The sequence below is a fragment of the Cryptomeria japonica genome, chromosome 2 (genome assembly GCF_030272615.1).
Source record: "Cryptomeria japonica chromosome 2, Sugi_1.0, whole genome shotgun sequence".
Taxonomy (NCBI): domain Eukaryota; kingdom Viridiplantae; phylum Streptophyta; class Pinopsida; order Cupressales; family Cupressaceae; genus Cryptomeria; species Cryptomeria japonica.
This window is the reverse complement of record NC_081406.1, coordinates 72,148,936-72,293,114: the sequence shown is the minus strand read 5'-3', so window position 1 is coordinate 72,293,114 and position 144,179 is coordinate 72,148,936.

The following is a 144,179-nucleotide window of genomic DNA, read 5'->3' as shown; positions in this document are numbered from 1 at the left end:
AGGGAGGGCTCTACATTATGCTCATGCAAGACTTAGTATATCACATCCTTACCTGCTACGGCGGGATTCATAAGGTATGTAGTACCAAAGTTGAAGAAATATCAAAATGTGGGCTAAAATTATCGCAACTTTCCATTTGAACTTAGGGATAAAATATGTTTGAAGTGTCTTCATTTTGTGTCAAACCAGTGATAAATTGAGCCGACTTTGGGCTTTTGGAAAAAACATACATGAAAATTTGAAAAGGGGTCAAAAAGTTTAAAGATTGGGTTTATTTAGATCCACACTTATTTGTGCCTTTTGAGGCAACATTATTGTGTTTGTGTGCTTACTCTATTTTCTTGTCAAAGAAAATCAAAACCAATTCAAAAACAAGTATTCATCCAACACCAATTTTCAAAACCAAATATTTGGCAAAAATCAAAACAAAGTGCAAACAAGATATCAAACTATTTGACCATCCTTCACATTTTGAGAAGGAAGAATCTTCATCAACATATCAATTTAAAGAAAAGACCATTGAGCTCAAAGGATTTCATCAAAAGAAGGAAATTTTTCTATCTCAATAGACAATTTTTGTCACACAGAACCTTCTTGCATCATATGTGTCTATATCTTCAAGGAAAATCCAATGAGTTTGATCAAGAGTTTTTGAACAACAGAGCTTTTACTCAATATAGAGCTTTGAGTTATCATAAAAATAAGGGAGGAAAAATCAACATTACCTTCTTTCTAGACATCTGCATTACATATAACATAGCTCGGGAAGAACCACCAACCCCCAAGAGAGAAGAGGAATAATTTATCCCATTTGTGACACAAAGTTTTTATTGAAGTTAACATTTCATCCATTCTCACATTCATACATCATCAATCCATTCCAACTCTTGAAACATAAAAGGGTCTCGTCCTAAGTTCTTTTTAGATTTTGCTTGAATCAAAACAACACATCACTCTTTAGAGTGTCTCTACATCTAGGATAAATTCATCCTAAGAGACATTTCTATGTAGGTTAAAACTAGTCTATGAGTGCATTCTCTCATTACTAGGTAGCTTGGTCTATAACACATCTCAGACCTTGCTATACCTTATCATCTCAAACATTGTCAAAAAACACAACAAGAAATGCATAGGACTTTGGTAACATCAAACCTTTAGTGTTAGAGATCTATATGCTAAATACTTCGCCAAACATTCATCTCTCATTCCATCACCAACTCACTATCATTTTCACCAAACTTCAACAACAACTTTCAAACAAAATGGCTCAAACCAGATCAAGGACTAGACAACTAGAACTCAAAGAAGAAGAGGAGGAAAATCTCAATGAATTCCAAGAAGCCCTTGGAGGAAACACAAATGATGAAAATACTAGCACTCCCACTCTTGAAGCAATATAAAGGGGACAACACAACTCCCTCTTCAATCGACTTTTTGATGAAATCCTCAAAAATAACGTTGATGCTCACTTTTTAAGACATTCTCAAGAAGGAGCTAAACTACCCTCTAATTTTGATATTGCACAATTATGGCAAACATTAGAACACCATAGTTGTAATGAGGGTGGAAGAGGTCAACATAACTTCATATATGACCTTAATGTAATGCCTCGCCAGGGAACCCCGAAGGGTTAAAGCTAAAACACTCAAATGGAGTGTAAATATTTTTTTTTTATAATAATAATAAAAGTGTTAATATTAAGTCACACCATTAAGATACATTGGAGTTATCTAATGCATAGATAACACAGCGGAAGACTAAACGAACCTAAGGAGTTTCCCCAATGTGAATATGTAACTTAACACCTAACTCAACTCATGACAGTAGATCCAATTAAACCGAATAACTTAATTCCATGTTATTACTTGGAACATGGATATGATTTGTTCAATGAATTAACATTATAGAGTTTATGAAGCGTTCATCGATTATGATCGCAAAAGCGGCTAACAAGAGGGATTTTACCCAATGAAGTTAAAACATAGTTAACTTAATAATTCACCCATTAAGGTTTAAGTATGGTTAACATGACGAGTCCATCCATTTTAGATACAATGTAACCAATATATCAAGATTCATTTATTTAGGTTTAAAAGTAAACAACCAAATGAGTTCAGCCTTTATAGTTAAATTATGACTAATAAGAGGAGATCCTTTTATTAGGGTTTAAAATGTAAACTAACATAATGAGGTTCATCCATTAGGGTTAAAACATAAACTAACTAATAAGTCGTAGTACATTTATAGAGAATAAAATGTAAATAGCCTAATGGGTTCATTCATTAAGGTGTAAATGTAATATAACCACATGAGTTCATCCAATTAATTTAAATATAGCTAATAAGATGAAATTCATTCATTAAGGATTAAATATGTAAATAACATAATGGAGATCATCCATTGGGGTTAAAATATAACTAACTCGATGAGTTCACCCATTATAGATAAGATAGAGTTAATATGATGCGGTTCATTTACTAAGATTGAAATATAAATAGCTAAATGAGTTTCCCCTTTTTTAGTTCAATTATAGCTATTATGATGAAGTTCATTCATTAAGGTTATAATGTGGATAACCAATTGAGTTCGTCCAATTATAGTTAGAATGAAGCTAATTTGGTGAAGATTATTTATTTAGAATAAAACATAAATAACTATTTGGATTTCATCCAATTTAGTAAAATTTAACTAATATGACGATGTTCATTTGCTAATATAAAAAGGTGAGTAACTAACAGAAGTTCATCCATTAGATTTACAATTTAGGTATTATGACAAGTTAATTCCATAATTGATATCCATTCATTACATTCAAATTACATGCTTTATGACAAGTTAATCCATTAATTGCAACATAGTGAGTTTCCTCCCATGCTTACTTCTTTTCATTAACATTAACAAAATACTTTTTATATTCATATCTACAATCTTTTATGATCATAATTACCACATTTAACAAGGGGACTATATACCTACATTCTAAATTTAACTTCATCTAATCCCCATTACACACTTACAAAATACATCCATACATACTAGCACTAAGAATGAAACAAGAGAGACAAAAGCATCACATAACATAGAAATGATCTCAGAGTTCACCCCTAGAGGGCTACATCTCTGGGTCTGCTCAACTGTAAGACCCCTCTGGCAATTAATATAGTTAAGGCTACATAAGTTTCATGTCATTTACATCTTGCCTTATAGGCGAACACAACCACTATACAACAGCCACTTCGACCAATAAATACATAAATGATTCCTTCATAGAAGCTGATCCAACTGAACACATCAAAAGCAATTACAAAGGTCTCTTGTCTGATAGTTCCCTAACTAGGGACTTGACCGACTATGACCAAACACAAGCAACCATACAGACGACAGAGTCTAAGCAAACATAAAAGGGTCTTGCCATCACTTTAAACTAAGTGAATACTAATAAATTAAACTTGCCATATTTCGATTTGTCTATTTACCAATGCTGAGGATGAGTAAAACTAACCCATTTATTTTACCAAATGAGATATCATTAACTTACTATATTTTCCAACAATACATTATTAAATTTCCGTTATTTCTAATAGCATCTCATTTTAATTTTCAAAAGAAAGATCCAATGATAAAAAATTTCATTTTCCAATTACTCTTAAACTTTAGTATTCCACTTCTAAATTTACCAGATGACCTATAACATTAAAATCCAAAAATAATATATCCTTGGATAATATATTATTTTTAAACATCACCAAATAATAATTATATTTTAATTCAAAAATCTCCTATAAAAATATAATTCTCTTGCATATACTAAACAAATACATGATCTAAAGGTATGAATTAACATATACTTCTCTATGTATATACGTGGCTAAATTAATAAAGCAATGACTAAACAATAATTATTATGCATTTGAAAGTATACTCCAAATTAGAAATCAACAATTAATATATATTATTATAAAAATTATCACAATTAACATATAATTAAATCTATACATTAATTAATAATTAATATATAATATATAACTAATAAAATATATTAATTAAAATTTTAAGATTAAAACATTTTATTTTATTTTTATTTTTTAAATGAAAATTTAAATTTAATTAAAAAAAAAATTTGTTTTAACAGCCACAGAGTTTCTGTCATTTCTCAAAAACCCAAAACTTTATTTTTATGAAATTTATACAGAAGTTATAATGCAAAGTCGCGAAGAAACCTAAAACATTTTGTAGTAACCGAGTTTGTAAATTTGGAGATATTGTTGACATTCTAAAAAAACATTTTCTATCATTTCTCAAAAACCCAAATCTCATTCATTCACAGTCACAGATATATATATTTTTCCAGAATGTTCAAAATAATAAAATGGGGAAATTTTCCAGCAAGTTCATGATTTTCCCAAAAAAAACAATAGCTTTCTGTAGCGTCGTAAATTGTACGCACTTGCTAGGGTGGTACAATTTCACACCTAGTTTAGCACTCGCCTTGACGCATTTTGCATTTTGCATTGCATTTCCCCTTTAGCACTTAATTAATTAAATTAATTAGGTCTAAGGTTCTATTTTATCATCTCCCATATCATAAGGTTGGGCCCTTTTCATTAAAGTGTGCCCCTTTCATTTTATTCCTCCAATACATCATTTAATCAAAAACCCTAATTAGGTCCTATTTTGAACTTGGGGGCTTGATTTTGGGGGTCAAAACATTTCGAAATCACCTGTAACTTCGGGATTCTCTCTAAAATCATCATATCCGACGGCCCTGAAAATTTGGTGAAAAGTTGTTGGGACCATGGCGCCCGGTGTGCACATGGTCTCGGACATTTTTCCCGAAATTTTAGGAGCATGATCCAATCATAAAATAAAGCTTAACCCCAAGAAATTGGCAGGAGATTCAATCTCTAGGTCTGCCAAAAGTTGAAATTAAGACCTAGGGTTTCATATATAAGAGCTCTCTTTCTTCATTTGAAAGGATCCAGATTTTTGGCTTTGGAGGACCTTCTATGCAGTGAAAGAGCAGATCTTTGAAGACTTCAATAACATTCAACATCCATCCATCAAGCATTCATCAATTTCATTCATTTAGGGCTTGGGAGACATTGAAGAACAATAGGAGATTACCTACTAAAGATTGGCTTGTACTCCTCCCTTGAGGGTTGGGTATGATTTCATGTTGTTTTCATGTCTTTGCATAAGCTTCAATATATCCTTTATTCATGCTTTAGATCACTTTGCATCTTGATTTAGAGCATTTACATTATCATTTACAAGCAATTAGGGTTTACTTTCTAGGTTTCTCTAGTTTGCTTTCTTGCATTTTAGGACCTTGCACACACACTAGGTCTACACACACAATACATTTTACAATACAACTTGGCTATTCATGGAGGTGGAAATCACCGAAGTGGGGATTTGACTAAGGCAAAACCCTATATAGCCGCCCAAACACCTTTTCAGATATAAGTGCAGGTTTCGGGACTCGGACGACGCCGCAAGTTACAGATTCGGAAGAAGAAGACAGAGACCAAACAACACACCAAGTTTCAGAGAAAAAGACCAGGACCGGGGCGTGGGGTGCCCTGGTCCCTGGGACAGGGGCGCTGGGTGCCCTGGTCCTCTTGACAGACAACATTTCCAGCATTTTTGACAGCTTTTCCAAAGTGCAAAACAGTAGTTTCTGGAGCAGTTTCAGGGGCAGAATCAGGACAGTGGCGCCCGCGCCCCCATCCCGAACATTTTCAGTCAGATTTTAACTCTGGGTACACATTTGCATTCTTGTCTTGTCCTTGTGTTTACAACTTTCCATTGTTTAAGTTCAATTCTGCAATCTTGTTATTAGTTCATACTTGCACTTTGGGGTTAGGGATTGAACTTGCATCATTTCATCTTTCAATTGCAGCAAAGGAATAGAAATCCTAATAGGTAGCCCATGGCTCTCTCTTCCACAAGAAGAAGTAGTCAATTGTGTGATACCTCTAGGCTCTTTCGTATTCCACAAGTGTGTGGTTGAAAGTGAGATTAGGGCATGTTTGCTTAGTGTCACTTTTTCTCCCACACATTTTGGTGAACCCGACGTGAATCTATCATTGCTTCCTCTTGCATTGCATTTGTTAGATCTAGATCTAGATTTAGTGTGTTTTCATTTCATTTTCATTTTTAAAAAAAAAAAAAAAAAAAAGTGTGTTTCTTTGCATTGTGTGTTTAAATTTTATGCAATTTCAAAATGTCAGATTTTTATTTGCAAGATGTTCATATTTGTGATGATTATGAGTTAGATGAAGCTTTAGATGAATTTTTGAAACCTAAATATACCAAACCTTCATTTTACCAAAAACTCATAAACATTGTAACTATGCCATTTCATTGTGATGAGAAAGATAAGTCGAATGATTCCTCTCAAGGGCACATTCCTATCAGCTCTTCCACTAAATCTAGTAACATGGTTGTTTTCAATGATCCCCTCTATGAAGAGATATCTCCTTTTGAATCAAAAGATAAACATTTTAATAGATATGATCATGCTTTGTTGAATGATGCCCTTGATGCCTTTGTGTCTCCTAAAAAATACTCCCTTCATGAGGATCCTTTTGTGCAAGAAGATGACATTATCCCTACATTTCCTTGTGATGGCCTTTCCTTTTCCAACAAAATTCCCACTAGAGATGATGAATTAATGATAAATGCTTACCCTTCTCCTAAAGTTGGTCTTACCCATAAGCATCCCTTAGAGAAAGAAGATGAAATAATAAGCAATTTCCTTAATTCTCTCTCCCCTAAAGATCATATTGAACATATTTTGAGGGAAGAGGATGATTTTAACACATCTATTGATGCTCTCCCTCCTAAGGATGAGGAATTAATAAACAATGTTATCTCCTCTCCCGAAATTGACAATACTTCAAACATTCCTTTCAACAACCTCACTATTTGGGATGAACCATTAGAAGAAGGTATAGATTATTCTCTACCCCTAGCCAAAGGGGATGAAATCAAGATTGGAAACTCCCTTGATAGTTTCTCCCCTTCCTTGAATCTCAATTATTCTCCCTCTAAAAATAAAGCATCTCCCTCTCCTCAACTTGGTTCTACTCATAAGGAAACCCTAGTTCAAAGCAAGATGGTTAACATCTCTTTCAAAGATCTCCCTCTCAAAAGTGAGACTTTAGAGAGTAATGTTGATCCTTCTCCTAGAGAGTTTATTCCCCATGTAGATCCTTTGATGATAGAGGATGATATGACCTTTCCTAGTATTACTCTTCCTACTAGAACATCAATGCCTACCCCTTGTCTCTCTCCTAAAATTGATTTAATTCATGATGAGATTTTAGTGCAAGAGAAGACTATCAATAATTCTTCCAACACTTTTGTTCATTCCTCTAAACCATCCTCAATCAATTTGATACATGTGAATGAAACACCTAACAAACCTCTCTTCACTGTCCAAGGTGCTTGTCCTTCTCAAAATTCTCAACCTTTAAATAAGCCTATCTTAGTGGTTCAAGGTGGTTATGCTAATGATTCTTTTTGCACTCCTAAGAAACCTATTATTACTGTGCAAGGAGGTTATTCTACTAAGAGCCCTTATGAGTATGCTAAGCAACTGACTAGAGAGAGTTATCATGCAATTGCCCATACCTATAACACAAGAAACAATACGCAACCTAATCCTCCTCCAGTTATCCCCACTTCACTTCTTCCTTCCCAACCTATTCTTCCTCAAGCTCCACGTATTTCACAAATGCTTAGTAAGGACTATGATCTCATAGAACAACTTAAAGCTACCCCTGCCAAGATATCCCTTTGGGATTTGATCCAAACTTCTTCCGCTCATCATGGAATGTTACAAGATGCCTTGAAAGATTTGAATGTTCCTCCACCTAATACATCTAGTAATATAGTGTCTTTGGTTAACTCTATGATGAATCCTAAAGCTCAAATTGTGTTTACTCAAGATGAATTGCCTACTAGTGAAATTCAACATCAATATGATCCCTTAATGATTGTGGTTATCATAAATGACACTGCTATAAGACGAACACTGGTAGATAATGGCTCTGGCCTTAATGTGTGTAGCATTAATCTATTGCATAAGATGAATGTGGATACATCCCTTATTGAGCCTGACTCTCATCCCATTCGAGGCTTTGATAATGTGGCTAAGACTTCATTAGGTATTATCACCTTACCCATCATAGTGGGACTTGTTACTTTGCCTACTCCTATCCATGTTATGTCGGGAAATCTAACATACAACTTGTTATTAGGGAGACCTTGGATTCACGGTATGCAAGCTGTCCCATCTACATTGCATAGACAAGTTAAATTCATTTATAACAATAAGACATATACCTTGATAGGTGATACTAATTTTCAAGCTTGTTTGCAAACATCTACTTCCAAAGGGAGTTCTTCTAAATCTTCCTCTTCTAGTGATGACTCTTTACCTATGGAAAAATCATCATCCTCTGATAATCAAAATTCTTTGGATGAAGATTCTTCTCAACTTGAATCTACACATGAAGAGGCTTTTGATCCTGAGAAGGTTCTCACAGAAGATGATTGGGGATCTCTTGATTTCACTCCCACCTTCGTAGGTGAGTATAGGGCTCCTCCTAGAGAGCTTAAAGTTAAAAAGAAGGAAGAAACTAGAGATCAATTAGTCTTACCTGAACCTATGAGTAATAATTTTGTGGCCGCTTCTCAAACTTCTTCTCCTCACAGTTCTAATTCTGAAGAGTTTGATTCTTTGTTTTATGAAAAAATGCCTTCTCTTTCTGAAATGGCTGATCGTTCTTGTCGTGGTTTTCGCATTTTTGCTAAGCATGGGTATCATGGAAATGGTTGTGGAACTCACAAACAAGGGATAAAGGTTCCTCTAGAGAATAATCTTCACAATTATGCCTTTGGACTTGGCTATAATCCCTGCAAGCCCACCAAAGCATCTAAAAGACCATCTCTCAGTGTGAATGCTATATTTAGTAGTGATGATGATCTCACTTCAACTAAATCATCTTCTACTTCTATCAACTCTCATTCCCCTCATAAGGAAATCTTGGCGATGAACAAATCTCTTTATGACTCCCCTCAAATTTCTAAATCCACTTATGAATCTTTATCTCCTATTCATCATAAAGCCCTTTCCTCTAGGGATAAGGCTCTAATAAATTACACTCATCCCTCTTCTAAGATTTCTTGTGACTTTTCTTCTTCAATTTTTATCACTTTATACATGTTTTTGATCTCACTTATAGTTGAGCATTTAGCATGTCATATTCAAATACCTCATTCAATCTATCATGTCTTTAAATAACATTAATGGCTGTTATGTTGCTCATCATTATGTGACATTGGTAGCTCATTTACTGGGGGCTCATTATAATTCATGATGGTACAATTTCAAGTGCAATCATATTTTTGAAGCAACATAATAGCCTAATTTTCTTGTTCCTAGGGGGACAAGAGTGATTTCATACATCTATTCTTTTTATGGTTAAAATTTCCATTTGGGATAATAATGTGGAAATATTGATCATCTTTTCTTTAGAATCCTCTTTTCCTAGATATGGGAGAAGATGTGTATTCTCTTTCTTATCCTACCCACTTCTTATGAGGAGCATTTTACATACACTAATGTCTTGCTTGCATAAACTCGTGTGAGTATGTAGTACATTTTGTTCATGTCTAAATCTCTCCTTGGAAGATTGAGTAAGTCCTTCTCATTGACCTTATCCTTGGGAGGCAATGATCTTTCCTTATTTTTATCTAAGGATCCACTTTTTCCTATTTCGTGGATGGTGTGAACTTTATTACTTGATGTTATTCCTTGTATGCATTTTTTGTTGTTTGTTCAAGGATTCTCTCTTACAAGAGGTGTAAGTCCTTGACTACAACCTCTTTTGCACTTGGTAAAATACATCCATAATGAATCCACTCTCCCGATTGGGTTAAAAAGAGCGTCATCCTTCATTAAGAATCACTTTCACCTTGCAAAAGAAGGAAGTATTGCATTCTTATTCTCTTCTTTGTCTTATTGTAGAAGATGTTATATTTGTCTAAGACAAATCCTCTCGGGGATAGGTGTCTTTTGTACAAAGATCTCTTCTCCTCTAAGGATCTCCTTTACACATACTACAAGATATCCCTTTTCAACTATCTTATCCTTTCTTAAAGAGTGTAAAACTCTCTTGCTTGGATCTATGACATTGTTGCATTTTTGGGGTATCTTCTTTTGTGATGAAGGTAGGTATCCTTGTTCTACTTTTCTTATGACATAAACATTACACTTTTTGAGCAATGGGTCATTCTCGGAACCAGAGCACAGACTCTTAGAGTGAGATGTCTCCATTTTTCTTTTATGCAAGGTGATTATTCTCAGAACCAGAGCACAGACTCTTAGAGCGAGATGTCACGCTTTTGTACTATACATATATGGGTTGTAGCATACTCGGGCATAGACTCCTATGAGGTGCTTCTAACCTCCCTTACACACACATGCACGAGGTTGAGTGGAACTAGCAGCATAAGGCTAGACTTTCTCACTCTCCTCCCTTACATGGATCACCTAGACAGACTCTAGGGGCTAGTTTTCCATGTCCTTTTTCCCATGGATCACCTAGACAAGATCTAGGGGGAAAGAAGTCCATGTTTTCTCTCTCACTATTCTTCTCATGGATCACCAATGTGTGTATTCATGCTGCTTTTTCTTTTCTTTTCTTCTCTTTGCATTTTGTTTCCATTTACATCCTTCATCTTGTGTTAGAGAACTCTCAAATCCTCACACTCTTTGTTGTGTTGGAATTGAGATTTAGTCCTCTTTCTTACCAAATGATTCTCCATTAGTTTTTGATCTCATATCAAATCTTCTTGTGAGCATTTGTCATCAATATTCTTTAACAATTTGAAGTGGTAAACATGATACCCTGTTTCAACTCACTAAAATTAGCAAGCCGAAACAGGGGGGGGCAAATAGCTACCCTCGAATTTTCATCACCTTCCTTAGTAAGCATTAGGTGATTTTGTGATCTAACACGTGTGTTTTGTAGGGTGCAGTTCCTAACTGTGTACTGCAGATGCCGCTGGGGGCTTCGCTCGACAGACTTATGGATATATCCTTTTTCAAATAATGTTTACTTTCCTGTACTTTAGCTTGCATATGCATGTAGTACTCATATGACCACTAAAGTGGGGGCTAAATGTAGCGTTGTAAATTGTATGCACTTGCTAGGGTGGTACAATTTCACACCTAGTTTAGCACCTACCTTGGCGCATTTTGCATTTTGCATTGCATTTCCCCTTTAGCACTTAATTAATTAAATTAATTAGGTCTAAGGTTCTATTTTATCATCTCCCATATCATAAGATTGGGCCCTTTTCATTAAAGTGTGCCCCTTTCATTTTATTCCTCCAATACATCATTTAATCAAAAACCCTAATTAGGTCCTATTTTGAACTTGGGGGCTTGATTTCAGGGGTCAAAACATCTCGAAATCACCTGTAACTTTGGGATTCTCTCTAAAATCATCATATCCGACAGCCCTGAAAATTTGGTGAAAAGTTGTCGGGACCATGGCGCCCAGTGTGCACATGGTCCCGGACATTTTTCTCGAAATTTTAGGAGCACGATCCAATCATAAAATAAAGCTTAACCCCAAGAAATTGGTGGGAGATTCAATCTCTAGGTCAGCCAAAAGTTGAAATTAAGACCTAGGGTTTCATATATAAGAGCTCTCTTTCTTCATTTGAAAGGATCCAGATTTTTGGCTTTGGAGGACCTTCTATGCAGCGAAAGAGCAGATCTTTGAAGACTTCAATAAAATTCAACATCCATCCATCAAGCATTCATCAATTTCATTCATTTAGGGCTTGGGAGACATTGAAGAACAATAGGATATTACCGACTGAAGATTGGCTTGTACTCCTCCCTTGAGGGTTGGGTATGATTTCATGTTGTTTTCATGTCTTTGCATAAGCTTCAATATATCCTTTATTCATGCTTTAGATCACTTTGCATCTTGATTTAGAGCATTTACATTATCATTTACAAGCAATTAGGGTTTACTTTCTAGGTTGCTCTAGTTTGCTTTCTTACATTTTAGGACCTTGCACACAAACTAGGTCTGTACACACAATACATTTTACAATACAACTTGGCTATTCGTGGAGGTGGAAATCACCGAAGTGGGGGTTTGACTAAGGCAAAACCCTATATAGCCGCCCAAACACCTTTTCAGATATAAGTGTAGGTTTCGGGACTTGGACGACGCTGCAAGTTACAGATTCAGAAGAAGCAGATAGAGACCAAACAACACACCAAGTTTCAGAGCAAAAGACCAGGACAGGGGCGTGGGGCGCCCTGGTCCTGCCAGGACAGGGGCGCTAGGTGTCTTGGTCCCTGGGATAAGGGCGTTGGGCGCCCTGGTCCTCCTGACAAACAGCATTTCCAGCATTTTTGACAGCTTTTCCAGAGTGCAAAACAACAGTTTCTAGAGCAGTTTCAAGGGCAGAATCAGGACAGTGGCACCCGCGCCCCTGTCCCGAACATTTTCAGTCAAATTTTAACTCTGGGTACGCATTTGCATTCTTGTCTTGTCCTTGTGTTTACAACTTTCCATTGTTTAAGTTCAATTTTTCAATCTTGTTATTAGTTCATACTTGCACTTTGGGGTTAGGAATTGAACTTGCATCATTTCATCTTTCAATTGCAACAAAGGAATAGAAATCCTAATAGGTAGCCTGTGGCTCTCTCTTCCACAAGAAGAAGTAGTCAATTGTGTGATACCTCTAGGCTCTTTCATATTCCACAAGTGTGTGGTTGAAAGTGAGATTAGGGCATGTTTGCTTAGTGTCACTTTTTCTCCCACACACTTTCAGATAACAAGATTTGCTCAAACAAGAAACCATTTAAACATTCTTGAACCCAAAAACAAACTAATACTCAAATTTTAAGAGCATTCATGGATATTTTTAAACCAGCATTTCATGAAGATCCACCAAATACCATTTTTATTTTGATTTAGCAAAGAAACAAAAGGGAAAAACTGGGATCCTACCTCTTTAGCATTCCCGGTAAGATTCAAAGAAGAGCCCCCAACATGCAGCTGTAGAAATCCATCCTTGCCAAAATCCCCATATCTCCATCCCCATATTTTTCTTTTCCAAAAATTCAACAACCCCCCAAAATATTTTTCAACCTAGGTTAAATGAATCACATTTTGACCTAATTTCTAATTTTGAAATTTAGGCACTTTATAAATAAAAAGGAAAAGAATAATTCTTTTCAACTATTCGAATAATTTAACTTGATTTTCTAATTAAAACTAAAATGCTTCTCTCTTATTAAATTTTTTAATTTCTCAATATTAATCAAGCCAACATTTATATTTCACAATATTGACAAGGGTAAATATTTAATTAATTTAATTCCCAAAATCAATCTTTCACACTATATCAAATTTACTTATAAATTAAACTTGCTTTTCTAATAAAAAATGATTTTCTTAAATAAGTAAAATTAACCTTTCTTTTCCAAAATGCAAAAGAGGTTAAATTAATTATATTTCAAATAACTTAATGTAAAGCGGAAAATCGCGATCGAACCCTAGTTGCTCTCCCCTCTTCCAACTCCAAGGAGAGAGAAGGGAGATTCACCAGGGTTGATGGTTTTCACTTAGGGAAGAGACTTTACATTCAAAAGAGGGGTTGAAACCCACAAGATCCAATCCCACACAATGCAAGATTGGATGCTAAATGTGTTTCAAGGGTTAAGAAAGCAAGGCTACCCTCTTTTGTAAAGAATGTTGATAGAAGAATTAAGCTAGGAATGCATAGAAAGTGACAAAGATTCACTTATAAACTGAGATAGGGATATAGGATGAAGCTCCGGACCTGGATTTAGCAGTAAAATGTCGATACGGCACTGTCCTGCAAATTTGAGCGAAAGTTGTCAGGACGATGGCGCCCGAGCACCACGGTCCTCCGAAAAATCCGCGAAACGAAGGGGGATCTGTTCGTCTCTGCACAAGGATTCCAGATCTTCAATTTCAGCCGCGTACCTGCAACATACACACAGAAAAGTGAAGACGATTGGGGGGTTAGGGATTAGGGGTTTGCCTTTAGGTCAAACCCCAGTTTTGGAATTAACCAAGAAATGAGCAATGCTGTAAATGTAAATGTCTGTAATGTAAAACAAGTACTAATATCTTGTTGTAAGGATGTTTGTATCCTTATGTGTGAAGGTATAGATGTTGTATGTTGTATGTTGTAGTAGTATGTTGTATGTAGCATGTAGTATGTGATCTCCTCTTCAATGGTTGAATCCTTGTCTTGAATGCAACACTTAGCCTTGAATGGAGACTTGAAATGATCAATTGCTTGAAGGAATGCTTGAATGCTTGAATGCTTGAGTATAGTTTCCACGCTTTTGCACATATGACCTTCTTACCCAAATGGGAGAGGACAATGTAGTTTATATACTTGTCATTTAGGGCTGATAGACTAATTTTCCCGACCTTAGGCCGACCAGGAAAGATAATTTTCCAATTTGCAAACATAAAGACCCGAAGTTCAAAAGAGACCGGGCCCAAAATAGGACCCAGGGACCAGGACGCTGGGCACTCTGGTCCCACCTCCCTGGACAGCAGGGTGCAAAGGAGGTTCAGGCCAGGGTACAAGAAAATGCAGTTTTCAGTGTCATAAGCAAGTTTCGAGGTCTCCATTCAGGTAGCGTGTTGCGTCACCATCGTGAAGACCGAAATGCAGTCGAAATTGCAATTGTCACAATTTTAGGATGCTACATTTAGCCCCCACTTTAGCCGGAGTATAGGCGTATGCTCATACTTCTGGTAAAGTACAAGGAAACAACATTGAAAGACTTTCACCATGTCAAGGAGGCAAGATACACCAAGCCCCCAGTGGACTAAGGATCTTACAACTTCGATTGAAAAAGTAAAAGGGAAGATCATGAGGGAGAACCATGACTGTCAGTAGTAAGGTTCCCTCACTATGAGTCATGCAAGAAAGATATAAAAAATTCTCAAGGCAAGGTTAAATTTGTCAAGAAATTTTCAAGTATCTTGAAAAGATATGAACGGGATGTATGCCCCCCTACGTTAAAGCGATCGCACATGCCTCACCGGGGGTGATTGCTTTAAGTTAGTGATACATATAAGAAAATGAAAAAGGGAAAGGAGCACGTTATCACAAGGATTTAGCCCCCAAGTGTGAGATAAGCCCAAGGATAATAGACACAAAACACAAAGCACGAGGTGACTTCACTTTCCTCAGGGTCAGTATGTTGTATGATAATTCATGTGTATCATATGTATGTATGCATAATTGTTCTTCATTCCCCAATCAAGGAAGGTCACCTAGAAGAAGGGAACACATGTGTCTTTTGAGTCAACATGAGAGAGATCGAGAGATCTCAATGCTTTGCATCGTCCTCAAGTAGACAACACTAAGGACAACAAATAGAAGAATGAGAATAACATATAGAAGAAGTAACACAAGAGAGGAGGAGAGAATCTGCTATGCTAATGTAACTAGTCTAGCATGTCGTCTACCCCCCGATCTTGCTGATCAATGTTTCGGGAAGGCAGGGAACACACTAGAGGAGGAACATTCAACACAGTAGATGGAGCTATCACAAGATCCAAACAAGGGCTATGTTCATGTTCCAAGCCACGTTGTTCTTGTCTAGGAGCTAGGATAAGTGCTTTAGAAAATTCATTAGATAAATGGTTATCAATATCAACAAGTTCATATTCACTATCAGAAGCAAGACGAGAAGTAGCATTTTCATCATGAATAACATTTTCATCTATATCATCATCAAGATTTATAAAAATAGGGTCTTTAATTCGCACAGGATCAAGACCATCATGCATCTTATGTTTTGGAGATTTTGGAGAAAATGGAATAATGCTTGTTGAAGGTGTTTTTGGAGATTGCAAAGTTTGAGAAGCAGTTGCTTGAGCTCTAAGATGATGCTTTTGTCGACGTTCACGTGCAGAACGATTTCGTCTAGTCTTAGTAGGAAGTGAAGAAGATTGAGGAGGAGGAATGTTCTCATCCTTATCACTTGGGTGTTTAGGTTGTGGTCTCTTAGGATGGATAATAGGAGAAGAAGAAGGTCTCTTCTCTCTATAAAAAGAAGGAGGAGGAACTGCTTATTTGGTTTAGGAAGGAGACCAAGTCCATCATGACGAGGAGGGATAGGTCTACTTTTAGGAAGTTTATTAGATATAGACATAGTCACATCCATAGGGATGGGTTGGGAATCTTCTTGAGGAAAGACATTAGTTTTATCTTTCAAAGGAAGAACTTCCTTCTCAAGAACAATAGGAATATCAAGTTTAGGTGTTCTAGGTTCACTTAAAGATAGAATCATATCTGTTTTCCATTTTTGATAAGATTTGAAAAGATGATCGGTTCGCGGAGGAAGAGATTGGAATTCTTTAGGCCAAAAATAATCAATAGGAATGCTAGAAGTTCTTTCAGCTGGTTTAAAGAGACTATGATTGACAGTAACAACTTCACCGTTATGGGGAAATTTCAAACACTTATGAATAGGAGAAGCAATAGCTTTCATGGAAGATAGCCAAGGATAGCCAAGCTTCACACGAAATTGTTCAGAAGATGGAATAATAGAAAAGTTCACATCAAGGGATTTGTTATGGACCTCAATAGGCAATGTAATAGAACCAATTGTAGGAGAAGAAAATGCATCAAATAGTTTCACAATCACATCTATTTTGTCATATATCACTTGATTCAATTGCAAAGTAAAAAGAAATTCTTCAGTAATAACATTAACCATGCACGAAGGATCAATAAGCACTCCATGGCAAGGTGTATTCTTGACTTTTACAACTATGTATAAAGGACCATCAGGTGCCCTAATGGTTTCACTGGAATCAAATGTGATGGAAGGTTCTTTAGGGTTTTCTTGCTGCTCTACAAATTTAATCACATTCAGAGTCATAGACACAAGACCATCAGATGAAAGAGAGGAATCATTAGTCTCAATCGCATTAGAGGTATGAGAAGGTAATGGATCAGTGAAAATCTGAAGATTTTGATTAGGAGGAGCTACAGATGTATTGCCTTTATCATTCACTCCAGAAATAGAAATAGTATTATTATCAATCAAATCTTGAATTTTACCCTTTAAAGAAAAACTTTTTTCAGTATCATGCCTAGGCTGATGATGAAATTGACAAAAAGCTTTGTTATCAAAATAAGGTGAAGTAATCTTTGCAGGATCAATTTGTCTTATAGGAGGAAGAGTAAGCACATTTTGTTCCAATAACTTATTCATAATACTATGCAATGATTCATTCAAAGGAGTATACTTTCTTTCTTTCTTGAAAAATTTAGAAATAGGAGGCACACCTGATGCTGCATTCACATTGTTGTTGATGATGTTTTCATTGAATTTGATGGAATCTCAATTCAGTTTAAACTTTCCAAATGGTTGTTGACTGCTATCACCCTTATCACTCGGAGCCATAGGATGTGATTGTTCCATTTGACTCACAGTCAGTTGATAATTGTGAAGAGTTGCACACAACTGTTGGAAAGAAGTAAACTCAGAAAATAGAAGTTTGTCTCGAATATCTTTTTGTAAATTAGAAATAAATATTCTTTGAATATCATTGTCAGGCACTGGAAAAGAAATTTGAGCATAAAAATGCTTATATCTACCAATGAAATCAGTCACTTTTTCTTTAACACCTTGTTTACAATGCATTAAATCAATCAAAGTAACTTTAGGACTTATATTGTTTTGAAATTATTGAATGAAAGCATTTGCAAGTTGTTCGAAAGAAGTAATAGAATAGGAAGGCAACGAGTAATACCATTGTAGGGCTTTGTCTCTTAATGTTCTAGTGAATAGTTTTGCAAGCAACCTTTGGTCATAAGCAAAATCAGTACATATTGTTTGAAAGGTCTTAACATGTGTTAGAGGATCATCCTTACCATTATAAAGCTCCAAATGTGGAATTTCAACATGTTTAGGGGGAATAGCTCGAACAATGTCAAGAGAAAGTGGGCTCGCAACATCAAATGTGGGCACACTAAACTTAGATTGATTCATAGAGGCAATTTGTTGCTGTAAAGAGGAGACAGTTTGTGCAAGATTGTTAATGGTCGCTTCAGTCGAAGAGTTCATATTAGACGTGTTAGATTGAGATGGAGGTGTTATGTTATTAAAAGAAGGTAAAGAGTAAGGTGGTGGGACTCTATGATAATTAGTCATAGGAGATGATTGGACAGGAGGAACACTACAAGGAGGAATGGAATGATTGAATGAATTGCCCCCTTGCATCATGTTCATTTGTGGAGATATAATAGGGACACTCATTGAAGGAGTGAATGAAGAAATCAGATTGAACGAAGGAAGAGGGTTAATTGAAGGATTACCCCCATGACTGGTGATCATAGGAGGAATGTCTTGTGTAGAAGTAGCCATTATGTTTGATGTAAAGGTAGGTATGCTAGCAATAGAAGTCGTCAAAGGAATAGAATGATTGACTTGAGTAGGAGGTTGTGTATAACCCAAATTTTCAGCACAACTCTTCATAGGCATAACATTCGAATCCACAATGTGTGCAATACCACGCAAAATATCAATTCCATTCTTATCACTTTGAAGCATACGTTTTAGACCCTCAATTAAAGGAAGAGCTTGACTATCGGGGTATTCTTGAGACATCCATTGTCGAAAATCGTCAAATTGGTTATCCAATTTCGAAAGTTGTTCTTCAGAAACCTCATGGAGAGCTTCTTCATCATTAGGAGGATTAGAGGAATTACCCATGTCCTCGTTAAAAAGGCTATTCAAATTAGGTTCCATCTCCTCGGTAATTAAACCTCGGAAAGACTTAATTCTACGGCTTCATCTAATGGGAATAGTGTAAGTAGGGCTTATTGTTGTAAAACTCATGCACTAGAAAGAGAGAGAAGATTTTGAGTTTAGAGGTAGCAATTTTTAATAAAATCAGCCAATCTTCTGGATTTAAGCTGTTAAATGCAATCACGACAGTCTCCCGAAATTTCGGAAAAAATGTCCAGGACCGTGGCGCTCGGAGTGCAACACGGTCCTTGCAACTTTTTTCAAAATTTGCAAGGATGAAAGGTATGATGATTTTAGAGCTAATTTGAAAAAATTGAGTGATTTTACAATCTGTAGATAGGCCAAGTTAAAGTTGCAATCTCGAAATTGAACCCTACCAAGATTGTCAAAAAATGCAAAATTTGAATTTTGAAAAAAAGAGGGAAACTGAAATTTTGAATTTTATGATTTTAGAGGGAATGTCAAAAGCAATGCAAGTTTTGAAATTCAAAAGTTGACTCAATTTCACGCAAAATTCAATTTTGAAAGTGGAAATTAAAGTTGTTGTAATTAAGCACTTAATTTCAAAAGTCACGAATTGCAAGAATTTGAATAAAGCACTGAAATTTCGAATGAATGCAAACACACTTTTCAGATTTAGGACAGTAAGAACACAATTTTGACACAAAATTTCAGTTTCAATGATTTTTGAATGATTAGAAGCATTAATCCAAGCAATCCCTAGACCAACGATGACTTTAATTTTGAAGGTGTTAAAATTGATAAAATCAGCCAAAATTCTGGATTTTAGCAAGAAAATACAGTAAGGTCTCACTCCCGAAATTTCGAAAAAAATGTCGGGGACGATGGCGCTCGGAGTGCACACGGTCTTCAAAACTTTTTTCCAAATTTTCAGGGATGAAAGATATTGTGATTTTATTGCGGAATCCAAAGTTACAGCTGATTTGGAAATGTTTTGATCAGTGAAATTGTCGGACAAAGGTTGAATCAAGAGGGTTTCAAAAATTAGGGTTTTGACACTTAACCACTTAATTTTCAAAATTAAAGCACAAATTTGAATTGATAATCTGTAATAGAAGGGCAGATCTGAAACAAGCATTAACATTTAGACGTTTCACAAGTTCAATTACTAAAAAGAAAATTTAGGGTTTTTATGCAATCAACCTCTAAAATTTGCAAAAGATCAAACATGGAAATGTAATCAAGGAATCCAATTTCAGATCTAATCATGAATAATCAGAAAGGATGTTCACGTCGGGTTCACCAAAATGTAAAGCGGAAAATCGCGATCGAACCCTAGTTGCTCTCCCCTCTTCCAACTCCAAGGAGAGAGAAGGGAGATTCACTAGGGTTGATGGTTTTCACTTAGGGGAGAGACTTTACATTCAAAAGAGGGGTTGAAACCCACAAGATCCAATCCCACACAATGCAAGATTGGATGCTAAATGTGTTTCAAGGGTTAAGAAAGCAAGGCTACCCTCTTTTGTAAAGAATGTTGATAGAAGAATTAAGCTAGGAATGCATAGAAAGTGACAAAGATTCGCTTATAAACTAAGATAGGGATATAGGATGAAGTTGTGGACCTGGATTTAGCAGTAAAATGTCGATACGGTGCTGTCCTGCAAATTTGAGTGAAAGTTGTCAGGACGATGGCACCCGAGCGCCACGGTCCTCCGAAAAATCCGTGAAACGAAGGGGGATCTGTTCGTCTCTGCACAAGGATTCCAGATCTTCAATTTCAGCCGCGTACCTGCAACCTACACACAAAAAAGTGAAGACGATTGGGGGGTTAGGGATTAGGGGTTTGCCTTTAGGTCAAACCCCGGTTTTGGAATTAACCAAGAAATGAGCAATGCTGTAAATGTAAATGTCTGTAATGTAAAACAAGTACTAATACCTTGTTGTAAGGATGTTTGTATCCTTATGTGCGAAGGTATAGATGTTGTATGTTGTATGTTGTAGTAGTATGTTGTATGTAGCATGTAGTATGTGATCTCCTCTTCAATGGTTGAATCCTTGTCTTGAATGCAACACTTAGCCTTGAATGGAGACTTGAAATGATCAATTGCTTGAAGGAATGCTTGAATGCTTGAATGCTTGAGTATAGTTTCCATGCTTTTGCACATATGACCTTCTTACCCAAATGGGAGAGGACAATGTAGTTTATATACTTGTCATTTAGGGCTGATAGACTAATTTTCCCGACCTTAGGCCGACCAAGAAAGATAATTTTCCAATTTGCAAACATAAAGACCCGAAGTCCAAAAGAGACCGGGCCCAAAATAGGACCCAGGGACTAGGGCACTGGGCGCCATGGTCCTGGGGGACCAGGGCGCCCTGGTCCTGGGGGACCAGGGCGCCCTGGTCCTGAAGGACTAGGGCGCTGGGCGCTCTGGTCCCACCTCCCGGGACAGCAGGGTGCAAAGGAGGTTCAGGCCAGGGTGCAAGAAAATGCAGTTTTCAATGTCATAAGCAAGTTTCGGGGTCTCCATTCAGGTTGCGTGTTGCGTCGCCATCATGAAGACCGAAATGCAGTCGAAATTGCAAGTGTCACAATTTTAGGACGCTACACTTAAATATTTCTTTTTTTAAAAAAATGCATAAACTAATTAAATTCATTATTTAAAATTAACCATTAAATTGATTTCACTACAACATAAATAAAGCGATGTTTTTAATTAATGATTAATCTCCTAAAAGAAACCTATTTATTTTGATTTCTCAATTACAAATGCGTAAATGAACACATTAAATTAAATTAAATACTTAGGTTAGAATACTCCATTCCACCACACGCAAGGAACGCAAACCAAGAAAGTCCACCAATCACATGACATGCAACCCAATGAAAAAGGAACCTGATGGACCACACACGATGCTCACCTGATCATGGCTAAGGCAAGACGAGAGTTTGATGACCACCTAATCCAAATTCTAAGGATAAAGGGGATATACTCCACCCTGTGAATCCCGATGGAGATGAACCTCGCACCTAGGTGGTATAGTACCTACAATCTCTTGCAACCATGAGTCATGCAAGCATACATATATATACATATTCAATGAAGGTGTTAGCTTGAGATTTATAACAAGAATTAGGGAGTAATTACATTTACACAAGCATCGATGCAAAAGCACAATAATAGGTATGCACAATTATTTATATTATATAATCTACAACATTACATCATGGTTAATCAATCATTCAAGAATGTCACATAGGAAGTCAACCAAGGTCAAATGGGTTTTACAAGGCTAACTAGGGTAGGGGCATTACATTCTCCCCCGCTAGGCTCTGACTTACTCCTGGAAGTCGCAAAGCTAAGAAGAAATCATACAACACGTATTAGCCTTGAAACTCAATTACAATTATCAATTTGCACAGATAAATATTTTGTCAACAATTTAAAACAGTACTTATAAATCCTCTACGAATGTCATTATCCATTAATAGAATGCATCTAAAATCATACACTTCTTAAAATATTCTATAATTTACACACAATCATAATAGAGAAACGAGGACTTTTCCTTCCTTTCATTACACCAAATTAAAGCAATTAAAAGATATAGACAACAATTACCATACTCATCTATCAAACATGACAAGAAAACATGCCATCAAGATCAAATTCTTTCACGCATACCTCTTTTAGCAAAAATTTATGCCATAGTACTAGCTTCAAATATAAATTTCTACAACCAAGTTAACTTTCATTAAATAAGAGCAACGTATATAACTCATTTATTTACACTTTCCAGGCATATAAGAACTTTTCCAATGACTATGTCCCATAACATAGTGACAAGTTAACACCATTTAATCCATGATTACACATAATAACCATCCACATAACTGGAGTTTGCACAACATAAAAGGCCACATGTGAGCATGTATAATGCTCGGTCAAAGATAACATGCATGATCAACATCTCTATGCTTGATTTCATAACCAATAACATGATCATAAATATCCAACATCTCACTCAAGGGCTCGATGGTGCTAGGGCACACCATGGTGGTGCTACCTTCCATACAAGACCCTCATGAACATCCCTTGTTGCGTAAGGTGTTTAACCTCCAAGAGATAGTCACCACTCATAGGTAGGTAGTGGGTCCTAGTTGTCACACAGCCTCACATACCCCCATCCTCAAGGTTCCCTATGTCTACTTCATTGTATACACTCAACCAAGACCATCTCCTACATTCTTGGAGAGGAATTCACATTCCAACACAAGACTAGCATACGAAAAAAAACAAGGATAAACTAGTTTAGCCACCAAAGTACAAAAGAATAAAGATAATAATCGTCAATTCCAACAGTAAGATAAGAAAATAATTCTGGAATTGAAACATCAAATCAAGTAAGAACAAGATTGCAAGATCATGGCTAAACCTTCAAGGTCAAAATAAAATAAATTGCTGGCCCACAAGGAAATAAATAAATAAATAAATGATAAAAGAAGATCATAAGTGCACATTACATCACTATGTGACTAGCAGCTAGCCACCAACGAGGAAGGAAGGAACAATCATCTAGGTATCATAGTAGCTCATCATGTGGTGTGGCCTAGTCACACATCCACATGGCATGGTAGTGTACACCTCAACATCACCCCGCATCATGTCATCATGTGGCATGGCTCTACCCTATACCTATCGGTAGGCCACATGGCAATTTCTACTACATCCCGCATCGTGTCTCAGCACTGAATGGCAATACTCCAAGTAGAAAGGCATGCAATGGATGTATCCTGCATGGCAGTGTACCTCATGGATAAGGCACACACAGATCACACCCCACATAGCGATGTTCCTCTCAAGATACTCACCATAAGCCAAAGGTATACATGGCTAAGGTCTACCCACAAGTCTACCAACACTAGTCAATTGGCAGCACATGTGAAAAATAACATGCCTCTCATGAAGACAAGGCAAAAGATGCTCCAATAAAATCCATCATTATGCTTAAGATCTGTCATCTATATGCTTAAAATAAAGGATAGGAAAGGGCTGGCACACATGAACCTCATACCTTAGTTCATCATAAGGGAAAGTATTGAGTACACCTATAATATAGTTTCATTATATAAATATATTTTTCCTCGAGATAGGGAAGCTAAATTCACTTCGCATCGACATTACTCGTATGTTGTTCATACTATTCAAGGAATGGTGACTTCTAATACTACCCCTTCACATACTAACTTATCAACAACTCGTGGGTTGGCACTCAGTAAGGGAACAATTATGCAACATCACATAAATAGGTATGGTTTCCCATACTCATAAGCAAACATATTCCCCATGGTTGATTACTTCACCATCCCATGGGCACACATAGCAAGTACGGGTTTCTTACAACACACAAATAATAGCACCATTACTGGTTCAGTCACATTTACGGGGAGTACTTTTAATACGCTATCATCTACTTAAGGGAATTTTTAAATATTCTTTTCACATGAATCACTAAATAAAGTTTACTCTTGATACACATATTGAAATTCTCAACAATTCAAATTTACACAAGGAAATAACGTCATTCCGAGATCTTTCTCAAATTCCACTAAGCATTTTCATTCACATTACTAACTATGCAATTTTCTCTTCCAAAGTGAAAAACTTTCCTCATTCAATTAGAAGCCAAAGAAAACATACAATTTCATATGCATTATAAAAATTCTTCTTAAATCACTGCATTCGTAATAGCATTTTAAAAACAACAAACCCTATAATTTAGGCAAGAGGAGGAAGAGAGCTGGAAAATCAACTATTTCCTACGAATACACCAAATCTACAAGATCTCACTATAGGCTCAGATATAAGTCTATCATCTTAATTGCACGGTTTTCATTTCGCTATTTTTTTGGAGGGTGCCAAAGCATCCTAACATGATATTTCTAATTATTATTGATGCAATATAATGTTCTAGTTTTCTGAACAAGAAATCAGGACAAACAATCTTTCGGTAGTACAAGACCTCTTGAGAACACTCACTATTCTTAATTTGATACAAAACATATCATAAATCAGCAACCTATCATTGAAATTTTAAGGTACGAAAAGAAGATAAGCGAGGAGCTATCAACTAAATAATACACATTAATGCATACACATCAAACAAGTCTTTCATTCGCACCTTCTAAACACATTAAAGCAATTATCTATATTCAACGACAAGTTAAATGGAGCATTGCTAAAAGAGGTCCTTGATCAAACTAGTTTAAAGAAGCACATAAAACAATCTTTCATGGAACACAATAATACACTCTTGAAGCTACTATAACATGTTCTCTTTTGGGTAATTCTTTCACAACAAAGCAATTTCACAAAATCAACTATGCGCATATTAATGCACCTTACTTAAGATAGCATTTAATTATGTTACTCCTACAATACACATGAAGAGTTCTCTAATGTAAACATACAATTTTCCCTCAATGACCAATATTAATTTTCAAACCCATAACCCTTTTATTATCTAAAACACATAAGTGTCATAAGGCTCACACAAGGGCTCAAGGAGTCACAACCTTTCTCTTGCAAAAAGAAAAATCACCTTTAAGGGATAGTTACACATATAACAAGCATTTTAAATTTCTAGAGAGAGAGAGAGGAAGGGTGATAATCATTCAATTTACTACATAATAACCATTAATATTTGCCATACTAGTCCTTCAAGTGAACAACACTAAGCTAGATCACAACCATAACAAGCATATTTCATACTTTTAGATTCAAGACAACACCAACCAACCCAGATGGGCTAGTCAAAAGAGTAAAACAAATCAACAATGAAGGTACATATGACTCTCTTTTAGAGTAAGAGAAATTGTAGACCAAGACATTAATAAGTAAACAAAACACATACAGTCACTCCAAAGCACCCACATCAAGAAGGTGATAACAGGGTGTGAACACACATGTTACACACAAGTTAAGGTCTGCTTAATCACACACACATAACAAGGAGGACAAGCCTACAACATAAGGTAGATACACCTCACACCAACTATTGGCACAAGTGAAACCAGAGATCCCAGTGTTGCAACATGGGCTCTGATACCAAATGTAATGCCCCACCAAGAAACCTTGAAGGGTTAAAGCTAAAACACTCAAATGGAGTGTAAATATTTATTTTTTATAATAATAATAAGAGTGTTAATATTAAGTCACAATATTAAGATACATTGGAGTTATCTAATGCATAGATAACACAGCGGAAGACTAAACGAACCTAAGGAGTTTCCCCAACATGATTACGTAACTTAACACTTACTCAACTCATGACATTAGATCCAATTAAACTGAATAACTTATTTACATGTTATTACTTGGAACATGGATATGATTTGTTCAGTGAATTAACATTATAGAGCTTATGAAGCGTTCATCTATTATGATCGCAGAAGCGACCAACAAGAGGGATTCTACCCAATGAAGTTAAAACATAGTTAACTTAATAATTCACCCATTAAGGTTTAAGTATGGTTAACTTGACGAGTCCATCCATTTTAGATACAATGCAACCAATATATCAAGGTTCATTTATTTAGGTTTAAAAGTAAACAACCAAATGAGTTCATCCTTTATAGTTAAATTATGACTAATAAGAGGAGATTCTTTTATTAGGGTTTAAAATGTAAACTAACATAATGAGGTTCATCCATTAGGGTTAAAACATAACTAACTAATAAGTCGTAGTACATTTATAGAGGATGAAATGTAAATAGCCTAATGGGTTCATTCATTAAGGTGTAAATGTAATATAACCACATGAGATCATCCAATTAATTTAAATATAGCTAATAAGATGAAATTCATTCATTAAGGATTAAATATGTAAATAACATAATGGAGATCATCCATTGGGGTTAAAATATAACTAACTCGATGAGTTCACCCATTATAGATAAGATAGAGTTAATACGACGTGGTTCATTTACTAAGATTGAAATATAAATAGCTAAATGAGTTTCCCCTTTTTTTAGTTCAATTATAGCTATTATGATGAAGTTCATTCATTAAGGTTATAGTGTGGATAACCAATTGAGTTCATCCAATTATAGTTAGAATGAAGCTAATTTGGTGAAGATTATTTATTTAGAATAAAACGTAAATAACTATTTGGATTTCATCCAATTTAGTGAAATTTAACTAATATGACGATGTTCATTTGTTAAGATAAAAAGGTGAGTAACTAACAGAAGTTCATCCATTAGATTTACAATTTAGGTATTATGACAAGTTAATTCCAAAATTGATATCCATTAATTACATTCAAATTATATGCTTTATGATAAGTTAATCCATTAACTGCAACCTAGTGAGTTTCCTCCCATGCTTACTTCTTTTCATTAACATTAACAAAATACTTTTCATATTCATATCTACAATCTTTTATGATCATAATTACCACGTTTAACAAGGGGACTATATACCTACATTCTAAATTTAACTTTATCTAATCCCCATTACACACTTACAAAATACATCCATACATACTAGCACTAAGAATGAAACAAGAGAGACAAAAGCATCACATAACACAGAAATGATCTTGGAGTTCACCCCTAGAGGGCTACATCTTTGGGTCTACTCAACTGCAAGACCCCTCTGGCAATTAATATAGTTAATGTTACATAAGTTTCATGTCATTTACATCTTGCCTTATAGGCAAACACAACCACTATACAACGACCACTTCGGTCAATAAATACATAAATGATTCCTTCATAGAAGCTGATCCAACTGAACACATCAAAAGCAATTACAAAGGTCTCTTGTCTGATGGTTCCCTAACTAGGGACTTGACCGACTATGACCAAACACAAGCAACCATACGAATGACAGAGTCTAAACAAACATAAAAGGGTCTTGCCATCACTTTAAACTAAGTGAATACTAATAAATTAAACTTGCCATATTTCCATTTGTCTATTTCCCAATGATGAGGATGAGTAAAACTAATCCATTTATTTTATCAAATGAGATATCATTAACTTACTAATTTTTTCAATGGTACATTATTAAATTTCCGTTATTTCTAATAGCATCTCATTTTAATTTTCAAAAGAAAGATCCAATGATAAAAAATTTCATTTTCCAATTACTCTTAAACTTTAGTATTCCACTTCTAAATTTACTAGATGACCTATAACATTAAAATCCAAAAATAATATATCCTTGGATAATATATTATTTTTAAACATTACCAAATAGTAATTATATTTTAATTCAAAAATCTCCTATAAAAATATAATTCTCTTGCATATACTAAACAAATACATGATCTAAAGGTATGAATTAACATATACTTCTCTATGTATATACGTGGCTAAATTAATAAAGCAATGACTAAACAATAATTATTATGCTTTTGAAAGTATACTCCAAATTAGGAATCAGCAATTAATATATATTTATTAATATATTATTATAAAAATTATTACAATTAACATATAATTAAATCTATACATTAATTAATAATTAATAATTAATATTTAATATATAACTAATAAACTATATTAGTTAAAATTTAATAACATTTTATTTTATTATTTTTTTTAAATCAAAATTTAAATTTAATAAAAAAAATAAATTTGTTTTCACAGCCACACGGTTTCTGTCATTTCTCAAAAACCTAGAACTTTATTTCTACGAAATTTATACAGAAGTTATAATGCAAAGTCACAAAGAAACCCAAAACATTTTGTAGAAACCTAGTTTGTAAATTTGGGGATATTGTTGACATTCTAAAACAACATTTTTTGTCATTTCTCAAAAACCCAAATCTCATTCATTCATAGTCACATATATATATATTTTTCCAGAATGTTCAAAACAATAAAATGGGGAAATTTTCCAGTAAGTTCATGATTTTCCCAAAAAAACAATAGCTTTCAGATAACAAGATTTGCTCAAACACGAAACCATTTAAACATTCTTGAACCCAAAAACAAACAATATTAACAACTAATACTCAAATTTTAAGAGCATTCATGGATATTTTAAAACCAACATTTCATGAAGATCCACCAAATACCATTTTTATTTTGATTTAGCAAAGAAACAAAAGGGAAAAACCAAGATCCTACCTCTTTAGCATTCCTAGTAAGATTCAAAGAAGAACCCCCAACCTGCAGCTGTAGAAATCCATCGTTGCCAAAATCCCCAAATCTCCATCCCCGTATTTTTCTTTTCCAAAAATTCAACAACCCCCCAAAATATTTTTCAACCTAGGTTAAATGAATCACATTTTGACCTAATTTCTAATTTTAAAATTTAAGCACTTTTTAAATAAAAAGGAAATAATAATTCTTTTCAACTATTTGAATAATTTAACTTGATTTTCTAATTAAAATTAAAATGCTTCTCTCTTATTAAATTTTTTAATTTCTCAATATTAATTAAGCCAACATTTATATTTCGCAATATTGACAAGGGTAAATATTTAATTAAATTAATTCCCAAAATCAATCTTTCACGCTATATCAAATTTACATATAAATTATACTTGCTTTTCTAATAAAAAATGATTTTCTTAAATAAGTAAAATTAACCTTTCTTTTCCAAAATACAAAAGAGGTTAAATTAATTATATTTCAAATAACTTAAATATTTCCTTTTTTTAAAAAATGAATAAACTAATTAAGTTCATTATTTAAAATTAACCATTAAATTGAATTCGCTACAACATAAAAAGAAACAATTAAAGTGATCTTTTTAATTAATGTTTAATCTCCTAAAAGAAACTTATTTATTTTGATTTCTCAATTACAAATGCGTAAATGAGCACATTAAATTGAATTAAATAGTTAGGATAGAATACTCCATTCCACCACATGCAAGGCATGCAAACCAAGAAAGTCCACCAATCACACGACATGCAACCCAATGAAAAAGGAACCCGACGGACCACACACGACGCTCACTTGATCATGGCTAAGGCAAGACGAGAGTTTTATGACCACCTAATCCAAATTCTAAGGATAAAGGGGACATACTCCACCCTGTGAATCCCGATGGAGATGAACCTTGCACCTAGGTGGTATAGTACCTACAATCTCCTACAACCATGAGTCACGCAAGCATACATATATATACATATTCAATGAAGGCGCTAGCTTGAGATTTATAACAAGAATTAGGGAATAATTACATTTACACAAGCATCGATGCAAAAGCACACTAATAGGTATGCACAATTATTTATATTATATAATCTACAACATTACATCATGGTTAATCGATCATTCAAGAATGCCACATAGGAAGTCAACCAAGGTCAAATGGGTTTTACAAGGCTGACTAGGGTAGGGGCATTACACTTAATCAAGGAAATCCCCCATCTCCTCCTACTAATGACATTGACATGTTGAGGCAACAAGTTGAGAATCTAGCCCAACAACTCCATAGTGGTGTGAAAACTACCTAATTTTCACTTAATGATATTTCTCCCTATCCCTTTGATAGTAATTTACATATGCCACCTTTTCCATGAGGGTTTGAAACACCTAAGTTCGAAAAGTATCAGGGAAAAGGAGACCCTTGAGATCATTTCAGGGAATTTCACTCAACTTGCCTAGAAGTGGCATATGAAGACACATATCTAATGCGGCTCTTTCCTTAGAGTTTGGGAGGGACAACCACATAATGGTTTTCCCTATTAATAGGAAGCATTAGGACATTCAAAGAACTGATCCAAAATCTCATTGCATATTATTCACACAACATAGAATGTGATGTCACCATGGAAGATCTATGTAATACCAAGAAAAAACTAGGGGAGCTATTTGTAGCTTTCCTACAACGATGGAGACAACTATCTAGTAGGCATTCTCTTCATCTACCTAAACAAGAGCTAGTGGAAAATTTTATTTCCAACTTGAATGATGAAATGGAATTCCACCTAGACATGAAAGGCACAAAATGTAATGCCCGCCAAAATACCCCAGAGAAATATAGCTAAATACACACTAATTTAATTTTTTTTATTTAACAATACAACACATAACATCACTTAAGCAATGCAATGAGCACACAAACAACATTTAAGTGTTATGAACATAGAATAATTCACTCAAGCTATTCAAACAATTATGCAAGAGGAATACAATAAATCATTACTACTAACTCCCTAGGGTATCTTAATGCCATTACTTAATCTACCTACATAAGAAGTAAACATTTAATTTCTTCTAGATCAATACCTCATAATCTTAATCATTATACACACATAGGTGCATCATAGCAATACCTAACACTCATGATATGCAACCTACTTAATCTTTCATTTAATATGAGATTCTATCTTTCAAATCATAGCTATTTCTCTTTTTCTCTTAGGTTCATTTTATACACCAAGTCCAAATGTTCCTATTACCATTAACCAACCTTTGACTATTAACATCACCATTCACATACCAATATTAATCCTTACATTGCATTAACACCATTTCCATTTATGATTAAATTCCACATAATCATTTATGATTATATGCTCCTAGCATGCTATTACTTCACGATGATTCCTAAAGTACATAAAGCAATAATCATAGAGTCTTCCTAAACATTTAACCCATAGCTCATTTAATACTCCTAAAATCTCTTACACTATATCAATTAACCAACAATCATCTTATTACAAATTAAGTAACTACATGAATTCATCTCAACACAAATTAAGGTACAATATCCTAATTCCATAACAACTAATAGCATCCACCAAATGGAGATATAATTCTTAAACTATAACACATGATACATTCTAATCCTTTCCTAAAAGATAAGCACTCATCTTACCATCTATTCATACACTTACTAGAAATTTCCATTAATAAGATTAGTAATTCATTCATTAAGAACATCAATACAATATTTTCATAAGGAACATTCAACTACATCCCAAGCATTATAAGATTTTCAATCCTACCATTAGATCACTAACTACGAAGTATGATACTATAATTTCCAATTCTTTAATCACCAAACATAAACATGTCCTAAAATATCTTCCAATATTACTCATACTCTTACATCCTATCAAAGCTTAACATTTCCTCTACTTAAAGAATTAGTTAAAGACATCATTTCTAGAATATTTCCATTATCATAACACTCACACCATTTCCTTTTAACATGGATCATCAAGAATACAAAACGCATCATTTAATATAAATGTGTTACAATACAACTCAAGGTTCATCATTACAATCATATACCATAACCAAAAGCTATCACTATAACTAGAACAACACAATCATTTATCATAAGCATGATTTCTTTTACAACCATTACATAATAATTTCATTACATAAATCACACCATCATTTACATTCTTGCTGCAATTGTTATCTATGAACTATTTGAAGAAGCATCTGCATCCACACAAGAATAATCCAAAGATAGGAACATCCCAATGGTTTAAAAGAACCAACCACTTGTCCATGTGGAACCAAAGTAACCACCACCCATGTTAGGAGATGACACAAGGTCCCAACACATACTCTATAGCTAAGCTAGCACCTATAACCAAGGAGACAAACCACACAAGGACTCTCAAGCAAGAACTCACACAAAACAACAAGAATGAACTTCCAGAGGCGTAAAAGTCATTAGGACATAAATTCATTCAATAAGCACAATCATAAATCATAAAGGGGGAACACATGTAGGAGTGGAGTGTGATCGCATGCCATCCTCATAGCATAATAACATAATAACACAAGGCATTAGCCTGATGGACATGTGGAGCCATCTCAACCTATGAGAGAACATGGGAGATTAGCTTACCATCTTCATGAACTTCTCATGCTTATCCTAAAATATCCTCCCCATGACTAAGCCATGAGACTCAAAACTATTCATTATCTTGTTTAAATGAGTTATAATTACCCATCCCAATTAATTCATTATCAATGTTATCACTTGTTTACAAATCATGGAAAACTCCATTGTGTCCTGGTGGTCTAGACTTCATGCATCCTTACAAGGAATCTCATGTCAGCCTATCTCTCGTGACCCCGATTATCACAAGGAAGCCCACTCCTCCTAACATGGGCCAACAATAAATCACAAGAGGCTCTAAAACAAAACACAAATCTGCAACATAACACTCATATGCATCTAATGGCTTACTCCCCAAAACAAGGATATTCAAGTAGCCAAAAACATAATGAACCTCTTGGCAGTACCACATCAAAAGCTATAATTAACCATCAATGAAAAGCATCATAAATATCATAAAAGCTTTTTAACTCAAATCTGATTTAAATATGAGACAAAACTAAAAACAAAATAGCAACCAAACTCATATTCATAAAGCCTCATGACAAGGAAACTTCACACACAGTCAAAAGTACAACAACATAAAAAAATGAGCCTCTTGGCCAACAATAAACATAGGCATATCAAGCCATAAAACTTACTGTCATTAATTAAAGTAAAACCACAACAAGGCCAACTCACTTGCTGCCCCAAAACAGCAGCAATTCTAACTCACCAACCATAGCACATCAATATGGATGAAAGCACAATTCTTTCCCCAATAGCAAAGGAAGGTAAATATGGTTGAAACCAACAAAATACATCAAATAAAATTAGATATAAAACTAGAAAAATAACCAACACCCTCAACAATGCCTCTGGTACAAGAATTAATTTGGAGAGTACAACACAAGAAATCAACTAGGAAATTAACCTACAAGAGGAAAAACTACAGGATACCATTTCTCACATTCTAACTTGATTTTTTCTTTTCTAAATCCCTAGACAATCTTTCAGACACCTTGGAGACAATCTTTAAAAAAAAAACAATGCAAATTGTCGGTAAAACCACCAACATGAAAAATGTAAAAAATGGAAGAAAATCTGATGTAGAATAAAAATAAATAAAAATCCAATCCTTTAAACCAATTTAAATCCAACCACCAGCAATCTCCAAATCAATCTCAGAAATTCATTGACCAAAGATGCCAACCCCCATGAATGAAATAGGAAGGCCTATTTATCAAAAATAAAAAATAAAAACAAAACCAAGCAAAACCATCCTCCAATCAAAATATTTTAAAATATTTTATTTTATACCTACCTTCCCAAAGTTAAAGAAAAATAAAATATATTTTCTACCTACCACAAGCTTCCAGCGAATCAAATCCAAGGGTAGGTAAAATAAATTAAACCATTGACCTGGGGTGAAAATGACTTTTAAATAAAAGAATACAAATTACCCCCTTTTAATTACTTAATGGGTAAAATAATATTACTCAATAAATAAAATTCACTTCAACATTAAATAAATAATTCTCCACCATAGATATTTATAAATAAATATTAATAATAATAGGAAATCAATAAATAAAATTAAATAAATAAAACTCCAATAAATAATAACTCAATTGAACCCAATAAATAAAAGCTAATAAATTAAATATCAAATACTCAACATTAAATCAATTAGATCAAATAATAAATAAATCTTCATTAAATAAATAAATAAAAGATCAAGCCAATTAGATTATTTGCTTAAATAAATTTCTTATAAGGAGAAATCCAATTGCACAATGAGAAATCAATACCTCAAAACTCACACAAAAGAAGCTAGAGGGATTTGATCTCCAAACCTCCAAATCATAACGAAGAGACTTAACCAATACACCACAACACTTACTTGACCAACAAAAAGGAAAATCAAAATAACATAAGACATCAACAAATCAACTAACATCAAGATAACCTGACAAGGTGAACATCTTAGACCTAGAGTATGTGAGGGGAACTTGTGCCAACTCCGAACCACATGCCATTGTTGGCAAATGCACACTCCAATGAGAAATTGTAGGTGATTAAAGGTATTGTCATTAATGGCAACCTTGCAATCCTATGGCACTGGCAAGCACCAGCACCGACAAATAGTTTATCGACAGTAGTAAAGATGATTACCGGCACCCCAGCCGACAAGATTTTGTTTATTACATTTTGTATTTAATTGTAATATCTTTTTGTAAGCCAACAAGGCAAATTGTAATAGGACTTGTATATAAGTATGAGATCTTGTAGATCATTTAGGATATGTGGATATGGTCAGATTATTGTAGAAGTAATATGTGAATATTAAGGCAGATTTTGGAGTAAGGTTTATGGTAATTTTGTGAGCTTAAATCGATACTAAACCTTGCATAGAAGATGCTAAACTGAAGCAGTACATGATATTGGATTTGCATAATCCATTTTTGTAAGTCAGTGAGACTTCCCTTTTGTAATTAAGCAATGAGCTTTAGGCAGTTGGCCTTCCTGCATGTGCAGGCCCCTATTGTAAGTAATATTCATTTATTGGCCAGTGAGTGAATATTGTGGGTCACAAATTCCTAGCGAGGTTTTTCCCACATCGGGCTTCCTCATTAAAAATATTGTGTTATGGTGTGCTTTCTATGTTGTGGTTATTGTTCTTATTTACTGCATTAATTCTTGTTTACTGGTACACTGTTTTGGGATGCAATTTGTTTAATAAGATTAGAAAATTTGTAAACCGGCAAGATATTGATTCATCCCCCCCCTCTTAGCCTAACAACTTGAGGAAGATTCTAACACCGGTACAGATGGAAAACTTGAGAAAGCAATTGGAAACAACTCTTTCAGATTATGATGCAGAAAAGTTGAAAAATATCAAACTTGAAGATGATCTGAAGACTACACAGGAAATCATTCAAGGACTTCAAGAAAATCTCACTATTGCTAGGAACAAAAGAAGAGAACTTCATGAGAAGATACAGAGTGATGATGATGAAAAAGAAACTCTTAATGATCTTGTAAGCAAGATAAAGCAAGAAAACATGACCTTGAGGAATGAGATGCAAGATATGACTATGACATTTTGTAAAGACATTGAAGATAGAAAGAAAAATGAAGATGACTTGACTAGGAGGATCAATGATGCTGAAAATGAAAATCTAAGACTTAGTCATGAAAATGATATGTTGAAGACAAATATGATTCACTTGGAGCATGATAAAACAAAACTCATGAGACAGAAAGAATTCTTGGAAAATGAGTTGGCTACTGCAAATCAACATAAGGAGAAATTCAAGAAAAGTTCAGAAGAACTTGATGACATGTTGAGAAATCAGAAACCTAATGCAGATACTAATGGTCTTGGATTTGAAGTTGATGAAAGCTCTGGTACTACAAACAATCATGATCACAGTAAACTGGTAAGACAACCTAATGCCTACAAATTTAATGGGAAATGCTTTAACTGTAAAAAGTATGGTCATAGAGAAAATTAGTGTAGATCTAGAAACCATCAGAACACTAATGCACCCACCGGTCAATGTTCTAAATTCAACAAAATTGGTCACAATTCAGAAAATTGTAGAATGAATGTAAGATGTTATGTTTGTGGAAGATTTGGACACTTATCTAATCAATGCAGAACACAAACTAGCATAGGACATGGAAAGGCTATTCAGAAAAATAATGTGACATGTTATGCTTGTAACAAGATTGGACATATTGCAAAATTTTGTAGAAGTAAGGCATCACCGGCAAATAACAAAGGACCCAGTTTGAAAGGCAAAGAGAAGGTTGATGAGGTAAAGAAAGAATTTTCAAAACAATGGATTAGAAAGTTAGATCAAAATGTTGATGAGACTATTCCTTCACCGGTAGAACAGAGTATCACTCCACTGGCAGGAGATTCTTCATCTAACTAAAAAGATACCTTTTGGGGGTATGGCATCAAATTCAAAATCATGCAAGTTTACCCTTGGTTGATGGTGAGAAGATGAACATCTTCTTTACTGGCAGATGTGTTAAGTTTCACTTAACTAGCAGGCATTTATTGTGGTAGTTGAAGGAAAAGATATTGTAAATCAGTGTTTTTCACTCTTTTTCATCCACCGAGCATTCAAATTTCCTAAGAGCGCGAAAAACCCAAGTGAAGGCATCCACAATGAAAAGTGAAGAAAATCTTTCAAGCATCCAAACCTAAAAGGCAGATTAAGGTATTTATCAATGGCTTCCTCCTCTGCTCTTGAATTCATTGCAAACCTTATTGTTATTGAAGTGGTTAAATGCCCTAGGCCCGTATTCAAGATTATTCCCAAAGTAGGAAAATAGGATGACACCCTAGGTGCATTTTCTAAAATCCCTAAAGAAGTTGTTGTTGGCATATGTGTAGAGCTTGATGACATGATGATATTGTATGTTGTCATTGATGTCAATATGCTGAAGTATGAACCGGTATATTGTAGAAAGCAAACTGATATATGTGAAAAAGTGAAGCGGTATATTGGAATGACTACGGGTTGGGAAGTTTTATATAGGGGTTTCATTTGGCATGACTACCGATTGGTAGTCTCAACTTTAGGGTTTCCAGTTGATGCATTCCAAGCCTGTGTGATTCAACCGATGACATCTTGTGATGAAGTTAGCATTGTAATGAAGATCAGATCATGTTGCCACGTCAACCTTATGTGCGTGAAGGATTTCCTTGAGGATCTTGCATGAAGAAGATTGATCCTATCTACCTTAGGAATGTGTGAAGTCTCTATAAACAATGGAGAGTGCATGATGGGTTATCAGCTTCAAGAAGTGGCAAAGAATGAATGTTGGAAAATTTCTTGAGATTTTTTCAAGACTGTTGTATTTAATGCAGTGTGATTAATGGTCAGGATTGAACCAACTGAATTGTTAGACCTAAATGTTTAGGGTTTAGGTTTTATGCTCCTGACCTATCTATTTCCTATAAGGTCGATGATGTTTTTTATTTAGAGATTGTTGGCAAATGTTATGTGTGTATCCAAGTGAAGAGATACTTGATTCTTGCCAGACCGAAGAAGTGCATGGATACCTGCAAAGTGTGATTGTAGAACCAAAGGAGCTAAAGAGGATCTGCCTTAGCATTGTGTGTTGTTATTAGATCAGTGCATTACCTATTGACTTCTAACCATTTCAACAGTTGGAAAATCCCTTAACTGGGTAGCTTTAATAGGATTTTGTGTAAATCCTTTAACAGGGTGACTCAATTCAATGAGTTCTTCAAATCCTCTTGTGAGGTAACCTTTAATAGGGTTCTAACCTTTAACCAAGGATTTAGCCATCCCTTAACTAGGTGATCCCTAGTAGGATCGGTTCCTAGCAGAACCTATTGTAAAAGTCTTTAACTGGACTAGGCTCCTAACTAAGTGGACTTTAGAAGAGTTCAAAGAATAGTTTGTGGGTATTCATCCCCACCATGGTTTTTCCTAGTTGGGTTTCCACATGAAAAATCAGTGTGTCATGTGTGATTCTTTTCATGTGATGCTTTAATATTTTCTGTCAAGTGGTAAAGCATGTTGAACCAATAGTCATTATATTTCTGATTATATATTACTTGTTTATGCATACGGGTGAAGTGGAAATGAGATATTAGATTGTGTGGAGATCTAAATTTTACTGGTTTACATCTTTCACATTCTTAGTGTGTTTTACCGGTAGTGCCCTGATTTAGACTAGAGATACTATTTACCAGTTAAGTGCAGTCTTTGCAGTCAAACTGGTTTAGGGAAAGTTGTTTTGTCTATACTGATTCACCCCCCCTCTCAGTACCGGTTTGGTACTAACCGTTCATCATTATTCATCAATTGGTATCAGAGCATCCTCCAAGTCCTCTATGTTGTAATCTTAACCGTTTGAGGAAAAGATCTTACTCTAATGATGAAGAGGGAAGGTCCAAAGTTAAACAGAGATAACTTTAAGATATGAAAGGACAAAATGAAGATCTACATTAGAAGCATGGGTGCTCAACACTGGAGCTATGTTGAGAATCCTTATATTATTCCTACCAGTACGCTCACCGATGACCAAAGAAGAGAGATTCAAGAGAATATGCAAGTCATGGAAGCCCTAATCAACAGTCTATCTGGCATTGAGTTTATTGATGTTCGAGATAAAGATAATCCCAAAGAAGTATGGGATGCTCTAGAGAATATCTATGGCGGTGATGAGCATGTGAAACAAGCTAAGGAAGAGAGCCTTAGGGGAAAGTTTTAAGACATGCGGATGGTTGAAGGAGAGACCATTCAGCAATATGGAATAAGAATCAAAACTATTGTTGGAGACATCAAGAGTGCAGGAGGTAAAATACATGGTTCCACTATTGTTAGCAAAGTCTTGAGATCCTTGTTACCAGTCTATGTAATAAGGGTTACTGCTATTCAGGAGTTGAGGTCTATAGACAAGACAAAGGTATCCCTAGACTCCATCATTGCTAAGTTGACCACATATGAGCTAAATAATTATGATGGCAATATTCAGAAGACTGAATCAGCCTTTAAAGCATCCACTACACTATCTAGAAAGGGAAAAGAAGCTAGTACCAGTTGTGAAACAAGACAAAGTAGAGAAATGGATGATGAGGAGATCCTAATGGAATTTGAAGCTCTTCTTGCCAAGAGACTTCCTAAGAAAATTGGTAAATACAGAGGTAAGCTCCCTTTGAAATGATTTTCTTGCAATAGGATAGGACACATTGTTGTACACTGTCCTAATGGTGAAAATAAGGAAAAACCGAAGAAGTTCAAGAAGTTCAAAGGAGGAAACAGGAGAATCTATTTTGTAGCAGTTGATGAAGGTGTCATTGATGAGGAATCAAAAGATGAAGAAAGTGAAGAAATTGTGTTTGTAGTAGTTAAGGAAGATGTTTTAGACAAGAAGGCTATTATCTCTCACTTTGATAATTCTAATGAGTGGATTATTAATAGTGGTTGTTCTCACCACATGACTGGTGACTGCAGTAAGTTTCTATCTCTGGATGAGTATGATGGTGGTGTGGTTTGATTTGGTAATGATGCACCATGTATGGTAAAAGGCAGAGGGTCCATCTCTCTAAATGGAAAAAGAAATGTTGATAATGTGTATTGGGTAGAAGGTCTCAGGCACAACCTTTTGAGTGTTGCCCAACTGAATGATGATGGACTCACTCTGGAATTCAAAGATGGAGTGTGTAAAATAAAAGGAAAGAGTGGTGAACTGATGGCCACCGGTATGCAGACTAGAGGTAACTTATTTCAGCTGAATGCAAATATCAGTACATGTCTAATGGCTAAGTTTGATGATAGCTGGATATGGCATAGGAGACTCTGCCATGTAAACTTTGATAATATTGTGAAGGCCAGTAAGATCAAGGTAGTTAGAGGATTGCCTATGCTGAGAAAACTGGAGAATCCTTTGTGCAGAGAGTGTCAATTGGGGAAAATGTCATCCTCAACCTTCAAAGGTAAATCTTTCACTGTAGACAATTTACTTAATCTTGTGCATACTGATTTGTGTGGTCCTATGAAAACTAGGAGTGTGTAGAGATATAGGTACTTTATGATTCTCACTGATGACTGTTCAAGAATGATGTGGGTCACATTCTTGAAAGATAAGTTTGAAGCTTTTGGAAGGTTCAAATCTTTCAGAGCATTAGTCGAAAAGGAAAATAGTAAGAGGATTAAGTGCCTAAGAACTGATCAAGGAGGAGAATTCACTTCCCATGAATTCAACAAGTACTATGAAGAGAATGGCATCAAGAGGCAACTATTTGCCCCTCGGACTCCATAGTAGAATGACCTAGCAGAGAGGAACAACCAGACTATAGTTGAAGCAGCCAGAATGATGCTGATTCAAGGGAAGGTTGCTCACACCTTCTGGTGAGAAGTGGTGAGCACTGCAGTCTACACTATGAACCAGGTACTCATCAAGAAAGGTAAGGATAAAACTCCTTATGAGTATTGGACTGGTAAGACACCAATGGTAAGTTATTTTAGAGTGTTTGGTAGAAAATGTTATATCAAGAGGAGTGAACATCAGAGAAAGTTTGATGCAAAATGTGATGAGGGAATATTCCTAGGGTATTCCACCAAGAGAAAAGCTCTCAAATGTTTCAACAATAGGACTCAGAGAATTGTTGAAAGTATCAATGTTAGAGTTGATGAAACTTCTAAGAAACCTAAGGAAACCGATGGTGATCAAGTGGTAGATGAACCAGTTGTAACCTTCTGGGAACCGGTTGCAAAACAACCTAGTACCAGCAACAGTGCTCCTACACCAGTAGATGTTGATGCTGATGAAGATGAGGATGAAGAAGAAAAGAAAGAGGAAACAACTAAGATCATTCCTAGGTATGTAAATTTGAATCATGATCCAAAGAAGATCATAAGAGACAAGGATGCAGTAATTCTTACAAGAAAAAAGGTCAGAGAAAACTCCTGCACGATCTCTGAATTTGAGCCTAAAACTTTTAAAGAGACACATAAAGATGAAGAGTGGATCAAGGCAATGGAAGAGGAACTTGACCAGATAGAAAATAATGGCACATAGTCTTTGGTACCCAGACCCGAGCATAAAAATGTCATTGGCACCAAATGGGTTTTCAAAAATAAGCTAAATGAAAATGGCACAGTGGTAAGAAACAAAGCCAAACTGGTGTGTAAGGGATATGCTCAAGAAGAAAGAGAAGACTATGGAGAAACCTTTTCTCCAGTAGCCATATTGGAAGGAGTTTGTATTCTTCTTGCATATGAAACCTTCAAGGGATTCAAAGTATATCAAATGTATGTAAAATCTGCATTCCTAAATGGAATACTTGAAGAGGAGGTGTATATAGAGCAACTAGATGGGTTTTCCCTATCAGAAGACAGTGACATGGTGTGTAGGCTACATAAAGCCTTGTATGGATTGAAGCAGGCACCAAGAGCATGGTATGAACACTTACACTCCCATCTTGTGAAGATTGGATTTGAAAGAACAAGTGAAGATAGCAATATCTATTTGAAGTCAGAAGGAGATCAGATTCTGATCTATGAAGTATTTGTTGATGACATAATTTTTTGTGGGGATGAGAAGATGAGTCATGATTTTGCAGGTGAGATGAAGAAGGAATTTGAGATGTCACTTATAGGGGAGATTAAGTTCTTTATTGGACTAAAGATTCAACAAATGAAAGATGGTATATTTATCACTCACTCCAAGTATGTCAACAAGGTGTTGAAGACCTTTGGCATGGAAGAGAGCAAACCGGTTGGTACACCGATGGTGACTAGTTGTAAATTTTCAAAAGAGGATGACTCAGCATTGGTGAATGAGAAGGAATATTGATTAATGATTGGTAAGTTGTACTATGTAGTACATAGTAGACTAGACATTGCACATGCAGTGGGCATTACTACATGGTTCCAAAAAAGTCCAAGAGAATCCCACTTGGTAGATGTCAAGGGGATTCTTAGATATCTGAAGGGAACTATTGACTATGGATTGTGGTATCCATACAGTAATGATTTCAACCTCAAAATGTTTACATATGCTGATTGGGCTGGTAATGTGGATGACCGAAAGAGCACAACTGGTGGTGCATTATTTATTGGTGGTAGATTGGTCTCATGGATGAGTAAGAAGCAAAGTTGTATCTCTCAGTCTACAACAGAAGCGGAATATGTTGTAGCATTTATGAACTGCACTCAGACAATTTGGATGAAGCATGTATTAAGTGGTTTTAAAGTTCCTATATCTGAACCGATGAGTATATTCTTGTGACAACACAAGTGCAATTAATAATTCCAAGAATCTGGTTTTGCATGCTAGAACCAAGAACTTTGAGCTCAAGTATCATTTCTTGAGGGAGAAGGTTCAAAACAAAGAGGTTGTATTGGAACATGTTTCCAATAAGGAGCAGTTAGCAAACATATTCACCAAGCCTCTATCGAAGGCTACATTTACCTATTTAAGAGGTGAATTAGGGGTGTTGCCCCTTCAAAAGTTGAACTAAAGTTGTGTGCTCGACATCAATCAGGTATTGCATTGATAAATCTTTTTCAGGATTGGTGTGTTGAAGGATGCTACTCCTTAGGGGGAGCAGCATAGTAGGACATAGTTGTTTGTGCCTCCACTTTGGCATTGTTTTCAAAGGGGGAGAAGATGTGAAGTGGAGAAGATATCTGTAGTATTGGGGGAGAAGATGTGAGGCAGAGAAGATATCTACAGTATTGGGGAGAAGATGTGAAGCAAAGAGATATCTTTGTATATTGTCATCAATGCCAAAGGGGGATATTGTTGGCATATGTGCAGAGCTTGATGACATGATGATATTGTATGTTGTCATTGATGTCAATATGTTGAAGTATGAACTGGTATATTGTTGAAAGAAAACTGGCAAGAGAACAAGTATGATGTTGTGAACCGGTATATGTGAAAAAGTGAAGCGGTATGTTGGAATGACTACCAGTTGGGAAGTTTTGTATCAGGGTTTCATTTGGCATGACTATTGGTTGGTAGTCTCAGCTTCAGGGTTTTCAGTTGATGCATTCAGGGCCTATGTGATTCAACTGATGACATCTTGTGATGAAGTTAGCATTGTAATGAAGATCAGATTGTGTTTCCATGCAAGCCTTGTGTGCGTGAAGGATTTCCTTGAGAATCTTGCATGAAGAAGATTGATCGTTTCTACCTCAGGAATGTGTGAAGTCTCTATAAATGGTGGAGAGTGTGTGATGGGTTATCAGCTTCCAGAAGTGGAAAAGAATGAATGTTGGAGAATGTCTTGAGATTTGTTCAAAACTGTTGTATTCAATGCAGTATGATTAATGGTTAGGATTGAACCGACTGAATTGTTAGACCTAAATGTTTAGGGTTTAGGGTTTATGCTACCAACCTATCTGTTTCCTATGAGGTCAATGATGTTTTTTATTTTGAGATTGTTGGAAAATGTTATGTGTATCTAAGTGAAGATATACTTGATTCTTGCCAGACTAGAGAAGTGCGTGGATACCTGTAGAGTGTGATTGCAGAAGCAAAGGAGCTAAAGAGGATCTGCCTTGGAATTGTGTGTTGTTATCAGATTAGTGTATTACCTATTGACTTCTAACCATTTCAGCAGTTGTAAAATCCCTTAACTAGGTAGCTTTAATAGGCTTTTGTGTAAATCCTTTAATAGGGTGACTCAATTCAATGAGTTCTTTAAATCATCTTGCGAGGTAACCTTTAACAAGGTTCTAACCTTTAACCGGGTATTTAGCCATCCCTTAACTAGGTGATCCCTAGCAGGCTCGGTTCCTAGAAGAACCTATTGTAAAAGTATTTAACTAGACTATGCTCCTAACAGAGCAGACTTCAGAAGAGTTCAAAGAACAGCTTGTGGGTATTCATCCCCACCATGGTTTTTCCCAGTTGGGTTTCCACGTGAAAAATCAATGTGTCATGTGTGATGCTTTCCATGTGATGCTTTAATATTTTTTGTGAAGTGGTAAAGCATGTTGAACCAGCAGTCATTATATTTTTGATGATATATTACTTTTTTATGCATACGAGTGAAGTGGAAATGAGATATTAGATTGTGTGGAGATCTAAGCGTTACCGGTTTATGTCTTTCACATTCTTAGTGTGTTTTACTGGTAGTGCCCTAATTTAGACTGGAGATACTATTTACCAGTTAAGTGCAATCTTTACAGTCAAACTGGTTCAAGGAAAGCTATTTTTTCTATACTGATTTACCCTCCTGCTCTTAGTACCGGTTTGGTACTAATTGTTCATCATTAGTCATCAGTTGCATATGTAGAAGACCCAAGAATTTACATACATTTCCATATTGAGGAACTAGGTTTAGATGAAATCGTGAAAATGTATAAAAATGTGATTTGTCATGAAAGTGGAATTGTAAAACCGGAACATAAGGTTATTAAAACCCTAGGTTTTGTAGAAATTGTTGAAATCCCAAAATTTTCTAAGGAAGTTGTGAGGATTGTACTCAATAGAGTCCATGGAGAATTATTTTGTTTAGACTCTATCCATAAGATCACAAGAGAAGCAGTTAAGGCTGTGACTGGCTTACCTTCCACCAGTAGTAGGCTAGATAAGACCAAGAAAGTTTCAAACAACACAATGATGACTTTAACTAGTGCAACCTATGACAACAGATCCATAAGAGTTAAATGATGTGAAAGATGACAATGTTAGATTCATTAGCATGATCTTAGGATACAAAACCACACATGCTAACCAACTAAACTTAGTTTCCAGTATATGTATCAAGGGTGCATATGATATGGTCAACAAGGATGCTAAAATAGATGTATGTGAGTGGTTGAAAGATGATTTAATTGATAATTTGAAGAAAATCAAAGGAGATAGGAAAGGTACTTTCAGATTTGGTAATCTTCTTGAATGCCTAATGCTATATTACAAAAGAAGTTCCTAGTATAGGCAAGAAAGACTTTGGTTATGACATACCAGTAGGTAAACAACTATTAGATATCTTCACTAACATGGGAACAGATAAGGACAACAAAATAACTGAATATTTCCAAGCATTTAAGGCTAAAATGAAGACTAGGGAAAGGTTACCTTAGAGTATTGTAGACAAGTATCAAAAAGAAATTTGTTTTGTGATTAAGAAGGATGAGATCTAGATGGAACCAGTTCTTCCTATAACTTTTTGGGTGACAGAGATGGGATATGAAGTTGATGTGAATATTATTGAGACATATGCCAAAGCCCTACTTGAATCCCCTAGAGAACCAGAGGAAAAGGTTTTTCGTAATGCTGAAACCATTGAAAGTGGGGTGCAAACACTGAAACAGAGAAAGAGAAGGGAGAAATATATCTGAAGTGAATCTAAGCAGGTTAAAGAGATAAAGGAAAATGTAATGAATATCACCGGTATCAAAGAAAGTGATTTGGAAGGTTTACAACCAAAATCTCACATCTCACCAGTTGGAACTTCATCAGAAAGTGATATACCAATTGAGTTTAAAAGAGTAGATAGGAAGAGAAAACCTTCATTAGTACCCTCTCCTCCTCCCAAGAAAACCAGGACAATAAGGCAGAAACAACAGGTAGTAAGGCCCCTAGCTAAAAAGGTGACACCCGAGAAGAAAAAGGAAAAACAAGTTATCCCTCCTCTTGACAATTTACTAAATGAAATAATAGATGATGGAAATTTATCAAATGTTAGTAAATTATATGATATATTTACCAATTAAGAAAAGGAAAGCATAGAAAACAATATCATCTTACACCTAGACATTTATAAGAAAGTTTTGATAGAGGTGGTAGATGATTTACCTAGTGATTTGTATAAGCGGCTTGATGCTAAAAGGCTAGCTATTATGGATTTAGACAAGAAAATAAAAATTAAGAAGCTACTTGTTGTTCACCCTGTGAAATTAGTAGAAGAAATTGATTAGTTAATAAGTGAGGCTAATAGGATAGTATTTTCTAGTGGTCACCGACATGTAAGTCTAATGGCAGGTAGAGTTAATGAGATATCAAAAGAGACAATAGATAAATGGAACATCTTCTTTGTGGAGAAGGAGAAACAAGAAGAGCCCAAAAGACCTAAAGCTTTTAAGGTATACCAAAAGGATAAGGACAAAGGTAAAGGCAAGGTAGGTGGACTACCAAATATAAACGTGACAGACAATTTGCCACCACCTTTTGTTACTCCACCGGTTCAGATAGATGTCACACCAGCTACTGAGGATGTGGAGACTCCACATGAGGATACAAATCCTGAATTACAAATCCTATACATAAAGAACATTGATACTTAGGAGGTCAATATTATGGTTGATAAGGAGACCACTGGTGAGAAGAAAGATGTGGCTATTGAGCCACCAGCTGAAAATATTGAGGTAGAGACACATGTTGAACAAACAATGGAACATATTGAGATTGGAATGGTGACTAATATCAATAATGTAAACATTGAAAAACCAACAGATGGGATACCGACTGCAAAAAATAAAGAGAAGCCTACTGAGTCACCAGTAGTGGACAGTGCAGAGGTGCAAATAGAGAAACCAATAGTAGAGAGCATAGTGAAACCCAGTAAGAAACAGGTAGAGAAAAAGGTTGAGTCACAGGTATGTTAGGTCTCGGAGACAACTGAGGGGGGGGGGGGTGAATCAGTTGTCTAATAAATTCAAACCAAAAACAACTCAACCAACTTAATGCTTAATACCGGTAAACCAGTCAAGTATGTCAGTAGACAGTGTTAACAGTTAATTGCTATATCGGTAAAGATTAATGCATGAAAAATAAACACAAAGTTATTGACAACACATAACACCAATATTTGTACGTGGAAACCCTGTAAGGGGAAAAACCATGCTGGGACAACTTACCCACAATCAGATGATACTACTATAGATAGTAAGTTTACATAAATGGGGTTTGCACATGCAGAAAGGCCAATAGCCTAGAGCTCACTGCTCAATCACAAAATGGGAGTCACACTGACTACAGTTGGATGGTTAAATCCAATTAGAATGTACTACACAAAATAGTATCTTCATATGCTGGATTCAGTACCAGTGTAATTCTAATATGCTTCCACAAAAAAAAACCTAGCTTCACCTTCAAATGATGTCTTCATGTATAGCTCTACTTAATCTCACATATACCTTCACTTAATTCTTTTTTGCATTCCCACATTCTATCTTACAAATAAGATCTTACATTTATACCATAACCTAAGACCAATTTTAGTAGGTTATCTCTACAAGATATTACAATAAAAACATTTTACAAACAATATATTATCTGATGCAATAACCGATTAAACATGTCGGCTTAAAGAATTTACAACAATAATAAATCATCTCTATAGCGTGCCATGTTGATCTAGAAAAGATAAACGTGCCGGTGTAACCCTAGGTAATTACCCTGGAGCTATTTGCCGGTAAAAGCAAATATGCAAATATGAATATACCAATGATTAATTCTTCAAAACAAAGTATCCACATTATGTATTCAACATTACCAAGTGTCTTCCATATCATTCCAAGTTCTAGTGATCATTATATCCTGCCTGTGAACCATATACCAGTAACTGTGCAATAGTTACTTGCTTGCCGATAAATGTTGTTGGATCTCTAGAGTGCTAGTGCTTTAGTAGGTGTTAACATCAATGACAAAACCATACCAAAATACCATCAATCTCCCTCTTTGGCATTGATGGCAACACAAGATGGAAAAACCATCAAAGTGCCAAAATAGAAATGCCAAAAACCAAAAACCAACAATCTCTCCAAAAAAATCATAACCAGAATACAGAGAGTAATAGTCTCTCTCAAACAACAATCTCTCCCCTTGGGAGCAATATGTGTTATCCAAAGTTCTCTTAAAAGATAATGCATTTTTCCATAGATATCTCTCCCCCTTTGACATCAAATGCCAAAGTTTTAATAATAAAACCAAGTTCATATATAAAGTACCAATCAACTCAATATATCAACTACTCCCCCTGAGAAGTAGCTTCCTCATTAAAGACCAGAGTGAAAGATTTGTCTTTTAATTTTGCCGGTTGATGACAATCATCAACTATCTAAGTCTCTATCGGTGGTGGTATGACTCCAAGCTGATCTCTAAGATATTCAAAAGTCTCCTTAGGAAAAGGTTTTGTGACAATATCTACAAGTTGTTCTTTAATATTCACATAAACTAGTTTTATCTCTTTTTCTTCAACTTTTTCCCTTAGAAAATTCAGTTTGATAGAAACATGTTTTGTTTTAGATTGTAATACCAGATTCTTAGATATATCAATTGCTGCAGTGCTATCACAATATATAGTAATAGGTTCCTTTCATTTTACCTTTATGTCTTTCAACATTTGCTTAAGCCATAGTACTTGTATACAGTTAGTTGTTGCTGCAACATATTCTAATTCTACTGTTGATAAAGATGTACAACTCTGTTTCTTACTCAACCAAGAGACTAATCTCTTTCCAAGAAAGAATGCTCTACCGGTGGTGCTTTTTCTATCATCCACATCTCCTGCCCAATTTGCATCTGTGTATGCACATAGACCAAAATTTTCATTTCTAGGATACAATAATCCAAGATTTGCAGTGCCTTGTAAGTACTAGAAAATCCTTTTTACTGCTAATTCATGATTTTCTCTAGGATTACTTTGAAATCTAGAAACAATACATACTGCATTCACAATATCAGGTCTGGTTTGTGTCAAATACAGTAAACCTCCTATCATAGATTTGTATATAGATGGATTAACAGGTGTAGATTCATCCCTTTGAGATAATTTGCCATTTGTAGTCATAGGTGTGCTTATTGGTTTTGAGTTCTCCATCTCAAATATCTTTAGTAACTCTTTCAAGTACTTGGATTGACTCAAAAATATACCTTTGTCAGTTTGTGAAATCTACAATCCTAAAAAGAATTTTATTTCTCCAATCATAGACATTTCAAATTCTTAATGCATTTTAATAGAAAATTCTTTACATAATCCATCTTCTCCTCCAAAGATTATATTATCAACAAATACTTCTATAATCAAGATGTCATCATTAGTTATTTTGTAATATAAATTGTTGTCTGCATTTCCTTTAGTAAAACCAATCTTTAAAAGATACTTATCCAACCTTGCATACCAAGCTCTTGGGGCTTGTTTCAATCCATACAGAGCTTTTCTTACCCTACAAACCATATCATTGTCATCTGTCAAAGAAAATCCTTTAGGTTGTTCAATATAGACTTCCTCTTCAAGATCTCCATTCAAAAATACACATTTAATATCCATTTGATAAACTTTGTAGTCCTTATGAGCTGCAAAAGCCAAGAATAATCCGACTGCCTCAATTCTAGCTATTGGTGCAAAGGTTTCATTTTAATCAACTCCTTCTTTCTGAGAATATCAATTACACTATAGTCTTGCTTTATTTCTCACAACCTTACCATCTTCATTAAGTTTGTTTCTAAATACCCATTTGGTTCTAGTTATATTTTTATCTTTAGGTCGGGGAACTAATGTCCAAGTATTATTTTTCTCAATTTGTTCCAATTCTTCTTCCATAGCTTTAATTCAAAATTTATCTTCACATGCCTCATTAACAGATGATGGTTGAATTTGAGAATAAGACATACCTCTTCATTTGCCAATCTTCCTCTTGTCATAACTCCTTTAAATTTGCTTCCAATTATCTGATCTTCAAAATGATTCAATTTTGCATACCAGGGTGTCTTAGTTTGTTGTTGTTTTTCAATTATTGTGGAATCCTCTAATGGTACCAAGGTAACTGGATCTTCATTCTGTACCAGTGGTTTTAGTGTAGGTTCATTTGTCACAATTTATGCTTCTGGTTCAGAATCTATATACATTGAAGTTCCTCTGAATTGTTCATCAATTTTTAGATTTGTACTCTAAACAATTATCTACAATCTCTTATTAAAACATCTATATTCCTTGCTCTTAGATGAATAACCAAGAAATATTCCTTCATCACTTCTAGGATCAAATTTTCCAATATATTAATCTCTTCTAATATAACATTTACTTCCAAAAATTCTGAAATACTTAAGAGTAGGAGTATTACCAAACCATAGTTCATGAGGGGTCTTACCAGTTTCACCTTTGATGTGAAATTTGTTGAATGTATAGATGGCTGTGCTGACTGCTTCTCTCTAATATACATGTGGTAAATTTTCTTCAGATAACATACTTCTTGCTACATCCAAGATAGTTATGTTTTTCTTTTCAACAACTCCATTCTGCTATGGTGTCTGAGGTGTTGATAGCTGTCTTCTGATTCCATTCACTTCATAGAATGTATTAAAGTCCTTAGATGTGAATTCTCCTCCTTGAACTGATCTTAAACATTTGATTTTCTTACCGATTTCATTTTAAACCATTGCTTTGAACAGTTTGAACTTTCCAAGTGCTTCTGATTTTTCTCTAAGAAAAGTAACCCAACACATTCTAGAATAATCATCAATAATTAGCATGAAATATCTATCACCTTGTAAGCTTTTAGTTCTAGTTGGACCACATAAATCATTGTGAATCAAATCAAGATCATTACTGGATTTTTCTAGAATACTTTTGAAACTAGCTCTAACTTGTTTTCCAAATTGACATTCCTTACATATTGTATTCTGAGGTTTCACAATTTTAGGTAGATCTCTAACTACCTTAGAAGTATTGATTTTTACCATGCAATCAAAGTTTACATGATAGAGTCTCTTATGCCATAACCAACTTTCATCTATATGTGCAATCAAGCATAACTTTTCACTGTTATTCAACTGAAAGATATTACCTTTAGTCTGATTACAGGTTACAATTTCTAAACCAGTTCTATTCATGATTTTGTTTTTATTTTGGTATGGTTTAATCATTGATGTCAACACCTACTGAAACACTAGCACTTTGGAGATCTAGCATCATTCACCAGCAAGCAACTATTGCACAGTTACTAGTATATGGTTCACCGGCAGGATATAATGTTCACCGGCACTTGGAATAATATGGAAGACACTTGGTAATGTCGAAGACATCATGTGGACACTTTGTTTTGAAGAATTAATCACTGGTATATTCCTATTTGCATATTTGCTTTTATTGGCAAATAGCTCTAGGGTTATCTACGGTTACACCAGTAGGCTTATCTTTTTCAGATCAGCATGGCACACTATAGAGATGATTTATTATTGTTGTAAATGCATTAAGCTGACATGTTCAATCGATTATTGCATCGGATATTGTATTATTTGTAAAATGTTTTTATTGTAATATCTTGTAGAGATGACCTACTAAAATTGGTCTTAGGGTATGGTATAAATGTAAGATCTTATTTGTAAGATTGAATGTGGAATGCGAAGAAGAATTGTGAGAAGGTATATGCAAGATTAAGCAGAGGTATACATGAAGACATCATTTGAAGGTGAAGCTAGGTTTTTGTAGAAGTATATCAACATTACACCGATACTGAATCTAGCATATGAAGATGTTATTTTTCTACAGTACTTTCTTATTGGATTTAACCATCCAACTGTAGTCAGTGTGACTCTCATTTTGTGATTAAGCAGTGAGCTCTAGGCTGTTGGCCTTTTTGCATGTGCAAACCCCATTTATGTACACTTACTATCTATAGTAGTATCATCTGATTGTGGGTAAGGTTTCCCACCATGGTTTTTCCCCTTATAGGGTTTCCACATACAAATATTGGTGTTATGTGTTGTGGATGACTTTATGTTTATGTTTCATGCATTAATCTTTACCGATATAGCAATTTACTGTTAACACTATCTACCGACATACTTGACTAGTTTACCGATATTAAGCATTAAGTTGGTTAATTGGTTTTTGGTTTGAATTTATTAGACAACTAATTCAAACCCCCTCCCCCCTCTCAGTTGTCTCTAGGACCTAACAATTGGTATCAGAGCTTAGTCCTCTTTTGCATAAATTTAACAACTTGAGGAGATCCAATGTCTACTAATTATTTAAGGAAGGACAATCCTAAACTTGATGGAACTAACTATGGGATATGGAAGATCAGGATAGAGACACATCTGAATTGCATTGGTAAGGACATCTAGGAGGTTGAAAAGAATGGTTATATTGCTACTGTAGCTGGTCAGATTGCTCCAACTACCTTAGCTAAAGATGGGGAGAATGATTGCAAAGCAAGAGAAGCACTTTTGAGCGCATTATCAGATCAACAAATCGTGGGATTATCAGAAAGGTCTACTGCTAAATCTATTTGGGATCATTTGGAAACACTAAATGAAGGAGATTCCATAGTCAAGATTGAAAAACTTGAAAGCTTCTGAGTTAGGTATGAACATCTGAAAATGGAAGAAGATGAAAAAATTTCTGCTTTTATGGAAAGAGTAAATGAAATTGTTTTGGGTATTAAATGTTGTGGAGGAACCCTGAGTGAGGATGAAATTGTTTCAAAAATATTAAGAGGATTACCACCGGCATATAAAATTAAGGTTATTGCTATAAATGAGTTGAGAACAATGCCTAATACATCAGTAAGTAGGGATACATTGATTGAAAAACTTTTAGCCTTTGAAATTGAGGAATTTGGTCTTGTTGCTACTATAAAGACAGATTTGGCCTTTAAAGCATCAACATCATCTGCTCCATCATTTGACAAATCAGACTGGAAAGCCTTTTATGCAAGAGAACTTGAAGAAACTAGGAAGGAGAATGAAGAGCTTGAAGGACTTGAAGCACTATTTGCAAGGAAAATGCCAAAAGGTCCAATTGGAAGTAAGTATGAAGGTAAAGCACCCTTTAAATGTTTTAACTGCAATAAAATTGGTCATATGGCTTTGAGATGCCCTGATAGACATGCTAGACTAAGAGAAGAAGCTAGAAGAACATATAAGCCTAATCCTGAATATCAGAGATACAAATTTAAGAAGAACAAAGACAAATCTCATTACATTGTTGATGAAGGTGTGACTGATGATTCTGATGAGGATCCAACAGAAAATGGATGGGTTTTTTGTTGGTATAACAGAAGATCAATTGGCACCTACTACTAAATCGGTAGAACAAGCCCTAACAGCTAAAGTTGAAGTAAAGGATGAATGGATGAATGACTCAAGATGCTCACATCACATGACAGGAGAAAAAGGTAAATTCTTGAACTTTCAAGAATACAATGGAGGTTTAGTAAGATTTGGAGATGACAAAGCCTGTTCAATCAAAGGTAAGGGTTCAATATCTCTTGATGGTAAGCATAACACTAACAATGTCTACTATGTTGAAGGATTAAAGCATAATCTTTTAAGTGTTGGTCAATTAGTTGAGAAATGATTTCAGTTACAATTTAAAAATAGAAAATGCAAAATCATGAATAGAACTGGTTTGGAAATTGCAACCGGTAATCAGACTAGAGGTAATATCTTTCATTTGAATAATAGTGAAAAGGCATAATTGATTGCACATATAGATGAAAGTTGGTTATGACATAAGAGACTATGTCATGTAAACTTTGATTGCATGGTAAAAATCAGTACTTCTAAGGCAGTTAGAGATCTACCTAAAATTGTGAAACCTCAGAATACAATATGTAAGGAATGTCACTTTGGAAAAAAAGTTAGAGCTAGTTTCAAAAGTATTCCAGAAAAATCCAATAATGATTTTGATTTGATTCACACTGATTTATGTGGTCTACCTTGAACTAAAAGCTTACAAGGTGATAGATATTTCATGCTAATTATTGATGATTATTCTAGAATGTGTTGGGTTACTTTTCTTAGAGAAAAATCAGAAGCACTTGGAAAGTTCAAACTGTTCAAAGCAATGGTTTAAAATGAAATCGGTAAGAAAATCAAATGTTTAAGATCAGTTCAAGGAGGAGAATTCACATCTAAGGACTTTAATACATTCTATGAAGTGAATGGAATCAGAAGACAACTATCAGCACCTCAGACACCATAGCAGAATGGAGTTGTCGAAAAGAAAAACATAACTATCTTGGATGTAGCAAGAAGTATGTTATCTGAAGCAAATTTACCACATGTATATTAGAGAGAAGCAGTCAGCATAGCTGTCTATACATTCAACAAATTTCACATCAAAGGTGAAACTGGTAAGACCCCTCATGAACTATGGTTTGGTAATACTCCTACTCTTAAGTATTTCAGAATTTTTGGAAGTAAATGTTATATTAGAAGAGATGAATATACTAGAAAATTTGATCCTAGAAGTGATGAAGGAATATTTCTTGGTTATTCATCTAACAGCAAGGCATATAAATGTTTTATAAGAAATTGCAGAAAATTGTTGAGAGTACAAATGTAAAGATTGATGAACAATTCAGAGGAACTACAAGGTATATAGACTCTGAACCATCAATAGAAATTGTGACAAATGAACCTACATTAAATCCACCTGTACAGAATGAAGATCCAGTTACCCCGGTACCATCAAAGGATTCCACAGTAATTGAAGAACAACAACAAACTAAGACACCCCGATATGTAAGATTGAATCATTCTGAAGATCAGATAATTGGAAACAAATTTAAAGGAGTTATAACAAGAGGAAGATTGGCAAATGAAGAGGTATGTCTTATTTCTCAAATTCAACCATCATCTATCAATGAGGCATGTGAAGATAAATTTTGGATTAAAGCTATGGAAGAAGAATTAGGACAAATTGAGAAAAATAATACTTGGACATTAGTTCCTCGACGTACAGATAAAAATGTAATTGGAACCAAATGGGTATTTAGAAACAAACCTAATGAAGATGGTAAGGTTGTCAGAAATAAAGGAAGACTAGTGTGCAAGGGACATTCTTAGAAAGAAGGAGTTGATTATAATGAAACCTTTGCATCTGTAGCTAGAATTGAGGCAGTCAGACTATTCTTGGCTTTTGCAGCTCACAAGGACTACAAAGTTTATCAAATGGATATTAAATGTGCATTTTTGAATGGAGATCTTGAAGAGGAAGTATATATTGAACAACCTGATGGATTTTCTTTGATAGATGACAATGATATGGTTTGTAGGTTAAGAAAAGCTCTATATGGATTGAAATAAGCCCTAAGAGCTTGGTATGCAAGGTTGGATAAATATCTTTTAAATATTGGTTTTACTTAAGGAAATGTAGACAATAATTTATATTACAAAATAACTAATGATGACATCTTGATTATAGAAGTATTCATTGATGATCTAATCTTTGGAGGAGAAGATGGATTATGTAAGCAATTTTCTATTAAAATGTAACAAGAATTTGAAATGTCTATGATTGGAGAAATAAAATTCTTTTTAGGAATGTAGATTTCACAAATTGATAAAGGTATATTTTTGAGTCAATCCAAGTACTTGAAAGAATTACTAAATAAATTTGGGATGGAGAACTCTAAACCGGTAAGCACACCTATGACTACAAATGACAAATTATCTCAAAGGGATGAATCTACACCTATTAATCCAACTAGATACAAATCTATGATAGGAGGTTTACTATATTTGACACAAACCAGGCCTGATATTATGAATGCAGTATGTATTGTTTCTAGATTTTAGATTAATCATAAGGAAAATCATGAATCAACAGTAAAAAGGATTTTCCGGTACTTACAAGGCACTGCAAATCTTGGATTATGGTATCCTAGAGATGAAAATTTTGATCTATGTGCATACACAGATACAAATTGGGTAGGAGATGTGGATGATAGAAAAAGCACCACTGGAGGAGCATTCTTTCTTGGAAAGAGATTAGTTTCTTGGTTGAGTAAGAAACAAATTTCTACATCTTTATCAATAGCAGAATCAGAATATGTTGCAGCAGCAACTAACTGTACACAGGTACTATGGCTTAAGAAAATGTTGAAAGACATAAAGGTAAAATGCAAAGAACCTATTACTATATATTGTGATAACACTGCAGCAATTGATATATCTAAGAATCCGGTATTACAATCTAAAACAAAACATGTTTCTATCAAACTGAATTTTCTTAGGGAAAAAGTTGAAGAAAAGGAGATAAAACTGGTTTATGTGAATACTAAAGAACAACTTGCAGATATTTTCACAAAACATTTTCCTAAGGAGACTTTTGTATATCTCAGAGATCATCTTAGAGTCATACCACCACCAGTAGAGACTTAGACAGTTAATGATTGTCATCAACCGATAGAATTGAAAGACAAATCTTTTACTCGAGTCTTTGAAGAGGAAGCTACTTCTCAGGGGGAGTAGTTGGTATATTGAATTGATTGGTATTTTGCATATGAACTTGATTTTTGTAACTTTGGCATTTGATGTCAAAGGGGGAGATATGTCTATGGAAAAACACATTATCTTTTGAGTAGAGATTGGTATTGAAAAAAATCTTTGGATAAACACATGTTGCTCCTAGGGGGAGAAATTATTGATTAAAGGAGATTGTTGGTTTTTGGTATTTGACATTTCTATTTTGACACTTTGATGGTTTTTCCATCTTGTGTTGCCATCAATGCCAAAGGGGGAGATTGTTGGTATTTTGGTATGGTTTTGTCATTGATGTCAACACCTACTAAAACACTAGCACTTTGGAGATCCAGCATTATTCACCGACAAGCAAGTAACTATTGCACAGTTACTGGTATATGGTTCATCGACAAGATATAATGTTCATTGACACTTGGAATAATATGGAAGACACTTCGTAATGTCAAAGACATCATGTGGACACTTTGTTTTGAAGAATTAATCATTGGTATATTCATATTTGCATATTTGCTTTCACCGAAAAATAGGTCCAGGGTTATCTAGGGTTACACTGGCAGGCTTATCTTTTTCAGATCAGCATGGCATGCTATAGAGATGATTGCTGGTATTTTGGTATGGTTTTGTCATTGATGTCAGAACCTACTGAAACACTAGCACTTTGGCGATCCAGCATCATTCACGGGCAAACAAGTAACTTTTGCATAGTTACTGGTATATGATTCACCTGAAGGATATAATGTTCACCAGCACTCGGAATGATATGGAAGACACATGGTAATGTCGAAGACATCATGTGGACACTTTGTTTTCAATAATTAATCATTGGTATATTCATATTTGCATATTTTCTTTTACTGACAAATAGGTCCAGGGTTATCTAGGGTTACACTGGCAAGTTTATCTTTTTTAGATCAACATGGCACGCTATAGAGATGATTTATTATTGTTGTAAATGCATTAAGCCGACATGTTCAATCAATTATTGCATCGGATATTATATTATTTGTAAAATATTTTTATTGTAATATCTTGTAGAGCTGACCTACTAAAATTGGTCTTAGGGTATGGTATAAATGTAAGATCTTATTTGTAAGATCAAATGTGGAATGCGAAGAAGAATTGTGAGAAGGTATATGCGAGATTAAGCAGAGGTATAAAAAAAGACATCATTTGAAGGTGAAGCTAGGTTTTTGTAGAAGCATATTAGCATTACACCAATACTGAATCTAGCATATGAAGATGCTATTTTTGTATAGTACATTCTTATTGGATTTAACCTTCCAATTATAGTCAGTGTGACTCCCATTTTGTGATTGAGCAGTGAGCTCTAGATTGTTGGCCTTTCTGCATGTGCAGACCCCATTTATGTACATTTACTATCTACAGTAGTATCATCTGATTGTGGGTAAGGTTTCCCATCGTGGTTTTTCCCCTTACAGGGCTTCCATGTACAAATATTGGTGTTAAGTGTTGTGGATGACTTTATGTTTATGTTTCATCCATTAATCTTTACTGGTATAGAAATTTACTATTAACACTGTCTACTGGCATACTTAACTGGTTTACCAATATTAAGCATTAAGTTGGTTAAATGGTTTTTGGTTTGAATTTATTAGACAATTGATTCACCCCCCCCCTCTCAATTGTCTTTGGGACCTAACAATTTGTATCAGAGCTTAGTCCTCTTTTGCAGAAGTTTAACAACTTCAGGAGATCAAATGTCTACTAATTATTTCAGGAAGGACAGTCCTGAACTTGATGGAATCAACTATGGGATATGGAAGATCAGGATGGAGACACATCTGAATTGCATTGGTAAAGACTTCTGGGAAGTTACAAAGAATGGTTATACTACTGCTGTAGCTAGTCAGACTACTCCAACTACCTTAGCTAAAGATGAGGAGAATGACTGCAAAGGAACAAAAGCACTTTTGAGCGCATTATCATATCAACAAATCATGGGATTATCAGATAGGTCTACTACTAAAGCTATTTGGGATCATTTGGAAACACTAAATGAAGGAGATTCCATAGACAAGATTGCAAATCTTGAAAGCTTTCGAGTCAGGTATGAACATCTAAAAATGGAAGAAGATGAAAGAATTTTTGCTTTTATGGAAATAGTAAATGAAATTGTTTTGGGTATTAAATGTTGTGGAGGAACCCTAAGTGAGGATGAAGTTATTTAAAAAATCTTAGGAGGATTGCCACTAGCATATAAAATGAAGGTTACTACTATAAATGAGTTGAGAACAATGCCTAATACATCAGTAACTAGGGATACATTGATTGGAAAACTTTCAGCCTTTGAAATTGAGGAATTTGGTCCTGTTGCTACTATAAAGATAGATTTGGCCTTTAAGGCATCAACATCATCTGCTCCATCATTTGACAAATCAAACTAGAAATCCTTTTATGCAAGAGAACTTGAAGAAACTAGGAAGGAGATTGAAGAGTTTGAATAACTTGAAGCACTATTTGCAAGGAAAATGCCAAAAGGTCTAGTTGGAAGTAAGTATGAAGGTAAAGCACCCGTTAACTACAATAAAATTTGTCATATGGCTTCAAGATGCCCTATTAGACATGCTAGACTAAGAGAAGAAGCTAGAAGAACATATAAGCCTAATCCTGAATATCAAAGATACAAATTTAAGAAGAACAAAAACAAATCTTGTTACATTACTGATGAAGGTGTGATTGATGATTCTGATGAGGATCCAATAGACAATGGATGGGTTTTTGTTGCTATAACAGAAGATCAACTGACACCTACTACCCAACTAGTAGAACAAGCCCTAGCAGCTAATGTTGAAGTAAAGGATGAATGGATCATTGACTCAGGATGCTCACATCATATGATAGGAGACAAAGGTAAATTCTTGAACTTTCAAGAATACAATGGAGGTTTAGTAAGATTTGGAGATGACAAAGCCTGTTCAATCAAAGGTAAGGGTTCAATATCTCTTGATGGTAAGCATAACACTGACAATGTCTACTATGTTGAAGGATTAAAGCACAATATTTTAAGTGTTGGTCAATTAGTTGAGAAGGGATTTTAGTTACAATTTAAAAATGGAAAATGCAAAATCATTGGAAATTGCAACCAGTAAACAGACTAGAGGTAATATCTTTCATTTGAATAACAGTGAAAAGGCATAATTGATTGCACATATAGATGAAAGTTGGTTATGGCATAAGAGACTATGTCATGTAAACTTTGATTGCATGGTAAAAATCAGTACTGCTAAGGCAGTTAGAGATCTACCTAAAATTAAGAAACCTCATAATATAATTTGTAAGGAATGTCAATTTGGAAAACAAGTTAGAGCTAGTTTCAAAAGTATTCTAGAAAAATCCAATAATGTTCTTGATTTGATTCACACTAATTTATGTGGTCCAGCAAGAACTAAAATCTTACAAGGTGATAGATATTTATGTTGGCATATGCACACTCCAATGAGACATCATATGTGATTGAAGGTTTTGTCATTGATGACGACCTTGCAATCCTATGGCACTAACTAGACATTATACTGGCAAAGCATTACACCTACATTAGTAGATCACACTCTACATCGACACTCAAGACACTAGTACTAGCACAGAAGAAAACATGTATACTGGCACAAAGGCCGACAGGATTTTTGTTATGTAATATTTTGTTTATGATTGTAAGCCAACTTGGCAAATTGTAAAATGACTCTTATATATAAAGGAGATCATTGTAGGCATTTGTAGAATGGATGTAGGAGCAAAAAAAAAGAAAATATTAGGTAGACCTAATGTGCGAAATATAGGTCAAGGGTATATGTATAGAACAAAGTAGGAACCGGTACTGAATCTGGCATTGAAGATGCTATTGTAAAGCAGTACAAGTCATTGGATTAGCATAATCCTTATTGTAAGTTAGTGTGACTTCCCATTGAGTAGTGAGCTCTAGCCAATTGGCCTTCCTACATGTGCAGGCCCCTATTGTAAGTAATATTCTCTTATTGGCTAGTGAGTGAATATTGTGGGTCACAAATCCCATCGAGGTTTTTTCCACATTGGGTTTCCTCGTTAAACATCTTGTGTTATGGTGTACTTTTCATGTGGATGTTTTATATTTTGTTTATTGCATTGTTTCTTGCATACCAATACACTATTATATTATGTTCTGCATGTTCTAACTTAAGAAATTCTTATTACCAGTTAGATACTGATTCACCTCCCCCTCTTAGTATCTATGGGACCCCTAACAATTGGTATTAGATCTTGGTCCTCTATTTTCAGAAGCCTAACAGCTTGAGGAAGATCTTGACACCGGTAAAGGTGGATAATCTAATGAAGCAACTTGAAGGAGCTCTTACAGACTATGATGCAGAGAAATTGAAAAATATCAAATTAGAAGATGATTTAAGGGCAGCTCAAGATATCATTTAGGCACCTCAAGAAAATTTTACTATTGCAAGAAGTAAGAGAAGAGAACTTTGTGAAAAATTGCAAAATGAAAATGATGAAAAGGAATCACTCAATGATATGATAAGCAAGTTGAAACAAGAGATCATGACAACAAAAAATGAAATGTAGGATATGACTATGAGATTTTGGAAAGAGATTGAGGATAGGAAGAAGAATGAAGAAGAATTGACCAGAAGACTAAGTGATGAAGCAAATGAGAACACAAGACTTAGCTATGAAAATGACATGTTGAAGACAGATCTGATGCATACTTAGAATGACTCAAATGAACTGATGAGAAAAAAGAAATCTTGGAAAGAGAACTGGAAACTGCAAATCAACACAAAGAAAAATTGAAGAAAAGCTCAGAGGAACTTGGTACCTTGCTGAAGAATCAAAAACCTAAAGGTGACACTTCTGGAATTGGCTTTGAAGTTGGTGAAAGCTCTGGTACTGCAAATACTTAGGATCACAGTAAACCGGTAAGACAACCTAATGTTTATAAATTTGATGGAAAATGCTTTAACTGTAATAAGTGTAGCCTCGTAAATTGTACGCACTTGCTAGGGTGGTACAATTTCACACCTAGTTTAGCACCCGCCTTGGCACATTTTTCATTTTGCATTGCATTTCCCCTTTAGCACTTAATTAATTAAATTAATTAGGTCTAAGGTCCTATTTCATCATCTTCCATATCATAAAGTTGGGCCCTTTTCATTAAAGTGTGCCCCTTTCATTTTATTCTTCCAATACATCATTTAATCAAAAACCCTAATTAGGTCCTATTTTGAACTTGGGGGCTTGATTTCGGGGGTCAAAACATCTCGAAATCACCTGTAACTTCGGGATTCTCTGTAAAATCATCATATCCGATGGCCCTGAAAATTTGGTGAAAAGTTGTCAGGACCATGGCGCCCGGACTGCACACGGTCCCGGACATTTTTCCTGAAATTTTAGGAGCGCGAACCAATCATAAAATATAGCTTAACCCCAAGATATTGGTGGGAGATTCAATCTCTAGGTCAGCCTAAAGATAAAATTAAGACCTAGGGTTTCATATATAAGAGCTCTCTTTCTTCATTTGAAAGAAACCAAAATTTTGGTTTTTAGGGACCTTCTATGCAGCGAAAGAGCAGATCTTTGAAAGACTTCAACAACATTCAACATCCATCCATCAAGCATTCATCAATTTCATTCATCCATTTAGGGTTTTGAAGACATTGAAGAGAAATAGGGGATCACCAACTGAAGATTGGCTTGTACCCCTCCCTTGGGGTTGGGTATGATTTTATGTTATTTTCATGTCTTTGCATAAGCCTCATTATATCATTTGTATTCATGCTTTAGATCACTTTGCATCTTGATTTAGAGCATTTTACATTATCATTTACAAGCAATTAGGGTTTACTTTCTAGGTTGCTCTAGTTTGCTTACTTGCATTTTAGGATCTTGCACACACACAAGGTCTGCACACACACATTACTTTTATAATACAACTTGGCTATTCGTGGAGGTGGAAATCACCAAAGTGGGGGTTTGACTAAGGCAAAACCCTATATAGCCGCCCTACAACCCTTTTCAGATATAAGTGCAGATTTTTGAATTCGAAGGACGCCGCAGGTTGCAGATCCGACGAGAGCAGACTGAGACCGGACAACACACCAAATTGCAGAGCAAAAACCTAGGACAGGGGCATGGGGTGCCCTGGTCCTGATAGGATAGGGGCACTGGGCGCTCTGGTCCTTGGGACAGGGGCACTGGGCGCCCTAGTCCCTCAGACAATAGCATTTTTCAGCACTTTTCGACAGCTTTCAGGTTGCCAAAAGGAGCAGTTTCAGGTGCAGAATCAGGTCAGTGGCGCATGCGCCCCCATCCCAAACATTTCCACTCAGATTTTAACCCTAGGTACACATCTGCATTCTCCTTTAATCCTTGTGTTTATAGCTTTTCATCACTTAATCTCAATCTTGCAATCTTGTTACTAGTTCATACTTGCACTCTAGGGCTAGTAGTTGAACTTGCATCATTTTATCTATCATTTGCAACAAAGGAATAGAAATCCTAATAGGTAGCCCGTGGCTCTCTCTTCCACAAAAGAAGTAGCCAATTGTGTGATACCTCTAGGCTCTTTCGTATTCCACAAGTGTGTAATTGAAAGTGAGATTAGGGCATGTTTGCTTAGTGTCACTTTTTTCCCCTACACATTTTGGTGAACCCGACGTGAATTCCAATCTTCTCTAATTCCAATTTTTCAAATTTGAGTGTTTATGCTATTTCAAAATCAAATTTGTATTTACAAGTTTTAATTTCTTGCAAGAGTCAAAAATCTAGAGGAAATTTTTTCTAAAACCCTAATTTTTCAATTCAAAGTTGAACTTGTGGATAGCTTAATTGGGATCAATAATTTCAAATCTGATTTAGGAATGCATTTGAATCATAAATTTAATTTTCTAAATCTAGATTATAAGTTCTTGCATTGGTTTAAATTAAACATTTCCTTCTATTTTGCATGTGTTATCATTTGAAAAAGGAAAATTGCTGTCATGATGCATTCATTTCATAGATGTGATAATGGGTTAGATTCCCTTGTTTCAATTTTTCCTTCTCCTAAAGAACCTCCCCCCATCTATAACAACATTTTAGTGCCTAAAAGAGTTGCTACCAATCCCTTTGAGACTCTCCCATTCTCTAAGGATGAAGACTTTAAGAGTGATCTTGACAATTCTCCTAAAGTGTGCCCTTCCTATTTAGCTATCCTAGAGGAAGAGAATGATATCATAAACACCTTTCTTAATGTTACTTCACCTTCCCTACATGATTCCTCTCTAAGTGAAAAGGTATTGATGGACATTGACTTATTTTCTCCTAAAGTTGGTCCTTCCAATGGGGTCATGTTAGTGCAACAAGAGGTTATGAACACTTCTTTCAAAGATCTCCTTCCTAAGCATGAATCTTTGGAGAAATATGTTCATGTTCCTCCTAAAAAACACTCCCTTCATGAGGATCCTTTTGTGCAAGAAGATGGCATTATCCCTACATTTCCTATTGATGGCATTTCCTTTTCCAACAAAATTCCCACTAGAAATGATGAATTAATGATAAATGCTTACCCTTCTCCTAAAGTTGGTCTTACCCATAAGCATCCCTTAGAGAAAGAAGATGAAATAATAAGCAATTTCCTTAATTTTGTCTCCCCTAAAGATCATATAGAACATATTTTGAGGAAAGAGGATGAGTTTAACACATCTATTGATGCTCTCCCTCCTAAGGATGAGGAATTAATAAACAATGTTATCTCCTCTCCCGAAATTGACAATACTTCAAACATTCCTTTCAACAACCTCACTATTTGGGATGAACCATTAGAAGAAGGTGTAGATTATTCTCTACCCCATGAGAGAACCCCAGCCAAAGGGGATGAAATCAAGATTGAAAACTCCCTTGATAGTTTCTCACCTTCCTTGAATTTCAATTATTGTCCCTCTAAAAATAAAGCATCTCCCTCTCCTCAACTTGGTTCTACTCATAAGGAAACCCTAGTTCAAGGCAAGATGGTTAACATCTCTTTCAAAGATCTCCCTCTCAAGAGTGAGACTTTAGAGAGTAATGTTGATCCTTCTCCTAGAGAGTTTATTCCCCATGTAGATCCTTTGATGATAGAGGATGATATGACCTTTCCTAGTATTACTCTGCCTACTAGAACATCAATGCCTACCCCTTGTCTCTCTCCTAAAATTGATTTAATCCATGATGAGATTTTAGTGCAAGAGAAGACTATCAACAATTCTTCCAACACTTTTGTTCATTCCTCTAAACCATCCTCAATCAATTTGATACATGTGAATGAAACACCTAATAAACCTCTCTTCACTATCCAAGGTGCTTGTCCTTCTCAAAATTCTCAACCTTTAAATAGGCCTATCTTAGTGGTTCAAGGGGGTTATGCTAATGATTCTTTTTGCACTCCTAAGAAACCTATTATTACTATGCAAGGAGGTTATTCTACTAAGAGCCCTTATGAGTATCCTAAGCAACTGACTAGAGAGAGTTATAATGCGGTTGCTCATACCTATAACACAAGAAACAATAGGCAACCTAATCCTCCTCCAGTTATCCCAACTTCACTTCCTCCTTCCGAACCTATTCTTCCACAAGCTCCATGTATTTCACAAGTTCTTGGTAAGGAATATGATCTCATAGAACAACTTAAAGCTACCCCTACTAAGATATCCCTTTGGGATTTGATCCAAACTTCTTCTGCTCATCATGGAATGTTACAAGATGCCTTGAAAGATTTGAATGTTCCTCCACCTAATACATCTAGTAGTATAGTGTCTTTGGTTAACTCTGTGATGAATCCTAAAGCTCAAATTGTGTTTACTCAAGATGAGTTGCCTACTAGTGAAATTCAAAATCAATATGATCCCTTGATGATTGTGGTTATCATAAATGACACTGCTATAAGATGAACACTGGTAGATAATGGTTCTGGCCTTAACATGTGTAGCATTAATCTATTGCATAAGATGACTGTGGATACATCCCTTATCAAGCCTGACTCTCATCCCATTCGAGGCTTTGATAATGTGGCTAAGTCTTCGTTAGGTATTATCACCTTACCCATCATAGTGGGACCTGTTACTTTGCCTACTCCTATCCATGTTATGTCGGGAAATCTAACATACAACTTGTTATTAGGGAGACCAAGGATTCACAGTATGCAAGCTGTCCCCTCTACATTGCATAGACAAGTTAAATTTATTTATAATAATAAGACATATAACTTGATAGGTGATACTAATTTTCAAGCTTGTTTGCAAACATCTACTTCCAAAGGGAGTTCTTCTAAGCCTTCCTCTTCTAGTGATGACTTGTTAAACAAGATACCTATGGATGAATCATCACCCTTTGATAATCAAAATTCTTTGGATGAGTCTGAAGCTCCTAAAGAAGATTCTTCTCAACTTGAATCTACACATGAAAAGGCTTTTGATCCTGAGAAGGTTCTAATAGAAGACAATTGGGGATCTCTTGATTTCAATCCCAGCTTTGTAGGTGAGTATAGGGTTCCTCCTAGAGAGCTTAAATTTAAAAAGAAGGAAGAAACTAGAGATCAATCAGTCTTACCTGAACCTATGAGCAATAATTTTGTGGTTGCTTCTCAAACTTCTTCTCCTCACACCTCTAATTCTGAAGAATTTGATTCTTTGTCTTATGAAAAACCACCTTCTCTTTCTGAAATGGCTAATCGTTATGGTCATGGTTTTCATATTTTGGCTAAGAGTGATATAGTGGAAATGGTTGTGGCACAAATGAACAAGGAATTAAAGTTCCTTTAGAACATAACATGCATGAATATTCATTTGGACTTGGATATAATCTTTCTAAGCCCACCAAAGCATCTAAAAAACCATCTCTCAATGTGAATGCTATATTTAGTAGTGATGATGATCTCACTTCAACTAAATCATCTTTTACTTCTATCAACTCTCATTCCCTTCATAAGGAAATCTTGGTGATGAACAAATCTCTTTATGACTCCCCTCAAATTTCTAAATCCAATTATGAATCTTTATCTCCTATTCATCATAAAGTCCTCTCCTCTAGGGATAAGGCTCTAATAAATTACACTCATCTCTCTTCTAAGATTTCTCGTAACTTTCCTTCTTCAATTTTTATCATTTTATACATGTTTTTGATCTCACTTATAGTTGAGCATTTAGCATGTCATATTCAAATACCTCATTTAGTCTATCATGTCTTTAAATAACATTAATGGCTATTATGTTGCTCATCATTGTGTGACATTGGTAGCTCATTTACTGGGGGCTCATTGTCATTCATGATGGTACAATTTCAAGTGCAATCATATTTTTGAAGCAACATAATAGCCTAATTTTCTATGTTATCTCTTGTTCCTATGGGGACAAGAGTGATTTTATACATCTCTTCTTTTTATGGTTAAAATTTCCCTTTGGGATAATAGTGTGGAAATATTGATCATCTTTTCTTTAGAATCCTCTTTTCCTAGATAGGGGAGAAGATGTGTATTCTCTTTCTTATCCTACCCACTTCTTATGAGGAGCATTTTACATACACTAATGTCTTGCTTGCATGAACTCATGTAGTACATTTTGCTTATGTCTAAATATCTCCCTAGAAGATTGTGTAAGTCCTTCTCATTGTCCTTATCCTTGGGAGGCAATGATCTTTCCTTATTTTTATCTAAGGATCCACTTTTTCCTATTTCGTGGATGGTGTGAACTTTATTACTTGATGTTATTCCTTGTATGCATTTGTTGTTGTTTGTTCAAGGATTCTCTCTTACAAAAGGTGTAAGTCCTTGACTACAACCTCTTTTGCACTTGGTAAAATACATCCATAATGAATTCACTCTCCCAATTGGGTTAAAAAGAGTGTCATCCTTCATTAAGAATCACTCTCACCTCGCAAAAGAAGGAAGTATTGCATTCTTATTCTCTTCTTTGTCTTATTCTAGAAGATGTTATTTTGTCTAAGACAATTCCTCTCGGGGATAGGTGTCTTTTGTATAAAGATCTCTTCTCCTCTAAGGATCTTCTTTACACATACTACAAGATATCCCTTTTCAACTATCTTATCCTTGCTTAAAGAGTGCAAAACTCTCTTGCTTGGATCTATGACATTGTTGCATTTTTGGGGTATCTTCTTTTGTGATGAAGGTAGGTATCCTTGTTCTACTTTGCTTATGACATAAACATTACACTTTTTGAGAAATGGGTCATTCTCAGAACTAGAGCACAGACTCTTAGAGCGAGATGTCTCCATTTTTCTTTTATGCAAGGTGATTATTCTCGGAACCAGAGCACAGACTCTTAGAGCGAGATGTCACACTTTTGTACTATACATATTTAGGTTGTAGCATACTCGGGCATAGACTCCTATGAGGTGCTTCTAACCTCAGTTATACACACATGCACGAGGTTGAGTGGAACTAGCAGCATAAGGCTACACTTTCTCACTCTCCTCCCTTACATGGATCACCTAGACAGACTCTAGGGGCTAGTTTTCCATGTCCTTTTTCCCATGGATCACCTAGACAAGATCTAGGGGTGAGAAGCCCATGTTTTCTCTCTCACTATTCTTCTCATGGATCACCAATGTGTGTATTCATGCTTTTTTTTTCCTTTCTTTTCTTCTCTTTGCATTTTGTTTCCATTTACATCCTTCATCTTGTGTTAGAGAACTCTCAAATCCTCACACTCTTTGTTGTGTTGGAATTGAGATTTAAGTCCTCTTTCTTACCAAATGACTCTCCATTAGTTTTTGATCTCATATCAAATCTTCTTGTGAGCATTTGTCATCAATATTCTTTAACAATTCCAAGTGGTAAACATGATACCCTATTTCAACTCACTAAAATTAGCAAGCCGAAACAGGGGGGGCATATAGCTACCCTCGAATTTTCATCACCTTCCTTAGTAAGCATTAGGTGATTTTGTGATCTAACATGTGGTTTTGTAGGTTGTGGTTCTTAACTGAGTACTGCAGATGCTGTTGGGGGCTTCATCCGACAACTTATGGATATATCCTTTTTCAAATAATGTTTACTTTTCTGTACTTTAGCTTACATATGCATGTAGTGTTCATATGACCGCTAAAGTGGGGGCTAAATGTAGCATCGTAAATTGTACGCACTTGCTAGGGTGGTACAATTTAACACCTAGTTTAGCACCCGCCTTGGCGCATTTTTTATTTTGCATTGCATTTCCCCTTTAGCACTTAATTAATTAAATTAATTAGGTCTAAGGTCCTATTTCATCATCTTCCATATCATAAAGTTGGGCCCTTTTCATTAAAGTGTGCCCCTTTCATTTTATTCTTCCAATACATCATTTAATCAAAAACCCTAATTACGTCCTATTTTGAACTTGGGGGCTTCATTTCGGGGGTCAAAACATCTCGAAATCACCTGTAACTTCGGGATTCTCTCTAAAATCATCATATCTAACAGCCCAGAAAATTTGGTGAAAAGTTGTCAGGACCATGGCACCCGGAGTGCACACGGTCCCGGACATTTTTCCCGAAATTTTAGGAGCGCGATCCAATCATAAAATAAAGCTTAACCCCAAGATACTGGTGGGAGATTCAGTCTCTAGGTCGGCCTAAAGATAAAATTAAGACCTAGGGTTTCATATATAAGAGCTCTCTTTCTTCATTTGAAAGAAACCAGAATTTTGGTTTTCAGGGACCTTTTACGCAGTGAAAGAGCAGATCTTTGAAAGACTTAAACAACATTCAACATCCATCCATCAAGCATTCATCAATTTCATTCATCCATTTAGGGCTTTGAAGACATTGAAGAGCAATAGGGGATCACCAACTGAAGATTGGCTTGTACCCCTCCCTTGGGGTTGGGTATGATTTCATGTTATTTTCATTTCTTTGCATAAGCCTCATTATATCATTTGTATTCATGCTTTACATCACTTTGCATCTTGATTTAGAGCATTTTACATTATCATTTACAAGCAATTAGGGTTTACTTTCTAGGTTGCTCTAGTTTGCTTACTTGCATTTTAGGATCTTGCACACACACAAGGTCTGCACACACACATTACTTTTATAATACAACTTGGCTATTCATGGAGGTGGAAATCACCAAAGTGGGGGTTTGACTAAGGCAAAACCCTATATAGCCGCCCTACAACCCTTTTCAGATATAAGTGTAGATTTCTGAATTCGAAGGACGCCGCAGGTTGCAGATCTGACGAGAGCAGACTGAGACCGGACAACACACCAAATTGTAGAGAAAAAACCTAGGATAGGGGCATGGGGCGCCCTAGTCCTGACAGGATATGTGCGCTGGGCACCCTGGTCCTTGGGACAGGGGCACTGGGCACCCTGGTCCCTCAGACAATAGCAGTTTTCAGCACTTTTTGACAGCCTTCACGTTGCCAAAAGGAGCAGTTTCAGGTGTAGAATCAGGTCAGTGGCGCATGCGTCCCCATCCCAAACATTTCCACTCAGATTTTACCCCTAGGTACACATCTGCATTCTCCTTTTATCTTTGTGTTTATAGCTTTTCATCACTTAATCTCAATCTTGCAATCTTGTTACTAGTTCATACTTGCACTCTAGGGCTAGTAGTTGACCTTGCATCATTTTATCTATCATTTGCAACAAAGGAATAGAAATCCTAATAGGTAGCCCATGGCTCTCTCTTCCACAAAAGAAGTAGCCAATTGTGTGATACCTCTAGGCTCTTTCATATTCCACAAGTGTGTGATTGAAAGTGAGATTAGGGCATGTTTTCTTAGTGTCACTTTTTTCCCCCACACAATAAGTATGGTCATAGAGAAAATGAATGTAGATCAAGGAATTATCAGAATATCAATACACCCACCGGTCAATGTTCAAAATGCAACAAAGTTGGTCACAACTCTAAAAATTGCAGAATGAATGTGAGATGTTATGTTTGTGGAAGATTTGGACATTTATCAAATCAATGCAGAACACAAACCAACATAGGTTATGGGAAAGCTATTCAGAAGAATAATGTAACTTGTTATGCATGTAACAAGTTTGGGCATATTGCTAAATTTTGTAGAAGTAAAGGAACACCGGTAGACAACAAAAGTGCTAGCTTGAAAGGTAAAGAAAATGTTGAAGAGGTTAAGCGAGAATTCTCAAAACAATGGATTAGAAAAGTTGATCTAAATATTGGGAATACTTCTCCACCGGTAGAACCAACCAATGCTTCACCAGTAGGACAAAGTGATACCTCACTGGTAGGACAGAGCAGTGCTCCACTGATAGGAAGTTCTTCATCTAATTGAAGAAAATTTCCTTGAGGGTTTGGCAATCAAATGACACATGTGCTAATTATTCCTTTGATTAGAGATAAGAAGTTGAAAATTACTTATTACTAGCAGACAATGTTAAGTGAATACTTAACTGACATGCAATAAATGTGGTAGATGGTGAAAAGACATTATAAAAGTAAGGTTTTGGCTCCATTTCATTTCACCATGATTTCAAATTTTCAGAGAGCGCGAAGATTTCGAGCTAAGGCATTTTGAGCAAGAAGCAAGCATACTCCAAGCAATCATCCACCCAAGGGAGTAAAAGGTATTTAATCATGGCATCCACCTCTGTAATTGAATACATAGCAAACCCTGCTATTGTTGAAGTAATTAAAAGACCTAGGCCTGTATTTCAGTTAGTTCTCAAGATAGCAAAGAAGGATGGTACCTTAGGTTCTTTTTCTCAAATCCCTAAGGGAGTTGTATATGCTGAAGACAACATTGAAGAGTTAGGAGATGAGGAAATCAAAACCATGTATAAAATAGTGATATGTGATGATACCAGCAATGTTAAAAATGAACACAAGATTATTGAAACCCTAGGATTTACATAAATCCTTAGCATTCATGAATTTCCAAAGGATGTGATTAGGATAGTTTTAAGCAGAGTTCATGGAGAATTGTTTTGGTTAGATACAATCCATAAGATCACCAAGGAAGCTGTGAAAGCTATCACAGGGTTACCAACCACTGGTAAGAGACCAGATAAAACCAAGAAGGTTCCCAATGACCTAGTTACAAAACTAACTAGTGCAACATTCGATAAGAGGTCTTTAAGGGTTAATGATGTAAAAGATATCAATGTGAGATTCATCAGTATGATATTAGGTTATAAAGCCACTCATGCTAATAGACTTAACTCAGTTTCAAGTTTATGCATTAAGAGTGCTTATGATATGGTAACAAACAATGCAAAAATTGACATATGTGAATGGTTAAAGGATGAACTAATTGACAACCTTGGAAAAATCAAGAAGGACAAGAAAGGAACTTTCAGATTTGGAAATCTGTTAGTATGCCTAATGCTACACATAACAAAATAGGTTCCTGGTATAGGTTATAAAGAACTTGGATATGACATACTAGTAGGAAAGCAATTGACTGAACTATTCAATAACATGCGTGAGAACAAGGAGAACAATATTCATGACTTTTTCCAAGAATTAAAGACCAAAATGAAGAAAACAATAAGGTTATCTCAGAAAATAGTAGACAAATACAAAGATGATATATGCTTTGTTATTAAGAAAGATGAAATTTGGATGGAAGTGGTCATCCCAAGAACAATTTGGGTAACCGAGATGGGCTATGAAATAGATGACCACATAGTTGAAACATATACTAAAGCACTTCTGGAAGCCCCCAATGAACCTAAGGAAGAAGTATTTGGTAGTGTTGAGACTATAGAAAGCCAAATACAATCAAAGAAAAGAGTAAAGAAGGTTGAGGCATTTGTAAGGAAAGGATCCAGGCAAGCAAAAGCCATTAAGGAAGATGTATTGAAGAAAACTAGCATAACAGAGGATGAGTTGGCAGCTCCACAACCTGAAACTCACCTATCACTGGTAGGTACTTCTTTGGAAGGTGACATGCCAATAACTTTTAAAAGAGTTGTTAGAAAAAGAGATCCCTCACCGGCAACCACTCCTTCACCTAGAAGAACAAGGAAAAAGCAACAAGCAATGAGATCTCTGGTTAGAAAAGCCACACCAAAGAAGAAGCTGACACCAAAGAAAAAGAAAAAGACAAACAAAGACTTGGCACCTCTTGATATACTACTAAATGAAATCACAGAGGAAGGAAAATTGAAGAACATAGAGAAAATTTATGACACTCTAACTGCTGATGAGAAAGAGCAAGTTGAGAACAGTGTTATATTGCACATGGACATGTATAAGAAATTTTTGATGGAAGTAGCAAATGAAATTCCTGATGATTTATTCAAAAGACTTGAGGCCAGAAGGCAAGTAGTGATAGAATTAGATAAGAAAATAAAAATAGAGAAGCTACTTGCTATATATCCAGTAAACTCTCCAAAGGAAATTGATGATTTGATTGCTCAAGCAAACCGGTCAGTATTCTCTACTGCACACCGACATATTTCACTAATGGCAGGAAGAGTAAATGAAGTGACAGAGGAAACAAAAGATGGATGGGATATATTCTTGGTTGACAAAGAAAAACAAGAAGAGTACAAGAAACCTAAACCTATATAGTTATATCAGAAAGATAGAGACAAGGGGAAAGGAAAAGTTGGTGGACCACCAAGCATCAAAGTTAAAGACAACCTACCCCAACTGGTGAAAATAACAACCACTGAAGATCAACCGGTAGCAGAAAGTATGGATGTAGAGGATAACAATCCTAATTCTAAAGTCCTATATACTGTGAATGTTCATACTCAGAAGATCAACATAATAGTAGATAAAGATACAAATAATAAGTAAGATATGGCTATAGACATCTAAAAATGGTCAACGCTTGTGGAGTCATACTTTAACATTTGCGCATTGCCTTATTTTAGGGTTTTTGCATCACATTAACATTTCTTCTATGTTGTGCACTTGGTCTTTATCATTTGCGAGCATCGAGTCCTTTTGCATTCTTCATTTGTCTCGCTTTCAAATTTGGTCTTGTCAATAGCAATCTTCAGTCATGATTTTGGTCGATCTTATCCTATCGTATCAATGTGTGTGTTAATTTGTCATCATTTTGGACATCGTCAATCCTAATCAGGGTTTTGTCCTCTTATCAATCTTATCATCATGCGATCAATTTGTCATCGATCGTTGTCATTTTCAATATTATTATCTTGCGATTGATTTGTCATCGATCCTTGTCCTTTTGATCAATTTGTCATCAATCTTGTCATCTTGTGATCGATTTGTCATCGATCGTTGACATTTTCAATCTTGTCATTTTGCAATCTATTTTTTCATCGATCCTTGTCCTCTTGTCAATTTTGTCATTTTGTGATCGATTTGTCATCAATCGTCGTCTTTCTCAATCATGTCAATTTGGATCAATTAGTCATTGTTCCTCATCAATTGACACATTTATCAATCAAATCATTTATCAGCATTGGTCTTTTATCAAGTCAGAATCATGATCAAATCGATCCTTCAATCAGGACCTAATTGTCACCCTTGCATTTCTAATTCATCTTCTAGGGTTTCATGATTTATTCATTTAACCTTGTTTGTCATTTCTCCCTCTAGGTTAAATAATTTATTTATTTATCCTAAGTCTTCTTGTCACAATTAAATGTTTATTTAATTGGCTAACTAATTCCTCCCTCTTTGTGAATTAATTAATGAATGAAAAATTGTTAATTAATTCACCTAATTTTTCTAATTTCATAAATTTCTAATTTTCCTAATTCCTAATTTCCACCTAATTTTCTAATTTGCTAAATTCAATTTCCACCTAATCAATTTCTCTCTAGTCTCTCCCTATTTTTGTGCTTCGGTGGAAGCATGAATTTCTCATGCATCATACTATTGGCATAGCAAGATGTCATAGGCTTTTAGTCCTCTAACCTTTGCATTGGCAATATGTCATAATTCATGACATAGAAGGTGTCATAACCTTCTTCCTTCAACTCAATTTTGCCATTTTTGAAATCAATTGTCTAAATATCAATTTCATGCTAATCTTGTCTTTTCTCCAATTTATCTATAAATTGGATGAATTTCTTCAATCAAAGTCCCTGGTCGAATCAATCACACTTCGAGTATTCTTGTACTACCATCTTATCTACTTGCTTTCACACCATGCTTATGCACTAGTAGGTGAGATCCACAAACAAAGCTATTTGAAGGAGAAAGAAGGACAATGGAGCCACATGAAGGAGACATTCAAGTTTGCAATGGTTTGTGTTTGAATTGATGTCTTGTTTTCATGTCTTTATTGAGTGTAATTAGGATTTGTCACTGCATTTTAGTTTTCGTGATTGAGCTAGCTTAATTTGTTATTTGCTTTGATGATTTCCGATTTCCTAGCTACAATGGCCGATGAGCCTCCGGTAGTAGGGGAAATAGAGAAAATAGCAGAAGATACAAAGAAAAAGGCAAAGACTGAGTCATAGACAGAGACAACACAACATATAGAGAAACCAATAGAGCTAAAGGCTCCAGAACAGGCACATAAGGAAACAGTGCCACCGGTAACCAGTGAAGTAGGAAAGTCAGTGCTTAAAGAAATGTAGACACAAACTAACCTACTAGAGGTCAATACAAGCATGGTTACTTCCATCGATACTCAGATTATTGGATCATCATCAACATTCAAATCAACAAATGTGATTGAGGTATTACTTGATTCTATCAAGAAAATAACTGACTGCAGCTCACAAGCTTATAAAGCAATTGATGATTCTATACCAATTTTGAAGGTAATAGCTCCCAACTGTAATATAGATAATAAAGATTCTTTAGGACAATTGAATACATTGTGTAAATATATTTTAGAAAACATTGAGAAAATAAAGGAAGAATCAGTGAAGGATAAGGTAGAAATTGAAAAACATAAATTCTTTGATGAGGAAATAAAGAAGTGTAATAGAGATTTTGACACACTTCTACCAGAACTATGTAGTTTGTTGAAGGAATACAAAACTCTGTATAAAGATACATGTAAAACAAACTTTTTGACTGTAGATATTGACAAGAAAATAAGCAAGGCACAGGATGAGATAAATAAACTTGCAGACAACTTTGTCAACTCACTTGATTCACTATCAGTTTTTGAAGAGAAGATAGAAAATTTTGAGGAAGAATTACTCAAATTGTAAAGGGAGAAAGAAAGAATAATAAATAAGGCAAAACATTTGAGATCTAAAATAAGTCCAAGATTGGACTATTTAGCATCTCTGTGGAAGGAAATTTCCGAGGCATTAACACAGGGAAGCAAAACACCGGCAGAGCATTTGCAACATCTCACCGGTACAGTAAAGAGAACTGAGACAACAATAAAAGATACTAAGAAGTTTATGTATAGTATAAACTTAATTTTGGGAGATCTTTTTCAGATAATAACTACCCAGCTACAAGGTTGAGGATATGGATAGAGGAAACTACAAACTCTATTGATATCTTGACAACCTTTGTCATTGATGACAAAGGGGGAGTAGTGGGATGAGAAAATTCAAAACATAGGAATCATATGCTCAAGGGGAGCTCTCACATTTTTGGTAAACATTTTTTTGGTAACATTTTTTGGACTAAACATTTTGGATACTTTTTGAAATTTCTCATGAGTGCTGCCATCAATGCCAAAGGGGGAGATTGTTGGCATATGCACACTCCAATGAGACATTGTATGTGATTGAAGGTTTTGTCATTGATGGAAACCTTGCAATCCTATGGCACCAACTAGACATTATACTGGCAAAGCATTACACCGGCAAGATAGTGCATCAGCATCAGTAGATCACACTCTACACCAGCACTCAGGACACCGACACCAGCACAAAAGAAAACATGTATACCGGCACATAGGCTGACAGGATTTTTGTTATGTAATATTTTGTTTATTATTGTAAGTCGACTTGGAAAATTGTAAAATGACTCTTATATATAAAGGAGATCATTGTAGGCATTTGTAGAAGGGATGTAGGAGCAAAAAAAAGAAAATATTAGGTAGATCTAATGTGTGAAATATAGGTTAAGGGTATATGTAAAGAATAGAATAGGAACTAGTACTAGATCTGGCATTGAAGATGCTATTGTAAAGCAGTACAAGTTATTGGATTAGCATAATCCTTATTGTAAGTCAGTTTGACTTCCCATTGAGCAATGAGCTCTAGGCAGTTGGCCTTCCTGCATGTGCAGGCCCCTATTGTAAGTAATATTCTCTTATTGGCCAGTGAGTGAATATTGTGGGTCACAAATCCCACTGAGGTTTTTTCCACACTAGGTTTCCTCGTTAAACATCTTGTTTTATGGTGTACTTTTCATGTGGATGTTCTTGATTCTGTATATTGCATTATTTCTTGCATACCGGTACACTGTTATATTGTGTTTTGCATGTTTGAACTTAAGAAATTCTTATTACCGGTTAGATACTGATTCACCCCCCCCTCTCAGTATTTGTGGGACCACTAACAATTTCATGCTAATTATTGATGATTATTCTAGAATGTGTTGGGTTACTTTTCTCAAAGAAAAATCAGAAGCACTTGGAAAGTTCAAACTGTTCAAAGCAATCGTTAAGAATGAAACCGGTAAGAAAATCAAATGTTTAAGATCAGATCAAGGAGAATAATTCACATCGAAGGACTTTAATACATTCTGTGAAGTGAATGGAATCAGAAGATAGTTATCAACACCTCGGACACCATAGTAGAATGGAGTTGTTGAAAGGAAAAACAAAACTATCTTGGATGCAGCAAGAAGTATGTTATCTGAAGCAAATCTACCACATGTGTATTGGAGAGAAGTAGTTAGCACTGCTATCTATATATTAAACAAAGTTCACATCAAAGGTGAAACTAGTAAGACCCCTCATGAACTATGGTTTGGTAATACTCCTACTCTTAAGTATTTCAGAATTTTTGGAAGTAAATGTTATATTAGAAGAGATGAGTATATTGGCAAATTTGATCCTAGAAGTGATGAAGGAATATTTCTTGGTTATTCATCTAAAAGCAAGGCATATAGATGTTTTAATAAGAGATTGCAGAAAATTGTTGAGAGTACAAATGTAAAAATTGATGAACAATTCAGAGGAACTTCAAGGTATATAGACTCTGAACTGGCAATGGAAATTGTGACAAATGAACCTACACTAAATCCACATGTACAAAGTGAAGATCCAGTTACCCCGATACCATTAGAGGATTCCACAATAATTGAAGAACAACAGCAAACTAAGACACCCCAATATGTAAGATTGAATCATTCAGAAAATTAGATAGTTGGAAAAAAATTTAAAGGAGTTATGACAAGAGGAAGATTGACAAATGAAGAGGTATGTCTTATTTCTCAAATTGAACCATCATCTATCAATGAGGCATGTGAAGATAAATTTTGGATTAAAGCTATGGAAGAAGAATTAGGACAAACTGAGAAAAATAATACTTGGATATTAGTTCCCTGGCCTAAAGATAAAAATGTAATTGGAACTAAATGGGTATTTAGAAATAAACTTAATGAAGATGGTAAGGTTGTCAGAAATAAAGCAAGAATAGTGTGTAAGGGATATTCTTAGAAAGAAGGAGTTGATTACAATGAAACCTTTGCACCGGTAGCTAGAAATGACGCAGTCATATTATTCTTGGCTTTTGCAGCTTACAAGGACTACAAAGTTTATCAAATGGATATTATGTGAGGCCCTACCCCAACCCATCCTATCTCTTCAGTTATTTTCATTTTGGAACTATTTTGGATACTAGTTTGGACACACTATGGATATAGAACTTTTCATGATTCCGCGATTTTGGTAACATTGATATATGAGGATGCTTCATTTCTATGCCTTGTGGATTATAGAATATTATATGATTCTAGATTAGGGTAATGTTGTGATGATGCAAGTTATTATCTGAATTTCAGGATTTGATATAATGTTTGGAAAATGTTTGCATATATTGTAGATGGATCAAATTTTGAGGATTATGAGGAAATTGCTTTGAATTGTGACAAATTATATTTCATAATGTCAAGTCTTTGTAGAATGAATGTATTGTATTCTGATTATGTGATTTTATATATTATATGAGGCTATTTGGGAAGTACTAATGTTTAAATTGAGATGTGCAGGAAAATATCCATGTGACCATGGAAATATTAGGGAGAATCAAGCCTAGGCCAATGTGCGTTAGTAAAACCAGGGGTTGTCTATTTGGAGAGACAACACCCCGTATGTACTGTATTTTATTCGTAAATGTAAAATGTTGCATGAGTGTAATTTGTATTTATTGGAATATTTAAATTGTTTAAGGGACAATTGCCATGTGTTTATTGTGATGTGGAATTATGTTGTAGTGTCACTTGACACCTATGTAGTATGTTGTGTTGGCAATTTGTCATGTCACCTTTTTGAAAGTTTTATTTTTGTTAATAGTTATATCCCCTAATTATCCTTGAAGGAACCAAGAAATCTAGGTTAGAGAGCCACAAGGAAGGTCAACTCAGAGTTGACCCGTAGGTTAACTTCAGGTGGACTTTCTGAAGGTCAAAACAACTCCTAGAGTCAATTTTAGAGCTTTTCTATTAGGCCTCATGGGGTACCTATGGGTGAAGGCCAAAATTGGCCATGTGTCTTTCCCTTAGGACTTGTTTAACCACCCAAAAAAGTGGTTTTCCCAAGATGGACGAATTCCATCTATAGGAGTGCCCTCCTTGGTAGGATAACCTTCTTGGAGAGAGTAATCCCTCTTCCCCATTCCATTTCCCTTCTCTAGGCACCTAGGTTAGGGAGTGTGTAAGACCTAGGGAAGACCAACCCAATGGGAGATCACTCACTCTATCCAAGAGGTTGGAAGGAGTGAGAGAGGCCTTCTTAGGCTAAGAATGGAAGCTTAGTGAGCTAATCACCCACTCTCCATTCTTGGAGATTTTTTGGAAAAACTTGGGAAAAAAAAAAAAAAGAAGAGAAAACCAGTTTTAGGAATTAGAGGAATTTGGGGGCCAAGGATTGCAGAAAGTTGTGTGGATTGGGCAGCTCATCTCCAACTAAGTTTAGCATACCTATTGGTAGAATAAGGTTGGTTGTTATCTCCTCTTGTTCATGTTGTTTATCTTAGTTATGTTGTTTTGTTGAAGGAAAGAAATGCTTGTAAAGAAAGTGTGTATGTATAATGTTGTTGAAGAAAATAATGTGTAGTTCTTTCCTATGTTTCTTTTTCTGTTTTGTGTTCTTTCTTTGGGAGTGTCCAAGATCTTCTACTCTTGGGAGAGTAGGATGATCTTGGGGTGGAAGAAGCATGACAGCCTTGGGTGAGAGGCTCTCGTTAAGGAGAGTGATCTCAAGGGTGTCCTTTGTGACCCTTGCTGCATAGCCTTGTGTATGCATTTGGGGGTCATAAGGGGAGAGAAATGGCTTTGAGCCTTTGGGGGGCATAAGGTGTGTGAGATGAATTCTGTTGGGTATTTTGTGTTGCCATGAGGTGGCTTGTGTTATATTTTTGGCTGCAGTCTCCCCAATGGTACTTGGTCCACTTCCACCCATAGATTGATCTCCACAAATGTGGTGATAGTGTAGCTTGGGATGGGAAAGTGTATGTGTTGTGTGTTTTCCCTATTGTTATGTTGTATTGCTTGGTTGTAACCCGTCTAGGTCTTGATTCTCCTAGCTCGGGGGTGGCTTCTGGTAAGCCTAGGCTGGGAGGTGAGCATCCCATGGTCACAGTCCTAAAATTTACTTGCAGGTGGCTTGGGAAAAAGACTAGGAGTTGCAGATTTTGTGTTGCAGACTTCTATTTCAGATTTCTGATTTTTATTTGAATGCAGAAAAGAAGAAAGAAATGTAACTTTATGATTTGTAGCAAAAAAAAAAAGAAGAGAAAGTGCAGATGTAAATATAGGACTTAAAATGATTTTGTTTCTGTTTAAATAAATGTAGTTAATATTTTCTGTGTAAAAGATTAGAGAAAAGGGGACTGTTAGACTATTTACCCATTTTCATATTTGGGTTATTGTAACTATCATTCTGGAAAAAACAATGTAAATGTGACTTTTATTATATTTGATGACTATTGTGTTTGTTGTAGTCTACATTTAAATCTGGTTTGTAACATGTTATTTACTGCAATATTAAAGAAAAGAAAACAAAAAAAAAAGGATGCATTAGGAGTTCTTATTCAATATTTACTAGTTTTATTTACTGCAAATGTTAAAGAAAGAAAAAAGAAGAAATGCAGTAGGGTTATTATTTACTTGCTTAGTTTTATATTCTGTTATTTTATGTCTATTAGAAAGAAAGGAGAACCAGTATTGCTTTATTGTTGTAGAAAGTTTAAATAAAAGAAAGAAATAAATAGATCTATTCTAAATGCTGTTAGAAGACTAAAAACGGAATGTAGATGGTTAAAAAAAACCTCAGATCAATATAAGGGTTTTTAACCCTATTACTTCAACATTTAGTCATATATATCTCTATATGTATATAGGTATATATATTGAAAATATATACCTATATAGATATAGAATATATATATGTATAAGCTCCCTGTATGTGCATACCCCTGTAAAAACAAAATAAAGGATGCATTTTGGACTTGTGCATCTCTGTTACAAACATATGGAAGAATGGCAGAATATACTTCTTTATATATATATATATATATATTCTGCATCAAAAAAAAAATATACCCTACGAATGCCTGTAGAAGAAAATATTTCCGCATTCATAAATGAAACTGTGCATATTATATATATATATATATATATATATATAGAATATACAATATATATATTTGATATATTCAAGAAAACCACATCTTATAACATGTTTTTATCAACCCACGAATATATTCAAAAGAATAACAAAAAAATCTTGTAATAACAATGTCGGCCGAACCACTGTGTGTAAACACAGTGGACGGCTCTCGGGCCGCGCCACTGTGTTTACCCACAGTGGACGGCACGGCAAGGCCGAGCCACTGTGTGTAAACACAGTGGGCGACGCTCGGGCCGCGCCACTGTGCTTACCCACAGTGGACGGCACAGAGGGTGCCGCCACTGTGTGTAAGCACAGTGGACGGTCTGCGGCCGCCACTGTGCTTATACACAGTGGACGGCACTGCCGTCACTGTGTATAAACACAGTGGCGACCGGGAGATGCCCGCGCTTCCTCCTCCCCTCATTTCCCCTCTACGAAACCCTCCGCCGTGCCCTAGCTCCGCCGTACCTGCGATCTCCAAACCAAAAACAACAAAGGGGGACAAAGAATAAAATAAAGGGGTTTAATAAACCCTAACCCATTTCGGGTTAGGGTATGAAATGATGAATAATATAAAATAAGAGTAATATATAAAAAAAAAATGCAACCCTAACCCAATTTCGGGTTAGGGTTAGCATTTTAATAATAATAATAATAATAATATATATATATATATATATATATATTTTTGGGAGATTTAGATTGGTGTATTATAATTTGATTCTTAATTTATAATGAGGGTTAGTAACTTAAGAATTTATACTGTGATTTTATTTATATATAAGGAATATAAATTGAGATTTTAAAGTTAGATTTTAGTATATAATTTGGGGTTAAGTTTATAATGGAAATATCATGGAAATTTAAACCCTGATTTTAATAATTGAATTATTATGGGATTTTAGACTTCTGATTTTAATATATATAAATATGGGGTTAATTTAATAATTGAACGATTATAAGTTCCCAATTCCTTAGAAATTTAAATTTCAATTAATTCAAGGGGGTTAATAATAAAGGACTATTATAGTTGGAAAAACTACACGTTTAATCCAGCAATATATTTAATTAATCAATGGACTTACCCCCCCCATGTAATTGGACGTAAGGAAAAATTTAAAAAGGAGGAATTTGTAAATTTATGAACCTTAAGCCCTTGAGACCGACTTTTGGTCGGATTGAAAATTAATCGACAAAATCAGGGGATTTAGGGAAGATTAGAATTGGCCCTAGTTTATTGTCGGAATTTTAGTGGGCAAATGACATTGTAGAAATTCGAACCCTCATCAGTTGGATGTATATAATGATTTCGCAAGTGCATCAATTAATTAATAGCATTATCCTTATATGGAATGGGAACAATATAATACCTTAAGATAATCAAATATCCCTTGATTTAATTAGCGACAGCTTGTCTTAGGTAATTGAGCTAGCTGACTAAATCCTTGAGGCTAATTAATCCCCTCCCAACAAGTCGCTCGCTCGAGTTGGTTAATTCTCCAACCTTGGAAGTAAATATAGTTACATCATAGATAAGACAAAACTTTAATATTAGGATTTATAGCAAGTTCATGGCGTCAAAAAAAAAATTTGTTGTTCCGTTTTTGTGCCCTAAAGTTTGGGCACGACATCTTGGTATCAGAGCAAGGTTTCCAACACTAGGAACCTTTCTCCATTACGTTTCGCTTTAATTATCTAAATTAATCAAATATTTTCTTAAACGGAAAATAAAAATATAAATATATGAAAATTGAATTATTTAAATTAATTGTTTATTTATTTTATTTTTGTTTCCTCATAGGATGCCTCCGACTACGCGACAAGCTCGCAAGCGCGGAAGGGGTCCTAGGCGTACACGTATGGCACGCGAGGATGTTGCTAGGGAGGAACCGGTTCCAGAAGGGAACCCGGAAGCACCTCCCGAACCACCGGTTGACCCTAACCGAGACATCTTGCTAGCTCTTCAGAACTTGATCGGGATCGTGCAGGATAGGCTTCCAGCAGTGGACCGTCATGCAGACAATCAGAACTCAGGGAGTCATAGATCAGTTGATAGGGAACGGAGTAGGAGTCCACCTCCTAATTCTGTAGAGGGTGAGGCAGAGCATGAGCCAGAGTCCGTTCACCTGCCCGAACCCCCTCCAGTAGCAGCACCTGTGTACTTTGAGAGAGCACGTCAGGAACCAGGAGACCTGATTAGAGAGGTTTTACGCCTTCAGCCGCCATCTTTTGGAGGCACTACTGACGGAGTAGAGGCTGAGGCATGGCTTTTAAGCCTAGATCGGTGCTTCGCATTGCGATCTTATGAAAGCAATCTGAAGGCACGCGTTGCAGTCCACCTTCTGAGATCGACAGCCTCCACATGGTGGAAGCAAGAGGAATTCAAGTGCGGACTCACTGCAGATACCATCACATGGGAAATCTTCACAGAGAGGTTCAGAGAGAGGTACTTGTCAGAGCACTTCCGGCAGCGTAGGATCGATGAGTTCCATGACCTCCAGCAGAAGGGTCTCACAGTGACCCAGTACGAGAGTAAGTTTATTGAGCTCCTACCTTATGTAGATTACCTGAAGGACGAGAAGCTACTCGTCAACCGATTTGTTAGGGGACTTAATGCTGGGATAGCAGGACCAGTGAGGATGGCCGCTCCAGGGAGCCTTCGGGTTGCCGTAGAGAAGGCCCTTATAGCCGAGGAGATTCAGATCAGGCCACAGGACACGAGGGATCGGTTCCAGAACCGAAACCCAGCTCCCCAGCCTTTCGGGTTTCAGAAACCCCATTGGAAAGGCAACCACAGAAATGTTTCGGGGTCCCATAAACCCCCTCCTCCACAGCAGTCACAGCAGAGTCAGAGACATAGGCCACCTCAGGGACAGCAGGGCTCCAGGCCCAAACAGTGGCAGTCACAGGGTCCTAGGCATGACCAGAGAGTACAGGGTACATACACACCCCCGGCACGGGCTCAGCAGTCCTCCAGGGGTGGGTACAGTGGTTCTAGCCGGACAGGTGGGCATCCTTTTACTAGGCCTTAGGGTGCACAGTTTCAGGCACGCGGTGCTTGCTTCACGTGTGGAGCCATGGGGCACATGGCGACAGAGTGTCCACAGGGACAGATGACAGGGAATCAGAGGATGGCAACATCAGAGCCTACAGTTGGGGACATGGGCAAGTCCCATAGAGTCTTCGCAGCGGTTGATAACCGCCAGGCAGAGCACCAGGCCACAGTCATCGAGGCTGCAGGTAAGGTCAGAGGTAGTAGTATTTCTATATTATTTGACTCAGGAGCGACTGACTCCTTTATATCTCCATTGGTTGTGGAGCGTTGCGGGCTAGTGGCAGTAAGGCAAAGTGTCAGCTGGGAAGTGGAGTTAGCTTCAGGGGCTAGAGTGTCAGTGGATTCAGAGGTTAGGGGATGTCCGCTCCAGATTGGTAATACCACCACCTTAGTAGACCTTAGAGTTACACCACTCGGATCTTATGGCGTCGTACTTGGCATGGACTGGCTTTACGCCCACAGAGCCAAGATGGATTGTCGCTTGAAAAAGGTTGAGTGTGAGGATGATCATGGTGCTCCCATAGTAATCACTGGGATTCAGAGACCCGTGTCTCTTCGTATGATATCCGCAATGCAGCTTAAGCGGAGCATGCGAAAGGGATTCCAGTTGTTTGCCATCACAATCAGTGACCGAGAGGAAGAAAATGAGAAGGAGCCGTCCATAGATGATCACCCCATCCTTGAGGCATTTGCAGATGTGTTTCCTGATGAGCTACCTGGTATGCCGCCTAGCAGGGAGATTGACTTCCACATAGATTTGGTACCAGGAGCTGAGCCAGTTTCGAGAGCACCTTATAGGATGACCACTCATGAGCTTAATGAGCTCAAGATGCAGCTAGAGGAACTCTTAGAGAAGGGTCACATCCGTCCTAGCGTCTCTCCTTGGGGTGCACCAGTCATCTTCATGAAGAAGAAAGATGGATCCCTTCGGTTATGCATGGATTACAGGCAACTGAATAAAGTAACCATCAAGAACCACTATCCTTTACCGAGGATCGATGATTTGTTTGATCAGCTTCAGGGTGCCAAAGTGTTTTCCAAAATAGACCTGAAGTCAGGATATCATCAGTTGAGAATTGTGGAAAGTGATATCCACAAGACCGCGTTTCGCACCAGGTATGGCCACTATGAGTTCACTGTGGTCCCATTCGGTCTTACGAATGCTCCAGCTGTATTCATGAGTCTCATGAATGGGGTATTCCGCACCTTCCTTGATCGATTTGTGATAGTGTTCCTCGATGACATATTGATCTATTCCCGAAATGAGCAGGAGCATGAGGAGCATTTGAGACAGGTTTTACAGTGTTTGAGGGATAACCAGTTGTTCGGCAGTTTGTCGAAGTGTGCTTTCTTTAGATCAGAGGTCAAGTACCTAGGGCATGTTATATCCGGTGATGGGATCTCAGTCGACCCATCAAAGATTAGAGCCATCATGGATTGGTCGGCACCTACCAATGTGACAGAAGTCAGAAGCTTCATGGGTTTAGCAGGATACTATAGACGTTTTGTGGAGGGATTTTCCAGAGTTGCACACCCCATCACATCCCTCCAGTGAAAAGAGAAGAAATTCGAGTGGACAGAGAAGTGTGAGAGGGCTTTTCAGGATCTAAAAAGGGCACTTACTAGTGCACCTATTCTTATTGTGCCAGACCCCACGACCGACTTCATGGTATGCACGGATGCTTCCTTAGATGGATTGGGAGCAGTTCTTATGCAGGAGGGTAGGGTTATAGCATACGAGTCTAGGAAACTTAAGACTCACGAGCTTAACTACCCTACGCATGACCTAGAGCTTGCGGCAGTTGTACATGCACTTGTGAGGTGGAGACACTTCCTTTTAGGTCATCACTTCGAGCTTCATTCAGACCATCAGAGTTTGCAGTATATCTTCACCCAGCCTAACCTTAATGCACGTCAGAGGAGATGGATGGAGTTCCTTTGTGAGTATGATTTTGAAGTTCATTACATCAAAGGAAAGGAGAATGTGGTCGCAGATGCTCTAAGTAGGAGACGACATGAGGTTTACACCATATCCATGAGCACTGATTTGAGAGACCATATTTTGCAGCGATTGCCAGAGGATGATTGGTATCTAGAGGTTTGTCAGAGGATCCGTAATCAGGAGACCCTGGAGGGGAAGTTTGTGGACTACTCTTTGGAGTCCGATGGTTTATTACGCCATAGAGGGCGCATTTATGTACCCTCTCCTGGGGGTTTGCGAGATTTCATTATCATGGAGGCTCATAGAGCTCCTTATGCAGCACATCCCGGGGTTAAGAAGATGCATGCTGACTTGAGGCAGTTATATCATTGGCCAGGAATGCGGCAGCTTATCGCCGAGTTAGTAGCCCGATGCCTTGAGTGTCAGAGAGTCAAGGCAGAGCACCGCCATCCAGGTGGGTTACTCCAGTCCCATGCTATACCAGAGTGGAAGTGGGATACTATATCCATGGACTTCATTATTGGTCTTCCTATGTCATCTTGTCGCCATGATGCTATCTTGGTGACAGTTGACAAATTGACCAAAGTAGCCCACTTCTCACCAGTCCGGACTACCTTCATAGCTCCAGCAGTGGCACAGGTGTTCTTATGGGACATTGTTAGGCTTCATGGTGTCCCACGCAAGATTATCTCTGATAGGGATTCTCTCTTTACATCTTCCTTTTGGAAGGCATTACAGGCAGCGTTGGGCACCAAGCTCAACTTTAGCACAGCCTATCATCCAGAGACAGATGGCCAGACAGAGCGGGTTAACCAGGTGTTAGAGGATATGCTCCGCATGTACGTCATGGATCATCAGACCCGATGGGAGGAGTACCTGCATTTAGTAGAATTTGCCTATAATAATGGGCATCACACTTCTTTGGGGATGCCACCCTTTCAGGCCTTGTACGACAGACCATGCAGGACACCTTTGAGTTGGGATCGTATTGAGGACAGAGTGGCCATAGGCCCTGAGTTGGTCCGTGATATGGAGCAACAGGTAACTTTGATTAGACAACGCCTTAGAGAGGCACAGGATAGGCAGAAGAAATATGCAGATGCAAAGAGGATAGACCGGAGTTACATGGTTGGGGACAGAGTTTTCCTGAGAGTGCGACCGCATAAGAGTCCAATCCGCTATGGAAAGGGTTCTAAGCTCGCACCTCACTTTGTTGGACCCTTCGAGATCCTTGAGAGGATAGGACCAGTTGCTTATCGCCTAGCTTTGCCACCTAGCCTGTCACGCATCCACGATGTGTTTCATGTGTCAGTCTTGAGAAAATATATCTATGATGAGTCTCATATTTTAGATTGGGATGCCTTGCAGGTGGAGTCGGACGGGCAGTTAGCCTTGGAGCCCATTCGCATTTTGGCACGCTGGACGTTGGCCCTTCGAGGTCGAGAGCTGGACCAGGTTAGGGTCCAGTGGGATTGCTATGATGAGGTTACAGCTTCATGGGAGGATACAGCACGTATGAGATCACAGTACCCTCATCTTTTTGATGAACTCCAGAAGGACGTTCATGCCTAGAGGGGGAGGGTGTGAGGCCCTACCCCAACCCATCCTATCTCTTCAGTTATTTTCATTTTGGAACTATTTTGGATACTAGTTTGGACACACTATGGATATAGAACTTTTCATGATTCCGCGATTTTGGTAACATTGATATATGAGGATGCTTCATTTCTATGCCTTGTGGATTATAGAATATTATATGATTCTAGATTAGGGTAATGTTGTGATGATGCAAGTTATTATCTGAATTTCAGGATTTGATATAATGTTTGGAAAATGTTTGCATATATTGTAGATGGATCAAATTTTGAGGATTATGAGGAAATTGCTTTGAATTGTGACAAATTATATTTCATAATGTCAAGTCTTTGTAGAATGAATGTATTGTATTCTGATTATGTGATTTTATATATTATATGAGGCTATTTGGGAAGTACTAATGTTTAAATTGAGATGTGCAGGAAAATATCCATGTGACCATGGAAATATTAGGGAGAATCAAGCCTAGGCCAATGTGCGTTAGTAAAACCAGGGGTTGTCTATTTGGAGAGACAACACCCCGTATGTACTGTATTTTATTCGTAAATGTAAAATGTTGCATGGGTGTAATTTGTATTTATTGGAATATTTAAATTGTTTAAGGGACAATTGCCATGTGTTTATTGTGATGTGGAATTATGTTGTAGTGTCACTTGACACCTATGTAGTATGTTGTGTTGGCAATTTGTCATGTCACCTTTTTGAAAGTTTTATTTTTGTTAATAGTTATATCCCCTAATTATCCTTGAAGGAACCAAGAAATCTAGGTTAGAGAGCCACAAGGAAGGTCAACTCAGAGTTGACCCGTAGGTTAACTTCAGGTGGACTTTCTGAAGGTCAAATCAACTCCTAGAGTCAATTTTAGAGCTTTTCTATTAGGCCTCATGGGGTACCTATGGGTGAAGGCCAAAATTGGCCATGTGTCTTTCCCTTAGGACTTGTTTAACCACCCAAAAAAGTGGTTTTCCCAAGATGGACGAATTCCATCTATAGGAGTGCCCTCCTTGGTAGGATAACCTTCTTGGAGAGAGTAATCCCTCTTCCCCATTCCATTTCCCTTCTCTAGGCACCTAGGTTAGGGAGTGTGTAAGACCTAGGGAAGACCAACCCAATGGGAGATCACTCACTCTATCCAAGAGGTTGGAAGGAGTGAGAGAGGCCTTCTTAGGCTAAGAATGGAAGCTTAGTGAGCTAATCACCCACTCTCCATTCTTGGAGATTTTTTGGAAAAACTTGGGAAAAAAAAAAAAAAGAAGAGAAAACCAGTTTTAAGAATTAGAGGAATTTGGGGGCCAAGGATTGCAGAAAGTTGTGTGGATTGGGCAGCTCATCTCCAACTAAGTTTAGCATACCTATTGGCAGAATAAGGTTGGTTGTTATCTCCTCTTGTTCATGTTGTTTATCTTAGTTATGTTGTTTTGTTGAAGGAAAGAAATGCTTGTAAAGAAAGTGTGTATGTATAATGTTGTTGAAGAAAATAATGTGTAGTTCTTTCCTATGTTTCTTTTTCTGTTTTGTGTTCTTGCTTTGGGAGTGTCCAAGATCTTCTACTCTTGGGAGAGTAGGATGATCTTGGGGTGGAAGAAGCATGACAGCCTTGGGTGAGAGGCTCTCCTTAAGGAGAGTGATCTCAAGGGTGTCCTTTGTGACCCTTGCTGCATAGCCTTGTGTATGCATTTGGGGGTCATAAGGGGAGAGAAATGGCTTTGAGCCTTTGGGGGGCATAAGGTGTGTGAGATGAATTCTGTTGGGTATTTTGTGTTGCCATGAGGTGGCTTGTGTTATATTTTTGGCTGCAGTCTCCCCAATGGTACTTGGTCCACTTCCACCCATAGATTGATCTCCACAAATGTGGTGATAGTGTAGCTTGGGATGGGAAAGTGTATGTGTTGTATGTTTTCCCTATTGTTATGTTGTATTGCTTGGTTGTAACCCGTCTAGGTCTTGATTCTCCTAGCTCGGGGGTGGCTTCTGGTAAGCCTAGGCTGGGAGGTGAGCATCCCATGGTCACAGTCCTAAAATTTACTTGCAGGTGGCTTGGGAAAAAGACTAGGAGTTGCAGATTTTGTGTTGCAGACTTCTATTTTAGATTTCTGATTTTTATTTGAATGCAGAAAAGAAGAAAGAAATGTAACTTTATGATTTGTAGCAAAAAAAAAAAGAAGAGAAAGTGCAGATGTAAATATAGGACTTAAAATGATTCTGTTTCTGTTTAAATAAATGTAGTTAATATTTTCTGTGTAAAAGATTAGAGAAAAGGGGACTGTTAGACTATTTACCCATTTTCATATTTGGGTTATTGTAACTATCATTCTGGAAAAAACAATGTAAATGTGACTTTTATTATATTTGATGACTATTGTGTTTGTTGTAGTCTACATTTAAATCTGGTTTGTAACATGTTATTTACTGCAATATTAAAGAAAAGAAAACAAAAAAAAAAGGATGCATTAGGAGTTCTTATTCAATATTTACTAGTTTTATTTGTGCAAATGTTAAAGAAAGAAAAAAGAAGAAATGCAGTAGGGTTATTATTTACTTGCTTAGTTTTATATTCTGTTATTTTATGTCTATTAGAAAGAAAGGAGAACCAGTATTGCTTTATTGCTGTAGAAATTTTAAATAAAAGAAAGAAATAAATAGATCTATTCTAAATGCTGTTAGAAGACTAAAAACGGAATGTAGATGGTTAAAAAAAACCTCAGATCAATATAAGGGTTTTTAACCCTATTACTTCAACATTTAGTCATATATATCTCTATATGTATATAGGTATATATATTGAAAATATATACCTATATAGATATAGAATATATATATGTATAAGCTCCCTGTATGTGCATACCCCTGTAACAACAAAATAAAGGATGCATTTTGGACTTGTGCATCTCTGTTACAAACATATGGAAGAATGGCAGAATATACTTCTTTATATATATATATATATATATATTCTGCATCAAAAAAAAAATATACCCTACGAATGCCTGTAGAAGAAAATATTTCCGCATTCATAAATGAAACTGTGCATATTATATATATATATATATATATATATATATATAATATACAATATATATATTTGATATATTCAAGAAAACCACATCTTATAACATGTTTTTATCAACCCACGAATATATTCAAAAGAATAACAAAAAAATCTTGTAATAACAATGTCGGCCGAACCACTGTGTGTAAACACAGTGGACGGCTCTCGGGCCGCGCCACTGTGTTTACCCACAGTGGACGGCACGGCAAGGCCGAGCCACTGTGTGTAAACACAGTGGGCGACGCTCGGGCCGCGCCACTGTGCTTACCCACAGTGGACGGCACAGAGGGTGCCGCCACTGTGTGTAAGCACAGTGGACGGTCTGCGGCCGCCACTGTGCTTATACACAGTGGACGGCACTGCCGTCACTGTGTATAAACACAGTGGCGACCGGGAGATGCCCGCGCCTCCTCCTCCCCTCATTTCCCCTCTACGAAACCCTCCGCCGTACCTGCGATCTCCAAACCAAAAACAACAAAGGGGGACAAACAATAAAATAAAGGGGTTTAATAAACCCTAACCCATTTCGGGTTAGGGTATGAAATGATGAATAATATAAAATAAGAGTAATATATAAAAAAAAAATGCAACCCTAACCCAATTTCGGGTTAGGGTTAGCATTTTAATAATAATAATAATAATAATATATATATATATATATATATATATATATATATATATATATATTTGGGAGATTTAGATTGGTGTATTATAATTTGATTCTTAATTTATAATGAGGGTTAGTAAATTAAGAATTTATACTGTGATTTTATTTATATATAAGGAATATAAATTGAGATTTTAAAGTTAGATTTTAGTATATAATTTGGGGTTAAGTTTATAATGGAAATATCATGGAAATTTAAACCCTGATTTTAATAATTGAATTATTATGGGATTTTAGACTTCTGATTTTAATATATATAAATATGGGGTTAATTTAATAATTGAACGATTATAAGTTCCCAATTCCTTAGAAATTTAAATTTCAATTAATTCAAGGGGGTTAATAATAAAGGACTATTATAGTTGGAAAAACTACACGTTTAATCCAGCAATATATTTAATTAATCAATGGACTTACACCCCCCATGTAATTGGACGTAAGGAAAAATTTAAAAAGGAGGAATTTGTAAATTTATGAACCTTAAGCCCTTGAGACCGACTTTTGGTCGGATTGAAAATTAATCAACAAAATCAGGGGATTTAGGGAAGATTAGAATTGGCCCTAGTTTATTGTCGGAATTTTAGTGGGCAAATGACATTGTAGAAATTCGAACCCTCATCAGTTGGATGTATATAATGATTTCGCAAGTGCATCAATTAATTAATAGCATTATCCTTATATGGAATGGGAACGATATAATACCTTAAGATAATCAAATATCCCTTGATTTAATTAGCGACAGCTTGTCTTAGGTAATTGAGCTAGCTGACTAAATCCTTGAGGCTAATTAATCCCCTCCCAACAAGTCGCTCGCTCGAGTTGGTTAATTCTCCAACCTTGGAAGTAAATATAGTTACATCATAGATAAGACAAAACTTTAATATTAGGATTTATAGCAAGTTCATGGCGTCAAAAAAAAAATTTGTTGTTCCGTTTTTGTGCCCTAAAGTTTGGGCACGACATATTAAATGTGCATTTTTAAATGGAGATCTTGAAGAGGAAGTATATATTGAACAACCTGATGGATTTTCTTTGACATATGACAATGGTATTGTTTGCAGGTTAAGAAAAGCTCTGTATGGATTGAAACAAGCCCCAAGAGCTTGGCATGCAAGGTTGGATAAGTATCTTTTAAAGATTGGTTTTACTAAAAGAAATGCATACAACAATTTATATTACAAAATAACTAATGATGACATATTGATTATAGAAGTATTCATTGATGATATAATCTTTGGAGGAGAAGACGAATTATGTAAGGAATTTTCTATTAAAATGCAGCAAGAATTTGAAATGTCTACGATTGGTGAAATAAAATTCTTTTTAGGATTGCAAATTTCATAGACTGATAAAGGTATATTATTTAGTTAATCCAAGTACTTGAAAGAATTACTAAAGAAATTGGGGATGGAGAACTCTAAACCGGTAAGCACACCTATGACTACAAATGACAAATTATCTCAAAGGGATGAATCTACATCTATTAATCCAACTAGATACAAATCTATGGTAGGAGGTTTATTGTATTTGACACAAACTAGGCTTGAGATTATGAATGCAGTATGTATTGTTTCTAGATTTCAAAGTAATCCTAGGAAAAATCATGAATCAGCAATAAAAAGGATTTTCCGCTACTTACAAGGCACTGCAAATCAAGGCACTACAAATCTATGGTATCCTAGAGATGAAAATTTTGATCTATGTGCATACACAGATGCAAATTGGGTAGGAGATGTGGATGATAGAAAAAGCACCACTAGAAGAGAATTCTTTCTTGGAAAGAGATTAGTTTCTTGGTTGAGTAAGAAATAGAGTTATACATCTTTATCAACAACAGAATCAGAATATGTTGCAGCAGCAACTAACTGTACATAGGTACTATGGCTTAAGCAAATGTTGAAAGACATAAAGGTAAAATGCAAAGAACCTATTACTATATATTGTGATATCACTACAACAATTGATATATCTAAGAATCTGGTATTACATTCCAAAATAAAACATGTTTCTATCAAACTGATTTTTCTAAGGGAAAAAGTTGAAGAAAAGGAGATAAAACTGGTTTATGTGAATACTAAAGAACAACTTGCAGATATTTTCACAAAACCTTTGCCTAAGGAGACTTTTGAATATCTCAGAGATTAGCTTGGAGTCATACCACCACTTGTAGAGACTTAGACAGTTGATGATTGTCAGCAACTGACAAAATTGAAAGACAAATACTTTACTTCGGTTTTTGATGAGGAAGCTACTTCTCAAGGGGAGCAGTTGGTATATTGAATTGATTGATATTTTGTATATGAACTTGATTTTTGTAACTTTGGCATTTGATGTCAAAGGGGAAGAGATATCTATGGAAAAACACATTATCTTTTGAGGAGAGATTGGTATTCAAAAATATTTGGATAAACACATGTTGCTCCCAAGGGGAGAAATTGTTTAAAGGAGATTGTTGGTTTTTGGTATTTGGCATTTTTGTTTTGACACTTTGATGTTTTTTTCATCTCGTGTGCCATCAATGCAAAAGGGGGAGATTGTTGGTATTTTGGTATGGTTTTGTCATTGATGTCAACACCTACTGAAACTCTAGCACTTTGGAGATCCAACATCATTCACCGACAAGCAAGTAATTATTGCACAGTTACTGGTATATGGTTCATCGACAGGATATAATGTTGACCGGCACTTGGAATGATATGGAAGAAACTTGGTAATGTTGAAGACATTGTGTGGACACTTTGTTTTGAAGAATTAATCATTGGTATATTCATATTTGCATATTTGCTTTTACTAGCAAATAACTCCAGGATTATCTAGGGTTACACCGGCAGGTTTATCTTTTTCAAATCAGCATGGCATGCTATAGAGATGATTTATTATTATTTTAAATGCATTAAGCTGACATGTTCAATCAATTATTGCATCGGATATTATATTATTTGTAAAATATTTTTATTGTAATATCTTGTAGAGCCGACCTACTAAAATTGGTCTTACGGTATGGTATAAATGTAAGATCTTATTTGTAAGCTCGAATGTGGAATGCGAAGAAGAATTGTGAGAAGGTATATGTGAGATTAAGAAAAGGTATACATGAAGACATCATTTGAAGGTGAAGCTAGCTTTTTCTAGAAGCATATCAGCATTACACCGGTATTGAATCCAACATATGAAGATACTATTTTTGTACAGTACATTCTTATTGGATTTAACCATCCAACTATAGTCAGTGTGACTCCCATTTTGTGATTGAGTAGTGAGCTCTAGGTTGTTAGCCTTTCTGCATATGCAAACCCCATTTATGTACACTTAACATCTACGGTAGTATCATCTAATTGTGGGTAAGGTTTCCCACCATGGTTTTTCCCCTTATAGGGTTTCCATGTACAAATATTGGTGTTATGTGTTGTGGATGACTTTATGTTTATGTTTCATGCATTAATCTTTACCGGTATAGCAATTTACTGTTAACACTATCTACTGACATACTTAACTAGTTTACCAGTATTAAGCATTAAGTTGGTTAAATGGTTTTTGGTTTGAATTTATTAGACAATTGATTCACCCCCCCCTCTTAGTTGTCTCTGGGACCTAACAATGATTTATTATTTTTGTAAAAGCATTAAGCTGACATGTTCAATCGATTATTGCATCGGATATTATATTATTTGTGTTGGCATATGGACACTCCAATGAGACATTGTGTGTGATTAAAGGTTTTGTCACTAATGGCAACCTTGCAATCCTATGGCACCGGCAAGACATTATACCAGTAAAGCATTACACAGGCAACCTTGCAATCCTATGGCACCCGCAAGACATTATACCGGCAAAGCATTACACAGGCAACCTTGCAATCCTATGGCACTGGCAAGACATTATACTGGCAAAGCATTACACAGGCAACCTTACAATCCTATGGCACCGGAAAGACATTATACCGACAAAGCATTATTCAAGCAAGACAGTGTACTAGCATCAGCAAGATCACTCTACATTGGCACCGACACAGAAGAAAATATGTATACTGGCACAGAGGTTGATAGGATTTTTGATATGTAAAATTTTGTTTATTATTGTAAGCCGACTTGGTAAATTGTAAAATGACTCTTGTATATAAAAGAGATCATTGTAGAAATTTGTAGGATATGGATAGGAAGCATAAAGAAAATTATAAGGTAGATCTAATGTGTGAATAGTAGGTCAAGGGTATATGTAAAGAATAGAGCAAGAACCGGTACTGAATTTGGCATTGAAGATGCTATTGTAAAGTAGTACAGATCATTGGATTTGTATAATCCTCATTGTAAGTTAGTGTGACTTCTTATTGAGCAGTGTGCTCTAGGCAGTTGGCCTTCATACATGTGCAGGCCCCTATTGTAAGTAATATTCTCTTATTGGCCAATAAGTGAATATTGTGGGTCACAAATCCCACCGAGGTTTTTCCCACACTGGGTTTCCTCGTTAAACATCTTGTGTTATGGTGTTCTTTTCATGTGGATGTTTTTGATTCTGTTATTTACATTAATTCTTGCATACTGGTATACTGTTACTTTATGTTCTGCATATTCAATTTCAAGAAAATCTCATTACTGGTCAAATACTGATTCACCCCCCCTCTTAGTATCTATGGGAACCCTAACAATTGGTATCAGAGCCTGGTCATCTATTTTCAGAAGCCTAATAGCTTGAGGAAGATCTTGACACCGGTAAAGATGGAAAATTTGATGAAGCAACTTGAAGGGGTTCTTACTGACTATGATGCAGAGAAGTTGAAAAATATCAAATTAGAAGATGATTTAAAAGAAACTCAGGACATTATTCAGGCACTTCAAGAAAATCTTACTATTACAAGAAATAAGAGAAGATAACTTTGTGAAAAATTGCAAAATGAGAATGATGAAAAGGAATCACTAAATGATATGATAAGCAAATTGAAACAAGAGATCATGACAACAAAAAATGAAATGCAGGATATGACTATGAGATTTTTTAAAGAGATTGAGGATAGAAAGAAGAATGAAGAAAAATTGACCAGAAGAGTAAGTGATGCAACAAATGAGAACACAAGACTTAGCTATGAAAATGACATGTTGAAGACAAATCTGATGCATACTTAGAATGACTCAAATGAACTGATGAGACAAAAAAATCTTGGAAATAGAAATGGAAACTGCAAATCAACACAAAGAAAAATTCAAGAAAAGCTCAGAAGAACTTGGTACCTTATTGAAGAATCAAAAACCCAAAGGTGACACTTCTAGAATTGGATTTGAAGTTGGAGAAAGCTCCGGTACTGCAAATACGGGCAAGATCACAACAAACTGGTAAGACCTTCTAATACTTACAAATTCAATGGAAAATGCTTTAACTGTAATAAATATGGTCATAGGGCAAATGAATGTAGATCTAGGAATTATCAGAATATCAATCCTCCCACCGGTCAATGCTCCAAATGCAACAAAATTGGTCATAACTCTGAAAACTACAGAATGAATGTAAGATGTTATGTATGTGGAAGATTTGGTCATTTGTCAATTAAATGCAGAACACAAACCAACATAGGTTATGGGAAAGCTATTTAGAAAAATAATGTAATTTGTTATGCATGTAACAAGATTGGTCATATTGCTAAATTTTGTAGAAGTAAAGGTACACCAATAGACAACAAAAGTACTAGTTTGAAAGGTAAAGAAAAGGTTGAAGAGGTTAAGCAAGAATTCTCAAAGCAATGGATTAGAAAAGGTGATCTAAATATTGGGGATACTCCTCCACCGATAGAACCAACAAATGCTCCACCGGTAGGACAATATGATGCTCCACCGGCAGGACAGAGCAATGCTCCACCGGCAGGATGTTCTTCATCAAATTGAAGAAAATTATCTTGAGGGTTTGGCAATCTAATGACACATATGCTATTATTCCCTCGGTTATAGAAAAGAAGTTGAAAATCATTCATTACCGGCAAATAAAGTTGAGCTAATACATTACCGGCAAATAAAGTTGAGCTAATACATTAACGGCAAGCAATTAATGTGGTAGGTAGTAGAAAAGACTTTATAAAATAGGGTTTTTGGCTCCATTTAATTTCACTGTGAATTCAAACTTTTAGAGAGCGCAAAGATTTTTGAGCTAAGGCATTCCGAGCAAAGAGGCAAAGCACTTTAGCAATCAATCCATCCAAAGGCAGAAAAAGGTATTTATCATCATGGCATCCTCCTCTTCACCTGAATTCATAGCAAACCCTACAGCAATCGAAGTTATAAAATGACCTAGGCCCATGTTTCAGCTAGTTCCCGAGGTAGCTAAGAAAGATGACAACACGTGCTTTTTCAAAAATTCCAAAAGGTGTTGTTTATGTAGAAGACCCTAGAATGTATATTCATTGCAACATAGAGGAATTAGGTGATGAAGAAATTAAAAACATGTATAAGTCTGTTATATGTGACAATTCTAGAAATGTGAAACCTAAACATAAAATTGTTGAAACCCTAGGATTCACTGAAATCCTCTACATTCCTGAATTTCCCAAGGAAGTGGTTAGGATAGTTCTAAGCAGGGTACATGGTTCATTCTTTTGGCTTGACTCGGTGCATAAAATTACAAAGGAAGCTGTGAAAGTAGTAACAGGGTTACCCTCCACCAGTAGCAGACCTGACAAAACTAAGAAGGTCTCCAATGACTTAGTAACAAACTTAACTGGTGCAACATCCGACAAGAGATCATTGAGGGTTAATGATGTGACCGATATAAATGTTAGATTTGTTAGCATGATTTTAGGTTACAAAGCAACTCATGCTAATAGGCTTAACTTAGTTTCCAGTTTATGCATAAAGAGTGCTTATGACATGGTTAAGGACAATGTAAAAATTGATATCTGTGAATGGTTAAAGGATGAGTTAATTGACAATTTAGCAAAAATCAAGAAGGATAAGAAAGGAACCTTTAAATTTGGAAATTTACTTGTATGCTTAATAGGCTCCTGGTATAGGCAACAAGGATTTTGTATTTGACATACTGGTAGGAAAACAATTATCTGACTTATTCAACAACATGGGTGAAAATAGAGAAAAGAATATCAATAAGTATTTTCAAGCACTAAAGGTCAAAATGAATAAAAGAATCAGACTATCATAGGAAATTGTCAACAAATACAAGGATGATATATGTTTTGTAATTAAAAAAGATGAGATCTGGATGGAAGTAGTCATCCTAAGGACAATCTGGGTAACAGAGATGGGGTATGAAACAGATGACCACATAGTGGAAACTTATGCCAAAGCACTTCTAGAAGCCCCCAATGAACCAAAGGAGGAAGTATTTGGTAGTGTTGAGACCATAAAAAGTCAAATTCAACCTAAGAAGAGAGTGAAGAAAGTTGAGGCACTTGTGAGGAAAGGATCCAGACAAGTAAAAGCCATAAAGGAAGATGTATTAAAGAAAACCGGCATAACTGAAGATGAGTTGGCAGCCCAACAACCTGAAACTCATCTATCACCGGTAGGTACCTCCTTAGAAGGAGATATGCTAGCAACCTTCAAAAGAGTTGTTAGGAAAAGAGACCCCTCACCGGAAACCACTCCTTCACCTAGAAGGACAAGACAAAAGCAACAAGCTATGAGATCTTTGGTCAAGAAACTCACACCTAAGAAGAAGCTAACCCCCAAAAAGAAGAAGAAGACAAACACTTACTTGGCCCCTCTTGACATATTACTGAATGAGATCATAGAGGAAGGTAAATTGAAAAACATAGAGAAAATATATGACACTTTAACAGATGATGAGAAAGGACAAGTTGAGGAGAGTGTTATATTACACATGGACATGTATAAAAAGTTTTTGATGCAAGTCCTAAATGAAACTCCTGATGATCTATACAAAAGACTTGAGGCCAGAAGGCAAGGAATAATTGAGTTGGATAAGAAAATTAAAATAGAAAAATTACTTGTAGTATACCCCATTAACTCACCTAAGGAAATTGATGATCTGATAGCTCAGGCCAACCTGACAGTTTTTTCCACTACACACTGGCAAATTTCACTAATGGCAGGTAGAGTTGCAAAAGTTTCAAAGGAAACTGAAAATGGTTGGGATATATTCTTGGTTGAAAAAGAAAAACAAGAAGAATATAGGAGTCCCAAGCCCATTCTAGTATATCAGAAGGACAAAGGGAAAGGTAAAGTTGGTGGACCACCAAGTATCAAGATTAGAGACAACTTACCCCCACCTCCTTTAAATACTCCACCGGTAAAAACAACAACTACAGAAGATCAATTGACAGCTGAGAGTATGGATATAGAAGATAATAATCCTAATCCTGAAGTCCTATATACTGTGAATGTTGATAATCAGAAGATCAACATAGTGGTAGATAAGGATACACTAGATAAATCAGGTATAGCCAAAGAGCCTCTGGCAACAGGAAACACAAAGCAACCGACAACAGATACAGAGTAAAAGATGGAATCTGGAACACAAACAGAGAAACCAACAGAGCTAAAGGCTCCAGAGCAGATGCCACCAGTAAGAAATGATGCAGGAAAACCAGTGCTTAAAGAAATGCAGACACAAACAGACCTACTAGAGGTCAATACAAGCTTGGTCACTTCCACCAGCACTCAATTTCTTGGGTCACCATCAAATGTGACTGAGGTATTACTTGAATCTATCAAGAAAATAACTAATTATAGCTCACAAGCTTATAAAGTGATAGATGATTCAATTTCGTTTTTGAAATCAATAGCTCCTAATTGTAATATAGACAATAATGATTCTTTAGGCCAGTTGGATACACTTTGTAAGTATATTTCTGGAAATTTTGAGCAAACAAAGGTAGAATCTGTAAAGGAAATTGTAGAAAAAGAGAAATAGAAATTCTTTGAGGAAGGAATAAAGAAGTGTAACAGGGAATTTGACACACTTCTACCGGAACTGTGTAATTTATTGAAAGAGTACAAAACTCTGTACAAAGACACCTGTAAGATAAACTTTTTGACCATAGATGTAGACAAAAAGATGAGCAAGGTACAGGAAGAGATCAATAAACTTGTAGATAATTTTGTTAACTCACCTGATACATTATCAATTTTTGAGGAAAAGATAACAAATTTTGAGGAAGAAGTACTCAAATTGGAAAGAGAAAAAGAGAAAATAATAAACAAGGCAAAACTCTTGAGATCTAAACTAAGTCCAAGATTGGACTATTTAGCATCTTTGTGGAAGGAAATCTCAAAGGCACTAACACAGGGAAGCAAAACACTGGTAGAGCACTTGTAGCATCTCACCGATATAGTATACATAACTGAGACAACAATAAAAGACAGTAAGAAGTTTATGGATGGTATAAACTTAATTTTGGGAGATATTCTTTAGATAATAACTACCCAACTACAAGGTTGAGGTTATGGATTGGTACAACTACAAACTCTACTAACCTTTGTCATTGATACCAAAGGGGGAGTAGTAGGATGAGAAAATTAAAAAACATAGGGATCATATGCTTAGGGGGAGTTCTCACATTTTTGGTAACATTTTTGGATATCTTTTTGAAATTTCTCATGAGTGTTGCCATCAATGCCAAAGGGGGAGATTGTTGGCATATGGACACTCCAATGAGACATTGTGTGTGATTCAAGGTTTTGTCATTGATGGCAACCTTGCTATCCTATGGCACCGGCAAGACATTATACCGGCAAAGCATTACATAGGCAACCTTGCAATCCTATGGCACTGGCAAGACATTATACCGGAAAAGCATTATTCAAGAAAGACAGTGCACCAGCATCAGCAAGATCACTCTACACTGGCACCGGCATAGAAGATGTACACCGACACAAAAGAAAATATGTATACCGGCACAGAGGCTGACAGGATTTTTGATATGTAATATTTTGTTTATTATTGTAAGCCAACTTGGCAAATTGTAAAATGACTCTTGTATATAAAAGAGATCATTGTAGACATTTGTAAGATATGCATAGGAAGCATAAAGAAAATCATAAGGCAGACCTAATGTGTGAATAGTAGTTCAAGGGTATATGTAAAGAATAGAGCAAGAACCGGTACTGAATCTGGCATTGAAGATGCTATTGTAAAGCAGTATAGATCATTGGATTTGTATAATCCTCATTGTAAGTCAGTGTGACTTCTTATTGAGTAGTGTGCTCTAGGCAGTTGCCTTCCTGCATGTGCAGACCCCTATTGTAAGTAATATTCTCTTATTGGCCAGTAAGTGAATATTGTGGGTCACAAATCCCACCGAGGTTTTTCCCACACCGGGTTTCCTCGTTAAACATCTTGTGCTATGGTGTTCTTTTCATGTGGATGTTTTTGATTTTGTTATTTACATTAATTCTTTCATATTGGTATACTGTTAATTTATGTTCTGCATATTCAGTTTCAAGAAAATCTCATTACCGGTCAGATACTGATTCACCCCCCCCTCTCAGTATCTGTGGGAACCCTAACAATTTGTAAAATGTTTTTATTGTAATATCTTGTAGAGACGACCTACTAAAATTGGTCTTAGGGTATGGTATAAATGTAAGATCTTATTTGTAAGATCGAATGTGGAATGTGAAGAAGAATTGTGAGAAGGTATATTCGAGATTAAGCAAAGGTATACACAAAGACATCATTTGAAGGTAAAGCTACATTTTTGTAGAAGCATATCAGCATTACACTGGTAATGAATCCAACATATGAAGATGCTATTTTTGTACAGTACATTCTTATTGGATTTAACCATCCAACTATAGCTAGTGTGACTCCCATTTTGTGATTGAGCAGTGAGCTCTAGGCTGTTGGCCTTTCTGCATGTGCAGACCCCATTTATGTACACTTACTATCTACAGTAGTATCATCTGATTGTGGGTAAGGTTTCCCACCATGATTTTTCCCCTCAAAGGGTTTCCACGAACAAATATTGGTGTTATGTGTTGTGGATGACTTTATGTTTATGTTTCATGCATTAATCTTTACCAATATAGCAATTTACTATTAACACTATTTACATTTTCCATTCTTAAATTGTAACTGAAATCCTTTCTCAACTAATTGACCAACACTTAAAAGATTATGCTTTAATCCTTCAACATAGTAGACATTGTCAGCGTTATGCTTACCATCAAGAGATATTGTACCCTTACCTTTGATTGAACAGGCTTTGTCATCTTCAAATCTTACTAAACCTCCATTGTATTCTTGAAAGTTCAAGAATTTAACTTTGTCTCCTATCATATGATGTGAGCATCCTGAGTCAATGATCCATTCATCCTTTACTTCAACTTTAGTTGCTAGGGCTTGTTCTACCGGTTGAGCAGTAGGTGCCAGTTGATCTTTTGTCATAGCAACAAAAACCCATCCATTTTCTACTGGATCCTCATTAGAATCATCAGTTACACCTTCATCAGCAATGTAATAAGATTTGTCTTTGTTCTTTTTAAATATGTATCTCTAATATTCAGGATTAGGCTTGTATGTTCTTCTAGCTTCTTCTCTTAGTCTAGCATGTCTATCAGGGCATCTCGAAGCCATATGACCAATCTTATTGTAGTTAAAACATTTAAAGGGTGCTTTACCTTCATATTTACTTCCAACTGGACCTTTAGGCATTTTCCTTGCGAATAGTGCTTCAAGTTCTTCATTCTCCTTCCTAGTTTCTTCAAGTTCTCTTACATAAAAGGCTTTCCAATCTGATTTGTCAAATGATGGAGCAAATGATGTTGATGCTTTAAAGGCTAAATCTATCTTTATAGTAGCAACAAGACCAAATTCCTCAATTTCAAAGGTTGAAAGTTTTCCAATTAATGTATCCCTAGTTACTGATGTATTAGGCATTGTTCTCAACTCATTTATAGCAGTAACCTTCATTTTATATGCCGGTGGAAATCCTCTTAAGATTTTTGAAACTATTTCATCCTCACTCAAGGTTCCTCCACAACATTTAATACCCAAAACAATTTCATTTACTCTTTCCATAAAAGCAGAAATCCTTTCATCTTCTTCCATTTTCAGATGTTCATAACTGACTCGGAAGCTTTGAAGTTTTGTAATCTTGACTATGGAATCTCCTTCATTTAGTGTTTCCAAATGATCCCAAATAGCTTTAGTAGTAGACCTATTTGATAATCCCATGATTTGTTGATTTGATAAAGTGCTCAAAAGTGCTTCTCTTGCTTTGCAATCATTCTTCTCATCTTTAGCTAAGGTAGCTGGAGTGGTCTAACCAGCTACAACAAATGTATAACCATTCTTTGTAACTTCCCAAATGTCTTTACCAATGCAATTCAGATGTGTCTCCATCCTGATCTTCCATATCCCATAGTTGGTTCCATCAAGTTTAGGACTGTCCTTCCTAAAATAATTAGTAGTCATTGGATCTCCTCAAGTTGTTAAAATTTTGCAAAAGAGGACTAGGCTCCGATACCAATTGCTAGGTCCCAGAGATAACTGAGAGGGGAGATGAATTAGTTGTCTAATAAATTCAAACCAAAAACAACTCAACCAACTTAGTGCTTAATATCGATAAACCAGTTAAGTATGTCGGTAGATAGTGTTAATAGTTAATTTCTATACTGGTAAATATTAATGCATGAAACATAAACACAAAGTTATCCACAACACATAACAACAATATTTGTATGTGGAAACCCTGTAAGGGGAAAAACCACGATGGGAAACCTTACCCACAATTAGATGATACCACTGTAGATAGTAAGTGTACATAAATGGGGTCTGCACATGCACAAAGGCCAACAGCCTAGAGCTCACTGCTCAATCACAAAATGGGAGTCACACTGACTACAGTTGGATGGTTAAATCCAACAAGAATGTACTGCACAAAATAGCATCTTCATATGCTAGATTCAGTACTGGTGTAATGCTGATATGCTTCCACAAAAAAACCTAGCTTCACCTTCAAATGATGTTTTCATGTATAGCTCTGCCTAATCTCACATATACCTTCACTTAATTCTTTTTCACATTCCCACATTCGATCTTACAAATAAGATCTTACATTTACACCATAAACTAAGACCAATTTTAGTAGGTCGGCTCTACAAGATATTACAATAAAAACATTTTACAAACAATATATTATCCAATGCAATAACCAATTAAACATGTCGACTTAAAGCATTTACAACAATAATAAATCATCTCCATAGCGTGCCATGCTAATTTGGAAAAGATAAACCTACCAGTGTAACCCTAGGTAACCCTGGACCTATTTGCTGATAAAAGTAAATATGCAAATATGAATATACCAATGATTAATTCTTCAAAACAAAGTGTCCACATGATGTCTTCGACATTACCAAGTGTCTTCCATATCATTCCAAGTGTCGGTGATCATTACATCCTATTGGTGAACCATATACCAGTAACTGTGCAATAGTTACTTGCTTGTCGGTGAATGTTGCTAGATCTCTAGAGTGCTAGTGCTTTAGTAGGTGTTGACATCAATGACAAAACCATACCAAAATACCAACAAGGTACATATAGAGACAATACCACCGACAACAACTAAGAAGCCTAAACCTTTGCTGATAGAAATGCAGACACAAACTGACCCACCAGAGGTTAAGGCAAGCAAAGTGGTTACTCACATCAGCAAAATGGAGATTGTTAAGGTAGTTGGATAGTCATCTGTTACTTCCATGACTAAATTCAGACCAACAAATGTAACTGAGGTATTATTGGATTCAATTAAGAAAATTACTGATTGTAATGTATTGGCCTATAAGGCTATAGATGATACCATCCCCATTCTTAAATTGATTGCACCCAAGTGCAATGTAGAAAATAAATATTCCTTGAGTCAATTAGACACATTGTCTAAGCACATCACCGATAACATATTGACTGTTGATCAAATAAATGAAGAGACAATTAAAGAGAAAATGGATAAGGAAAAAGAGAAATTCTTTGATGAGACAACAAAGAAGTGCATGGGATACATTGATACCCTCTTACCAGCCTAAGTAAAACAACAATGGAGTTTAAGGAACTATATAGAGATACATGTAAGACAAATCTTTTGACAGTGGATGTCAATAAGGAGATTAGAAAAGTACAAAAATAAAGAAATGATATAGCTGACAATATCATTGGTTTATCAAAACCAATATCAATTATAGAATAGGAGATAGCTAGATTTGAGGAGAGACTTGAGAAGTTGGAGAAGGAAAAGGAAAGAATAAAAGGCAAGGCAAAAGATCTTAAATGTAGGCTCAGTCCTAAATTGGATAACCTCATCTATTTGAGGAAAGAGATCTTAGAGGCACTTGTTTAGAGAGAAAAGACACTGGAAGAGAAAATCCATCACCTCACCGATACAATTCAAAGAATAGAGGTAGCATTGAAAGATAGTGACAGGTTCACTCAGAGCCTGAATTTGGTATTAGCAAACCTATTTTAGATTGTTACCAACCGGTTACAAGGATCTAGTTGATAACTGCACACAGTTGACATTTTAACAACCTTTGTCATTGATGTCAAAGGGGAGTAGTAGAGAAGAGAAAAATGATTGACATAAGAGATCATCTACTCAGGGGGAGCACATAGTTTTGGTAAGATTTTTTGACTTCAATTTTTGGATACAATTTTGAATTTTTATCATGTGTGTTGCCATCAATGCCAAAGGGGGAGATTGTTGGCATTACACACTCCAATGATAATTGTAAGTGATTGAAGGTATTGTCATTGATGGAAACATTGCAATCTTATGGTATCGGTACTGGTAGACTCTACACCGATAGATACTTCACTGGCAGCGACAAGGATGTTTATCAACACCCTAGCTGACAGGATTTTGTTTATTGTATATTGTATTTAATTGTAATATCTATTTGTAATCCGGCATGGCATATTGTAATAAGACTCATATATAAGTATGAGATCTTGTAGATCATTTTGTAGAGAGATGATAGGATGGATGTGTAGAGTGATTACTAAGGCAGATCTTGTAGATAGGTTTATGGTTATTGTATGAGCTTCAACTGGTACTGAACTTGGCATAGCAGATGCTTTTTGTAGCAGTACATTATATTGGATTCTCATAATCCATTTTGTAAGTTAGTGAGACTTCCTTTTGTATTTGAGCAATGAGCTCTAGGCAATTGGCCTTCCTGCATGTGCAAGCACACTATTGTAAGTAATATCCATTCATTAGCCAGTGATTGAATATTGTGGGTCACAAATCCCACCGAGGTTTTTCCCACACCAGGTTTCCTCACCAAAAATCTTGTGTTATGGTGTTCTTTCTATGTTGTGTTTATTGTTCATATTTACTGCATTAATTCTTGTTTATCGGTACATTGTTTTGGAATGCAAATTAGTTAATAAGGTTAGAAAATTTGTAAATTGGTTAGATACCGATTCACCCTCCCCTCTTAGTATCTTTGGGAATCCTAACAAAATCAACTAGCAAATTAACCTATAGGAGGAAAAACTACAAGAAGCCATTTCTCACATTATAACTTGATTTCTAAAAAATAAGAAGAATAAAATAATCGTTTCCAAATCTGATTTCTGAAAATAAGAATCAATTTAAAATTATTTTCTAAATCCCCAGACAATCTTTCAAACACCTTGCAGACAATCTTAAAAAAAAACAATGTGAAGTGTCGGTAAAACCACCAACCTAAAAAATGCAGAAAATGGAAGAAAATCTAATGTAGAATCCAAAAAAAAAAACAATCCAAGCCTTTAAACCAATTCGAATCCAACCACCAACAATCTCCAAATCAATCTCAGAAATTCATTCACCAAAGATGGAGCCCCCATGAATGCATAGGAAGGCCTATTTATCAAAAATCAAAAATTAAAACAAAAACAAGCAAAACCATCCTCCAATCAAAATATTCAAAAATATTATATTCTATACCTACCTTCCCAAAGTTAAAGAAAAATAAAATATATTTTCTACCTACCATAAACTTCCAACCAATCAAATCCAAGGGTAGGTAAAATAAATTAAACCATTGACCTGGGGTGAAAATGACTTTTAAATAAAAGAATACAAATTACCCCCTTTTAATTACTTAATGGGTAAAAAAATATTACTCAATAAATAAAATTCACTTCAACATTAAATAAATAATTCTCCACCATAGACATTTATAAATAAATATTAATAATAATAGGAAATCAATAAATAAAACTCCAATAAATAATAACTCAATTGAACCCAATAAATAAAAGCTAATAAATTAAATATCAAATACTCAACATTAAATCAATTAGATTAAATAATAAATAAATCTTTATTAAATAAATAAATAAAAGATCAAGCCAATTAGATTAAATACATTATTCACTTAAATAAATTCCTTATAAGGAGAAATCCAATTACACAATGAGAAATTCATACCTCAAAACTCACACAAAAGAAGCTAGAGGGATTTGATCTCCAGACCTCCAAATCATGACGAAGAGACTTAACCAATACACCACAACACTTACTTGACCAACAAAACGGAAAATCAGAATAACATAAGACATCAACAAATCAACTAACATCAAGATAACCTAACAAGGTGAACATCTTAGACCTAGAGTAGGTGAGGGGAACTTGTGCCAACTCCGAACCACATGCCATTGGGAATTAATGACACACTTAGACCTATGGAGCCAAGTGGAGTCGGTGTCTGGTACCTGCAACTCCTGCATCCACAAAGTAACAAGATGACATATGCATATATATTATAACAAACAAGGGTTAGAGAATTGCAACGACACATCCTGCTCGCAATGAGTGATGTGGCATTGTCTCTATCCCGAAGACAGTCAAGCAAAAATCAAACACACCATATGAACATCTCATCATAGATAATTATTAAATATTGTTAGTACATAAAAACATCATCAAGTGCATGATTAGTATAATTCATGATTATAGTAAGGCATGCAAAATTCATCAACACTTATGCTCATCAGTCACATGATCAATATAATCTTTCGATAATCAATCACATAATTGTTAGGTCCTGAAGACAACTGAGATGGGGGGGGTGAATCAGTTGTCAAATAAATTCAAACCAAAAACAACTTAACCAAACTTAATGATTAATATCGGTAAACCAAACTTTATGCCGGTAGATAGTTTATCAGTTAATTATAGTACCGGTAAAGATTAATGCAAGAAACAAAAAGACAATAACATCCACAACACATAACACCAATATTTGTACGTGGAAACCCTGTAAGAGGAAAAAACATGGTGGGAAACCTTACCCACAATTAGATGGTACTATTGCAGATAGTATGTATATACAATAGGGGGTCTACACATGTAGAAAGGCCAAGCACCTAGAGCTCACTACTCAAACACAAATGGGAGTCACATTAACTACAATTGGATGGTTAAATCCAATAATGATGTACTGCTCAAAATAGCATCTTCATATGCTAGATTTAGTACCAGTTTAGTTCTGATATGCCTTCACAAAACCTTCCTTCAACCTTCAAATGATGTCTGCATGTATTGCTCTACTTATTCTTGTATATATCGAATTACAGCCCTTTTCACAAATGAGATCTTAAATTTATATCATAACCTAAGACCAATTTTAGTAGGTCAGCTCTAATAAAAACATCTACAAGTAAAACAATAACTGATACAATATCTGATTCAACATGTTAGCTTAATGCATTTAAAACAATAATAAATTATCTCCATAGCGTGTCATGCTGATCTGGAATAGATAAGCCTGTCGGTGCTTATTCTGGACCTATTTGCCGGTAACAGCAAATATGCAAACATGAATATACCAATGAGTAAATATTTAAGACAAAGTTTCCAAATGATGTCTTTGACATAACCAAGTATTTTCCATGTCATCCCAAGAGCCAGTGAAAAATATATCCTACCAGTGAACCAGATACCGGTGACTGTGCATTAGTCACTTTGCTTGCCAGTGAACATTGCCAATTCTCTAAGTGCTAGAGTTGATAAGTGTTAATGGGTGTTGACATCAATGACAAAACCATATCAACATATCCAAAATACTAACAATATCCCCCCTTGGCATTGATGGAAACACAAGATGGAAAAACCATCAAAGTGCCAAAATAGAAATACCAAATACCAAAAACCAACAATCTCCCAAAAGAGATCACAACCAGAAATAAAAATTCAAATACAGAGAGTAATCAATCTCTCAAAAATAAAAATCACTCCCCCTAGGAGTAACATGTGTTTTTTCATATCAATCTCTCCCCCTTCGACATCAAATGCCAAAGCAATACAAAAACTAGGTTCAAATACAAAATACCAACTTATTCAGTATACCAACTACTCCCCCTAAGAAGTAGCTCTCCTCATCAAAGTCAGAGTAAAAGATTTCTCTATTAGTTCTATCGGTTGATGACAAACATCAACTGTCTAAGTCTCTACTAGTGGGGGTATGACCCTAAGCTGATCTCTAAGATATTTAAAAGTTTCTTTAGGCAAGGGCTTAGTGAAAATATCTGCAATCCGCTCTTTAGTATTTACATAAACTAGTTTTACTTCTTTTGCTTCAACATTCTCTTTCAGAAAATTCAGTTTGATAGAAACATGTTTGCTTTTAGAGTGTAGTACCAGATTCTTTGATATATCAATTACTGTTGTGTTATCACAATATATAGTTATAGGTTCCTTAAATTTTACCTTTATGTCCTTCAACATTTTCTTAAGCCATAATACCTGTGTATAGTTAGTTGTTGCTGCAGCATATTTTGATTCTACTGTTGATAAAGATGTGCAACTTTGTATCTTACTCAACCAAGAAATTAATCTACTTCTAAGAAAAAATGCTCCACCAGTGGTTCTTTTTCTATCATCTATATCTCCTGCCCAATTTGCATCTATGTATGCACATAATTCAAAGTTTTCATCTCTAGGATACCATAAACTGAGATTTGTAGTGCCTTGAAGTACCAAAAAATATTTTTTACTATTGATTCATGATTTTCTCTAGGATTACTTTGAAATCTTGAAACAATACATACTACATTCATAATATCAGGTCTTGTTTGTGTCAAATATAGTAGCCCTCCTATCATAGATTTGTACCTAGTCAAATTAACAAGTGTAGATTCATCCCTTAGAGATAATTTGTCATTTGTAGTCATAGGTGTGCTTAATGGTTTAGAGTTCTCCATCTCAAATTTCTTTAGTAACTCCTTCAAGTACTTAGATTGACTCAAGAATATACCTTTATCAGTCTATGAAATCTGCAATCCTAAAAAGAATTTTATCTCTCCAATCATAGATATTTCAAATTCTTGCTACATTTTAATAGAAAAGTCTTTACATAATCCATATTCTCCTCCAAAGATTATACCATCAACAGAACTTCTATAACCAAGATGTCATCATTAGTTACTTTGTAGTATAAATTATTGTCAGCATTACCTTTAGAAAAACCAATCTTCAAAAGATATTTATCCAATCTAGCATACCAAGCTCTTGGAGCTTGCTTCAACCCATACAAAGCTTTCCTTGACCTACAAACCATATCTTTGTTATCTGTCAAAGAAAATCCATCAGGTTGCTCAATGTAAACTTCTTCTTCAAGATCTCCATTTAGAAATGCACATTTAATATCCATTTTATATACTTTGTAGTTCTTGTGTGCTGCAAGAGCCAAGAATAATCTGACTACCTCAATTCTTGCTACCGGTGCAAAGGTTTCATTATAATCAATTCCTTCTTTTTGTGAATATCCCTTACACACTAGTCTTGCTTTATTTCTGATTACCTTACAATCTTCATTAAGTTTGTTTCTGAATACCCATTTTGTTCTAATTACATTTTTATCTTTAGGCCAGGGAACTAATGTCAATGTGTTATTCCTTTTAATTTGTTCTAATTCTTCTTCCATAGCTTTAATCCAGTGTTTACCTTCACATGCCTCATTAATTGATGCTAGTTCAATTTGAGAAATAAAACATACCTCTTCATTTGACAGTCTTTCTCTTATCATAACTCCTCGATATTTGTTCCCAATTAACTGATCTTCAGAGTGGTTCAATCTTACATACTGGGGTGTCTTATTTTGATGCAATTCTTCAGTTATAGTGGAATTTTCAGATGATAGCGGTGTAACTGGATCTTCATTTTGTACCGGTGTGTTCAATGTAGGCTGATTTGTCAGTATATCTATTGCTGATTTAGAGTCTGTACCTTGAAGTTCCTCTAAACTGTTCATCAATCTTCACATTTGTACTCTCAACAATTTTCTACAATCTCTTGTTAAAACATCTATATGCCTTTCTCTTAGATGAATAACCAAGAAATATTCCTTCATTACTTCTAGGATCAAATTTGCCAATATACTCATCTCTTCTAATATAGCATTTACTTCCAAATATTCTGAAATATTTAAGAATAGGAGTAATACCAAGCCATAGTTCATGAGGGGTCTTACTAATTTCACCCTTGATATGAACTTTGTTGAATGTGTACTCTAATGTGCTTACTGTATCTCTCCAATATATATGTGGTATATTTTCTTTTGATAACATACATCTAGTTGAATCCAAGATAGTTCTATTTTTCCTTTCAACAACTCCATTCTATTGGGGTGTCTAGGGTAATGATAACTATCTTCTGATTCCATTTACTTCACAGAATGTATTAAATTCCTTAGATGTGAATTCACCTCCTTGATATGATCTCATACATTTGATTTTCTTACTAGTTTCATTTTCTACCATTGCCTTGAATAGTTTGAATTTCCAAAGTGCTTCTGATTTTTCTTTGAGAAAAGTAACCCAACACATTCTAGAATAGTCATCAATGATTAGCATGAAATATCTATCACCTTGTAAGCTTTTAGTTCTAGTTGGACCACATAAATCAGTATGAATTAAGTCAATAGCATTATTGGATTTTTTTGGAATACTTTTAAAAGATGCTCTAACCTATTTTCCAAATTGACATTCCTTGCATACTGGATTGTGAGGTTTAACGATCTTACGTAAATCTCTGACTACTTTAGTAGTACTAATTTTCACAATGCAATCAAAATTTACATGACAGAGTCTCTTATGCCATAGCCAATTTTCATCAATTTGTGCAATAAAGCATGCCTTTTCATTGTTATTTAAATGAAAGATATTACCTCTAGTTTAATTACCGGTTGCAATTTCCAAACTAGTTCTGTTCATAATTTTGCATTTTCCATTGTTGAATTGTGACTGAAATCCTTTTTCAACTAATTGACCAACACTTAAAAGTTTATGCTTTAAACCTTCAACATAGTAAACATTGTTGGTATTATGCTTACCATCAAGAGATATGGTACCTTTTCCTTTGATCAAACAAGATTTATCATCTCCAAATCTAACTAGACCTCCATTATATTCCTAAAAAGTCAAGAATTTACCTTTATCACCAGTCATATGATGTGAACATCCTGAATCAATGATCCATTCATCCTTAACTTCAACTTTAGCTGCCAGGGCCTGCTCTACTAGTTGAATAGTAGGTGTCAGTTGATCTTCTGTTATAGCAACAAAGACCCATCGATTGTCTATTTGTTGGTGTAAATAATTATTCATCATGGATATTATTACACTTACTTAAGTTTACTTAGGATAATGCATTTCATAGTAGTTTGGATATGAGACACTTGGGTGTTTGTGCCACATTGGGATAGTGTGTGTAGGAGAAATTCCACCTCTTATGGTGTTGATCTTGTTATTACACTATCATATCCACTTATTGTGGAGTGATAATTCCACCTTCAGTGGGTGATCCACCTCATGTGGAATATTATATTATTTCTCCTACCTACCCACACCTATTTCCTACCTACCCTTGTTTCTTATTGAGCCACATGTCATGTTTGTGTGCTCATACATATCCCTAGCCTTGCCTATATAAGCAGGCTCATCTACATTGTATGTAACAACAACAACAACAATTATTGATTATTTTCTATTTATTAGAATACAGTTTATTCTTGTCCCATATTATGTCTCTATCTTGTACATTTCATTGACCTCTTGATCTTGGCAAAATCCAACATGGTATCAGAGCTATTGGGGCTTCATTGATTCGTCTTGAAGAGGCATTATTGTGACGTCAAGAGGCAGATCTGAGGAGCATCATCATTTGGAGGCATCCTAGACCAGATCCGACCTCGCCATTGCATCCGGAAGGCCATTTCCATGAATTTTGGTTATAAAGTTGGCCTATTTTGGTGAGAAAAAATTTTCCTCCATTTTTGCCCTATTCATACGGATTTTCGAAAAATAATTTTCCTTTTGTCTGAAAATTTTTTCGAAAAAATTGAAAAATCAAAAATATCGATCAAAAAAAAATAAATTGAAAAGTGAAAAATAAAAAAAAAAAACACAAAAATTTGCTTGCTTGGGGGTTCGCAGACCCCCGTACCCCTGCGGTACCGTTTTACAGGTCACCGTCTACCGCAGTACCTTCCCTGAAACACCCGTACCAGTGCCGCAGACTGTCATTCCCGCCGGCCGGATCCCGCACCTGCGCCACCGTCCGAGCGCCTCGTCCCTCGGCTCCGCCCGCCGTCTTGCGCCACTGCCCGAGCAGTTCCGTCCGTGCCATCGCTGAAGACCCTGCTTCCCCTGCAGCTCCGCCTGTTTGCACTGACCTCGCCACCGCCCGAGCCTGGACTTTAGCGCCGCTCCCTCCAAACGCTGCTCCGCTACCTCCTGCATGGCTCTGCCGAGTGGCTCCCTCCGCCTTCAGCACCGCCACGCGGACAGGCCAGCTAATCCGCCACGCGGACACAGTCAACACACTCAGATCAAACCATACGCCACGTCATCGGTATAGACTGCCACATCAACAGTCGCACCATCTTGCTCCGTCAGCAAATCCGTACAGTACGGACCGTACAGTTAGTAGACCGAGTCATCCGTCCGTACAGTACGGACGCCCAGTCAGCCAGGGAGGCGAAGTTTTGGCGACGGTCATACGGCTGTCAAATTTAACACAGTGTTTTGCTGATGTCAGCACCACATCAGCAGGGTTTGAAAATTTTTGGACCCCCTCTCATTTGCATTTTTGATTTTGTAGTTCAACTTCAAATGGCCACAACTTGCTCATTTTTGCTCCTTTTTGGGTGCAATTTTTTTTGAAATGGGCTAGAATTTCGTGCTCTCCGCAGTGGTGAAAGAATTTTTTGATTTTGATGCACGGATTTTTCAAAAAATGCAGTTTTTGGTGACTGTCCCTGAGTAATCCCAGTTTTTGCAACTTCAAAGGCTTCGTTTGGGGTCATCCGACCTCCTTTTTAGGTGCCGTTTTTTTTTAAAGTGCGTATTTTTTCATCTACTTTCACATGATGCTATCAGTTTGATGTCATTGTAAGTAGAAATTGTACTTTCAGATCTTAGCCATTTTTGGCTTTCTTGGTACTTGTATATTTGCTTGAATCTCAGTTAGATTCATTGCACTATTGATTGAAGTCTCTTGTAACTCATTTGAGAAGTTGTAAAATTTGCATCATAAGCCCACTTTGCCTTGTTTTGCAAGTGGCTCATTGTAATCGCACTAAGTATAAAGTGCCAAAATCATCACTTTAGGCGGGGTACTTTGATTGATTGAATTTGGGGGGGTGTCTCTTGTGCTTTTATGCTCTTGTGTTCTTTCCATTTTGCTGCTATGGGTTCTTCTAAGTTTCCTCTCTTAACTCCACATAACTATGCTACTTGGAAAATTGATGCATGGAGTAAACTTATGGAAAAAGGACTCACTCATTACATTGATGGAACTATTGTTGCTCTAGCTGATCCTAAGGCTGATCCAGTTGGTCACTTAGATTGGCTCACTAAAAATATCATGGCAATTGGTACCTTAAGAAAGTATGTATCAAAGGATCTCATTTTTCATATTGAGAAATGTACTCTAATCAAAGATGCTTGGCAAAAGTTTCAAGACTTGTATGGTCAAGTTGATGAGATTAGGGGATATCAAATTGATAGTGATCTCACCATGTTAGATCCCAAGAACTTTGATACTATACAAGATTATGTCACTAAGGCAAATGAGTTGAGGGCACAACTCAAAGATTGTGGCATTGATAAAAAGGATACTCAATTGATATTCAACTTGATAGGCAAGCTTCCACAAGAATATGCAGCATTTGTTTCTAGTTTCCAAACTCATAGGATGACAATGGGTTCAAGCTACAAAATGCCTACATTTGATGCTTTCAATGAAATGTTGATGATGGAACAAACTAAGTTGATAAGCATGGGCATTCTTAAGGCTTCTTCTAAGTCTCAAGCATTAGTAGCAAATCAAGGGAACAAAGGAAATCAAGGAAAGGACAACTCAAACAAGAAGAAATGGCAATCAAAACCTAAGGAAAAAGCACCATCTTCTCCACAACAAGGAGATTCATCTTCTTCCAAGAAAGATAATTCACCAAAGAGAGAGAGACCTACTTGTGCTTATTGTAAAAAGATTGGTCATGAGGAACATTGTTGCCATACTAAGAAGATTGATGAGCTCACACATATCATCAAAAAGCATAACATTGATTTGCCTAAAGTCTACAAGAAGGATGATTCATCAACTTCCACTTCCTCACATTCAAAAGGAAAAGGGCAAGCATTCATGGCTTCTACAAGTGGAAAGACTCACTCTTTTGGAACAAGAAAAGGAAAAGCTCTATGTGCTACAACAAATCATACTTCAGAGAGATGGCTTCTAGATTCAGGGGCTTCTCATCATATGGCATCTTCACAATCTATGTTCTCTACATTTGAGCCTTACACCATGCCACAGATTTTGATGGGCAATCATACATACATGGATGTGATTGGGAAATGATCTATTGACATTGGGGATAACTCCTTCAATGATGTGTTGTGTGTACCCCACTTGACAAACAATCTCCTTTCTATCTATCAAATCACACATGGTGCAACTAAGAGAGTTGTGGAGTTCACACCTAACTCAGTTTTTATTAGAGACATGGAGACTAGAGCTATCATTGCAACTGGGGTGGTTGATCATGCATCTCGGTTATACACCTTTTCAGATTTTGTTGATGATGATGATTTCACATTTGATGATTCTACACATGTTGATCACACTTATTGTGATGATTCAGATTTTGAGGAGAACTTTGGACACTTGAACATGGGGATTCTCACATGTAACCCAGTTCTTGAGTCTTGTATTTCATCTTCTCATTTTGATATCACATCACCTATTGTACCTAATGATACAGATAGTGCGACAGTTTTGCCTTCATGTGATTCAGTGCAGCAGGATATACATTGTCTTCCAGCTTCAGATTCATGGGATGATTACATGACAGATATTGCAAGTTTGTTTATGGAATCCTACATTGCAGATTTGGGAGACATCATTGATGACATACATCTTCTCTTTGATGAAGATGATCCTTCTTCGATTGTTGCGATGGCACACTCTGACCCTCTTGTTCATTCTCTACATGATCATTCTTTCGAGGTTGACATGATTGTGGATACTTATGTATAGCAGTTGGAGGAGGTCTCTTTATTCTTTGAGGAGACACATGAGGCTTTGGATATTGTTCTACATCCATCTCCACTAGATGTTGGAGTTCCTTTTTCAGTAGTGTGGCATAGTTTACCACCTTTGAAAGGGGTATCTTTCAGCATCGACATGGGGACACTTGAGCAGTTTTCAGAGATTCCTTTCATCATGAGTTTTCTTCATACATCTTCCCTTCATGATTGGGGAGACTTCATGGATACACCTTTGGTTTTGTTTCTTCCTAAGGGGAGGAATGTTGTTCGATGTTCGTGGAGCAGTTTCTTCATACATCAAGCTTCTATCATTGGTGCAGATTCTTCATTGAGGGAGGATCACAGTTTGACTTCTCTTCTTCTCTCATATGGGGGGGACTTTTTCCTCACATGGGGTTTTGTTCCTCACATACTTCTATGAGAGTTCTCTTGTATAGCTTTCATCTCTCTTTTGGGGGAGGGTTTTTTCCCATTGGGTTTTTTTTCTCTTTCCCCACTTTGTGAGAGATTTCATTGCATTGGTTTGCATGCATTTGCATTTGTGCATGGGTACCTAACATGGCCTCGTAGCCAGGACCCATCTTGCATTGCTTAGTTGCATTGTAGACTTAAGTGCATTCCCCTAAGTTGCACTTAAGGGGGGGTGTTGGTGTAAATAATTATTCATCATGGATATTATTACACTTACTTAAGTTTACTTAGGATAATGCATTTCATAGTAGTTTGGATATGAGACACTTGGGTGTTTGTGCCACATTGGGATAGTGTGTGTAGGAGAAATTCCACCTCTTATGGTGTTGATCTTGTTATTACACTATCATATCCACTTATTGTGGAGTGATAATTCCACCTCATGTGGAATATTATATTATTTCTCCTACCTACCCACACCTATTTCCTACCTACCCTTGTTTCTTATTGAACCACATGTCATGTTTGTGTGCTCATACATATCCCTAGCCTTGCCTATATAAGCAGGCTCATCTACATTGTATGTAACAACAACAACAACAATTATTGATCATTTTCTATTGATGAGAATACAGTTTATTCTTGTCCCATATTATGTCTCTATCTTGTACATTTCATTGACCTCTTGATCTTGGCAAAATCCAACAGGATCCTCATCTGAATCATCAGTGACTCCTTCATCAGCAAGATAACAAGATTTGTCTTTATTCTTCTTAAATCTGTATCTCTGATATCTAGGGTTAGGCTTGTATGTTCTTCTAGCTTCTTCTCTCAATCTTGCATGTCTATCAGGGAATCTTGAAGACATATGACCAATCTTATTACAGTTAAAACATTTAAAGGGTGATTTACCTTCATACTTACTTCCAAGTGGACCTTTAGGCATTTTCCTTGCAAATAGTGCTTCAAGTTCTTCATTTTCTCTCTTGCTTTCTTTAAGTTCTCTTGCATAAAAGGCTTTCCAATTAGACTTGTCAAATGATGGTGTAGATGATGTTGATGCCTTAAAAGCTAAATCTGTCTTTATAGTAGCAACATGACCAAATTCTTCAATCTCAAAGGCTGAGAATTTTCCAATCAATGTGTCCCTAGTTACTGATGGATTAGGCATTGTTCTTAGCTCATTTATAGCAATAACTTTCATTTTGTATGCCAGTGGAAATCCTCTTAAAACTTTTGAAACAATTTGATCTTCACTTAAGGTTCCTCCACAATATTTAATACCCAAAACAATTTCATTTACTCTTTCCATAAAAGCAAAAATCCTTTCATCTTCTTCCATTTTCAAATTTTCATGCCTGACTCGGAAGCTTTCAAGTTTTGCAATTTTGACTATGGAATCTCCTTCATTTAATGGTCCCAAATAGATTTAGCAATAGATCTATCTGATAATCCATATGATTTTCTAATCTGATAATGCACTCAAAAGTGCTTCCCTTGCTTTGCAATCATTCTCTTCGTCTTTAGCCAAGTTAGGTGGATTAGATTGACCTTGAGTAGAAGCAATATAGCCATTCTTTGTCACTTCCTAGATGTCCTTTCCAATGCAATTCAGATGTGTCTCCATCCTGATTTTCCATATGCCATAGTTGTTTCCATCAAGTTTAGGACTGTCCTTCCTGAAATAATTAGAAGACATTGGATCTCTTCAAGTTGTTAAACTTCTGCAAAAAGAGGACTAGGCTCTGATACCAATTGTTAGGTCTTAGAGAAAACTTAGAGGGGGAGGGGGGTGAATCAGTCGTCAAATAAATTCAAACCAAAACAACTTAACAAGACTTAATGCTTACTACCGGTAAACTAAACTTTATGTTGGTAGACCGTTTTATCAGTTAATTGCAATACTGGTAAAGATTAATGCATGAAATAGAAAGACAATAACATCCACAACAAATAACACCAATATTTGTACGTGGAAAACCTTACCCACAATTAGATGGTACTACTGGAGATAGTATGTGTATACAATAGGGGTTTGCACATGCAGAAAGGCCAAGCGCCTAGAGCTCACTACTCAAACAAAAATGGGAGTCACACTAACTACAATTGGATGGTTAAATCCAATAATGATGTACTTCTCAAAATAGCATCTTCATACGCTGGATTTAGTACCGGTTTAGTTTTGATATGCCTTCACAAAACCTTCCTTCAACCTTCAAATGATGTCTGTGTGTATTGGTCTGCTTATTCTTGCATATACCGAATTACAACCCTTTTCACATTCGCTTATTGATCTCACAAATGAGATGTTACATTTATATCATAACCTAAGACCAATTTTAGTAGGTCAGCTCTAATAAAAACATTTACAAGTAAAACAATAACCAATGCAATATCTGTTTCAACATGTCATCTTAATGCATTTACAACAATAATAAATCATCTCCATAGCGTGTCGTGCTGATTTGGAATAGATAAGCCTGTTGGTGCTTATTCTGGACCTATTTGTAGGTAATAGCAAATATGCAAACATGAATATACCAGTGAGTAAATCTTCAAGACAAAGTTTCCAAATGATGTCTTTGACATAACCAAGTATTTTCCATGTCATCCCAAGTGTCAGTGAACAATATATCCTATCGGTGAACCAGACACCAGTGACTATGCATTAGTCACTTTGCTTGCCAATGAACATTACCAATTCTCTAAGTGATAGAGTTGATAAGTGTTAATAGGTGTTGACATCAATGACAAAACCATATCAACATATCCAAAATACAACAATAATAAGTATATAGTGACTAATAAATCACATGATCAATAATGATAGTATCAATGTCATATAAATCATCTGAAATAGCCTATGCCCAATAATGTCTATCATGCATGAATTAAAAGTCAACTCTAGTCAAAACAAGTAAAGTCAAGGGTGGACACTACACAAATTGCTTTGGTGACATGATCACCCAAGGGTTAAAATGTGAATGGGCCCTCATTAAAAAGGGGCTTATCAAGATATACAATGAACCAAAAGATGGCCCTAGCCTGCGCTTTGATAGTGATAAACCCAACTTCTGGAATAAAAACAAAAACATCATCAATGACGAGGTTGTACATGCAGGGACTATAAAGAGTGCACAACCTCTAGTTTGATTTGTGTGGAAAAATCCTCCTCCTAAGAACAACACAATTGCTCCTCCACAAAATCAAGGATGCAATGCACTTCAAGAGGAACCGAGACAATGACAACAAAATTATAAACCAAAATGTACATACACTCCCTTAGGGGAACCTATTGAAATAATGTTATGTCAATTGGTCTCTTCAAATCTGGTGACCTTACCAGAGACATCTAATTACAAAGCTCAGGTCAAACCTCCATGGTGGTGAGATAAGGAACATTGTGAATTCCATCAAGGGAAAGGGCATAAAACAAGTAACTGTCATAGATTGAAAGATCTTGTTCAAGATCTTATTAACCAAGGAGAGATTGAAATTGAAGGGCATGATCCAAAAACCTCAAATAAAGATCATCTCATGTTTAAGAATCCACTTTCATCATAATATCAAAGGGGTCCTTCCACTTCAGGACAAAACACAGATACCAATGATTATACATGAGCCACCTATAATTACACTATGAATCACCTATATGATACCAATGAACAAATTGCAACCACTACCATCAAAGATCCAAGCCCTACCTATAATATTGTTACATGTCATAGCAAGATCACCATTAAAACAGCTCCACAAGGCACAACCTCCATCCCAAAGGAGTATAACCTTGTGGAACAATTAGCAAAGATGCCCACACTTATATCCATCTTAGAGATTTTGCACCTATCCCCGTCTCATAAAACAATCTTGGATCAAGCTCTCCAATAGGCATCAGTCCCTACCAATCTAAATACATATCAATTTCAAGCTATGGTTGGTAATCTAAGGTCATCACCATGTCTCACTTTTTCTGAAAGAGACAATACATCCTTCCCAACAACCTCATAATGTCTCACTCCATTTTAAAGGATTTATCAACCAACACAGGATCAAGCAAGTCTTGACCAATAATGGAGTGGGCCTATATATATGTACATTACAATTGGTCATAGCATTGGGATGTGTAGTTGAATCAGTGGACCCTTGTAGAAAGATAACCATAAAAGTCTATGATGATGCAGAGCATTCTTCAAAAGGAGCAGTTGTGTTACCAATCTAAGTGGGCCTAGTGGTGAAGCACATCATATGTCATGTTTTGGACCTTCCTCTTTTGTATAATTTGTTGTTCAGAAGACCTTGGATACATGCCATGCAAGCCGTTCCATCCACCTATCACCATTGTATCAATTTTCCTCATAACTATATAGAAATTACAATCCTGGGTGATGCAAATCCATTTGCATATTGTAAAAATATCAACCATCAGCCAGAGATTACCATTCCCAACAATAGAGAAGCTATCCCATCCACATCATATGTTAGTCTAGCCTCTCTTTCTAGTTCAAACACCACTATATGAAAGCAAGAGAAGCTAAAGATGAAAATGGCAGAGGAAGGTCCTGGGGAGTACAATCTAAGCCAACTCTTTTGTGTTGGGCAATTACCCACTTCCCCTAGAACTCATGGTAAACCTCAAAGGTTACTTCAAACACCACTGGTCAAGCCAGCATGCACTTTGGTGCCTTTTATCCTTGGAAAAGTTAGGAAGAGGGGACCGCAAATGAGGACTTAGCAGAATGGATCTATAAAGACCCTATCACCACAAAAATCCCACAAGCTAAGCTTCCCATAGATCAATATGGAAAAGGCCTTACGATTATGCTAAGAATGGGCTATGATGGTCAAAGTGCTTTGGGACCTCACAAGAAAGGATGACACAAGTCGTTGCAGCCTGAATTAAAGCCTAAAGATAACATTGGATTAGGCTTTCAAAAAGAGACTCTTCCTAAGCTCAGATTCAAAGGGAAACCCAACAAACCTCTATATCAGCCTAATACTCTAAAGAGACCACCCTTGATTATATCAGCAGCACCAAGAAGCACACCAACTGCCCCAATGAGGATGAGAATCTCAACAATACCATCCACAACACCAATTAAACCAATAGCCCCATCAACAGCAACAACCACATCAACAACTCCATTAGCAGTATCAGAACCCCCAGTAGTATTCACAACACTAATAATTCCATCAGAAACAATAGATTCAACAACGTCGATACTCCTAGTATCTAATTCACTAATCCCAATAATCCTCCCCACAACACCAACCATTCCATCTCCAAAGGTACATCAGTTGATTACTCCTACAATGTTTAACTTAAAGGATATCCTAGTTTGGTATAGTAATCGGATGCTGGGTAGCGACTCACAGAGCAAATCACATGAGTGGGAATTTGATTTCGTACATCTCAATACTTCAAATGGGGAAGACGCATCACCACCTCCACCTCACAAAGAAATCCCTGTTTATGAAGAAGCATAGATTAAAACCTCTTGGGTTCCTGAACTGGAAACACCTTCCATAGACCATACGTCACATCCTACACTCAATTTTGGTAGGGAGAGTACCATCAATGACCTTCACCACAATGTCTTAACCCTTATTGACACATCTTATGAACTTAACCTGATTGATGAGGTAATACCCATTATCCATCCTGAACTCATCGAATGGAGCCAATCCAATCCCCCATGCCTTGACCAATTCCATAATGATGAGGTGATCATTGACTTTTTGGAACTATGGGATAACATAACAAGAGAGGATCACAAAGCTAGATTTTCCATTGAACTTAATAATGCAACATACTTCGAGGTGGATGCCAAACCTTTCAACTGCAAAAATATTACAATAAAACATGGATCTTCTAGTGAAAACTACACTGTGGCACTGTTTGATCCCAAAAAAGTAAAAAGAAAGAGTGTATCCAATGGTGAAAACCTCCTTGAGGTGCCTATAGATGAAAGGTTTGACATCCTTCCCTCTAGTACAAATCAGGAATGATCAACGATCCTTATTGAGGAAACAAAAGAATTCAACTTGGGGACTCCTAAAACTCCTCACCACATACATCTGGCATCTCTTTTAACTCTAGAGGAACAACCTAAGTTTGTAGAATTATTCCAGAAGTGTCAGATCAACTTTGCATGGTCATATGCAAACATGCCTAGTCTAGATCCTAATTTAGTCATGCATCACCTCACTATGGAAGAAGGAGCTAAACCATTAAAATAGAAGCTTCACAAGATGCACCCCTAGATTATGGTACTCATCAAAGCAGAACTTAAGAAACTCCTGGATGTTGGTTTTATTAGACCAATTGATTATGTAGATTGGATATCCAACATTGTACCTATTGGCAAACCAAATGGGGGCATCCATATCTGTACCAACTTTAGAGATCTAAATAAGGCATGTCCTAAAGATGACTTCCCCCTACCAAACATTGACATGATCATGGACCTAACAGTAGGACATTCCATGCTTTCTCACATGGATGGCTTTTCAGGATACAATTAGATTAAGATTGCACCAGAGGATCAACATAAGATGGCCTTCACATGCCCATGGGGAATAGACTGTTGGAATGTAATGCCTTTTGGTCTAAAGAACGTAGGGGCAACCTATCAAAGAGCCATGAAAACCATCTTTCATGATATGATGCATACTATAATGGAGGATTATGCTGATGACTTAGTGGCAAAATCATTAACAAGAGAAAGTCATCTAGAAATATTAGAGAAAATCTTTGATAGACTAGAACAATATCATGTTCGACTCAACCCAAAGAAATGTGTCTTTGGAGTAACCTTAGGGAAGATTCTAGGATACATTATCTCAAGCAAAGGCATTGAGGTTGATCCAGAAAAGATCAAAGAAATCATGGACATGCCACCACCAAGGAACATCAGTTAGCTAAGGACATTACAAGGGTGGCTACAATCTATCCAAAGATTCATTGCACAACTAGCAGATAAGTGTCATCCCTTTACACACCTGTTACACAAAAACATCCACTTTCAATGGGATGCCAGATGCCAGTAAGCATTCCAAATGATTAAAGACTATCTCATGAATAAACCATTGTTGATCCCACCAGATCCAAGTAGACCTCTATTGCTCTATATTTCATAAACTAATACAACATTGGGAGTACTACTGGCACAACACAATGCAAAAGGGAAAGAGTTTGTTGTATACTACATCTCTCATACACTGGTTGGCTATGAACTCAATTACACACCTATTGAGCAAGCTTGCCTAGAAGTAATCTTGGCAGCCACTAAACTGAGGCACTACCTGTTAACACATGAAGTACAACTCATTGCAAAGATCGATCCACTAAAGTACCTACTTAGCAAAGGAGCATTGACAGGTCACTTGGCTAAATGGGTGATGATTCTGAGTGAATTTGACATCGAGTATGTGGACCGTAAGGCTATCAAGGGGCAAGTTATTGCAAATCAGTTGGCTGATGCACCCCTCATAGGTGATCATCCTCTTGTTTCCAATTTTCCAGATGAAGATATTCATGATCACAGCAATGTAACTATGGAATCTCTACTTTGATGGTTCATATACTAGGCATGGCTCGGGGGCAGTCATTCTATTTATCACACCTCAAGGTGACAGCATCCCAAAGTCTTACATGTTAACTTTTCCATGTACAAACAACATAGCAAAATATGAGGCCTTGGTCACAAGACTCAAACTAGCCATACAATGGAAACTAAAAGAGCTACAGATATATGGCAACTCCCAACTAGTCATCTGAAAAGTCACAGATGAATATCAAACTAAGGATGATAAAATCATGCCATACAAGAAAATGGTGGATAGTTTAAAAGAATCATTTACAAATATCACCGTTGAGAAGATACCCAGAGATCAGAATCGAGCTGCTAATGCTATGGCTACCATTGCATCTCTCCTAGATCTTCCAAAAAATTCAACACACTACGAGTTCTTGATAGAACATCTTTGGATTCTCACTTATGATATCCTTGAATTTGAGATGATATGTCACCTTGTTGGTTCCAAATCTTGATGGTACAATGAGTTCTACACCTACCTAAGTGATCAGAGACTTCCTTCTAACCAATCGAATAACCAACACAAAACCTTCATTCACCAAACAACTTAATACACCATCATTGCTAAAACCCTATACCGATGCAGTCTTGATGGTACTCTCCTTCGATGTTTAGAACAATATGAGACAACAAAGGCTTTGGAAGAAGTTCATGAAGGAATTTGTGGGACTCACTCAAGTGGTACTTCCTTAGCAAAGAAGATCATGCGCGTTGGATACTATTGGTCATCCATGGAAAATGACTCCTATTTTGTCAGAAAATGGAAGAAGTTCCAAGTTCATGGAGACCTGATACATGTACCAGCACAGGAATCACAACCAATCACAATACCATGGCCCTTTTGTCAATGGGGAATTGACCTTGTGGGTAAAATTTATCCATCTTCATCCAACGACCACAAATTCATTATTACTGCCACTGAATACTTCACAAAGTGGATCAAAGTTATTCCACTTTCCTAAGTCACTGGCAAGAAGATCGCTTCATTCATCCTTAATTATATCATCTACCGGTATGGTGTACCCATGTCCATCATTATAGATAACGAGCTTCCTTTCAAAAATCAGGATGTTCGTGAGCTCTGTGAGAAGTTTCACATCCAACACCACTTTTCCAATCCCTATTACTCACAAGGAAATGGTCAGGCCGAAGAATCTAACAATAACATATTGAGAATCCTCAAGAAGATAGTTAATGATGTCGGCTGTGATTGGCACATTCAATTAAATCAATCACTATGGAAGTATCGAACTAGCATTCAAACCCCTACAGGTGCAACTCCCTACTCACTGGTCTATGGCACAGAAGCTGTCCTTCCTATTGAGGTCGAGATACCATCTCTATGGGTTTCCTTGCATAATCTAATAGATGATGAAGCATACCGAGTCTCCCATCTTCAAGACTTGGAACTACTTGATGAAAGGTGACAAGCTGCATACAACCACCTCAAAGCCTATCAACAGCACATGAGAAGAACCTATAATCATCAAGTTAGACCTCGTACATTTGAGGTAGGTGATCTCATTCTTAGAGATAATCCTTGTAACCAACCAAACACAGAACATCAAGGAAAGTTTGAATCAAACTGGTTGGGTGCATATGTTATCACTACTATATTTGGGTCCGGGGCATATTAGTTGGCTACTTTAGAAGGTGAACTGCTAGCAAATCCTATCAACAAAATACACCTCAAATGGTTTTATACATAAGCTCCACTATATATCAGAAAACACAAAAACCATTTAGCTAAATGTCCTTAAGAAAATACAAAAAAATCAAAATAGTAAATAAAAATCATGCATCCAAACAGTGAACAACCACTCTGGTGTCACCTTGGGTAAGTACGATGGTGAAAACCTGGCAAATAGGTGCCACTCATAAAGGCTATGGCTCCATTGTCTTTTAGACTTGCTACAATTGCATTCATTGCATCCACTCATCCATCAGTCAAAATCATGGTTTGTTATTAATCTGCAATTATTAATCTGCAATCAAGGATAGTACTTCATGTGTCTTGCATCTCGGTTTTTCATAGTCATGTCTAAATTGGGGCAATGCTCTTAACCTATTGATGGAAGTGGATTCTGCATTACTTGTGATTAATTGAGTTATTCATTCAAAATTGTCTCACAAAATTTAAAAACATTCAAAGACACTCACAAAATCTAAAAAACATTCAAAAAACATCAAAAATCAATCAAAAACATGGCAATGCATAAAATCCTTTGTACATACACATCAAAGAAAATATCAAAAAGAAATTTTTGAGCTACTCAAACAATGATCACTTATCAAATCAGCCAAACAATCAAACATCGACACACAATTGTCTTAACAAGGATGTATCCTTCCTTACCAAAACGAAGACATGATAACATTTTCTTTGACAAGAAAATTCTATTTAAGCTATCAAGTACTTGGTTAGTTTGATAATTTATTTATTCATTTATATCAAGTTCCTATGCTACTCTGAGATATCTACAAGTGATTAGAGTAGCCAAGATGGTCCCTAAGTATTATTTGTTTATTGTTTGCGAATTGTTCCAATGAAGTTTTGGGGCATGTACTAATGGTGTCTACATGGGAAGTTCACTAAGCTACGTGATCATTGTGAGAGTTGAGAAATACAACACCACAGGAGCCCAAATGATCTCTGCAAGCTGAAATAAACCTGTTACAAGGAGAAGCAAGGAACCAACAAAGAAAAACCATATACATAGAAGAATGCTCAAAAAGATGAGAGCTCAATATTGACAACAATGTGTAATGTGATTAATGATACAAAGAAAAGAATTGACCTCTAATAGTTCAAGAAACCCTAAAAGGGAAAACCCTAGGCTTGCACATAATAATTAATAAAAGAATTAATTATTATGCACCTAATGTTAGCTTAAGTGTAAAAGAGATAAAAGAAACTTAATTAATTAAACAAATGTTGTTTAATTAATCAAGTAAAGACCCAATTACTCTAACACCCCCCCTTAAGCTAGATTTTGGGAGAAGCTAAAACCTAGAACAGCTACTGAAAGCAAGAAATATGGGTCTCGACAACAAGGCCTGATCAGGTACCCAAATACAACCAAATCTCTATGAACCAGAGAAATAGAGAAAACCACATGGGAAAAAACTCTACTCTAGACAGAGATGGAAAAGAAGAAGAACACCACTGAAGCAGGAAATAACTACAAACACTGTCGAAGAGTAACTGCTGATCTAAAGAACCTCCACTAAAATAGAACATGACCAGGTAGAGAAGACTGTAATTTGTATGAGTGCCCTCAAATGACACTACTTGAATCAGATGGCAAATAAAGACAAACAACTAAACTCGAAGATACAGATGGCATGAGAAACCAAAGCCTAAAGAGTTCATCAATCAAACCAAGGAAGCATTAGAACCAATAGGACAAACCTCTCCATAATGCTGAAAAGGGAGAGGGACAGGCACACTGAAAAGAATGGCCAACAAAAATTGCATGATGAAGAACTAGGAACATCGAAGGTGCATAGAAAGTACATAGTGTTGTGGAAGGAACACTCACTTGACAAACATCATGAGGCTAATGTCATGGAAAGAACACTCACTGGACAAAGGTAGATGGCAAACAAAAGGGAAACATCAACCCCCCATGGCACTTTATAATGTTTGCATGTATAATAAGGTACAAGATGTGGAAGATCCCAAGTAAACAATGCATGATGACACTTTATCTCAGTGCATTTGCATAAAGAAAATGCTACAATGATAAGAAGACTAGAAACTAAAAGAACAGTAAAAAATGAGACATCCTACTCACAGAAAGAGATCCGAAGACCTGAAACAACCAAGAGATTTACCAGAGTGCTGAAAAGAAAAAAACTGAATAAAATATTCCTAGAGCAAAATCTAGAAAGAAAACTCATATGGCTAGAAAGTTCACAGAACAAGATTTCCAACAATATAAAGTTTTTGAAAAATGGAGTTTGGATGCTCATTCTACAACCCCAAAAGTGCAAAAAAGAGAGCCCACTTTGATTGGAAAAAGTACAATCAAAGAAAAAAATTGGAAAAAAATTCTAACATCATGAGGTCTGTCTCAGAACCATGTTTCCGATGCCTATTTATTTTCAAAAAAATGACTCTGTTTGCCCAAATTATGAAGAAAAAACTAGCCCCCCCTTCAAAAGCAAGAGGGAGGGGCTACCAGGTGGCAGGGTCAAGCAGGGGTGGCCCATGGGCGATACTCCGGTGGTGGAGAGGACACTAGGTGGTGCAGAGGTGGTTGGGTGGTGGTTTCTAGTGAGCGTGGGAGGGAAAAGCGGTCATGGGCAGAGCAGAGGCGGTCGTAGGGCGGAGCAACGACAACCAGCAGGGAAAGGCAGAGCAGCGACGACCAGCAGGGGAGCAATGACGGCTAGTGGGGGCCGGCAGGGGCCAGTACTAGTGGGGGTTGGGAGGGAGCTGGTAGGGGTCAGGGACCAATGGAGGCTGGTGGTCAGTGGGACTAGGAGGGGTCGGTAGTGGCGGAGACTGGTCACAGGACCACAGGGCCCCATAGTACCTTGCATACCATGGAGAAAGCACAAAATTTTGGAATTTTTTAAAACAACTTTTGCTAATTGAGTTTTTTGATTTTTTTTTAATTTTTGTAAAAAATCAAAATTCAGCCTACATGCCGTAAAAAGGCAAAAAATATTTTTTTTTGAAATTTTTTCTTGAACTGCGTGTCAAGGTCATACGACCTGGTACTGAAGAAAAAATACCCCCAAAGGCTTAGGAGTAAAAAATGGTCAATTTTTACATGACCATAGGGGTTTTTGGGCCTTTCGAGCATGATGGTGAGGTCTATTTAGGCCCAAAGTTCTTAGAATAAAGCCTATCCCTAGGTGCACAAAAAATCTTCTTAAAAACCTCAAATCTGCTTCCAATGCAAAATACTGAAAACAAGAATAGGTAGTTGTAGATCTAAAGCTCTGATACCATGTGAGAGTTGAGAAATACACCATAGGAGCCCAAGTTATCTCTACAAGCTGAAATAAACCTGTTATAAGGAGAAGCAAGGAAGCAACAAAGAAAAACCAAATACACAAAAGAATGCTCAAAAAGATGAGAGCTCAATATTCACAAAAATGTGTAATGTGATTAATGATACAAAGACAAGAATTAACCTCTAAAAGGTCAAGAAAATCTAAAAGGGAAAACCCTAGGCTTGCACATAATAATTAATAAAAGAATTAATTATTATGCACCTAATGTTAGCTTAAGTGTAAAAGAGATAAAGGGAACTTAATTAATTAAACAAATATTGTTTAATTAAACAAGTAAAGACCCGATTACTCTAACAATCATATGCAAAAATATAGTCATGGATCACTATGGCTTACTGACTACAGCATATACCTCGACCGTCTGCACATGAACCAGAATGGAGGGTCCATAATTTTTTATCTATACTTCTTTCTTACAGGTACAATGCTCCAAACTTGCTTCCTACTGCCTCATCCAAGATTGATAATATGATTGCTCAATGATGAAAAATTAAGCACTATGTATCATCATTCCATCTCATCTATATATATTGCATTCCATTTCATTCCATCCATCCATACATCCATATAGCTTCATATCATTCATACATAGTAATGACAATGGATACTCCTTTTTTTTCAATCTTCTTCCATAGGAATGAGTCCTAGGTCCTCCATATATTCTATCTAACATTGAATCCCCCCCCTCACCCTCCCTATCTAGGTCATCATCATAATCACATACCCTACATCATTTCCCATCAACCCAATAAAGCAAGTTACTCTATCTGTACAGGTACATCGACTCACGTACACCTAGACTATCAACAGATACTCTGATCAGGTATCTTCGGGTCTCAATAGGTAATCGATCATGGTAAACCTAGACTACAATAGACATTTATCATAATGACCTAGTCTCAATGGGGTTGCTATGATTCACCACAACCATCCATCACATGCACATAGTATGACTTGCTTAAATCAATCCAACACAATCATAACAGACAATTACATCAATTTTCTAAGTCTCAATGAGTATTTTGTGTCCTACCTTGGCTTCATTAGATAATTTATTCAATTGTCTAAAGTCACAATAGGTCACTTTGATTCACTTACTCAAACTTTATCTCGTCCAAGCAAACAACTGACATCATTTGTCATGCTTTGACTCGATCGAGGCAATTAAACCGATTACACCAGATTGTCCAACCAATTTTGATCAATTGTATAGCATCAATCCAAAACACACACTACCTTTGCCTCGTATCTCCTGCATGACCTACAAGTACTCACTGGCTTTCCATTTCTCTGTATTCACTCTGTTTTCTTCCATTCTTTCATCATTATTGCTAATTTCTTCTATTCTACCTCCCCTCCACTTTTCGTCCTTTTTCAAGAGATCACCTAATTTTTCAAAAAATTTCAGCCCATCTCTCGAGGGGGCATACCACTCATTAAATTAAAATTTGTGGGGCATATTTCTTCACACCTATTTTTCTTTCTTTGAAACGATGTGATAAACTGCATTGTCTCAAAGAGAGAAAAATGTAGTCACATAAATCTATCCATTTAATTAAATGATAATTTAATATTTATTTGATTAACAAGCCCACTAGCCAACAGTTAGTTAAATTAACATTTAATTAATTCATCCTCAAACATTCTCCTATTAATTAAATAAATTATTCAATTTATTTTAATTAATTCATTAAACCAAATTAACAATCAATTAAATGAATAAATTTGATTTATTTAATTTAATTCCCTTTCCTCTTTTAAATAAATAAATAAAATATTTATTTAAAACATTAAACCCCCCCCCCCCCACTTACGTTCTCTTACAAATGCAAATTGCAACCACAAGTTGAAATAAATTAATTTAATTTAAATTTAAATCTTATTTTCCCTCACCCACCAAACCCACTTGCAATCCTAAATCCTCTTCTAGACCCTTCTAACCATTTTCTAATCATTCCTAATTATCCTAATTCATCCCCTAATTATTGTCACATTCCTAAGCAACTTGAAGTCACTTCTCAAAGCCCTCAAAGTCTTTGAAAATCATTTAATGCTTTATGTGTTCAACAAGCTAACTCCTAAAGTCTTCCAAACCACTAATGGCTATTACATGACCATTAATGGCTCTTACATAACCATTTATGGTTAAATCCACTTGCGCCCATGGTTAGAGACTTTACCTCTAACTCAACCCTCATTTAACCCATGGGTCTCTTCAAGCATTTATTGATTTGACCATGGTTATCCTTACTAACTCTTACACAAGAGTTTATCCGTTGGGTAAAGACATTATTTATTCGATAATGGCTTTATTCTTTCAACTCAACATTAACCTTACCTCCCAAGTTAACCCTCAATTCATGTCAAGCATTTAATGCTCATTCCCTCTCCTCTCAACCCATTTCTTGTTGACATTTGTCATCTTGGGATTGGGTTGAAAGCCCTCACATAGATCATAAACCCATCAATCCTAACTCTTGATGAGAATACTCAATCTTAGCCCTCCATTGCTCCATTTTACTTATAAATAGAGCTCATTTCTTCATAATCCAAATCCTAAAAACTTGTATGCATCTAACTTATAGTAAATTTTAGAGAGCATTTAGCATAATCATCTCACATTTTCATTTTGGGATAAAATTAATCTTAGTTAATTATATAATATCTCACATTTAGTTTGTTTTACACTTGCATTTGCATAGTTTAAAACATTTATAATCTTGAACCTCCATAAGACATCCAGAATAGTGCAAAAAGCTACTAAGAGCTACACTCGCTTGGGAACTTGGAGAGGAGAGGAACAAGGGAGGAGAAGCTACAAGCATGGTGAAGGCATTTGGAGATGCCTTGTTGCATTTATTTTCTTTGTTAAATGTTTTATTTTTCTTTTATTGTCTCTCTTGATATGCTTGCTTAGGATAGTGTTTGATCTTTGATTTTATAACACTAACAATTGGTTTCTTACTTGTTGCTTGTGTTTGTTATCCTAACCATTCCTTTTTGTAGAGCATCAATACTAAATGGGTGTTCCAAAATAAGTTGAATGAAGATGGACAATTTGTTAGAAACAAAGCAAGTTCGGTATGTAAGGGATATGGAAGGTATTGATTTTGAGGAGACTTTTGCTCTGGTATCTAGAATTGAAGTTGTTAGAATATTTCTTGCATATGTTGCTCATAAGAAATTCAAGGTATATCAGATGGATGTGAAGTTAGTCTTTTTGAATGGTGAGTTGGAAGAAGAAGTTTACATTGAGCAACCAGATAGATTTTCATTGATAGATGAAGAAGACATGGTATGTAGATTGAAGAAAGAATTGTATGGACTTAAACAAGCCCCTAGAGCTTGGTATGCGAGATTGGACAAGTATTTCATGAAGTTGGGATTTTGTAAAGGTACTGCTGATATTAATTTGTACTTCAAGATTGATAATGATAATATTTTGATTGTTGAAGTATTTTTTGATGACATTATTTTTGAAGGGGATGATGATTTGAGTAAGAAATTTTCTGATGATATGCAAAAATAATTTGAGATGTCTATGATAGTTGAGATGAAATTCTTTCTGGGATTGCAAATTACATAGATTGATAAAGGCATTTTCATATCTCAATCTAATTATATGAAGGAATTGTTGAAGAAGTTTGGGTTAGATGATTCCAAACATGTTGGAACTCCTATGGTGACTAGATGCAAGATGACAAAAGATGATGAATCTCTGAAGGCTAACAAGACCCTGTATAGATCTATGATTGGTGGACTACTATATTTGACTCGGACTAGACCTAACATTATGAATGTTGTATTTATTGTTGCAAGATTTCAAGTGGATCCTAAGGAAATTCATGTTACTCTTGTGAAGAGGATATTCATATATTTGAAGGGAACAGTTGATTATGGTCTATGGTATCCGGAGGATGATGATTTCACTTTAAATGCTTATATTGATGCTGATTGGGAAGGTGGTGTTGATGACCAGAAGAGCACTACCAGTGGAGCATTCTTTTTGGCAAATAAATTGGTTGGTTGGTCAAGTAAGAAGCAAGATGCTATTCCTTTATCTACTACAGAAGTTGAATACATTGTTGTTGCTAGAAATTGTATTTAGGTTATTTGGATGAAGAAGATGCTTAAGGATATTAGAGTTGTTTATAATTAGCCTACTGTTATATATTATGAAAATTCTAGTTCTATCAATATTTCTAAGAATCTAAGTATTGTATTCTAAGACAAAACATATATCAATTAAGTTTCATTTTTTGAGAGAGAAATTCAGTGATAAGGAAGCCAGATTGGAGTATGTATCTACAAAGGAACATATTGCAGATATCTTCACTAAGCCTTTGCCTGCAAAAACATTTGTATATCTAAGAGAGAAGTTAGGGGTGATTTCCCCTCCTATTGTGAACTAGATGCATTGAGTTGCATCGATCTGGTGGACTTCATAGTCTTATCTTGGTATCCAAATTGATGAGTGTGTATTGGTGCTCTGAGGGAGTAGTCAGTGTGTGATTTAGTTGTTCATATTTGTGAGTTTATCCTAAGGGGGAGAGATTGTCTTCCTATAGGGGAGAGATTGATGAGAGAATAATGATTTGTTTATGTCTTTGGCATTGTTGTCAAAGGGGGAGAGAAGACAATCTCTCCCCCTTAGGATAAACTCGCATTGTTGTCAAAGGGGGAGAGAAGCATGTGAAAAACCCTAATGTATTTTGAGTTGTTTGTCATAGGGGGAGTTGATCCTTATGATTTTGAGGGAGATTGATGGTTGTTGATTTATTTCTTTGCATTGATTGTTTTTCACATTCATATGTTTCCATCAATGCCAAAGAGGGAGATTATTGGATATTAGAGTTGTTGGAATGTGTTGTTGTCATTGATTTCAACATATTATTGTGTTGCAGATAATTGGTTTGTTGCAGAGAGTTCTTTTGGTCATCTTTTGCTGATGTGTTGATGCAGATTAATGGGTTCTGAGATACTTATCTCTAGTTGATTTAGTATGAGTTTCATGATGCTATGAGAATATTTTGTCAGGTTATGTGATCCAGTGTAATGGTTGGTATTTCAGTGTTCAGTGTTGCAGAGTTGTGGTATTTGATCCATATTTCTCTAGAATGATTATATCTTGAGTTATAAATTTTGGAGAGTATTTGGGACATTCATGCATGTCTCAGATTGCATGATTCATTATTTGGAACTTTGCAAGTATATCTTTCACTTTGTTAGTTAGTGTTCTTGAGCTCCTGTGATGGAATAATGATGATTCTTGTTATCCAAGTTATTACGGTGATTGCGATGGAATTCATGTTGCTTGTTGATGTTCTTTGATCATGTTATATGCATTTTGGTGGTTTGCGTTGATTGTGGTGGACATTATTGAAGATTTTATTGGTCTAGTGGTATTCTTCATGTTATGCAACATATTCGGTGGAGTAGCATGTTGCAGATGATCTTGGCGAATTATTTGGTGTTGTTGCGTGTTAGAGGATTTGATTTGGGTCCTTTCTATGTCCTTGCTGAAATTATATTGTTCTAGTTATGGAACTATGTATTGTGTAATGTAATTTTATAATTATATCTTATGTGTTGAGCTGGCTTTAAGGTTAAGGTTTTGATGATTTATATAAATAAGTGTTGTAATCATGTAAGTTGCATGTCTATGAGTTTCTATTGTTGGATCTATTTTTTGTGAGAGTATTATATGTGCAAACAAGTGAATTTATCATTTGGTAGTAAAGAAGAGAATATAAGTGTTGTTATGCAGCCAATGTGCTTAACTAGAACTGTAATCAAGCATTTGGAGTTCATGTAATTAGGATTAGTGTCCAATCTTTGTAAGGTAGTGAGCCTTCCCAAGGTTGTAGCCCTTCTTGTATTTGAGTAGTGAGCTCTAGGTTGCATACCTGAATGCATGTGCATTCCCCATTGTAATATTCACAGATACTACTATCGAGTATCATCATATTATGGGTAGGTTTCCACCGTGGTTTTTCCCTTGGTTAGGTTTTCCATGTCAAAAATCCATGTGTTATGTGTGTTGTTGATGTGGTGTTTATCTTTTCTATTGTTGTTATCCATCAAATCTAAAGTTGAGGTTAATTTGTTTGAGTTTGGTGAAAATTGATTCACCCCCCCCTCTTAGTTTTCCTGCATTGTTGTTGCCCTGTTGCCAACATAATCATCCTTAGAGAGTTATTCTTTAGGAACTTATATAGTAGGAGATGGTGTATTTGTCTCAATTGGAGAGATGATCGTATGAACTAATAAATTATATTATGCTTCAATTTGTATGTTATCGTTAGTTTTCAAAGGAAACACTTCATTGATATATGTTTAAGGCACCACATGATAATGAGAAACAATTTTTTTTTGTAGGTTGGGAGACATATTTGTACTAAGTAGGACAAAAAACTTAGGTTCCTCAACAATATGACTGGTATTGATTTTATCTTGGTTAGGTTTTTTATTATTGGGAGAGAGAGCATTGGAAACATTATAATGATGAGATATGATATCATCCTCTTAGTCTAAACTATCATTATGAGTAAGAAAATCTTTAGGAAAGGGACCATCATATGTCATTAATACTTTATCTATAGGGGGGAAATCATGAAAATAAGGTATGGTGTTGCTAGTAAAAGTAGTTGTTGTCACAAAAGTTGAACCCGCTTGATGACCACGTATGCTCATCAACCTTGTGCAACATGGAAACAACCTTCCAAGTGTGGTACTTGTGAAAGTGAGGTTGAGTCTCCAAAGAAGGCTGACTTCCTCTTCAATTTGAGTGCAAGTGTTGGACCAAACCAACACTAATAAATCCTAATCTAAGATCTAGTGGGGAAAAGGGGGAAAGAGGGAATGATTGAAAGAGAGGAAATAAGGTTTTTCACCTAGACTGAATGTGATCTTCCCTGCCTATGATTGCACAAAACACAAATAAAACCACCCAACACATGCATAAGATTCTATCCTAATTAGCTTCCAAAATTGAGAGTGAAGGATGGAATTTTCAAGATAGCAGGAGGATCTGATCTAGTTCACAAATGATATCCACAAGGGATCAACAAACTCACTTATACTGAGGGAACAAATTAAAATGCATTCAGACAAAAGGGTGAAAACATTACACAAGTTTAAAGAACTGAATGAAGGCAAAATAGGCAAATTTTATTCATGCAAGGGCAAGGCAAAATTTTACAAGTGCAGAGAAACATAATTTTTTTGTAGAGGAAAAGAAAGAAGATCCTAAAGGAATATACAAAAATTGCCTTTATAGTTGAAACATAACTCAAAGTTGAATCACAACTAGAAACCCTAACCCTCGTAAGGTTAGGTTACAAAAATAAGCAAGAGGGAGGAGATCAGATCAACAAGCTGATCTATTGGCATGTTAGAAGAACCTCTAAAGGTGTCCTTTGCCTCTGAAGAAAAAAAATCTCTATGAAGAAGGGTAAAAAATTCTGCACAAATGCACTGGATGATGTGTGTAAGCATAAAAAAGTCTTCATAACTCATTGAAGAGGGAATGGGTTGCATCTAAAATCTACTTGTAGAGTCCAATTTGGAGTAATGGTGAAAATCCTCAATAGTTGGAAGCAAAATAGATCAGAGATTAGGTGTCGACTGAGTCCGAAAAATGTCTTGACTACTAGGTTGACAACTACCCTAATAGAGAGAATTCAAATGCCAATGGCTCAGAGAAGATTGAATGCTAACCATTGGTCTGAGAGATTCATGCAAAGATGGGAGCACAACATCTCTCCATGTAAGAAGTCATTAGGCCCAATGCAAGATTAAAACATGGCCATCAGATCAGGCCTTTATTAAAGTATGACAGCCCCATGAGTTGCATTGCCATCTACAAGGTGGGCTCTACCAATGCCTTTCTCCATGTTGTATCACTTTTCATGGAACTGCATGAAAATGGAACATAAAAACAAAAGGAATAAAAGCCAAAAAATCTCAACCACGTGATATAGAGAAAGGAAACCCTCACCAACAATAGCATCCCCTCTCACCATCTCTTATCACATTGTCACGCAAAAATGGAAGATCAAAACGGGGAACAAAAGGGGAAGTGTTCCTGTTCAATGCAACAAAGTGAGAAGCGAGCTCCACTAGCTAATAGTGGGTGAAAAGGTTCGGTTTGCCATGGACTTAGGACCCTCCAGCCAGTAATCCTTAAATGATTTGACCATCTCAACCGGTCAACTTAAAAATAGAACTTGGAGCCTGAATAGATGAAAAGACCCCAATTGCTTGCTACCAACATAGTGTTCATAACATGCATGTTATATAAAACTTAGATCAGTTATCTTTAAGGGAGGGTTGACACAAAAATGGTCAACATTTTGGTGACTCAAAGTGTAGTGTCCCTCCTCGACTTATCTTTGTTTCATGCTTGATATACTTTTCTAGATTCATTTATGATGTTCTGGATTAGGACTATTACTCTATTTTACTTTTCATATATTTATGATGATGCTATACACTATATGGACATATGTTATTTGATGACCTATGTGGTTGATGATATTTTCTATTTATGATCATGCTAGATGATGGACATATGATGGTGGATCCTATATCTTTTCTATGTAGAATGAATTATATTGATTATGGATTTGATGACATTATTGGTTATACTAACCCTATTTCATGATTATATGTGAAAATTAGCATTATGATGTGTATGTGTGTCCTATGACTATCTTTGTGATAGGAACTATTTCACATCAATCATTGCAAGCATGATGTAGAATCGTGATTCTCTATTGATTGCTTGTCTATGATATATTTGTATATGTTGTATCATGACTTTGTGGATGTAGAATTCATAGGTACCAAACATCGACTCCACCTAGCTTCATAGGTTTGAGCGTGTCTTTAAATCCCAATGGCAAGTTGTCAGAGATGGCATGAGTTCCCTTCATATACTCTAGGCTAAAGACATCTACCTTGGGTTGTCAGTTGTCTTGGCATGATTCACCATGTCAGTGTTGGAACCCTAAATTTCATAACAATACCCCTGACATGATCACCAAGCTTTGGTGAAATGTTGAAGCTACATAAGTTTTCTTTACCTAACATAGAATCCCATAGATATCTTTATATTATGGCCTAATGAGATGTAAACAATAACTGATAGATCCAAGAAAGATCAAAAGATAACCTGAATAAGTAGACATTTCATGTCTATATCATAATAGCTATTTTGAAATTATAAATCATTAATAAATACCAATATCGGGATAGCTGACCCTATTGTTCTCAAATTCTGATTTCCCAAATCCCCTCTATAAGAAAATTCAAAGCCTCTGTTGCATATGGAGAGAAGAAAAAGAAAATAGAACTCTAGAATAACATATAGAAAAGGTTTCTACAAAACCTTCTACACTTTAAGCTAATCCTAAGCTTAGGTAGGTATACCTCTTGTGAATACTTTCACAATTTCAATATAAGATTCACACTAAACCAGTGTTAGAAACCTGTGAACCTCATCACCTCAATAATACTGAAAACTAAAGAGAAAACATGTATTCATTTTCAGTCTTGACCCCAAGGAAGATAGAAGAACTCCATAAATGATATTAGTGCCTATTTAAGGCTACAGTCACCTAAACTAAACAAGAATTCCAAATCTAAGCATTCACATGCATTTCATTGCTTTGGCTTTATCAACCTAATATATGCGTGACATATATATAGGTATTTTCTCTATTCTAAACCCAATCATCAAATTCAAGTGGAAAACAATTGATTTACTAACAGAAAGGTCTCACATATATTTAATTCCCCTCCTTGAGAGAAAAACCTAAAACATGTCTGTAAGATTGCCTTGCAAACCCTATTCAATAAAATAACCCTAGATTATTTAAAAGGAACCAATAAATCACTGAATGCACACAAGAAAACAACAAAGATTTAGGCTCAGAAAGCTTTGATTTGTATATTAATATTCATTTTGAAAATATTACATAACTCAAGGTGATTTCTAAAAGAACCAAAAAACCTTAGATATATTTCAGAAGATTTTATTTACAATTTCTTGTGATTTCCTTTCCTAAAGTCCTGATATCCATTTATAATGATATGGATGCAAAACAAGCTTCGGACTTTCCTAGGAAAAGTTTGTTACAACCATTTTCATTCCTAACGGCTTTGAAGTTTGTTATACCACTGCAACATCAACTAGCTATTCTTGAACCTCCTCTTCTTGCACCATATACTTATTTTTCCACTCTTGGAACACGTCATCACCAAGCCAGGAGAAGTTAACAATTTTCTTCTTTAACTTATTCAATCTTTTCCATGTTTTTCTTAATTGCTTAACCTCTGTCTCCAGAAAACCATAATGTGACTTCATCTTCTCAATTTCTTCAATTGTCTAGATAAATAAAGATGTCTAATCTATATTGATGACTTAATTTATCCATTGAGATAGGTTATATCCTAGCTCATCTAGCCATACTTTTTCATCTTTCAACTTACTTGAACGAACAAAGCCTCCAGGAAACAGTTCAAACTTCTTGTTAGCATATTCGTTTCTAGACAAGTTGGCCTTTCTCTCTAAACTAGCTCTTCCTTCTGCTAACCTAGACATACCTTTAACCAACTCACATGTGGATTTAAAATTGGCATCAACCTCTGTCTCTTCATAAGATGAACACATAAGTTCCAAATTTGCTTCCCTTGCCATCCACTTATTCAAATTTGGCTCCACAGTCACCTTGTCTTCCTTCAAATCATTCAACATGCTTAAAACTCTTTTCATATATATGTAGACAATAGAGGCCCATATTATGTTAGCAAACTTCAAAATTGTGCCTTTGACTTTTTCCTTATACTTACTTGCAAACAGGGCTTGAGCCTGCTTCAATTTTTCCATTTCATCTTGTATGGTCTCAGTTGATTGAAAACCAGAAGTCATAGGAGAAGGGGGAAATTCAATGATTGGACTAGTGAATGGAGGTTTTGTTGGACAAGAGGCAATCATTAAATTATAAGATTCACCTCTCTGGTATTGCCCTGCTAATCAATTCTTCAATTTGGTAATGGTAGTATCCTTATGGGCTATTTCCCCTTTGGCCTCATTATAAGCCTTTAGAATCATCTCCAGTTTTACCTAGAGATCAACTTTTTCTTTGGCTTCCTTCTCAGCTACTGCCACACTAAATTTTTTTGATTCCAAAACCATGCTAGCAGCCTCTACTACCCCTGTGTCCTACACTCTCTTCACAATCATACCTCCAAGATAGCTGGACTCTGAGGTGTGCTTCCTCTTTCTGCTCTCATCCCTCCTCAGAGACCACATAAACAAAGCAATATGGTCCTTGCTAAATGTCACTCCTTCTAAGGGTTTTGTTTCTTTCCTTACTACTTCAAGCACTAAAGCATCTGCTATATCCCACTTAGGAAGAATTAATACACTAGCTTTTGCTACCATTTATGTCCCCCGCTCAAGAGTAATGGCTTTAAATTTTGTCATCATTTCTCGTTTTACTTCTTCCTCCACTATAGATGTATCTTTGTGGGGATGTTCAATTTTCTTCTTCTCACATGTTTCTTTAAATTGTTCTATATTTTGCCTCCAAACAAATTGCATGAAAGATCCTGTTGTAACAAAATTATTATCAGCCAGAAATTCATCACTGGCCTGTTTGATGATAGGGTCTAACTTTTTTTAAACTCCTCTGCAGTCAAGTTCATTTCTGCATTTGTTGGTTCTTTAGGCATTCCCTCTTGTACTTCTTCATAAGTATAGGCAATCTCCCCAAGACTTCCTAACTGCAATAATTGCTCAGCCAATGCATGTTCATCTCCCACATGGATTGGGGATTGGGATGGAGAATATAAAGGCTCACCTATTTGTACCTCTTTTCCTACACTTTGCCTTTTACAGGAATCTTGGATTTCCTCTACATCTTCTATTGCTTTTTTCCCTTTTGAGGTAGAAGCCTCGCCCCTGACTGGCACTAGCACACTATATTTTGGCCTCTTGTGCATCACACATTCACTTGGAGGGATGGCCTTAGTAAAGGCAGGCTTGGCTAGAACCAGTTTAGCCTTTTTAGGGTCATTTTTCAATATAGCTTCCATCTACTCCTTTAAGGTTTGCATTAAATCTTTAAAATAAAGTATCAAGAATTTAGCCTTTTCCTCAAAGGGAGTAAAACTAGACAAAGGATCATAACTGTAGACACCTAAAAATGGTCAACGCTTGCGGAATCATACTTTAACATTTACGCATTGCCTTATTTTAGGGTTTTTGCATCGCATTAACATTCTCCTATGTCATGCACTTGGTCTTTATCATTTGCGAGCATCGAGTCCTTCTTATGCATTCTTTAGTTGTCTCACTTTCAAATTTGGTCTTGTTGACAACAATCTTTAGTCATGATTTTGGTCAATCTTATCCTATCATATCAATGTGCAAGCTCATTTGTCATTGATCATTGTCCTCTTATCAATCTTGTCATTTTGTGATCGATTTGTCATTGATCATTGTCCTCTTATCAATCTTGTCATTTTGCGATCGATTTGTCATCGATCGTTGTCCTCTTATCAATCTTGTCATTTTGCGATCTATTTGTCATCGATCATTGTCCTCTTATCAATCTTGTCATTTTGCGATCAATTTGTCATCGATTGTTGTCCTCTTATCAATCTTGTCGTTTTGCGATCGATTTGTCATCGATCATTGTCCTCTTATCAATCTTGTCATTTTCTGATCAATTTGTCATCGATCGTTGTCATTTTCAATCTTGTCATTTTGTGATTGATTTGTCATCGATCGTGGTCATTTTCAATCTTGTCGTTTTGCAATCTATTTTGTCATTGATCGTTGTCATTTTTGTCATTTTGTGATCGAATTGACATCGATCGTCATCCTTCTCAATCATGTCAATTTGGATCAATTAGTCATTGTTCCTCATTAATTGGCACATTTATCAATCAAATCATTTATCAATTCAAAATCATGATCGAATTGAAATCAAATCAATCTTACATCAAGACCTAATTGTCGTCCTTGCATTTCTAATTTATCTTCTAGGGTTTCATGATTTATTCATTTAACCTTGTTTGTCATTTTCTCTCTAGGATAAATAATTTATTTATTTATCCTAAGTCTTCTTGTCACAATTAAATGTTTATTTAATTGGCTAATTAATTCCTCCTATTTTTGTAACTTAATTAATGAATGAGAAATTATTAATTAATTTACCTAATTTGCATCAATTTCCTAATTTCCAAGTCATTATTTCCAACTTAATTTTCTAATTTCTCCAAAATTCCTAAATGTCTATTTCTATTTCAAAATCTTGTCATAAATCCTTGCATAGCAATTTGTCATACACATGTCATAATTTTACTATTCTTGATTTGAATTTCCATTCGAATCACTTTCATGCTAATTTGATCTTTTCTCCAATTTGTCTATAAATTGGATGAAATTCTTCAATCAAGGTCCCTAATCCCTGGTCGAATCAATCACGCTTCGAGTATTCTTGCGCTATCATCTTGTCTACTTGCTTTCACATCATGCTCATGCACTAGTAGGTGAGATCCACAACAAAGCTATTTGAAGGAGAAAGAAGGACAATGGAGCCACATGAAGAGGACATCTGCATTTGGTTTGCTTAGTTTTCAATCTTGCATGTCTTGTTTTAATGTTTTCATTGAGTGTAATTAGGATTGTTATCATTGCAATTGATTTTTCGTGATTGAACTAGGCCAAATTCCTATATTGCTTTGATGATTTCCAAATTCCTATCTACATTAATTGGTGAACCCGATGTGAACTAACCCCCTAACCATGCTCTTGAGTGCTTTTGAGATGATTTGTAGGTGAAAAACCCAAGAAACAAGGTAATGCAGGCCTTTCTGGGCACTTCTGTGCCTGTGTAGGAGCAATCTGTGTCTGTGTCAAAGACTTCTGTGCCTGTTTCAAAGGGATATGCACCTTTGTTGCATCATTCTGCACCTATGTTACATCATTTTGCACCTGTTTCAAGCATTCTGCACCTATGTAAGTCCAGAAACAGAGGTAAAAAAGCAGTGTTTTTAATTGCAAATTGGTTTGTTTGGCATTCTGTTTCTGCTTTTTGGTTTTATGGTACTGATTCTTTGTGCAGAACCTTGGCATTATGCATGGAAAAGACAAAGATGAAACTACTAACAAATTTTATGCAGGTTCGATAGTCAAAGATCAAGCATATCAAACTTCTAACTAGGTGGTTTTGCAGGTTGCCTTGGACTACAACTAAACTTTGTGTTTGTAATTAATATTTAGGCACCTAGTATGATTTC